The sequence below is a fragment of the Chroicocephalus ridibundus genome, chromosome 3, assembly GCF_963924245.1.
Source record: "Chroicocephalus ridibundus chromosome 3, bChrRid1.1, whole genome shotgun sequence".
Lineage (NCBI taxonomy): Eukaryota > Metazoa > Chordata > Aves > Charadriiformes > Laridae > Chroicocephalus > Chroicocephalus ridibundus.
In genome coordinates, this window is record NC_086286.1 from 19,211,097 (window position 1) to 19,335,781 (window position 124,685).

The 124,685-nt window shown below is 43.2% G+C and overlaps 1 long non-coding RNA gene across 3 annotated transcripts; it reads left to right on the forward strand.

Moving 5' to 3' along the window:
* The first annotated feature begins 6,528 nt into the window (after positions 1–6,528).
* Positions 6,529–120,925, forward strand: LOC134513792 (uncharacterized). Of its 3 annotated transcripts, XR_010070511.1 has the most exons (5): positions 6,529–6,664; positions 80,592–80,726; positions 100,866–100,959; positions 106,534–106,807; positions 120,735–120,925. It is a non-coding gene; the product is annotated as an uncharacterized LOC134513792 (long non-coding RNA). The 3 variants fall into 3 exon arrangements; XR_010070510.1 differs by lacking the exon at positions 120,735–120,925 and having other exon boundaries at positions 106,534–108,488; XR_010070512.1 differs by lacking the exon at positions 120,735–120,925 and having other exon boundaries at positions 80,592–80,712; positions 106,534–108,488.
* Positions 120,926–124,685: the final 3,760 nt, after the last annotated feature.

Sequence of the window (124,685 nt, forward strand, 5' to 3'; positions counted from 1 at the left end):
TCTGTGAGGTTGTAATTCCCGTGGTACCGCCCGGCTTCTGCTTGCTATAGGTGGTTAATTATAGCATCCACAATGCTCCCAGCAGTGGAGCAGAGGGACACAGTGCGGCCTCTTTCTCTTAGACTTCTCCCCCCTCAGCTCCACTCCCCCTCCTCCCTGGAAGATAAAGCAGCAAATTCCAATTTAGTCATCCAGGTCTGAGACGTGCAGTGAATAATTCAGTTCCTCATTTTCACACATGGACTCAGCTGTATAAACAAACTCAGTGCCTTCTGCAAAGCGCACAAATACATTTCCCAGTGTTTTTTAGGCATGGGATATATTGCTGTAGTTGAAAAACAGGAGATGTAAAGAGAAGAGGGGTCACGAATGCTTTGCCGGTGAAGCAGCAGTCTGGAAAGCCAGTGAGCTCTAGCTGCTGGGTTTGGGACTGGGGCACTGTGAGACATTGGACTGATCGATCAGTGAATCATGCCAGGAGGAACTTGGAGCTGCGTGGCCAAGAGGCATGTATGGGACCGGGGGAAACAGTGACGTTTGCCTCTTACAGTTTTTGTTGACACCCTGTTCAATGTGCCTGCGTTGTAAAAGCCACCAGAGCCTAAAAGGTATGAAATTAGTCAGATTCATGACACAAAAGTATAGCTCGAAGAGCCTGATGGCCATGATAGACATGCAGAGGTTTCAGTACGTGTGTGAATGCTGCTGGACCCCTGAGTCAGCACAGCTGCAAAGCGGGGTGAGAACAATCTTTATTTTCATTAATGAAGATCAGCCTTAATATGGAAAGGCTGGCTAATCAGCAAGGGAAGTCATGTTGTAACTTGTCAGCCTGTTGGCTTATCCACCTTTGGAAGTGGAGGACCACAGAAATGCCTTGGCAGCTCCCCTTGCCTTAGGGAGATGGACTTTGGGCAGAAACGCTCTGCCAGTGGAGTTCAGTTTGTTCCTGTCTGCAGTATTATCTGAGATGTGTGCACACACGAATTTTGCTCTAACATGACCTCTGATGGTCCTTTTGTCTATTCATTGCGATTCATAACAGGCTGTAGCTCTCATCTGTTACAGACTAGTATGCGTATCCTGATGCTCACTACATTGACCAAACAGTAAGTACTGTGAGCCATCTTCCACCTCACACAAAGAAAACTGCAACATTAATTGAGGGCACCATCCTGTGTGAAATCATAAATGAGCTGTAAGGAAGGACTGTCCCATGGGTATCAGTCAAATAGTGGAATTAAAATTTTCACAGGCTAAGTACATATCTGCAGGCTCTGTTGGGGTTAACTTGCCAGCTCTTCTGGTTTTTAAATTTAATCTTTATTCTGGATGCTGTGAGATTCCTTCTCGGCTTGAATTCTGGAGAACAATGTAACCAGAAAGTCAAGATGAGCCAAGGCGTTTGATGCAAAGGGGAGATGGTGTCTCCCTCTACTTATTTCATTTTGAGAAGTAGGACTTGGCTCTGATTATCAACCAACCCCATGGGTCCTGCTGCATGGAATTGGAAAAAAATCATGCATTGAATGCAGAATCAAAATAGGGAACAGTGTGATTTTCAGGCTGGGTAGGTCACCTCCTTTTCTGGCTGGGGGCTTCCTTGTGCTGTCTTTCATTCATTGCCTGTTACAAAACATGTCAACTCATTGCCTGGCACAGACCAAGAGAGAAGCTGTGTGTCAACAGCATTAGCCTAGAAGGTTGGGAAGCTTCAATTAAAAGAGTTTATTTGCAGTGTAGAAACATGCAAGAACAAATTTCTAAGTGGTAACAAACGAAAAGGACAATCAGTCACACCCAGAAACAAATCCTATGACTAGATAATGCGGTAGCAGGTAGGTAGAGTATGATGATGGCTGTGTATCTGCAGGAGAGGCGTGTGCCAGATTGCCTGATTCAATTAGTCTTGGACTGGACGGGTCTTGATGTCTGGTGGGACTGTGCTGTTGGGCAGCCACAGCTCAGAGCCGGTTCCTCTGCCTGTGTCATTGTTGTGGGGCAGATGTGTCCCACAGTGTCTTCGCAGCGATGCTGGCCCCAGCACACACAGCCTGGCTGCACCTGGCTGTAGGGTCGGTGGGCTCCATAGCAGGTCCCAAGGTTGGGCCCTTCACCGCCCAGCAATAGGAGACCTCTGGGAGCATCTCGCACCTCCCTGCCTGCCTGCACGTCTCGGCTGCCTCCCAAAGAAACCAGGGAGATCCAAAATGTGGAGTCAGGCTGCAGCCAGGCCCTCACAGGCCTTGTCACCAGCCCCACAGGTACCACCCCTGTGTATCTCAGGGTGTCTCCCCAAAGTGGGACGGTATTTTCCCACTCACTGCACTTCTGCAGGGAATCCTTTGCGTCTGGCTGAAACGCACTCAGAGGACAAGTCCTCTAAAGGTGCAAAATAGGAGTTATCTGTTGATGCTGAAACTGGTTAGCATCCCAGGATGTAAAGGTGTGGGACGGGTACGCGCTGGAAATCTCCTGTGCCCAGTTAAATTGCTCTGAGCTTTGGGGGCAGAGAAACTGGGCTGGCTCTCTCCTGAGAAGCGTTTCACATTAGTGTCCCGTAATCACTGTGGAAATAAAACTAGGTGTTTGCATAAGGCTGAGGCCATGGGTGCGCGAATGGGTTAACCCACAGCAGCTCAAGTTGTTCCAGTTTCCAGAAAGCTGTGAATACACGACTCAATCCTAAGGAGCCACTAAGCCCACCCAGCAACAACAGATTTACTCCTGGCTTTGCTGTGGGCCATTTCCTCACGTGATGAAACACCTAATCTTTTGATACACAGCCTGCTCCCTTCTCACACCTCTCAGTGAAGGGTTTACTTATTGGGCCGTTCCTGCAACCGTGCACTTTGCTCCAAGGGTTTACCTCAAGTTCAGTGTCTCCCTGTGTGTGGCCAGAGCCTTTGCTGTGTATTGTGCACATAAAGGTAAAAGCCACCCACCTAGCTGGAAAGCAAACGTCATCTGGTGTTACACATTCATTGCAAAAAATAAGACAGAGTCACGTTGCCTGGTGTATCCCTCCGAAATAAGGGTGTATAATGCAGTCTTTTTTCTCCTCTGTCCTTGAAGGAAGATGTATGGTTTGGTCTTTGCGTGCGTGTAGGGACAGATGAATGTCACCAGATGACAGACAGAAATGCGAGTGGGGTCTCACATCAGTGCTGGGTCATGTTTGGGCAAGACTTTCCTTCTCTTTAAGGCCCAGGAGGACAGGGAAACAAAGCAACCTGGTAGTAATTCACTTACTCTTGGACCACCCCCTCGTGTTCTGTGGGCCAAATTTGTCCCTTCTTGTGCTTCAGTTTCCCTGCTCCCAGCAGAAGCTGCTGCCAACTTGGGAAGGGAGGGCTAAGCCACTGCACGCAAGTAGCAGCCTCTCCCCACATCCCTCGGCGTGGGATCCCACTGCTGGGGCTCCCACCCCTGCCCAGCCCTGCTTCTTCCCGGTGCCTTGCAGGAATCTGCTAATAGCAATGAGAAAGTTCCTGGTCCAACCCCAAGCGCTTATTCCCAGGTAATTATTCAGCACCATATCAGCACTTTGCAGCCCTGATTTTCCTGACTGAGAGACAACTAATTAAAGGAACAGACACCGCATGGATTTATTGCCAAATGGGGAAAACTTAATAAAAAGCAATGACATATTGGTTCATTAGTACCTCCCTCTGTTAAGTTTCTCTTTTCTTCCCTGAAATGAGATGGGATGGGCCAGAAAGCTTGAAAGCACCTGAAGAGGAGGGCATTAACACTGGAGACAAGGAAACCATTCAAAGCAGGTGGGCTCCTTGCTCCACAGAGGTAGCTACGTTGAATAAAGGGGGAGCAGTAGCATTCCACTCATGTGGCTCTTGAAGATGCCCATCCCTGACCCAGAAGCAGTGGTAGCAGGCAGATGCAGCCATTGCCTTCCCCACTTCTCTCCACATCCTCTGCCCAGCCCTCCCAAGGAAAAAGCTGGTTTTTATCCCTAGAGCCAGCACGGAGTATAGATAGATGGAAGTTGCTGAGAGACAGTGGTACGTGGGGTGTGAGCCCTTGCCACGCTGTGGGCTGGCTGGGGCCAGTGACCCGTTTGGCTGGCTCCAAGAGCAAGCTAGCTGGGGCAGGCGGGGGAGCGATCTTTTCCCACACAGGGTGCTGCCCTGAATTTTTTTCCCCTTCCCTCATCCCAGCTGTCATCACCTTCCTCTGCAAAAGATGAACATCTTGTTGTAAGCAGGATTTTGGCCCCTTCCCCCGCTAGCAGGCAGGATTGCTGCGTCTTTTCCAAAGGCTCCTGTGCCACATCTGCTCCCTTGGAGGATATTCATCCTTGGGTCAAAGTCCTTCTCCTGACAGATCGCCTACGGAAAGCTGGGATTCCTGGTCTCTTCATGAGGCTGAAGGGTCAGGAGCCCCATGTTTGGGGAGCCCAGAATCATCCCTGCCCACCTAAATCCATCTGTCTGAACCATAGTTTCTGTGGGACCATGAAAATTGTCAAGAGGTCTCAGAGTCTGATCTTCGAAACCAGAGCAGGAGTGGTTGGCTAACTCAGAAAGCCCCAAGATGAGCTTACAGGCTCATTTGAAATGCAAATTTTCAGCGTGAGAGGGACCCCAGTTCATCTCTCCCTTCTTCCAGCTGGTGGACTCAAGCTAGAAAGAGTACAGGAATACCGGAGTCCAAGGTGGCAGCCATCTCACCTTCAACCTTCACCCCAAACAGTCTATCCTAGGGCTTCCCTAGCCCCACATGTCATGGGTGCGTGGTTACGTTTGCTATGTCCTTCTGATCTGATAGATATTTAAGTAGCCTATTTAAGCTAGAGCTGCTTCTATGGGAGAAAACTGTTTTGAATAGTTTCCTTGTCTCTGGTGTTGATGCTCTCCTTTTTGGGTGGGATACTGCTTTCAGGCTTTGTTGTGCAACCCGTCATAAGCAAAGTGACCCTTGTTTCAGGGAGGAAAAGAGAAACATAAGAGTCATGGTCCCCTGGAGAAGAAAAGGCTGCAAGTACTGAATGGTGGCAGGTCACCCCTCCAGCTGCAGGGCAGGTTCCTCCTGCAGGTGTGTTTGTAAGGACAGGCAGAGCACATGTAAAGATAATACAGAGAGAGAGAGACCACCCAATGCTTTTCACACAGCTTAACAGTTACATACACACAGTAGCATGGGGAAGATGTGTTTTTACATAGAGCTTTAGTGTGAGGGATGTTAGGAGGTCACTTTGTTCCTAAGAAAGTTATCTAACACCTGCAATGCTAACAGAGAGATGCCATGAGAGCATGCTCCTCATGGGCAGGGAAGAAGACGAGTACCATGGGTATAATCAGGGGAAAAGCGCAAGGTAGAGAAGTATAGCTGTTTGGAGAGGGAAGGCAGCTGAATCTTATTATGAGGATCACAAGATTAGAGGTGGGTGGGTCCTAAACAAAACACCTGGGAGAAGATTGATGCTATATGAGGATGGCTAGTTGCTGCTGCTTCTGTTTCTCTGCTGGAGGCTATGCTGGCTGCTGAGGTTCAAAGAGTTGGTCTCTTCTGTCTTCTATTGGAGAAGCTCTTCCTGGTTGTAGAGTTTGGAGCAGGAGTCTCCTTTATCAGGTTTGGCTTTTAGTAGAGGAGTTGGGCTTTGGGTTGGAGTACAATGTAACCTCTCAGACAAGGCAACCTGCCTTATTTTATAGACTATGATTAGGACATCTTTGCTTTTCTTCTGGTACAGTAACGGGAAATTATTAAGATACTTCAGACCAAAAAAGTGTTAACTTGACCTTTATGCTGAAGAGATATTGAGGTGTGGCAGGGAGGAAATGGTTGCTGCTAAACCAAGCTGTTAATGATAACTGAGATCTACATCAGTTACGGGCCAGTAAAGTATACTTGCGGTCCCCTCTGGCTGGCTAACAGTAACCAGATCTCAGTTAGAGTTTGCAAGCTAAGTGTGGAAACTTTTTAGCTTGTATGATGCAGGGGAGCAGAGTAGGTTATGACAACTTACACTAATGCTCCTCTGTAGTCTTGAAATCTGGTCTCACAGCTGTTAATCACTAGATGGCCTTGGTCAAAATTAAAAAGGCTGTGTTATTTTTTTCAAGCCTTCCAAGAAGGAGAGTAAAGGAACACAAAACTTGTGAGAAACTGAGCAAAACAGTTGAGATGACACCTCTAATGTGCTTGTACTCGTACCCTTTGTTTACTGATGTAGACAAATATAAGAAAGCTTGAAAAAATAGAAAAGCATTCTAGCATTAGTCTTTTCTTGGATTTTTTTCAAGGATACTAGATTTTTAAGGGGGGGGTTGGGGGAGGAGGAACCTCCAAAGAAACCATTTTGGCTGCCACTAATGAAGTTCTTAAAATCATTAAAATCTTGTTATTGCTAAGATATAACTCTAAGAAGAGTTAAAAATTAACATCAACACTGAGCGTGCCAAACATTGCCAGGCTAGGGTTTCTGGACCACTAATACTTGCCTGTTGGCCTTTCTCACTGGACCATAACCTGCTCCTTGAGTTGTTCTGTGCAATGTGTTTATGCTTTTTTTGAGGAGAGAGAGGTATGTGATCTCCACTTCTTTAAAAATTGCAGGGAGGACCTCTCTGGGTAGAAAGTGATCTTCTTCTGCGGGGGGATCCTCAGCTGGTGGAGGACCTCTTACACCATCTGAGAAGAGGTAAGCACCCGTGTTTGGGCCAGTTCTCAGTTGCTTGGTATTTCTGGTGGTGACTTGTGACCGATCAGGATGCTGCTGCTACTGCACTGAGCAGTGCTATACAGCTGTGTGGGCAATATGCTTGCTCTAAGTATAGTTTAGGGATCAGAAAGACACATTCCCACGTATATTCACAAAGGTCTTGCTTGCTTGTATAATACAGCAGCTCTTTAGGAAAGATTGTTTCTGTGACTGTTTTTTGCCAACTCTCAAGTGCTTGAGTTAGCAGGTAATAAATAATTTGAATGAACGATAACACAAGAATCAGAAATCTAAAGTCAATTGGTGGCCAAGAAGAAGCAGCTGTAAATTTTTACCACCTGTCTCTGGAACTGGGGGATGCTAGGTACAGACAAAAACCATCTACAGAAATCCTGGTTTACTCCAAGGAAATTTTTTTTTATCTTTTGTGAACTTCAGCACGTATGAACAAGATGAAAATGAATTTTTCCTCAGTATGCAGCGACTACTGCGCTGTGCAGAGACAGATTATTCTGAAAGGAAAGCAGAAATCGGACCAAATCGACACAATTATTTCCCGGTTATTGTTTTTTAAGTAATGTTCTTTGCAAACAGTAGAATTGCTTCGTTAACGCTCAGGCGCAAATCGCTGCTGTTCAGGGACTGTGTTGGCTAAACTTTTAACAAATATTACCACCTGCTGGGCACGCCGCAGCAGTGCAGCTTCTAACCGTTTACTCCAGCAAGTAACGAGGCTCTTCCCTGCCTGAGCAAGGCATTAAGTCTTTGGGCTTGGAAACTTTTCTGATTTTCTACCAAAGGCAGAGCCGTTGGCTGGAACAGTCCAGCAAAAAACCGGAGATTTGTGTCTTCGGGAGAGTTTAGTACTGAGGGATGTTGGTTTGTTTTGATTAGTATTTTCGTGCTTAGAAACCCTGCTTCTGCAGGATTTACACAAAACGTGTTTATCGCTTACTTCTCGGTACGTTTTGCTACTTACAAATGTATGCAATATGTGGTGCCCGGGGTGTTGAGCCAAGAGCTGATCCTACAGTCTGCCTTGATCCTGCGGCCTGAGCAGGGAGAGCTGTTGTCTCACCCCACTGGACCTACTGCAGCTGCTTGGGATGTAGTGGGAGGGTGAGCTTCTGCCCTGGGACACCTACCATCGTTTCCACCAGTGCCACATGTGGTCAAGCTTAACCGACAGTCAGAGCTCATTGAAAACACACTAAAATTCAGTTCTTTTCATTCTCCTCCCTCTCCTAGGCTGGAAATGGGGGAAATATTGTACTTTCCAGGTTGGTTTAGCAACTACAGCTGCAAGACTGGGATGCAGAGATTAATGTATTCCTTTATAAATGTCCCAGAGGCTTTCAGTCCTCATGTGGGCATCTGTTTTCTCAGTCACTGGTTCGTGAACAAGGCAGCCCTTTGAGCGTTCTCTCCACAAAGCAGAGCTGGTTGGTACCTGTGGCTCTGCAGCCATTACCAGTTTATAAATAACTATTTATATTATGGTTGACATTCCCAGCTTCTTTGTGTTGCAGCTTGCTCTGGACTGGTCTAAGGCCAAGCCAAAAGGGTGGTGGGAGGAACAGCTGTCCTCCTCTCTGGACTAAAGGGAGTTACTGAATACTCTTTTGTTTAGTAATATTCACAATAATAGAGTCTGGTGCTCAAAAGAGGGACTTACCAAGACCTGGCTGACCAAGAGAGGTTTTTGCTGGGACTCCTGGGGCAAGTGGATACCAGAACGCACTGCGACATCTTGTTTTGAGGGAATAGCACAGCTTACCTCTAAGAGGATAAGGAGGGAAAAGCAAGGCAAAATTTCAGGGCAACAGTTCGACAGTGTGTGGGGGGGTGTGTGTGTGTGTGTGTCTTTTTTTTGTTTGATTCTTGATTTGTCAAGCATCAGGCCTTTGTACCTGTGCGCAGCGATTTTTGTGGGACCGCATTGCCTGTGGTGACTGGCGTTTACCAGCAGCTACACTGCAATGGTACAGACGGAAAGGGTGGGATCTTCTATATGAGCATCTGTCTTTCAAGGAACAGTGCCTCTGGCAAGAGTACCAAGCCTCTTGCAGGGATATTAAATTTTTTCTTGTCTTTCCCATCAAGAGTTTTTTTTTAAATCTTAGCTATTTTTGAAAGATACGTAGGAGGCTTTCCTGGTTTTATAAGGATACTAGCTGAAAGCAAGTTTTAGAGCACTTAAGAGCCTCATTTTCTACAATCGTATGGAATCTCACAGGACTACTCAAACTCATGGGGTCCTTATGTTTAGGAACACCAGAAACAGCTCCTGGCTCAAACCAATACTTCACACAGCAATTGCGTATTTTTTTTTTCCTTCTTATCCTCACAAAGATTGTCCTGTCTGACCCGAAGATGCCAGAGAAAGCAGCCACACCACCATGCAGGGCTCCCTCCCAATCTGCCCACCCAGCATCAGGTTGATTATGTTTGGCAACCCAAATGGCTATAAACCCCCTCCAGTAGTAGAAGAGGTGTGATGGGTAGCAAAGCTGCCAAATTTGGGGGTTGACACCTGAGAGCCTTGAGGAGCTATTTTATTTATGTGGTTTGGATCTGGGTAAGTGAATTTTGACCCTTTCCATTGTGCTGGGGCCACTGTTCCCTGTGAAGGAGCCGGGTGGTGTGACCCCACACCTGTCTGTCCCTCCTGTGCCCAGCAGTGATCCTCCACCCGTGTCCCTTGGCAGCCCGGAGCAATCCCTCCTGGCATGGTGGAGCAATCCTGCTTCCCACTGCCCTCCCGTCCTCCTCTGCCACCAAATTATAAGATCTTTTTTCACCTCTAGAGGACACTGTGGCCTGCCATATGCTCACTTCTCCGCGGTGCTCCGGAGGCAGCAGCCCTGTTCGGTGGCTACCTGGCAGAGGTGGCACAAGCTGGTGGTGGTGGCCCCATCATGCTCAGGTTGGGAAGGGGCTGGGTGGTCATGCAGGCTTGAGTGGCTCTGCCAACAGCTGCTGGGCATCAGGGACACTTGTCCCTCTTCACCTGCTCTGTCCATCGTCCTACAAACCACAAGGACCTACTGGCTTTTCAGACTGGCCAGGATGAGGCAGGGACTCAGAAGTGCGTTGTAGATGTGGGAAGATGTTTCCTTGCTCTCAGTACACGTCTGTCCAGAGGTCCTCTAGATTTTGCCTTTTCAGTCCGCTGCAGGGATCTTCTTCCTTCTGGGTCTCTGATTTTGGTCCCACTGATGTTCCCCCCACCCATGATAGCTGGCAGACAGGGACCTGCCGGACTAAGCACAAGCCCAGGGAGGTTTTCTCTTTTTACTGTAGGGCTGTACTGGTTTTCATCTGCTTTCTTGTCTGTTCACAAGCCTTGCAGACTTAGACTTGTAGACTTGTCTCTTCTTTTTTTTTTTTTTTTTTTTTTTGCCTGCCCTATTGTGGTGTTCTGCTATTTAGCACTACAATAGGGAAACTTCTTAGAAATTTGCTAAAAAGATACCCTTTGGTATTCAAAGGAGTTATGGAGTACATGAGCAGAACAAATTTTTAAAAGTAGTGGTGGCTGATCAGGAGGTGGTTGTTTACCTGGAAGCAGACAGTTAAGCGTGTGATCATAAAGCAGCAAAGCTCGCAGGGTGCTGGGGAAGACGCTGTACAGCTCCAAGCTGTTTATGCCATAGGTGTCCTGCAGCCACATTGCTCCTCCTTGAAAACTCCTTCCAGATTGCTTGTTTTGCCAGACTCCTCATCAGCAGAGCCAAACTGCCATGTTCTGTGCTGGGCATGTAGGAGTGCAGCTGGGGAGGTCTTTTTGTCATGACTATAACCACCAGCAGCAGTTTTGGACATAACGGCGGCTCCCTCTCAGCACGTGCATAAATAATGTTATATGCCCAATAGTGGCAAGGGTGATGTTTTTGATGTTTGTAAGTCCTGTGGTGCTCCTTGCAGGTGAAGAAATACCTTGGCTTTGAGAATCTGAAGGCTGGCAAAGTTGACAGTAGAGTAAGGTTATTTCATTTTAATTGAATTGGAAACGAGGCCATTTTGGGGGAGGAGGATTTCTCTTCCATACCAAAGTTTGGCCATGGCTTGTGCATCCATGGATGAACAAGGACTGAGTTCTTCCCAGAAAGTCAGTCCTTTCCATTAAGTGCATCTCCAGCTTTAAGTCAAATCTGAACTATTTCAGGTTTTTTTCAGAGTTTTGCAGTGAGATCACAAATCCACTGGAACCTGCCACTGAAAGCAAAACCAGGCAAGAGATACCAAAGAATGAATCATGACAGGACCCCAGGTTGCTACTGAATTTTGGGTTCTGCGTGTTGCTGGGGACAGACTGTGGGTTGCAAAGCAGGAAAGCAGATGGGGGGGGGAGGGCGGGTGGGCGGCATGTGTGCAGGGGGAATGACTTTTTTTACATGCAAATAAGGTTGAAAATTTTCTTGAAATTATCTAGCTTCGATTTATTTTTTTTATGAGAGCGAGAAACTAGGGGGGTGTGTGTGTAAAACAATGGCTTCCTATGCAAAATAGCTTTTTATAATTGCCGAAGTTAGGCACACCCTTGGTTTCCAAGCATTTTGCGGGGAGCAGCAGTGTAAAAACTGTGCAAGCGGTAAAGCTGGGCACAAGACAACCGTGCTGAAGGCTGAAATGGATTGCATTGCTCCTGCTTTGACACCCCAGAAACCATCTGCAAAAGTCCTATGGAGCAGGAAGAGATGGGGTCACTCTGCCCTACCAAATGTGGGTACTCAGATGCATTAGTGTGCCATCGTAGGTATATCCAGTTTTCCAATGGCACTTTGCTACCCATGGTCCGCCTCCCCTCTGCCAGGGAGGTGGTGGCGGCAGCAGCCCCGGTGTGTAACGCAGGCGCTGCCCTTTCCCACAAACGCCTTTCCCCATAGCCCTCAGGACATCTGCTTGCCCTGGAGAGTCTTGAAACAATGCGGGTTTCCTGGCCCTCTATGTGGTTTTTTCCTCTTATAGGAAAATATATGCTAGAGTATCTGCAGTGTTTTCCAGTTGCTTTGTCCCAGTGTTAGCACGTGTGCGTTATGTCCGCGAGGGAGCATGTAACAGTGGAAGGTCATGGTGAAAATAAGATGATTTAGAGGGACGCATGTAGGAACGAGCTATCTTGCTTCAGAGCGATGCCCTGTGTGGAGGGACGTTTCTGTACAGCAGAAGACTGCCCTGCTCTGCTTCTCACGTGCATGTTTCTCTCCACAGTGGGTCTCCTCAGGTTTTTTCAACTCTCTTCTCTTGCCAGTCTCTGCACTTGTACCGTACCCCATTCAATACCACTCGTAGTCTGACCTGCTGCAGACCATTGCCTTCCACCCACGTATTTTCCTGAGCTCAATCACCTGTTTGATGAAACAGTATCTCCAAGACGGACATCTGTTTTGAAAATGGTACTGACAGAGCTATTGCTTTGCTTGTTAGCCTGTGCCCATCACAGGATACCCTGTGTCAGCCTGACTGCAGTGCTGCAGGTAATTTTTCTGCTGCTGTTCATCACACTTTTTAGACCGTTTTCCTCCTGTGAAGACACACACATTCCATAATCTAGTCATTTCTTACAGAACTAAGAAAATCAAACGCTTTAAATTCCACTGTAAGGCAGCTGCTGAATCACATTTGTGGGTTGTGTCTTTTTATACCCTCTCCAATTTTTCAATATCCTTTTACAAATGTAAACCACGACAAAATATTTCAGTATTTGGTCTTGCCAAAACTGTGTACACAGTTAAAATCATGATAGGATATTTTTTTTAATTGTTTTAAAAACCCGTGGTCTGTGAATGGTAACGTTTAGCCTTCTTTCTTAATATGGTTCCTTCTGCTACCTCAAATACACTGACTAAATCCCTTCCCCTAAAACGTTACTGTCTGAGGTTTGATTAAAGCTGTGAAGAATGTGTGTGAAAATTGTTCTGGTAAGTGACTGTTCATGGGAGCTGGGAATTATCACTGTTTACATTTTTTTAAAATTTCCCCCGAAAGGTTTGATGTGCACTATGGAGAACTCGATTTGCTACAGGAGCCAGCTGAGTCAAGCGGCTGTGGGGAGGAGGAGGAGGAGGGGCAGGGTGGATTTTTAAGGCAGGTCTCTCTAAAACTGCAAGAGGGAATATTTTCAAACGCGGACAACTTGCCCATGCGCTGGTGCTCCCCGAAACAGACAGATGGAGGTTAAACCCAACTACGCTGTTTCTTTGTTGGCTGCTGTCTCGCAGGGCATCTCCTGGCTGGTGTTTGACTGGGAAGAAGCAGGATTTCATGTCCGCTACTACAAGCTCATTCATTTAGTAACACTATCTGTGATCCTCTTTGAAATCCCCAAAGCAACTGTTAATAGCTGGGTCCCAGGAAAAGCGATACGGCAGGACCGGCCCGTGGGGAGGCCAGTTGCCTAGCATTGTGCTCGGTGTTGTGAAACAGTTGGCCGAGCCATCAGACTTGCTCGGCTAAATGAATTAAGTAATCGCACGGCCCTGCAGAGAATATTAGTGAGGAATTTCCATATTGCAGCTCTTGATATTCCCGCCTCGCAGCCCTGTTACCACAAATACAAGGCTTTGGCTGAGCAGGCAGTAATTTGATATTAAATGAGGTTCTTATTAAGCAGATGCAATGAAATAGGGCAGAGTTTTATGTTGCATTTGTCGACTAAATGCTTTTTATTAGCATTCATTAGGATGAGGGATAACTGAGTGCAGGATATTCTTTAGCCAAAGCTTGACCCTTCAGAGGAAGGATAATTAAGCAACTAAGAGCTTGGGAATAGGAGCTCGGCCACACACAGCAAACACACAGCAACTCGCGCTCTCCCTCTTCTGGGAACCGCGTCTGCAAAAGAGGCCGTGAGGAAACTTGGGGGATGTCCCACGCTGCCTGGGGATGAAACTGCTCCTTGTCTCGTTCTCCAGGTGTTAATTTGACAAAGCACAAAGGCCTCTTGGAAAGTAAACCATTTGCACAGACACACGTTGCTCTTTCTTTCAGGCTGAGCATATTGGGCTGTCAGCCATGGAAATAAGGCCCTTTTTTCGTTTGTTTGGATCATGAAGCTTCTTAGAAAAGGTGATATAAGAAGGGCTAAAAGCTCTGACTCTTAATTCTGGCCTCTTAGCAAATGTGTACAAACATATGTGTTTGTCAAAGTTGACTCCACCAGGGTGGCAATGGCCACGTTGGGACCTTCCCGACAGGGATGCCCCCATTCCAGAAGGGAAATGGAGCCAAGAGCTGGTGGAAAAGCCACACAGAAATCAGAGGTGCCTCTCTGCCAGCCCAGGCTGCTTTTGTAACAGTAGAAGGTGGACTGTGTTTTCCAGCTTGCTTTTGTCCTGTTTAGGTTTCTCTGCATTAAGTCTTGTTTCCATTTCTCCTTAGCCTGTGCTTTAGGGTCAATGCGTTTTTCTGCCTCCTCTCTGCACACTTTTATTCCTATCCATGAGATGTTTTATGGATTTGTGTCAAGCTGTTGGGTTGGGGTTTTTTTTTTTTTGTGTCTTAGTTTTCTATTATCTGGCAGGGTTCAGCAAAAAGGAGGGTGATAATTTTATGAGAATTCCCAGTGCTTGGTCTGCATGTGATTTCTGTGATGGGTGGGTGGCTTGCGTCTTGTTTGCAGCGAACTCAGAACTCACACTCTCTGGCCTGGACTTGCTCTGGTCCTGTTGAACTTGAAAATATCCCCAAAGCCCAATTGTTTTGGAGGAGATAGAATTCTGCCAATGCTGAGGCCTTGGCAAAGCTCCCCTCCTCTATAAATGTGGTCATAAGTGACCATATTAAGTTCTTGTGAGTCTGTATGAAGATTCAGAGGTACGTACTGGTGGTGGCACTCTGTCTTGGACCGTTCCCTAGTTGTGTGAAGCCAGTCCATATGTGGCCATCGGGGTCTTCTGTTTCTCCAAAACTGAAGTGTGGGTTCCACCCACAAAGCGATAGTAGGTATCGAGGTCAGGGATCTGTGTATATTCCCCTTTTTAAAAAAGGAGGGATGAAGGTTTTGAGTAAAGCAAGGGTGCAAGTACAGCCCTGCACTAACAGGCTCTCAGGTCTGCCTGTAATGTTGGTCCTTGCAGCAGCAACCACAAGGCAGCTGTCACTGTGGGGGAGGAGAGCAATAAGAGGGAAGAAATCATTCAGAGGGAGGTACCCTTCTGGTTGGAGTTAGAGGAGCCTATTCTTTTCCCCAACCATGGGAAAGGAAATGTCTTGATTTAGAGGATGAAAAGAGGGCTGCACCTGCAGTGGAGATGTGACAAGAGTTGTGTGGGGTCAAAAAAAAAACCCCAAACCCTAAGTAACCTTATATTGGCATGTAAAAGTGTCCCTGGGCTTTATTTTGCACTCCTGCTGCTCATATACCCCCTTGCAGTTGCTGGAGGTAGCTGCCGGCATCCCACTGGCCAGTGTGTGTGAGAACCTGGAGGTAGACCTGGCTCTCCCACTGCAGCCATTGTGCTGCTTGGACCTCCAGCTGTGTGCATAGGACTGGCTGTGTCTTTGGCAACATACGTGCGGACATAGAACTGGGCACACAAGTATTTGAAGACTATTTCCCTGAGGGAAAATGTTTCTTTGTTGTTTTTTGTTTTTTTCTGCTCTAATCCACTAATGAAAATCAAACACAACTGTACTCACAGGGGCAGCTTGGAGTGTGTACAAAGACCTAAGGTATGCGTGAGAGGGGTAATGAACCAAGCCCAAACACCGAAAACTAAATCTCCGGTGGTAAACTACTGAAACCATACGGTTCGCTGGGCTGCAAGGGTTTTCTTGGATTGAGGTATTCTTTGAGTTCTGGCAGATGCAAGGAGCAGTCCAGCATTTCCTTTTTATCCCTGTTCAGCACTTGATCTTCCAGCCAGCCCTGACTTGATGAAGTCTCCTAGTACAATTGTTAGCAGTTTTGTTTGCTTTGTTACTTTAATCCAGCACCAGGCTTTTCCTAGTGGATATTCTGGTTTGAGCTGTATTGCCTGGCTTCTTGCTGGTCACAGGTGGTCAGTTGTTTTCCTTTTGGTCAATGTGTAACCCTGATAATCGGAGGAAGTACTTGAAGCCACTGAGCCTTCCCAAAGGGAAAGGAGCAAAAAGGTGTAGCAGATGAACCAGGAAGGAGAATCTTGGAAAACAAACTGGAAAATCTTTTCTTTATCAGCCCGCGGAGCTTTTCTAGGTGATGAGTATTCCTATGAAACCTGGTCACGTTTGCACTTTATTGTCTTTATTATCTATAGTTAATATAAAAGAGGAAAGTTTCAATGTAACGTTCACTTGCGCGCATCTCTCTTTGTGAAGCTTTAGGCAGATCGTTTGATTTTTTTGTCTGCCTGGGGCCTCTGACTCCCTGCCAAGCTCATTGCTTATAAAATGTATTGATCTCACAGCTTCCATGGGCGAGCATTTTCGAGTGTTATCATGGCTGAAGGCACAGAGCAGAAACATTTGGAAAGGCCTATGGGCATGGTTCTCATGACAAACTTGTGTGACATGTTTCATTTGGTCCAGAGCTGCAAGATTCTCTATCAAGCTTTAAAATAAATAAATACAAATTTAAAATCCCATGTTTCTTAAAAGATGTCCCTGCTGGCATGAATACTCTAGAGCGAGAGGTTAAAGCTTCTTTTTCCCAGCTATCTATGTCAATAAATAATTGCCTCCTGAAAGTTCATGGAGAGCAAACAGCAAAGGGTCAGGAGCACATCTGAACTGAATTCAGTCTTAAAGGTTGAGTGGTTATCCATGGAAATAAGTTTGTGGTATTTGCCCAGCTCCTGCAAAAAAAAAAAAAAAGCCGCCTTAAATTCATCACTAATTTGCTTTTTAATATTTCTCTTTCTGCATGTGATTTCCCTACTGCCTTTCTCCTTGGTACCAGTCCTAAAAGCTTATCCTCTTCCATGACAGTGGTGCTAAAATACTGAGGTGACAAAACTGGACAGCCCTTGGTTTTCCACTTTCAAGTGCTCTCTGTGGGTAGCGAACACCACAGGCTACACTGTTTTGATAGCTGCTAGGTCACGTTACCTGTCTATCCCCTGGCATTGTAGTAGTAACCTGGCAGGTCAGCTATTTCAATGCTATTTCACTTCGCTACCTGGCACCAGCCATACAGCGTTTTTATATACTGAATTATTTATGGACTCATAATTATTTAGCATCAATATGTCAACGTTACAATGCCCCCGTTGGCCATAAAGGAGCAAAATCTTTCTTTAATTAAAATTACATGGTCCGTGTCAACTTTCCTTGGACCCAGTCTTTTAAAACTGAGTTGGGAGTTTGAATTCCAAACCAAATACCTGTGTTTTAAGCAAAGACTAAATACAGAGCTTTCTTTCAGTGAGGCTGGTCTTGGAAGCCAATAATTTTATGTGTTTTAGGGAGGTTTATGTTATACTGGGGAGTTTACAATGGACTTCATTGAACTGTAGACCACAGTGGCAGTATTTTTTTTATAAGCAGCTTCTAATAAGGAGGAAGCAGTGTATAATTCAGACTGTCAATGTTCCTGCCTAAAGACAAAAGCTTAAGATGCCTCAATGATGGTTTGAAAAACTGCTGAATCCTGAGAACAATCCGGTAACGAAGGTGGTAGGGTAGTTTGTTTTAAATAATGTGCAGCTGTCTTTTTTGAAAAAATATTGCATCATTTGGCATTGTAGAAATATACTGAACCACCATATAATTTAATTACACGACCACCCTGCAAGCTCCATGAGCCAAACTCAATCCTGGCATAAGCGGGTGCAAATCCCTCTGGGAATTGCACCCGCTTAGGCCAAAGCTAAATTTGATCCAGTGTTTTTTTTCCCCTTCTCCCTGAGAACTTGAAGGTATGGAGATCCACTTCATCCTATACTGTACTTGGAGCTATTAGCTTTTTTCCACACACAGAGCAACTCTATACTTGATGCTGAACTGACTTTTGTTATAGTTTTCGGAATAAAAACAAACAAACAAAAGTCTTTTGAATGCAGTATACAAAGGTGGTAGTTAAGTATTTAAGATTATCATAACCAAAAAGTAAACTCCATCATTTTCTAGGTCACATCTGCCATGGAAATGAGGTCCAATAGGGACGGTGATGGCCCTTTGTGGAGAGGGACCAGCATAAATCAACCATCTATTATATGTTCAACAAGACTTCTCACTTGATGACATGCCTATGATACATAGCTTTCCATTTGATGCTTGAAGAAGTAATTAAGTCTGTATTTGTTTAGGATCTTTGCTTTATTCAAGGTGTGAGGCTGCCACTCTCACTTGAAACCGGTCGTCACTTCTTGAGCAGTCTCCTTTGGCAGGAAAAAAAATAATTCTCGAAGAAACTTCCCATGTGCTCCATGCCATACAGCTCCCCCAGTAATATTTTTTTTTCTACCTTGTTATGACTGCAGGCTGACTGAATCTTTAAGACTTCTCTTAAAGAAATCTAGAGGGCTTCTTTCCCTATGGAGAAAAAAACATCTCAGTATGAATAAGAATAATAAAATCTTTGAAAGATGGGTCTGCTGAAGGAGAATTTCTTTATCGGCTTTCTTTTAAGCTAAAAAAACTCTACTTAGCTAAGGTTAAATACTTGCTGTTTGCGTGTGAATGTGTGCAGTCCCACAGAGATCAGAGGTGGCATGGAGCAGAGTAGAAGGTGCGGAGACGTTGATTCAAAGTATTCAGTCTTGCGGGACATCTTGGATAGCTTTGGCTCGCTGTGATCAGCCACAGTGAGATAGCACGTGTATGCCAGACAGAGGCCATAACCCTGACTCTCTCATTTCCAGAACTTTATTGTAAACATTTGACTGAGATGGAAATCCAGCAAGACTTTATGTATGATGTCTTCTGAGAGCAACAGCTAGTGTCGGGAGAAGCCTTGTTCTTTCCAAACACTGAGAAACAAGAATCACTACCAAGTACAGAGGCAATGAAAGGCAAAAAAACACATCAAACAACTACCCAAAGTTTATAAAATAGGCACGTAGTCATGACCTTCCTACAGTTACACAGACATGTGCACGCACACATCAGCCCTTAACTTCATTGGGAGTTGCTCACATGTGTCTTTGGACAGATCTTGTCCCTAAGCTGATTTATGTCCAAAGGAAACTTGGGCTCCGATTCAGGTTCAAATCAGGTTCAGCATGGAAAATCCTGAACTTGGAGCCAGACCCTAAAGCAGCCCTTCAAAGAGGCAAACAAACAGACCAGACCAGCTTTTTCTCCTAAGCTAGAGCTCTCTAGCCTTGTGCTTGGGTCTAGCACGTCCCTCTGCCTCCCTCCTAACTGAAACGCATTTGTAAAGGGATCTTTATTCCACCCGGGAGAATACAGTGCAGGCAATTGGCTAGTGATGGTGCCTTGGAGCTCGGCCACCTGGGGCAAGTGTGAGACTGCACATGGAGGGAAAAGGAGAAAGCAGCAAGTGACGGAGAGACCCTTTTGCCGCAAGAGCCTGGGAGATTCATCCCAGAGACTCCCAGAGGTTTAAATCTCCTCCACTTAAAGGGGCCCATACCGTGTTGTTTTTACTGAATAGGCTGCTGTTGCTGCTTGATTTGGGGTTTTTTGTTTGTTTGTTTTGTTTTTCTATTTTTAACACAAGTAGATGTCATCACGCACTTATTTCAGTATTGCCTGCCCTGCTGGCAGTGGGGAATGAACTTCTGTGATGATTGCGCATGACTGGGCAAAGATTGGACTTTGGGAAAAAAAGGTCAAACAAATGTGACCTGTCCTTTTCCTGACAAAATAATGAAGGTGCTTAGATTAGATTTATCTGCTGCTCTTCCTAGAGCATGTTGCTCACTCTTGGTGAAAACTGACAAGTAATGAAATTAAAACGCAATACGCTATTACAACTGTGAGCGTCCAGTTAAAATTCATCCTACCGCAACCGCCCCCCAGCACAAAGAGTTTAGGGATGGGCCAACCAAATAAACATGAGCTGCAGTCACTGAGGAGTCACGTCAATCTCAGGTCCACCAGGCTGACATCCACCTGGCATATCAGCAAGCACAATCTTGTTTTGGAAAATACATGTTTGTGTTTATCAAGCGAGATCTCACAAGACTTCCATTTAATAGTTGGGGGTTTTTGTTGTGTGGTTGTTTTGTTGTTGTTGTTTTTTTTTTTTCTTTGGCTTATAGGCACTGTTCGGACTGAAAAATACTTCTGAAAAAGTCAACCAAAAGGGACATGTCTTCTCACTAGATTTGAATTTTTAAACAAATATAGAGGTGTGTAGCATTTGGAAGCATATCCCTCCTGTGCTTCTGAACATGGGTATGGTTAATCTAGCTAATGATTTCCAAACATTTGTAGCCCTCAAAGCTGATCTGTTTTTGAAAGAGAGCAACCACCTGTAACACCTGTTTGCTAAAAGGACTTGAAGGATGCCATGTGCCATGGAGCAAATCTTTGTTAAAGATCACTCACATCAAATGTATTCATGTTTTTTAAAATGATCTCGGTCATTCTGTGAGAAGTATACGAGCAACTTGACTACATATCGTTCCTAAATTTTCAATGTTCCTATCACTTCACAGAGGCATTTTACATCAGCTGCTTTGAGTTCCCATGTTTCCATACTCTTATTTTAGCTACAATCTGAGCACTATTATGCAGGAGCGTATCCGGGTGTATCCTAAATAGTTGGAATTTTAAATCTTGCCACTTTCTTACTCTCTACTTTCTCAATTTCAAAGGGTAGGAGACCATAAAAATTATTTTGAAGTGAGTTTGGTTTTGCTTGCTGTTCTTTCAGGAAATCTTTTTTTTTTTTTTTTTCCCCCCCTCCCCTTCTTTCTTCTCTGCTCACTCTGCAAATAATACCCAGGATTTTAATGAGATAAAAAAAGTATGTAAGTGTATATTCTGTGCATTAGATAGTACCATTGTCGTCCGTCCCAAGAAAGGGTTATCTATTGCTGCGTCTCTACAGGCCCCGCTCTGCTCACTTTCCTCTGCTGGGGACTAACACAGTCGTGCTTCTTGCTGTGTCCTGGCTTGGGCCAGAGTTGTAGCCTTTCCGTTTGCCTTTTTGCATCTTCTGCTCTTGAGCAAATTACTTTCAGAGATTTACAAATGACTCCACATGTCAACCCCAAATACTCGCTGTCGTGAGGCGGGTGAAGAAATGAGATCAGGGAGAAAGGTGGATCCGAGTTAATACTAAAAACTTAACGTAAGGGATGGTTTGAAAATGTGCTTATTTCTTGCTGATTCACTGCCTCGTCTCGTTATCACCACCATACTTCCTTTTTCTCTTTCCTGTTTTGAGCCTTGCTTGTCGCATCATTTTGAGTCAACATCACAGGTTTTCAGGGAATAAAGCGCTGAGTTAACAGAGGACCTTTACGGAGCATTCAGAAAAATAATTCAGGCATCACAATTTCCTCCACCTCCCCACCTCCGACTCAGGCCAACTGATGCGACTGCAGTATCTGTGTGCTTTAGACTCTAGAAATGATAGAGTTGGGGGGGGGCTCATTTTATCCCCGACTCAGGCATGGACCTTTCTTCAGAGAGAGATTTCCAGCGAGGTGCTAATGGGAGCTGGCTGTGGGATTGATTTGTGATGCTGGCACCCACCTGTCAGGAATGATGACAGATCCATCGGCTTGTTTTATTTTAGCCATTAAGAGGGAGAGCAGCTTCTTTAAATAGCCCTAAAGTAAAACTGTTACCTAAATCAAAAGCAATTGCCTAAGTGTTTCTCTATTTATACAGCTGGAATACTTTGACTTAGTATCAGTGCTGCATAGTGTATAATTAGCAAACTTTAATAGATAAGTTAGAGGGAATGACTTGATGAAAGTGTTAAGGAAAACTCGGCTGCTGAGTTGTAAGAGATCCTCATTAACTTCATTGGGTTTAGGTGTCAGTGTCTTCTGCTGAAAAATGTTTGCCTGTTGCCATGATCGTGCCAATTATCCTGGGACCTTGTCTATGGGCTGCCTTGTACTGTTGTGGTGGGATTCACCTAAAATCCGAGTTCTGCCAGGGCTGATGCTGTCCAAATTTGTAAGGAGGTGTTATCATTACTCCTAAGTGCTTAAGGAGGTGTTATCATTACTCCTAAGAGCTCGCAGTCCAAATATCTGGCAAGGAAATGAGAGGTGAAGATACTTTTTGGAGCTAATACTCGGCTAAAAGCAGAGCTGGGATGAAAGCTGTAGCCTCCTGACTCCCAGACACATGTCCCACCTGTTGTGTGTAGTCAGCTCTTGAGGCAGTGTCCTGACTCCCTTTCTCAAGGACTACTGCAAGGAAAGGCAAATGTTCAAATAAAAACTACTCATTCCCGTTTAAGAGTAGGGGGAAGAGGGTAAATGAAGCTTTGGGCGTTTGCAGCCCACCCCCGGGCACATGGAGAAAAGGGATCTAGAAGCCGGTTCTAGACTTTATTGTAAGACACCCTCTGCCACAAGCCGCCCCGCTGGAGTCTTCTGGTAGCTGCCCACAGGTGGTGCAAAGCTGGCTTTGGCTGCTAGAGGCATCAGCCCAGGAGCGCGTGTGGCTGCGGGCGATGGGAGCTCCTGGCGCTGCTCTGCCTCTGAAATATTCAACCCGGGCGCCACGCTGCCGATCGTGCGCCACCTGAGCCCTTCGGAGGGGCTGGACCTGCAAATTGCTTCATAAAGCAGAAGAGGTTTTCAAAAGCACCGAGGGGGACTTAAGCAGTTACCTTTCAGCAACACCTTTGAAAAAATCTCTCTTAATAAAGCCGTAACTTCACAAAGGCATGAGGGCGAGTTTCAGTTTGGAGCCTGCCCCCTGTCCGGCAGCAAAGGGCGTTTGCTTAAAAAGCCACCCACCATTTCAGACGTGATGCTGCAACCTCTCAGCTCAATGAATAATGTTTAACAGCGTGAATTTTATTATTTTGGCTTTGAAGGTCCCACAAGGCTCCAAGTTCATAGACAAAACCTCCCCAAATACCCAGCGAAAGTGTAAAACCAGAATGATCTTTGTATCCAGTGCACCCCTGAAATTTACTGGCTGTTTATATTGCTAACTGCTACTGCTGGGAGGAGCCCTATAAATAACCTTAACAATGTGTGGGGTTTAGGGAGAAAAGCATCGCGTGAATAACGATCCGTTTGTAGCCTAGAGGCTATGCGAGATCTCCTTGCTATTCCTTACTGTGTTTATTCGCCAGAAACTACTTCCAAGAACTGGGCAAAAGGGGCAGGGTATGTTCTCACTAATGTTGAGATGAGCGGTGGTCAAGCTTTTTGTTACGCAGACAAGGGCTAGATGTAAATAAATCTTACATGCCAGCAAGCTTCAGTCCCAAATACTGGAAGATTATTTGTGGCATATGTGTCACTTTGGAGGAATACAGGAGAGAGACACCAATTTCCCCATATACAGTAGATCCTTCACTCCAGCAGCCCACGTGCTTTCCTGAAATAGTCCCGTGTGGTTTTGATTATAATTCTTTTGTGACTTCTGGTTAGAGACTAGCTTGTCAACATGACCAGGCCACCTCAAACAGATCTTACTGCTTTTTTTTCCGGTAACAGAGGCGGCCAAGGGAGGACAGAGATGATACAGAGGAGTACTATGTTCTTTTGAGGTTTTTTTTCCTGCACCTCTGAGTAGAGACACCACATTAAGGAAGACAACTTCGAGTTAAAATAAACACAGATGGAAAATTGAAGGATTCCCTACTGAACTCACCTATATTTTTTTTGTTTAATTGCTTTTTTGAAAACAAGAAGTCCGTGGTTTTGTTTGCTCCCTTCATTTAATATCCAGTCTTTTTTTTTTTTTTTTAATCTTCTTAGCAAAATCGATTAGTGATGTGGCACAGCAAGCTTTTGTCCTTCTGACGTCTCTGGAACTACAAGCATGACCTCGGTAAACACTGAAGCGGGATAACTGACCTGAACATGCTGTCATGCAATGAGCAAGTACCCACATTGCCATGACACCTCTTCAGGGTTTTTAATTTGTTCCCCTTGTGTTGAGGTTTAAATGCAGATGCTTCCAGCTGGTTCCCAGGGTTATCCTTCATTAATGAGTTATTTTTATATAGAAAATTCTCTTGGAAACATTTTTTCCGATGAAATTGCTCCCCCTAACCACAAGCACGTAATACGATGGCTTAGAAGAGCTGAGCCCAACAGTGTGTTTATCCCTTTTCTTCCATGTGCCTCTGGCGGTCTCCTGCCTTGTTCCAGATCCTTGTTTGTTTGTGGAGATGGGCTCAAGGAGTCCAACCCGTCTGGATGATTAGTGTTACTTCAGTCCCAGGCCACCTTTGTTTTGTTTTTTTTTTTTCAGAACCAATCTCATCTGACTTTTCACCTCTTGAAACACAGCAAAGAGAAACACTTGTTCACTGAATCTCACAAAATGCTGATGAGGCAAGTGACTACCCAGAAGGGCAGGGGGACCTTTCACATCACTGCGGGTATACCCAGACAGTTTTGACTGACAGAGGAGAGGAGGAGTATGTGAATGGAACCAAAATGCGTTTGACCACAATTAAGTTTCTGGCTCCATCATAACGTACAGAGCACCTGCAAAACTGTCTGCTAAATTCCGGTTGCATCTTCTCTTTTTTCACAGATGGCAACGGGTTGGGCAGAGCACTGCTGGAGGTCTGTGGCAGAAACTGCCCCGATGCTGCGCGTAGTTGCTAAACAGCACAAAATGGATAGCTGACTGGCCGTGGGTGCTCTGGCCTCTGTATCCTGTGCGTGAAATGGGGGTTGGGGGTCCCAAAATGTAGGTCCTGCCCTGCTGTTCCATGCTGACCAACCAGCCGCAAGCCATCATGCGCTGGCCTGTCTTGGTTCAAGGCCTGGGGTGCTACTGAAATAGGAGTGATTATTACAGCCCAAGCTCTGGATCTGCACAGAGCCTGGGAAGCTGGATGTTGGATGTCTTTGCATCCTAACTCCTATTTTAAGTTACTTCCTTCTAATAGCATAATTTCCAGGTGGGGGGATGTATTTCTGTACATTGAATCTCCTGTTTTTCTTCCTTGATAAGAGCTTTAAATAGCAACATAAGAATTGTCAACGGGTAGTTTTTTTTTAATTATTTAGAAGTTCTTTTCTGCATAATTCAGAAAACTCGTGACCTTGGAGCACCCCCTTGGGCCATAGGCTGAGCTGGGTGGTGAAGCTTGGTCTCAGGCCCACGGTGGCCCCCCCATCCCCCTTGGCATGGCCTTGTTCTCGTGCTGCTTTCCCAAGCCAGAGGGAATTGCCTCCAAGGGTGTGCCCTCAGGGGTGCGACCAAGCAAACCTGACTCCCCAGTGGATAATAGTGATCTCTGTGCCCTATCCCTCATCTTCAAAACATTAAAAAGGACCAAAAAAAAGGCACTGGAAATTTACAGGAGCTACGTTAGGGCAAAACAGAATCTGTATGTTTGGATTAAGCCCTCTCCTTCCTCCCCTTTGAAAGGGAGAGCCTGCAGTGTGTCAGCCTAAATTTCAATACCTTCAGGTCTTTACAAAGAAACAGGCGCTGCAACGAAAAATATGCCAGGCTCTAATTTTGGCCTGATGCAGACCATATCATCTCACTTGGGCTGTTCAGAAGACGGTATGATTTGACTTGGCTGTGTGCCACGTCTCACTGTTGCCCCCATCAATCAATCCGGCTCTTAATCATCATCACCTTTCCTGTCGAGCAATGATTTTTATCTAATGACACTGTTAGCTGAGGCCCATCCCCTCTTCTGCTGTAGAAGTCCTTGTAGAAACAAGTAAGCAATGTCTCTTTCTTTTCCTCTTTGTCACTCTTACCTAAATCTGCCTTTTCTTTTTCCCCTTTCATTGCAGATAGGATGAGCAGCAGCATCATTTAGAATGGCTTTGTTCTGCTATAGTAGTTGGGTACTTCGGACACAGGTGTCCTTATATATTTAGCCTCTTTTTCAAGCTATGTTCCACAATATGTACTGGTCCAAGGGCTGGCTTTCATTGTTGATGGATTTTTTTTTTTTTTTTATGAGCATTTCCTTTTTTAACTTTCAACAAAGATGCCATAGATATTTCTGTATATCTCTATGTGTTCAGCTGTGTGTTGGTTACCCACTTGACTGACTATACTTCAACCCAAAGGTAGTTACTTTTACAGAAACGTCGTTTATGAAGTTGGCATGGAAAGCAGCTCTGAACTTAGTCTATGCTGGGGAACAGATTCCCATGATTGCCTTTCCTTTTCTTTTTTTGCCAAAGACAACCATGAGATTTGTACCTGCAGTGCTTTTTTTTTTTTTTTTTTTCTCCCTTCTCTTTGCAGCTCCACAATGAGACTTTTGTGAGCCAAAAACTTCTGGTAATGCTGAACATTTTAATTAGAAATGTCATTTCCCCTGACCAGTACTAATGAAGCAGATTAAGCATAATCGGTTGCCAGAAAAGCACTGCAGATAGTGGTGGTTCTTTGCACAGGTGGCACACCAGAAGACCTGCTCTGCCAAGCAAAGTAGGTTATATACAGCTACAGACTTACGGAGCTGGAGGCTGGATTTTGGTGGGGCATAAAAGAGCTCAAGTTTTATGTCATTTAGTTGGCTTTTGGGCTTGAATAATTCTGTGTTGGTAGAGCAGGGAAGCTGACTATATGCTTTGCATTTGGTTTGGGCGTGATGTATGTGTCGTACACACATGAATTGTGGCAAACGGAGGCACTGGGTGTCTTTGCGTTAGTTGTAGCTATTTGTCTTTCTGTGAAGTACAGGTTCATAAACCGGTGCTGAAAAAGTCCTAGTATGTGCGGGTGTCTAGGACCCATGAAGCAGCTTTTCTATCCTGATCCCACTCCCTCTCTTAACACCTCTTGTTGCTGTGGGCACAGGAATTAACCATCCATTATCCTCTAATGTGTTAGTCACTGGTACAAGTCAGATAGGAGAAAAGAAATCAGCTGCAAGCCCGAGCCCTGTGCTATAAACCCTTTCGTTCCACATTTTCTGAACTGCCAGCTGACCCTACATGCTCTGGCATTCCCAGAAGCTCAAGTTAGTCTTTATGAGACCCAAGTGACAATCATCACCAGCTGAAAAGAACAGGAAAAGGCCCTACTTCAAAGCCAGTATGACCCTAAGTGGGATGAGAACATAGGCGTATCCCCCTTGGAGAGCTAAGCTAAGCTCATCACGTACTCATGAGGTGGGGTGGCCACCCTCTTCCCACAGCAGACCATGAAGAAGACATGAAGGCAGCCTTCAGGAGCTAGCATCCCCCAACCATCGGCCACCCGTGGCAAGTCAGACTTGCTTGTGAGCAAGGCCATAAGGAAGGCTCCCACCTCTTGACCATTGTGAGTTGTAGACACTGTTCCTTGTGGACCACAATGGCTGTTTTGCTCACTGAAGGGTGTGGACAGCCCATCTCTGGGCACAGGCTGCAGAGAAGGAGTTTTGTCCCTCTGGCCAGCCTTACCTGGCTCCACGGTGTGAAGGTGCTGTGAGGCCATGCCCAGTGCTTTGATCAGACCCCAGGTAGTAGGATGCTAGCGGGGAGGCCTCCAGAAAGGCTCCATGCAGACATGGCCACATCTCATCTCCCTGCCATGCTGCCAGCAGCCCCACAGCATTACTGTCTCGGATTTAATGACAGTGAGGATGGGTCAGGTCCTGGGCACCTTTATGGATCTTCGCTGTCTGTGTGGGTTGTGTCTTGTAGCTGAGACATTTCTTGTGATTTCATTCAGACTGAGGATGGCTCTACCCTCAGGCTCTCAGTCTTCTCAGTGCTGCATGTAGAAACTTTCTTCTTTCCTTTGCAGCTAAGAAAACAGCTGCAGGAATCAAATTCTACCAACCAAATTTCTGATTCCAAAATATCTTTAATCCAGGACACTATATAAAGAAAATATATTCCTATTTTAGTCTATTTCTCTTGGGAAGGGAAAGGTGAAGGGTTTTATTGTGGATTTTCTTTTTTTCTTTTTTTTTTTTTTTAGGTAAGAGGAATTAAAATAATATTATAGAGACTTTCTATAAAGACTAGGAAAAAAGATTGAGACTGGAAAATGCCAATTGCTGAACCTGGACAGGGGATATGAGAGGAAAAATTGCAAATATAATACTCTGACTATTTCTTTGAAGTCTGACAAGTATCTATGACAAAGAATGAAGGCAGGAAAATATTTCAGTTGTATTAAACTAGCCATGCAAGAAAAGAAATGCAGCAGATAATTCTTATTGCTTGGAATATAGAAGAAACTGCCAAAGTCAGCAAGTCAAGCAAGGTACATAAATTCTGCAGGGAGCTGAACAATTCATTTATAGTCGCACTAATAAGCTCTAGGTAGAGTTGTATTTCCAGAAGGTGCATGTGCAGATCTTGTAGGTGACGTGGTTTTTCCTTTGAGCTGGGTAGAAAGCAGCTCTCCTGTCCTGCAAAATTTTGAGATTTCAAAACCTGTTCCTTTTCCACCCAGGAAAGAAAGCTGTAACTTTTCAACACGTTTTTGTTAAGAGTAAAAATAAGAGAGACAAAGATAGAGAGAAAGAGAAGAGAGAAAAATGCTCTCAGATATTATGTCTTCTCCACCCACCCTAAGGACTGCCAACAGTATGATGAGCACAGCTTGCACTTGCAGGGTTGCAGAGCTGCCCTTTCCCTGCCTTCGTCCTAGGGTTCATGGGATTGCCCTAAAAAGCTGCTCTGGTTCTTCACCAGTAGCTCTCTCATTGAGATGGGGTTTAAAGGGGGAACCCCCTGTCTCTCTGGTTAGTCCCCAAAGCTCAGGTCTCTGACTCACTGTTTCCATCATGGAATTAAGAAGCTTTTGCTGCCCAAATTGTAGTTGAAACTGGTGTGCTTCTGAAGAAAAAAAAAAAAAAAAGTTAAGGTTTCAATCATTTAGCTCTTTTCTTAAAAACAAAAAAATAAAATCACCATTTTTTTTAGTAATATCTAAAAGTGTTCAATTTTTTTCTTTTTTTCCTATGTTTTACTCTATCTTTTCTTGAGTGGCCCATATGAAAACAGGAAACTCCAAATGTGTGGAACACTTTGAACTGTTTACTGCAAGAAGACACGGGCAGGCCATAAATGAATTTTTGTCATGGGGATGTGGTTCTACCTTTCATGTATGTTCAGTCAAGCTTGCTTTTGTGCTGTATAGCAACACACAACAAAACAACCTCACAACCCTCTTCCTCCCTCTCTCATGAATGTTAAGTCTCACCGTCTTGTGGCCAAGTGGAAGCTACCATGTAGCCATGGTTGAAAGCAGCAATGCCCTCGGTAGCTTTGTGGTTTGCTTATCCCACTCTTCATATGCTGTTACGCGACCCTGCTGCAATATTCTTCTCTCATCTTTTTTCGCCTTCTTTCTTCTCCGCATACTCTGTGAGACAACTCTAATTGGAGAAGACCATGGAAGAAGGGAAAGAGCATCTGCCTGAAGTGCAGCCTAGGTGGTGATGCTGGGAAGTGCACAAGAGAAATGGGATCAGTAGAAAATTTTTGGAACTATATGCCAGGCTTTCAAGCGTGTCTTACAAGTGATTTCTGCTGGTCAGGAGGAGGGAGGACCACGGGAGGAATGATTAGCTAGGGGGACAGGGTGTTTGAGGGCAGGCTTTGAAGATTGGTCTTAATGGACGGTTTAAGTGGTTTTAATGGATGTTGAGGATTTGCTTCAGAGGAGAAGGATTACAAGTGACATTAACTGAGAGTCCAACAGTGTGTTTGCTATGGCTCATTTTGGGGAGTTATTGAGGAGTTTTATTTAAGGATGTAAATACAGAGAAGTGTCAAGAATGGAGACATTTGCCATAGGCTCCTCGTATAAATATTTGTGCTGGGAGGATGACCTTCCCTAGCTGCTGTGTAATTGATGACATCCACCACTACAAGAGCACTGTGCGAAGCGATTTTGGCACCGGGCTGGGGCTATGAATGCTGTTTGCTCTGCTTTGCACTGACTTGGTAGCAAAGGCCAGGGAGATACCCTCAGGACCGGCGCTGTTGTAGAGGATGCCGAAGCAGGCTGGGCTGTGTGAGCGTGTGAAACCAAGGGGAGGTTGAACTGAAGACACTTGGACTGCGTGCTGCTGCTTGCTGACGAATGCACGTGGCTCAGGTGTCTTCTACAGGCTGTGGGGCATGTGTCAGGGTATTTCACGGCACCGTGCCTGGATTTGGCGCTGCCCTGGGCTGGTGAGAGGCATGGCCAGAGAGGCACAGGCGTGGTGGTCTCCTCTGTACCACCTCCGTTTGCCTCTGGACATTCTGGTCTTCCTTGGCAGCTGGCTTGCAGCGCTGAAAGACCCCAAAAGGCAGCACAGCCCCAGGAAGGTGACACAAGAGGAGGGAGAGAGGACTCGGTCTTCTGCAGAGACCAGGTGATTCATGGTCACCTCGGGTGAGGACAGCAGGAGGCTGTGACCTGGGCCACCACCAGGCACGTGTGGGAGAGTGAAACTCTTCAGCTGCGCAGCATCAGCCTTACCCCGCTGCTGCAAGGCAGGCTGCAGAAGAGGACCGACCACACCAGTGGGGAAGACTCCCTGGTGCCGCGGGCCCACGGCTGAGCCCCAGTGGCATTGCGGGCACCCAGGGGGACAGGCAGTGAGGGCACAGCGTGCGGGGGAAGGTGCAAACCAAACAGCTGGGGCTGCCGTGGTACGGTGGCTGCTGCTCTCCTTTCTCTGCCAAATACGAAAGCCGAACTGTAATCCTCATGTGACAAATGACCATGAGACTCTGGCTGTCATAACACTTGTGGTGCAGATGGGGGGGAGCTGTTACGTACTAAAACTTCCTTGAATTCACTTGGGCTCTGTTTTTATTAACAATGTTTCATAAACGGGTTTACGTGAAGGTTTTCATTTTAGTTAGCTTAAAATTTCTTGGTTTATTTTAAATGCTCCATTTCACGTTATCATTTGAGTAAATAAAGGGTTACTTTGGAAACACCTGAACTTCTACAGTGAAGGGCCATAACGCAGAGGAGAACACACCGGGTTTTTCTGAATGCTTGTCAGACACATGGCGGCTTACCTGGTTTTGTCAGCAGATGGCCGCAAAACGAGATGAGCTTTGTGCACAGCAAATTTTAAAATCTCCTCCTCTGGGCATAAATTGACATCCTCCAAACCACCAACCAAAAGTCAGCGTGTCCTTTTAATTCTCTCGAAGCTGGTCTGACTGCCTGAAAGCTGCCAGAAACCTCCTCCTGGCTTCTCCAGGAAGCCTCCCTGGTAGGCTGAAAAAGTCAAGTAACATGAATTAACACTCTGTAGCTGCCATATTAAAAAAAAAATAAATAAAAAGTAAAAATCTTTCCAAGCAGAGCTGCTTACTTATCACATTTCATCCTCTCAAAAATGTATTGGCCTCTCAAATAAAAGCAGCAGCATCCAATACTCATGATATTTCATGATTCTTCCACTAAGTAATTTGTATCTTTGCCTACTCCAAGAAAGACAGGCTTAAGTCATGACTTGCATTCTTCTTTTTTTTTTTTTTTTTTAATACTTCTGCAGATATAAAATGAGTAATTCGTTGCTCCAGAGGTATGAAGCTAATGTGACTAATCATCTGACATTGAACTTTTTTTTTCCCAAAGACTTGGCTAGTCTGTGCTTAAGAGTATCATATGGATGAGACGATCATTTCTGACTCAGTCCATGAAGGTTTTCAGTTGTGGTGCTGTAAACACAAGCAGAACTCTGATGAGCAAATTGGCAGGAAAAAGCCAGGCTGTCTGAAAGGAAGCAACGTTGAGGAGGACGAGAATTAAGCTTCAAAAGAGACTATCAGGCACGTGCAGTGTGACTTGTTCCAAATGCATTTCATAACCGTTTTATTACTCACCTAAATCAGGAGACATACCAGTGACTAGCCAAGCTATAAAAAAAAAAAAAAAAAAAAAAAAAAAAAAAAACAACCCACAACTTTTTTTTTTACCTGTAAGAGAAAACCTGTGTATTAATAATGTAATATATCAAAGATACTTCCATCAGTCTTCTAAGTATTCATCCTTTTTTCATATATTTCTTTAGGAACCTGCATTTCTCTGATGCCATGTAACAAAAGTACTATTTGCTGGGCAAGTCACACGTATAAGCCTGAAAAGAGGGCACAAAATTGAATGTTAAAGCAAGGGGATGTTTGCTTTTTGCCATATTTAATGCTGAACTTAGATGTGTACGTATAGGGTGCCTGCCCAGTCTCTGGATGTAAGTGTCTCTGATCCTAAGGGTACCCCAGTGTTACCCTAGAGGAGGAAGGCATGTAATTGCTCAAGTGCAATGGACTAATGTAGGCACCCAGCATACCGTGGTTTTTCTCTTTCTGCCTTGTAAACGAAAGATCTTTCCTCTCCTCTTGTTCGTCTGATAGAGGTAAATAAGGCAGGCTCTTGCTGAGCTGGCTCATCCTTTGACAAGATGTCTGGATCCCAGTTTCTATACCTGACAGCACTGCCAGCAGAGTCCACCCAAATGTAATGTATTGCTTTAGTGGATGGTGCAGGATTTCTGGAATACCTAAAGCTGTACAGAACAGCCCGTCCCATCCTGGGCACTTGCAGAGCAGCCAAAGGGCCAGCAATTGCTTCATTTTCCTGCTCCAGCAACCTCTGCCTGTAATGTTTTAACAAAGGGCCAGCTGTGAAAATGAGATTCTTTGACGAACGGTACTATTTGTCATTTTGTTTCTCAGCAGCTGGTTAACTGGGTGTCTTTTTTTTTCCCCAAGAGTTTTCCACTGATGCAGGCATTGCCAGGGCGCGTGAAGGTGTTCTTGGCTTTGCGTCAGAAGCATGAGCTAGGAAATTTCCCTGCGTATTTTTCTCTCTTGTGTCTGACCCTCTGAATATTTAGATGCATCAGTCTGTCGTTCATCATCTGCTTCATGGCAAAGTCTGGAAATACGTTAAAGCAAACTGTAATAATTTCTGAGAAATGATTAATTCTGGAACGAATGTGACAAATTTCATCTTGCGTTTGGCTGAACTCCCCCTGAGTGACTAACTGCTCTGGGAGGACTTTCCAATTGTCCCTCTTGAAAGTCAACCTCTTTGAATTAATTCAGCATCCTCTATTTTGATTAAGTATGTGTCAGCTTATTGTTAGTGTGACAGGGAGATATGGGGCTGTTTGTTTTCCTTTTAGTATTATACAAACAAGCTAATTATGACTCATGCACAATACGTGCCCTCAGTGCATGATAAGGGACATGAATGATAGATCATTAACTGGACTATGTGCAAGCTTCTCTTGTGGGCTAAACAAGCAGGGACTGAGTAAACAAAACACAATTGTTTTTCTTCTTCTAACATCTTAGCAATTCCTCCTGTCCAAGGAAAGCGGTGTTCTTTCAAATCTTATTTTATACTGAAGTAAAAGAGATGAAAGAAAAAGTCAAGTCCTCTATGCAGTAGGCATCACGAGCTCAATCTCTCCCATCCTGACTCTGGTGTCTTCTTACAGATTCTGTGTTTTCAGCTTATTTGCAGCACGATTCCTCCCTGTCCCCAGTACTAAGATTTATTTGACAGCATTTGGAACAAATCTGTATTCATTCTGTCCTACCACCCTGAAGCATGTTATCATGGCTCTTTCTAATGGGCCAGAAGTTGAGTCTTTCCTGCTATACCCTCATAAAAGAGAAAACATCAAGACATACAATACGTAGAATATCTTGTGAACCACAAAAGAAGCATATGTTTTCTCTTCTGGAAAAAGTGTTGCTACTTGGTGCTAATTTCTTCACATTTTCTTGCATCCATTGGACAAACGCTTTGACCGTGGCAATCCATGTAAGATAACAAGCCCACTGCAGGGTGTCTCAGTCTATGGAAGAAAAATAACACGGGAACTTGCAGAAAGAACAACCAGGTGCAGATGGAGCTGAAGCAGAAATGTTGGTGACAGATGTTCTTCCTGGCCTGCTGGAGGAGTACGCACCAGACAGCATCTTCATCATGCTGCGTGACATCTCCTGCTTTGGAGAAGTGAGACGTTACATGATGACTTTTACAACCGCATAACGCTGCCAGTGGAGGTGAAGTGCTGCTGCACCTCTGCCTGTAAACACCTTCTCCGTTGCACCACTGATTGGCAGGGGGACCATAAAGAGAGGGAAGGCTCTTTGGAGAAAACACACACCAGAAGATTATGCCGTTGACTTGTGAAGCTTGGCAGCTACCCTCCTTATAAACACCTTCTCCACCGGGCAGTAGATTGTAAATAATGAAGGAACTGAAGGTGATTTGACCAGAGTGGAAGATGAGACAGATGTCCGCACCTGCAGAAAAACACCTCTGCTACTATATGTGACATTGTGCAGGGCGCGCTTTACCTTCCTAAAGAGTTAAGGCTTGGTGCACTGTACCTTCATTAGCAAATAATGTAGATGTCTTAAGGAAAGGATAACATGCATCCTCCTAAACCCACAAACCTTTCTTCCTCGCTTCCAAACCTCTCCAGAGTAGAAACCAAGAGAAGGCGGCCCTAAGCTTTAAGAAACTTTTGCTGCTGTAACTGCCATAGATGTTTCATTCCCCATAAAGATCTTGCACGAGAGGTACACACATCCTTTGGTGGTAGCCTAAGCTGCTGCTGAAGTACAGAATGTAGATTTACTTTTGGTATAAAAAACAAGATTCTGACTTTGCAGCTTGAAAGTTAGTCTTTATGAGCATTTGTATAATAAGACCCTCTATTTTTCAGTGGATATTAATGTCAGGTGAAACAAGGTTTTTCAAAGCATGATTATAAATTAATATTTGCATTAGCAATCCAGAGGCAGGGCTCTGTGCTATGTACAGTTTCCCTTCTTAGCTCAGAATTCCTCTTGCACTGTTGCAAAAATCTCCTTCGCGCTGATGATCCCTCAGTTATTTTGCAGGGAGGTGACTGCAGAATAGGTGGACTCTGTGCAAAAACCAGCAAAATTAAATTGGCAAAAGCCAGCAAAATAAAGCAGGGTGTAACATGGCTCAGGCTGCCTTCAAGTAGAGCTGGAGCTGGGAACCAAACAAGAAGCTGATGCTTCCACCTCTTCCTATTGCTATTTCAGAACAGGAAAGCCTTTATTAGTGTGCAATCCTTTGCAGCTCAGCCTCCATCACAAAGACCGTTTGAAGTTTTGATTTTTCACTGGGATTTTTTCCTTTTTAATGAATTTTCAGTTTTTAAAATTAATAATAAAGACTGCTTTGTGCGTCTCAAAATAAGGCATAGGGTGCTGTAAGCATTTTTGCCCTGCTCAACAGCGCTATTTGAAGATTCAACAGTAGTTTTGAAAAGGGAAGATTAACAGGAGTTGTGAGGAATCAACAAAACATTTCATGAATGCCAGAGAAAAAGATGGAATATCTTGTCACCAGACAATTTTGCAAAATTGCTACTCTTCTCCGTACCAAGCAACTGCTCGCAAGGTAAAAAGCTGTTTGGTTGTTAAAGAAGGAAAAAAGGAAAAACTATTTGCCTTGCTCCAAAACAAAAGAGCCATGATAATCAAAATGCTGCCATTTCACCTCGCTGTTAATAAAGGTCACAGTTTTGGCTGGAGACCATGTTGCAAAGCGATCTGCTTTGTCACTTGAATAGGTTGGCTGGGATCACGAAAAATCCTGAACTGGGGCAGTAGAGAGAAAAAGGGAGAGAAGAGAGTGTTACAGCCTGGGAAAGAAACAGAGATTTAACAGAGCTTGTTGCTTGTTTGTACGGCGTTAAGGCAAAAAAGAGAAAACAAAGCCCCTTCCAGGATCCCCACGCTAGCTTGGAAGGCATTTCCTTGAGGCTAGTCGTGCTTTTCTGTTGTGCCGGTCCTGACTGGTGTGAACCGTATGGTGAGGACGTCATGCCGGCTTGCCAAGAACAACAGAACGGATGTGCAGCGCCATGCTAAAATTTACACCAGGCTGACAGACACGTTGATACTCAGCTGGCTGCTCCTTGGGGGCTTGATACAAATGCTGTCTGTGCGGTTAAACTGTTCTCACTGTTGGCAGGGGAAGGAGGTGACAGGAGCGTGGAGCAAGAAATGTGCATATGACTTGGGGGAGCAGAAGGGAATAGCCCATGGCATGCTTAGCAGTACAGAGCTGTAGCTGAGGGAGGTGGAAAGTGTGATTTCTGCGAGTCAGTTGGAAACTGCTGGGGTTCGCATCGCAGATGGCCTTATCCATGGCTGGTGGTGGTGACCAGCCAGGTCTGGGTGGTGACCAAGCCACATGGAGCTCAGCTCACCTCCACCTTTAAGGGAAAGGGAATGAGAAGCTGTGTGTCCTCTCCTCTGATGAGGAAAAGCCTGCCAGGGGAAGGAGAGTGACCCAGATCTCCTGTGCTGGGCAGTGGCCACAGGCCAGGTGTGTGCTCAGGGCAGATGAGGAGGATGCAGTGTTGTCCAAAAAGTTTCCTCATGTGAAGACTAAGCTGGTGAATAACAAAAACGTAAATTACGATTGGCCTGACAGAAAGGTTGAGAATAATCAGGACTCAGAGGAAGGAGGAGGGTTTGTGCCTCATGGTCGTGCCGGGCTCCTGGTGTTTTGGTTCAATCAACACCAGTTTCTCCAGTTTTTCTTAAGCCACTGGCACTCATTGCCCTGAGTAAGGAAACCTGTGCTTGAGAGGGAGCTCCAAAGCACCAGAGTTGAGGGGACCAGTCAGGGAACATAGAGAGACTGGGGACAATGTGGCCTATCCAGCTGGGAGCCATTGGATGGGAGCGAGGAGAGAAGGGCAGGACCTGCACGTGAGGGGAAGAGCAAAAGAATAGACTAAGAGCTTGGGGCTGCAGGTGGGAGAATGAATTACGACAGCAAGATTTGAAGGCGTAAGTAGTTCTGATGTCAACTAGTTTTTAAAGGGCACTGTGTTCTCTTGAACACATTTGTTCACATCCCTTGTTTTCCTAGGGATCTCCTAGCTCTTCTGTAGTCCAAGGAGATCTAGAAACTTGGGGTTTTTTTCACCAGCTAGAGACCTTTCCTGGATTTTACCTGTGTATCTTCAGGAAAAATACAAGGTTTTCTTTTTTTCATTCCTCCTCTGAAATGTACTAAGCTTCTCCTCCTGCTCTCTAGGCAGCTGCCCCTTGGGATAGGAAAAGGAAATTAAACAGCTAATGGTTATGCTTTAATTAGGCTTTATTGGAGTTAACACAGCTTATGCTCTGCATATGTGCTGCAGAGAGTTAGATACTTAAAAAAAATCCTGTCTTTGCTATAATGAGTTTATGAGAAAGGAAGCCCAAGGAAGATCAATACATCCTCTGTGTAGATTACAAATGGTTCATGACGTATGTCCACAGGAGCTGTTTTTAGTGAGGGTAGTCTAGTTATTATGGATTTGACATGAACTTGGCCTGGTGCCCTGAGGGAATGCAATGTAGGCATAATTTGGTCTTCCTGTAATTGTCTATTTAACTTGGCAATCCAGAGTAATTTTTTCCTGTGAAATGAGACCGAGACGTCACTAAAGCGGCGGTCGGATTAATTAATGAGACATAATAATACTCCTAATAAAAGCTCATGAGCTGAGTCCTCTTCCCTCCCCTTTCCTCTCCTCCCCTGCTGTCTTCCCCCTGCTGAGAATGCAGCATCCCAGGAATCCATGAGTCACACTTCGTAAAGGAGTTTCTTCTTTAGTTGACGCAAACAATACGGCGGAGAAAAATAATAAGCGCAGAACCATCTGTTTGATGAAGTCCTTGACATTTTATTTCGTTTCCCCCTATTGCATATTAAAGGAAGTAAATAGAAAAACATTTGCTAATTATACCACTGTTTACTGATTGCTGGGACGGCTTTTATTGTATTTATCAGAAGCGCCAGCCCGGCCTGCAGTCCCAGCTCCAGCATCCTCCTCTCTGCTTTGTGCGAGAGGAGCACGGCAGCGGCCATGGGTGCTCGGTGAGGCTTTTAGAGACCTTCACCTCAATCAGCTCACACAGGAGCGGAAATGTGCCTCTCCCCTGCAGGTGGGAAAGCTGGGAAAGGTGACGGGACCGCATGGTTTTGGGGTAATGTGCTGAGCTAATGGCAGAGCCTGGAGCTGAGGCTGAAACCCTGTCCCTGAGGTTGGACGTTGGGAGGGAATGGGTGCCATTTCCTTTTGCGAGGCCAAGATCTTGTGCTCGGTGTCTTGGCTTTGCATTTGCGTTCAGTAAAGCTTGCGAGGGAGGCCAAGTGGCAGCGCTTCGCTGTGACACGGATAGCGTGAGCAGCAGCTGCCGGCTGCCACTTTGAAAGAAATCTCCTGAACAGGCCTTTCTTGCTACCTCCTTCCCAATGTGTTGGACCGTGTGCTTTTTTTCCCCGTTTGGTTCTCTTTGTAGGTATAGTTTTATGACTTAGAAGCGGTCCTTGGACGACGGTACAAGGGACGAACAGTAAAACGCAGAGCCTCATCACTCCCGCTGTCTCGGATTTGGATTTGGCTAATGGTCAGAGCAAGCCAATGCTATTTGAGAACAAGCTGGTGGCCAAAGGCTGGTTATATTAGGCAGCTATTTCCTTTGCAAAAATCTAAGCTATCGGCGCTCATTAGAAGTCACAGCAATGAATCAAATGGCTGTGGACTAAAGCGGTTTTTCTCCCACCACACCATGTAAGGCCAGCGCAAGAGCAACTTGGCCTAGCCCTTTACTAGGAAGGGAAAGACTTGCAATGCCAAGGAGGACATGGTGACCTTATCTAGGGATGAGGACACTAGGAAATTCAGAAACACCAGCTTGCCTTTGGATAAGAATTCAGTGTTGATGAAAGAATCTATTTCTGGTTATTTCCTTGGGTACAACAGACTTGATGAATTTTCCAGTCCACCATTTGGACAGATTTAAGTGATTTTTATTACTTATACTTCCATGAAGATTCTATCAGTAGCACTCGTCGTCCTGATGGGCTGGATGTTTTGAGTCTCCTCTCTAACATCAGCTCATTCAGACAGGTTTATGTTCCCTGCACTGTAAAACTCTCAGTTCAAAACACAAATAGTGGAAGATATATTCCTCCATGGCTCTAACCCATGGCAACACATATGCTAACTTAGCTCCGGGGGGGGGTGGATTGCACGTTGGTGTGTTCTCTCAAAAATTATTATGAGTTATTTTAAAGCTAGAGGAAGATGGCTATCTGATTGTGAAGGAGATACCTGGGGTGCTTGAAGCAGATTCACTAGAGCAAGCCCCAAATGGCAAGAGTCACGTTCCAGACTCCAGGGTAACAAATCTGGGAAAGGTCAAAACTGACACACTGACTGGAATCCATTTATCACATGGACTGTTGACTACGTGAAATAACGTAACTTATACAGATAACTTCATAAAGCAGTTATATCTTCTGATAAGTAGAAGCGTGCAGGACAAAGAAGCCTCTATTGGTTCCCAATTCATTTTATGTGGACGAATCTTGGCGTTTGCAGCAATGGTCTTAGCTGACAGATAAAAGTGCACATGTGTTTCTTTCCACATGATATCACTTATGCTATCTGGTGGTCTTCTGTGGCTTTCCATCTGCAAATCTTTTCTTGAAATGTGATTATACGTAAAGGAGAAGCAATAGTTAGCTTCTGGTTTGTTATGGCTGTTTTGGAATTTTTTGGAGGACTTTTTTTTTTTAATGCTAATAATGTTCTATTGATTCATGGGAAGGAAAACTATCTGCTCCTTGCAGTTACATGTAAGGTCCAGTAGTCTCCCTGCTATGTTTTCTATTTGTTTTCTGCAGTGATTTAGAACCAAAATGGGGCATATATGACACAATAATTTCATCCCATACTTCTTATATGTAAGAATCTTGAACCAAAATAGGTAAATCTTGGGTATTCAAAGAACTTCCAGTTTCCATCCTACAAAACTATGGGCTAGGGCTCTGTCAGTGTAGTCATGGTAGAGAATGGTCAGGCAGTAAGTCCTGAAGCAGCAGGTTTTTTTTTTTATAAAAGCATTAATAATGAAGCTGTGGAAAGTTTCTTTCTACTAGGTTTGCAAAAAAGGGAAGAGATTCCAGTCATTAAAATATCACAAGTTTATTTAATTTTATTTTGATGCAGACCACGTCTCACTCCACAAAAATGGCTGTGTAATGTTTGTTTATTTGTGTGTAATATCTTTGCTAAACCTTCATAAATGGCGTCGGAGGTGCAGACTTCTCTTTGCTTCCTTGCCCTTGCTGAGGGCATCTGCAATCGCCGACTGATCTGGTAGAGCCCATCTGTCCAGCGCTGTTGGTCACCGATTGTCACAGACCACTGCTGAAATGCCATCTGAAGCACAAGCGCTGAAAAGAGCGTGCTGAATGGGTGCCACCTTGCTGGGGTGACACCAAACTCGGGGAGCTGGAGCTCGGAGAGCTCCAGGACAGACCAAGGATGCACCCCACCTGGCTCCTTTCTGCCCTCAATCTGATCTTTTCCCCACGCCAGATGGTGTGCTGTGACTGCTCCTGGGACGCCTCCAGCTGAGCAGCAGAGGTTGGAAGACACTGAAGAGGGCATGAACCTCTGCTACTGTGAGAAAATGTCGTGCCTAAGGGCTTGGTTAAAATCTAAATCTCTCTTAACTTCTAATTGGACCCATGGCATGTTAGAGGCGGATTAACATGAAATTCAAAGCCTGAAGGTAACCTTTGAGAGCCGTCCTTTAAGACTCATCAATACAGAATACTTGCAGCCCAGGTTTGGCTGAAATTGTGCTAGGAACTAGTAGCACTGCCTAGGCTATGGAAATCCCAGGTACATTAATCGTTTGGATTGGTTCCTTTAGGTCTCAAGAACTTTTCACTTGTATATAATACCTGGGATAAGACCCAGACGTTGTTCCAACATGTTCAAAGGCATCCAAAGGTGTGATTAAAAAGGTGAATGTCCTGGTGACCAGACAGCTGCCCTGATTTTTCAGAACTATGTTTTTCTGTGTGAGTGCCTGGAGCTGAGGACTTTGTGCTAGCAAGGGTGGAGGAGACAGCCCATCCCTCCTCTTTGTCATCCATCCCTTACTATATTATTTATAAGACCAGCTGTGGCTGTCTGTCAGCTTGGTCGGAGGCAAGGTTTTGCAGAGAGAAGCAGAAGGACGAGGTGCACCCCTGGGTCGTGGGACAGGCAGAGCCGAAGGGGCTGCAGGAGAGGCAAGGAAGAAACGCTGACAGCTTCCCCGCTAGTTGATTAGTAGCGCTGGCGTGCCTTCAGAGGAGGTCAGCCTCCGCTCCCGTGCCCAGCGGAGGAGATCCACAGTCGCTCCCAGCAGAAGAGGAAGAGGAGGAAGGAAGAGGGCTTTATTCAGCCATGGCAACTCCTCAGGCGCTCTGCAGACCAGCTGGGTCCCACTCGCTGATGGACAGGGGCTATATCGTTCCTGCAAAACAAACGCTTCACTTGCATGGGCTTGGCTTGGATGCATTGGTGTAGTTCCTGGGTTTGACATTCCTCTGTTTGTGAGGTAACATAAGCAAGTACGTTCTTTTGATCTTCCATGCAGCTTTGTGATACTATACATGCAGCTCCATGCTTTCTTTCACTGATGTCAGATTCAGTTGCCACATGGGATCTCGGAGAGAAACTGTTTTGTGTGTTTTTAAAGGAAAATTACCCAATTATTTTGATGGAGTTAATGTGGAGATGGTGACCTTTACATTCAAAGCTGTTATGCTGCAAATGTTCCAAATACATTATGTGCTCTGCTAACACCGCTGACAGGTTCTGCATGATTAATAGTGTTTATAAAGCGTGTACAAGAGTTTGGGAAGCCTAGGATAGAAGAACTGGTATGGGATTTATTTTGCACTAAACATGATAAATATACAGTTGGACTTAGAGTATTTTTTTTCTTTCAGAAATGACTTAATGATGGAGGAGAAAATCACTAATTCATTAAACGAGCTGTTTAATTTTTCTTGTAAGAAAAATAAAAGCAAAGCATATTGGTAGGGGTTGATCCAATATGTACATTTAGATTGATCCTTTTTAAAGGAAGACTGATGTTTTTAATACATGGTTTTTACTTCAAGACTGGCCTGGTTCCTGCTTCTCTGGAAGGCTGCAGAAACTCTTCTGTCAGCTGCGCTGGGCTGTGGTGTTGCCAGGAGCCACACACAGCTTGGAGGAAATTTCAGGGTGAAGCCTGACATGTAGGTAACAGAGACCAGTGTTTAAACAGGGAGAAAGGTATAAGGTTTCCCATTTGCGCTACTGTGAGGACGATGTGGGGGATGTTATTTAACGTAACAAATAGACAAACACTAGTTGCTGTTGCCTACTTGAAAGACATCTTGGAAAGGCTCTTTTTCAGCTTGATTTTTTAAGAAAACCTCACGGCCTGCTCTTCAGCTCTTTTCCACCTTCCTAGCACGTCCGAGGACAGGGATCTCCTCTTCCCCACCTGGTGCTGTGGCAGGGCTCCCTGCCCTCCCGCACGTGCTGCGCTGTCCTGCGCAAAGCCATGGGCCCGCATCATGGCTTCAGTTTAAAAACCTGAGTAACTCTGAGGACCACTGAGGAGCCTCTCCTCATTTCCAGTGGCATAAGCTGAGCAGAAGCAGCCCCTCTCCTGCAGGTGAGCACAGATGGGGAGACGGGCTCCCAGCGCCCCTGCAGGCACCCACTGAGCTCCACGCAGAGGTCTCCTGCGTGGAGGGACGGATGGACTGACTTGCTCGTTGGATGCTAAATTGTGATAATGTAATGTTCACAGACACGACTTTTCAGGCCAAGAAGTGGGATTATTTCTGCATCACTCTGTGACTAACGCTGCACCAGCACAGACACACTTGGTGGAATCCGATGATTTCTTATTCACAGGATAAGAATGGGAGTAACATTAAAGCTCCTTTATACTGTTCTGGCGAGGCAAAAACACGTAGAAATGCATGCACATTTTGTTTACACTTACTGTGTAGCTTCTTAGGGCTGCCTGAGTAGAATGAGGAGGCTTTTGTGTAAATGAGTAGGGCACGAGCATTGATCTTGTGCCTTTCATTCTACCACACACATTAAAAATACCAATAACCCACAAATGTTTTATGCCTCAGCTTTTCACCGAGCCAGAACTTGCCAGAAGTACTCAATACTTTCCCTGTTAGCTCTGCATTAGCTGCCATACTGATTTTAGAAGGCTCAGGGGAAAAACAAAAGCATCTATAAAGGCATTCTAATTTTTAACATAAGCTTGGGCTTTGATTGTAAAGTGTATCTCATTTGGTCATCTTGGTTTTTAAACTTCATACCATTCCCTAAATTCATCACTTGCTGCAGCTGCTCAGCACTTAGCACCTGTACATTTACCCCTGAGAGACTCCAGACTGAACCAGAAGATTTTATTGGCGTTGAGGCTAATGGCTAAACTTTCAAGATTTGTTTTTCAAATAAATGCGCTTTTTTCCACATTATACTTTCAGCAAGCCGAAATAGTTAGACGTTGCTTATGAGAAACCCGCCATAAGGCCCTTTAACGTGGGGATCTAAAGAGAACCAGATTGAATTCCCTTTACAGAGTGAGAGTTTTTAAAGAACAAGCATTTAATGAGTATCTCATTTCTGCATTAAATACTGAGGGTCTTTTAAGCACAGGTTTCGACTGATCTTAATGAAGAAAAGCAAGGGAGGGGTTCTTCTGTATTTCATGCTGTACTGTTAAAAACTGGAAATTGAATTTGTCTCCGTGAGTCTTTATTTTTGAGGGCATTGGAATTTCATGTTTTTCCTGTCTGTATGCATTATTTTATAAACCGTCTTATCCTTGGTAGGCTGGGACTGTTTAGATCCCCTTTTCTCACATACCCCGATATTTTGCTTATGTTTGAGTGTATGGCAGAGCCCTTTGTTATTAGTAAAGTAAAAGCCAGTAGGAATAGAGTGGCAGAGAGAAGTTTGAAGCGCTGCCCCTTCCAAACATGAGGAGTGGTTGTAGCATCGATCTGGAGCAAAAGCTCAGTGGAGCTGATCTGGGTGAAAAGCTGGAGCCCAAATGCCTGTATAGGATGAACCATGGGTGGATGCATGGCCTCCAAGGCTGCTTTCATCCTTCTTGACTCATCCTTCTTGACACTCATCCTTCTTGATCGGTGATTTGGCAGTTCAGTGAAGAAAGGAGGGAGGGAAGAAAAGTGGTGGAGGTTTCCCTGAGTCTCTAAAGATGAGTAAGGGGAACCTGAATCTCACAGCTGAATGGCTGAAGTCTGGCAGTATGGGACCTGACAGTACTTGAGTCTTCCTAGTGTTCAGCACCTGCCAACATCAAGGCAATTGCACGTTTATGTGGGGGTGGGACTCTAAACTAGAACTAGGGAGGCCAAACATGTTACAGATGGGCTTCCACAAGGGCAACATTATAGGGTAGATATTTTCCAGATAACCAAAGTCCTCCTCACAGGAAAAAAACACATGGAAGGAATAAACAAAATCAGAGATAATAACTATTAAGGCTTCTGGGTAATATGCAGGTATGGCCTTAGTATTCATCCAGTTTTAAACAGCTGCATATTATCCACAATACAAGCAAGCAATGGCAATATATTTTCACCAATTATGTGAAATTTTTATTTGATTTGCCCAAATCTGCTCAAACCTGTCATATATCAGTAACAGCTTTCAGTGAGTTTCCTGGTCTTGTTTGACTAAAATCTTATGTAAGATAAAGACTAAATGCCTAAGGCTACATTTATTACCTTTTCAATGTTACTATATGCAGCTGGAATAAATGGTAATTTCTTCATAACGTAAATATTTTTTCTATGTTTTATTATTTACAGCCTTTCCACCCCGTGGTTTCCTTATTTTTCACCTGTATATAACTATTGCTGCAGACAACAGTACTTATGAAATATTGAGGTATTTATTGTTTATCTTATTAGCTCCTTCTCGCATTTAAGCCAGAACAATAAACAGTACTAACATTTTTAATCGTTATTCAGAGATCTTTGGATGACTTCATCATGTAGTATAAATTCATCATCAATCACTGCAACTGAAGGGAGCATGAGAGAAGAGGAAACTATTATTAGGCAATATATTATCAAATGAACTGTAACAGTTTCCAAGACCTTTTCAGAGAATATTCCGCATGAACAGTACTTTCCTCTCAAAGAATTATGATAAGTGTTTCATTTTTTTGTGATCACGCCGTCAAGCACTGTTAGAATTTTCTATGGAAAATATTTTTAGTCTTTATTCTTGGTATAGCTGAAAATCTGCTTTCTCAGATTTTTTTTTTCAAGGAGAAAAGCAACTCTGCCTGTCTTGGTGTGACTGAGATGAGGTCCTATTCCAAATTCACCCCATTACAGACTTCTAAGCATGTTTGTGTGATATAATTATGTTTGAGTTTCCCTCTTACCTTTCAGAATTTCTGCCCTCCGCCGACATAAATACCTTAACTGTGTTTCTCATAGAAAACCATAAACGTTTTGGCTTTCTCTATGCACAGAAAGCGCCGAGCATACTTTTTGAACGTAAGTGCAGGTTAGGGATGTGTGTGTAAGATTAGATAACAAGATTTACTGTCTCCCCAGAGGAATTAATTGAAGAATGTTCCATAACAAGTGCGTTAGTCATCATTAGCCCCACCTCAATCGCGGCAGCAATTATTGCTTCTTTTCTTGAATCCTTGTGTTTTCCTAATTGATGTGCATGTTGAAAGGCCTTGCAATAACATTGAATTCTTTGCGGGATGGTTATTTAGTAAAATTAAATTTACTAATATTACGTATCCTGTATTCAGAATCCTGTAATAGATTTTTTTTTTTCTCAACTGCTTGCCCACATGGGAGCTTATCTGGAAATATTTTTAACCCTTCCTCAAGGGTGGACTACTCACTCATGGCTGCTATAAAGAGATGTCTGTGAAATGAGGAAAAACACTTTTTCTGGTGCAGTGCATGGGAAAAATCCAGTGAGTTGTGTGACAGGTCAGAGACAGGGCCCACTAGGAAGATGCCTTGGATCCTTACTCAAGTGAATGCATCTTCTTGCACGCTGAGAACCAAAAATCTCCAGTAGCTAGATCAGGTCAGGGAAGACACAACGGGTTTTCCAAGGCTGGTTTTTTATTTGTTTTAAGATCGGTACAGTTGAGGTTTGATGCCAGTGAAGCCAACTGGATGTATATCAGTGCAGAACTGGTGCAAATGGGAGTTCAACAGAAATGTTTTCCTCCTGAGGCGTCCTTGTTCCCCATGGAGTTAGCCAATACTTTTAGAGAGAAATCTGCTGTCATCATGCATGGAGAAAGAAGGCAAGGGACAGCTGCCAAAAGCTGTGAAATCCTATCCCACACTTCCCCATACCCTGCTACTAAAAGATATCTTAAAGACACTGTTTTAGGAGAAACAGCAAACATTCACTTTTTTGGGTTTGTTTTTTGTTTGGGTTTGGTTTTTTTTTCTGTGTCTGTGACAGCAAACTTTTCCAGGGCAAGACCCGGATCCTCTTTGACCTCTCCCATCTCCAGATTCCACATTTCAGTGATGTTTTGGATTTTGGGTCTGAGTGTTTTTACTCCCCCGTCCCAAAAAACATCCACTTTTTAATGCAGACCTAGGATTTGTTTCCAACTTCAATCAGTAGAAATGAGAGTTTAAATCTTTATTTTGGGCTTCTGGCTATTCTCTCTCATCTCCCCTCTTTATCTTACAGAGACCCTAGATTGTCTGTGTCTGCACGTGACTGCATTGCAGTCTCTCTCTCTGTTGGCTCTGACTTCTAAAACCATACGCTAAGTACTAAAGTACCCAAGGGCCTTATAGAAGGTACCAATTCAAGGTCAGGCTTCTTCAGATTAGGACACTGACTTAAGCAAAGGATTCATGAGGGGCAGATGAAGAATACGCTGTGAATTGTGGCACGAGATATTTCTCTTATGGGAAGACTTTGTGACTCACAACTACGTGCGAGTTAAAGTCAGGATGCAAACTCTCAGCCTGCACCTGCAGTGCTGGCAGGTTGTCAGGATCCTCGGTGCTACAGCCCGGTATTAAACAGCGCGTGTGTGCTATTGCCAGGCTACTGCCTTAATTCACCCACTCATCTGCCTTCATGCTGGAGGGTACCACCCTGCCAATGCTCTTCTGCCATTGTCCTCTAGGAATGGGAGGGAAATATCCCTATATCCTATATGCTCAATCGTCTGTCTGTCTTCTGTTTTGACTTATTCCCCCCACTGCCCCTTGGCTTCGTGGGTGTCCTTTGGCAAAAGTATTTTCCCTGCTCGGTTCTTCTCGCCCCTCCTGCTGCCTCAGACTGGGAAGCCTGTAGAGTGGAGGGTCTGGGATGCTGCAGGCCCTGCCTCAGCGCCGGCTCATGCTCAGGTCGTCCTCTGAATGCTACTGCCACACAAATAAATACTGGCTACTTGACACGGGGTTTTTTGTTGTTTTGTTTTGGTTTTTTTTTTAAAAAAAGTGTTTGGCAGCACATCGTAACTCCAAATGTGCCTGGGCAGACACTTCACAGCCTCATCTCAATGGAAACGCTGCTGACTGCGAAGCAGAACGGCTACGGTGTCTCTACACCAAAGCAAAGCTGTAGCAGCTCTACTCGCTCCTTCCCAAAACCAAACCAGGAACATTCTGGACCAACCCAGGAACAGTTTGGACCAACCCAGGCATTAAAGCAGCCACTCTGGAGCACTACTTCAGCCACAGAAAGAGATATACATACAGAAGTCTTGGCATCTCATTCCTCTTAGCCAATAAATTAAGTTTGTGCCTTGAAAACTTTGAACTGCCCCACAAGCAGGGATTTTAGATTAATCAAAGTTGCTTATGGAATGATCGTTGCTTGTCTTGATGCATTTGGGGTTTTTTGGTGGTTTTACCCTTGTAGGGCAGGCTGTCTCATCTTCTTTTGGTGTCAGTCTTCGCTAGGACAGAGTAGCACCCTTCTCCCTTTGACTTTTATGGCAAATTAATTATTGGGCCATTCATAGTAAGAAAAGCTAAGGAAAGGGTGTGTCGTAATCTCAGTGAAATGAGTGCTGCCTCTAATTTGCCATCTTTGGCAGTCTACCAAAGGGAGGTTAATTATTGCTGCTTTTTTTTTTTTTTTTTAATCTCTCATATTGAGGTGGATGAGCAACACCGGCCCAAAGCTGAGATAACTGAAATACTGCTGTGGTACGCAAACTCAGATACACCTCTTGCAAGAAGCAGGACTTTGTAGGCACAGTATGTTTTCATTGCTGCTTTCTAGAATAGGTAGATAAATAGACTGTCAGACTGCAGTAAACCCTTGTAATTAGCTAGTCGGACCTATTTTGTTATAAAAGCCATGGATTTAATCCAGTGATTCTGGCCTTTAACCCAACAAATTGTTTTCAAAGTAGGGCATATCTCTTCAGAAATACATTTGCTCTTCAGTTAGAAACTCCAGCAAATTTACCAGAGAATTTACCACGGCCCGTAGTGATCTGTTCCACGTTACTTATTTGCACCGTTATAAGTTTACAGCTTATCACCAATTGAAACATTTGCTGACTCTTAAATTCCAAGCACTGCATCTTCCACTTTCAACTACCAAAGGAGGGACTCTCATATTAGCTCTCTCATTTCTTCAGAGAGGTGCCTGGGGGCAAGGCAGCAAGTTAATTCTTAGCTGCTTCTTTCCCGTGCCCCATATATAGCCTTCTTTCAGGTTCTCATGGTAAAGGTAGGTTTAAGTGACTGGATTGCAGATGAATAGGGCCGTGTCAGACTTTCAGCCTGGTGGTCTGGGCAGGACATAGTCCATGGTACGCTGCAAAGCTGGGAAATACACGGCTTGCGCTGAGTCCCATGTCTCCATTGCTGCATTAGCAGCTCAAGTTATGTCCAGCAGATTTGCAAGAGGTGCCTTTACTGAAAGGGGGAGATACAAGATCATGCTGGTGACTCTTGGAACGCTGTCTGTATTGTCAAGAGGCTTTGTAAAAAATGGGCACCTCTCCTCTCTGCTGCGGGCCCGCAGGACTGAAGGTGGGCTGCAGCAATCTGTTCTCCCAACTACCAAGTGATAGGACAAGAGGAACAGGCCTCAAGTTGTGCCAGGGAAGGTTTAGGATGGATAGTAGGAAAAATTTCTTCACAGAAAGGGTTATCAAATATTGGAACAGGCTGCCTAGGGAAGTGGTTGAATCGCCATCCCTGGAGGTATTTAAAAGATGGGTAGACGTGGTGCTGAGGGACATGGTTTAGTGGTGGTTTTGGCAGTGTTAGGTTGATGGTTGGACTCGATGATCTTAGATCAGAGGGAGCAGCAGCATTGGGAAGGTGTCCTCCTCTGTGAAATGAAGGGGCTGAGAAGGGATGGTGTCCCTGCAGCACCTTTGCTAAGCTTTGCTGGCGTGAAAGCAAGGTTTGAATGCAGAGGAGGACTCTTGAGTAGCCACATCCTGGTCCCAGCTTCTCTGTGGGGAGCAGGAAAAAAAAGAATAGGACCTCTGTGCCTAGGAGGTGAGTAGTGGCATGGCTGCTCTTTGAAACGTAGTGGTGATGAGGCATGGCATGGGTCAGCAGAGGATCAAATCAATGCAATGAGAAGGGAAGGAGGAAATTAAGTGGCTTGTGCATCCCAGAAAGTGGGTGCAGAGTGTGGAGCCAGAGGACAGCGTGGGAGACTGTGAAGGCAAGGGCTGAAGGTCTTGGAGAAAGGGAATACTAATGGGGAAGCAGAAAAAGCAGAGGGAAAGAGGGGGAGGAAGCCTACGCGGCTGCTGAGACCACCATGAGGTTCAGCAGATGGTGCTGCAGCCTTTGGAGGCTCTGCAGGGAGGTTGGGGCTTCCTCTGGTCAGGGCTTAGCTGTGACAGCTGGAGGCAGCTGAGGGGTGGCTGGGCTTGGCTCCTCTGCACCGCGCGTTAGCAGAATGGGGGTTTCAGCCTCCCTGACGCGTTTTCTTTTAATTGAAAGGCTACCTGCCACCATGTCCTGCATACACAATGGCATGTTACTGGAAAAATATCCTTCTGTAGGGTTTTTTCCCCTCCCAGCTAAGCTGCCACGTGTTTTTGATGGTTTTGATGCGTTTGATCAAGGAGGTTTCTTCCCAGAAGCAGCTGCGTTTTGTGGGTGGGTGGAGCGATTTTTTTGCCGTAGGGTCTAGCCTTCCCTTTACAGTGCTCTGGAGATAAAAGGCAGCGTGCATGAGTAAAATGAGTATGAAAGGTTGCTTGCTGCATTGGGCTACCAGCTAGCTACAGCATAAAGGCACGCTCATGATTTTTCTTGCTGTCTCGCGTTGACATTAAGCACAGATAGACTCTGCTTTGAGGACTTATAGAGAGCTGTTAGCTGATCTGGCATTTTTAATTCCTCCTGAGTGCCAAGAGCCCTGTCCCGAGTTGCTTAAGATAACCAGATGTTTAAGTGACCTAAACACTTTTATAAGTGGTACTGTTTGTTCAGAGCCGCGCGACGCTTTGGGTGTCCTTTATTCTGCTTTGGCTCATTTCCCCAGAGATTTCCCCCTAACTTCAAAAAAAGATCTGGCCCATTGCTATTTTGAAATTTAAGTTTTATTCCTAATAAATGGGAGGCTGATTGACTGATTTGATTGATGGTAATTTATTTTCCAGGCGGCACTTCCTAGCTCTTTTGTGTGCGACTCGACAGCAGGGTCTTCTTGATAAAATGTTTTGGGCAAAGCTAAATAAGAAGGGGGGAAAGAGGGAGGGAGAGAAGGCACTTGCAAAGTGCTGGAAGATTTGGAGGAATTCCTCTGCAGGGAAAAACAACAAAGGAAGGTACCAGGAAACCAAGTATTAATTCCCCGCACCACCATTAGCCTGACACCTGTTAGCCCTGACCATTACCCAGAGCTGAGGGGGAAAAGGCTAATCTCTACCACATTTATATCAACAAACTCAAAGAAAAAAGCTGCCTAATTATCCCATTGAACCTGTGTCAGCTTTAAGGGCGGCTCGGTTTCCCAGGCTGGCTGCCTGCCAGGACCAGCAAGCTGGGGTTCATAAGCTGCATGCTAATGACAATGTCCTTTCATTCCAGCAGCGGCATAATTGCCAAAAGCAGTTTACAGGCTCATTATTTTTATGGTCATATTTCAGATGACGGAGTCAAAGGTCAGCCCAGGGTTTACTTGGCGATGTATTGGAAGTAGTTTGTTTAGCAGAGATTGCATCTCGATGATAACAGTGGGGCACCTAAAATAGCTGCCTGTTTTTCCTGGGCTGTAAAGGGAGGATGGCTGAGGAAGGAAGCAAAAATGACGAAGATGGACCGAATATGGCTAAATGCTTAGTGGCTCTGCTACGTCTGTTTTGCTTCTGCCGCTGGTGGTGTTGTGCTTCTCAGGAGTCAGCCTGACTTGGTGACACAACTCCCAAAAGCCACAGGATTCATTTGCTTACGGTAGAGAAGATTTGAAGTCCAGGTCTCACAGTTGATGTAAGATGCAAAGTTAAATTTATAGATTTTTGGTCCAGAGATTAATTTCTCACAAGCATTTCAGCTGAAAGGAGTGAGGGGAAGGGTTGTTGCAGTGTTTATTTACCCTCATTGCAGGAGCTTGACATTTGGAATTGAATTTGCCTGTATCAAAGACTCAGAGATGCTTTGGATTCTTTTCTCTCCTTTGGTCAGTGATTACACCTCGTTTCAGTGGCAGAGAACAGGTTTGGACCAGTGCTTTTCCACAGTGGCTCTGACTGCTCAGGTTAATTGTCTTCATTCAAATCAAAGTTAACTTGATCTCATCTGGCCATCCTTGCACTGGCAATAAATCACATTTACCAAGTACTCTTTTTTTTCTTTTTAAATAAACTCCTAGCTGTCTTTGTTATTTAAAAAAAAGGGGGGGGGGCAGCCAAAAAAAGGAGGAATTTCAGGTCTTTTTTTTTTTTTGACTAGCGAGAAAATTTGGCAGTGACAGCTTTAGGGAGAAGTGGTGAGGAAAACAGGCAAGTTAACTCTCAGTTTGTCTCCAAATACCTTTGGACCAGCGCACGAGGTCTCAATTAAGGACATGCTTGGATTTCTGGCCGTTTATGCCAGGATTTCCTCGCTAAGCTGCGTTGTGTGCAAGCAAGAAACTCAAGCAGAGCATCTCCCATGCTACAGACAGAGGGCATGCCCTGGGGCAGCTGGGATGAAGGGCATGTCCTGGCCACAGGCAGCCGCTGTGAATTGCTGTTGGAGAATAGGAAGAACCAAAGCATTTGCACGATATTAAAGCTTACAGCTTTAACACATGTGTGTGTGCATGCATACAACAAAAGTGAATTCTTTCAGCGCTCGTGTTAATACACCAAGCTGAATGGTATCACAGGCCTGTGTTTTGCCATATTCCTTGGCTGCAGGGGCTGACTACATGTATATTCACATGTGAAGCAGTAAGAACACAATTAACAATGACACATGGAGAAAATCATTGTCAATTGGCATTAGTTTGATGGTAAATGTGAAAATGTTTTTGTTTTGTTTTGGTTTTTTTTAACCTGCTCTCTCCCCATCCATGCTGGAGCTGTGTCATCCTGTGGCAGAATGAAAGTAACATCTACATATTTTTCTGGTTTTGTGGTTTCTATGGTTGTCAGTCTGGTACTAGTACACAGTTCCCAGAGAACAACAGACTGCCACTGTCTGGCTGGGTATATAATGGCAAAGGAAGTGTGGGCAGAAAGAGCGAGCTAAGCTGTGTGTACAAATATAACACCATAAGGAAAAATAGGCCCCCTTTTCCTTACAGCCCACCCTTCTGTCCTTTAGCGTGGCTATTTCCACAGGGACCAAATGACCACTACCCAGCAAGCTCTTACGTAGAAACGAATGAAAATTTTGCAAAATTGCCTGTATTTCAAATGGATTTCTTTAAGAGGGCAGACCTGGGCACCTTCATATCTGTCTGAAATTAGAATCCAGATGTTGTCACTTGTCTCTCTCTCAAATATCAAACTCTTGTGCGGCAAAAATCACTGAAGATGAATTCCTATTCTAAAAAGCATAAGCAAAATAAAAAATGGTTGAAGGCAGAAATCACATATTCAAACACAGATATGTGATGTGAAAGTTAAAGGAAGGGCACAGAAAAAGCGTTACTAAAATACTTCTCCCAGCTTCACTGCGTGTATTAAAAAAGCTAACAAAAACAGTATCTCTCTTTAAACTACGGTTGAATTATATTTACTATAGTAAAACTACAGGACCTTGGTGCATTATATAATAATAAAAAATGCTAGTTTATTAAGTCAAATAGTAAAACCGTAGTCAGTCTCCGCTCTAATACAGTAATGTGGCAAACCATGCTGACTGTGGCTTTATAGTTTCTTTAGCATCTGCAGTTAGTTACAGCAGTTTTACTATCTACATTTCAATATACTCCTCTGATTAAAACTCCTCATAGTTTTTTTTATTAGATTTTCTGTCGACATATGTTTGATTTACCAAGACATTGTGAAACAGAGAAAGTTGCTTTGAAAGTTCCCTTGATGTCTTGAATTGTTGGCAAAATATAGAAATAAGAATAGGAGGAAGGGAGGAAGTGAAAGTCCTCTTGAACCTCCACCATAGCGTATTGAATCATGGGGGCAACTTATCCATGGTAGGTAACATGCCTATGGTAGAAACTAGTTTTCCTCAGAGGCAGATGAGTGAGACAAAAGGAGCCAGACGAGCCTTGGCTGGGGCCAGCTGGCTAATTCTTATATTTTGGTGTCGCAACTCGCATAGTCCTGGAAGTGTCGTAAGAAGATATGGAGCAATTCAGTTGGGATTAATGGCTAGAAACCTCTACTGACTTCTCTGTCAGGATGGTTGACTTATGTTTGAGCTGAATGTTGTGTTCTGGCTCAAAAACCGGAGGCATGGGTTAGCCGAGGAGGTAAGGGGCCAAAAATATCTAAACGTTTTAGATCCCCTAGTTACAGAATAAGAGACTCTTGGGAGGATCACTCAATTCTTCCAAAGTCAATGTGTGGACCTCAGTGCTACACTGTCTGTATTTCAGGCAAGGCCTTGAAAAGGAGGAGCCAGTGGACATTAGGACCCTATTACTGCACTTCGTATTAAATTATGAGTTTCCTGCTGTTCATCAAAGTTTACCTTCTCTTTGTAGCTGGCTAGCTGTCTGCATCCATGAACATATTTAGTGTTCCTGTTACTGTCCCCCACAAAAGTAGTTCTTCTCTCTTCAGAAAAAAAAAAGCCTTGGCTTCAGAGATGCAAGTGGAAAATACCCTATTGATGGCAATGGGCAGGGAAAGAAATGGGCCAATTATCAGCTTGCAAAGGTGTTGCCTTGTGAAGTGGCCCTGAGAGTTAGTGAAGCTGCTTGGGGTTCATGGAGGTTGCTGTGGTTGGGTGATGCAGAAGGGACTCCACAGCAACAGTCTCACATGAAGTCATGTCTTGAAAGTGGAGTTTATCATGCAGGGATCCACTCAACTTGCATTTATCTCGCTCCCCAGGGGACAGCACAAAAGCCCCGGGGCAGATGTCACTCATCTTTCTCCTCCGCTACTACTTCTTCTGGCTGGGATACAGAGACCCTTCTTGACTGTGTGTAACCTAGGGCAGGTGCAGGCATGCCAAGTTTACAGCCTTCTGCTTGGTCCTTACAGAGTGCACCCACTCCTCACTGCCTAGCAGGGAACAGAAATTCCAGGACCCTCCTCTGTTTTATATTTCCCTCTTTGTCACCGATGCTCCCCCAGGATGGCTGGAAGGTGATGAGACACCTTCAGTGTCTGTCAGCCCTCTTCTGATGGACACCGCAAGTGATGCGCGGAGCTGTTTTGAGCAGCAGGGTACAGACAATAAATTCCAACAGACACAAGAACCTGAAAGCCATCCACTTGGAGAAGGGGATAACAGCCAAACTGAAAACTTTCTGGGTGCCCTGGCTTGAAGAAGCTTTCAATCCACAGTGTTATCAGAGATGCCAGTTGTACAGTTTAGATACTTCTGTGCCTTTCTTTGTTACATTTTCTCTGGGGACCTTCTGGTTTTGGCAAAAATAATAAACAAAGTTTTTTACGGGTCATGCTATAGCTTTAGAAAATCAAGATGTGTTTTCTAGCACCGGTGCTGTGTGACAAACATGAGGGATCAAAGAATTTTTCTCTTGTTCTGTGTCAGAAGAACTTGGATGAAGGAGAAACTCTGATTTACATCCTTTCTTTCTGCTGCACTGCAAAGCTTCCCACCCCCAGTCTGTCCTCCCATCCGCATTGCTGCTTCAGGCTTGAAAAAAACAGCATGTGGTGCTTTTGGTCTACTTCTAACAAAAACAGAGACACAGAGTGCCAGTGGAGGTCCTGTCACATGTTTTCTGCAGATAAACAGAAAGGAACATTAGGACAACGTAGGATGCCTTCCACTACCTGCAGTACAAGCTCTCATAAGATTTTTAAAATTATTATTATTGTTATTTCTCCTATATTTTAATTAAAACGTTAATTTCTTTTAGGGATTAACTGATTTATTTTTTTTAAACAGCTGTTTTTTTCATTTTGAACATTAGTCATGCAGCTGCATGCAAATCAAACATTTTCTAGTTTTGGAGCCATTTTGTGTTATTGCAGCACAGCTTTTAGTTGTGCCATATGTCAGACCTTAATGCAAGTAATGAAAATACAGGGAATTCTAATTCCAAGAAACCAACCCCATCCTTGGCCTGCTCAGAGTGAAGGACAAGCCCACTCCCAGACATAGGTACAAAAAAAAGCATGATTGCTTTTAGACAGCAAGTGAATTTCTTTTTTGTGGGGGGTGTGGTGTGTGTGTTTTCTGACCCATGAGTCATCTGACTGACAGGCAAACTCACACTGGATATCTTCTCTGGATCATCTAGTAAAATTTCACCAAACCAGGCCCTTACGACATTTCTTACGGGCTGGCAATGTCCCCAGAGCGTCTCTTCAGATTATGATGGTGGGTTTGGAAAATTGCAGTAACCACCTTAAACTAAACTTTCCAGGGACAGAGAATCTGATTTACCATATAGAGGGTTTAATCAGGCTAAGATGTGCCTAAAGCTCATCTTGGCACTCCAGATAGTAATGATAATATAAGAAAACCTTGTTGCCAGGTTTTATTTGAAGTGAACGGGCTACATGTCCCTCTTCCTCTCCATCTTTGAGGAATGTTTACAAGTGTCTCATGTAAAAGTGAACTCCCAAAGCTTATCTGCAACTGAATCTTTTGTTTGCAATTGCTTTAAAATGGAGGGGGAGTCCTGTGCATTGACACCAGTAACCATTAGATAAACAAACCTTTATTTCCTACATTTCCTTAAGACTTCAGATCCTGCCTTATTTTTTTCTTCCTCCTAATGCTCTGCTCATTAACAGGTTCATTTGATTCTTTCCTTGGGAATTCACCAGAGTTTGCCCTCAATCTCAGGGCAAATAGTTTATAAGTGACCTGCCGGATGGTGTTCGTTAACTGCTTGGGTCCCAACGGGACACTGATATACCCTTAATTAGGATGTGAAGGGAAAAAAAACCTCCAAGTGCTCCAAGATGACTTGAGAAAGTTAGCTGAGAAAGCCTAGCTGTTCATCTTCCAAGGTTCAAGGCAAAAGTGGAAAGGGAACAGGAAAAAAAAAATCCCACATGAGGAATGAAAAGGAAAAGCAGAAACATTAGGAATACAGTCGTGCACCCTGTCACATTTTCTCCGTTGGTCTTTTATATTATAGTGCGCGCACACACACAAAAAGAGTTGAACTCTCCTACAAATTATACTACAGTGCAGTGTTGAAAGCGCTTTCATGTCTTTTCCATTCCCCTTCAGGTGCAGGTAGCCAATACATGTGCAGAGCAGTAACGCCCCTTGCCTTGTGGAAAGTATTGGATTCTCCAGACTGGTCCTCTTGAAAGAGAAAAGGCACGCGACGCCTTACGTGGTCAATAGGGTACTGCTGAATCAGCTGCAGTTCAGTGACGTGCAAGAGTTCAAGCCCTAATACCCCTTTCCTGTGAAAGGATGGAGAATTGGGGTGGGACAATTTGCCTTTGGATCCATAGTTTAAAAAAATTAGCCCATTCAGCAGAGCTGCTGGGAACGTGCTTACATTTAAGCACCTTAACAAGCCCTGCACCCTCACAGATGCGCTTTCCTGAGCTGTGTTTGTTGTTCCAGCCATCAGTGATATTATGTGTCGCTCTCACGCTTGTTATATTTGGTTGAGATTTAACACACTACTGTATAATAATAATCCTGTAATGTAATAACATCAAGGTTATTCCCCATAACACAGAACAGATGGTGGCACCCTGGAAAATGGTGCTTTATCAAGCACTTCTGTGAAGGATTGATTTTTCTTCTTATTCTTTCTTCTTTTTGAGAAATTTTCTTCACCTTCCAGTACTTTTTGAAGAGTGAGATTTGATTGATTAAGGTCCAGTTTATGTATTTTCCATGGGGTGGTGGCTATAACTTTCAGACCTACCTGGAAGGAGAGATGGGTGAGGATCCTCTCTCTCTCTCCCACTCACGGTTACTGGGCTGCAGAGCTGTGGTCCCTCCTGCCCCTTTCTCCAGCCAGGGGATTTGCAAACACCCAGTTCAGAGAGTGCAGCCAACAGCAGTACGGTGCAAGGCACCACGAAATGGGGTGGATTAGAGTTTCAAGGACCTCTCTGCAAGCTCCTCGGTGCTTATGGTGGAGGGGTCCCCTGCTAGCCCTACCCGAACAGCTCAGGAAGCAGGGTAGCCTTGTGGGCACGGGGCTCTGCAGGGTCTATTTCTTACTGGCTTTGTTACTGTTCTGCGGATAACGTTGCTTTACTCTTGGCACCTGAAGTACTTCAGGGTCTCTAGCCAGCACAGCATGGCTTTAGCACACCTTTAAGCCACCACCTTCTGCCCGAGTCCCACTTCAGTGGTCCCGAAGTCCTTCTGCAGATCCGAGCCACACAGAGCTCGACCACGAAGGCCTGCTGAGCAGGAAGACGGGTGTGCGTTATCTTCACCTGCTCAATTCCCACCAGCATTAAGCTCTGCAGATGTAATCCTAAAATATTGACACTGGGTTAGGGGGAATCCTCTTTTATTTAGGGCTTTTCACGTGTTGCCCAAACATTAACTTACCTTCTTACCTAGCCTCGTACCCAGCACATTGTCCTGAGTGCTAGTGTGCTTTACAAGCATGCCACAGACCTGACTGAATGCCGTGTGCTAGTTTGGAGGAGAATATAACGTATATTTGATCTGCTTCCTCTGTATTTTCACTCTCACAAGTTTTCCTGAGAGGAAGAAGTAGCCCACCCTGTAACCTCTGCACCTTCAACCTCTACGGCTATTACTAATGGTCCTCATTCTCCTTCTCCTTCCTCTACTTGAGCCTGGTCTTCCCGGATGGGAATGACCTCCCCTCCACCCCCACCTCTTTTATTATTTCCAAAACACGCTATGCATGAAACTGCAAACACCTGGCAGACATTCCAGGCAGCGATCTGTAGTGCGTCTCCTGCACTGTGCAGGCATCTGAGCTGAACCTCGTTTTAGGGATCCCAGAGGTCCTCTCAATCAATAATCCATGTATTTTTATGAGAGCTGGATTACAGGGATTTGCAAAGGGGGTGATTAAGTAATGCTTCAAAGAGCAGTTACTACTAACACCTGCAGCATTAATAGGTATCTATTAATAGAAAGTGCACGATTTTTTAATAATCCCTTATTCATAGAAATGCTCCCTGATTTATGCCCTTCAAAATAGACAATACTTTCCCTATATCCAACTGGATTTAGATAGATGTGACTTCAACATCTGGCTGAGTGATGACATCTCAACTATGCAGACGTCATGCAGGGGGCCCAGAACAGTTAGCTAAGAAAAGGGATAATAATCATGCTCCTTACATTGCTCACCACCTGCACATTCACGCTGTGTGGAAATGGTTTCCTGTGCTGATCTATCTCAGGTGGTTATCTGCAGGTGCCCCAGCGAGACAGTCTGAGCATTGTCAATCACTGCCCGGGCATGGGGGAAACCGGTATTAACTCTTGCTGATGTGATGAGGTTAGACACAGACTCAAGGTCTGGGATGCAGCCTATCCTACCACAGTTCTGGAAATGTAGGGCTGATGGGTTTCCCCCCAAAAAAGACTTTGAACTTCAGATAGTATCCATGTAGAAATCTTTTTTCAGGACAAGAAAAGGGCATCACACAAGTGAGTGCAAGCTCTCTGAAAGGTAGATCTCTCAAACTAGTAATGACATCTCACACTTAGCCAGTACCTCTGCCTGGCTCTGTGCTGCCATCTGAAGCATGCAGAGCCATCGGAGGGTTGAAATCATCCATCGCTCTAGGGCTATAACTGGGTTTTGTCTCTGTTGCTTATCTTCCTCGCACCAGTGAATTGGAGATTGCATAAAGCTCTTCCTCTTAATGATTTTGCTCTTTGTTAAGGTGACTCTGCTCTGCTGGATTGCTCTGTGTTGTACAAGTTAAATGGGACTCATACAGATGGATGGATTCATACAGATGGCTTGCAATTTCTCTGAAGGCAAAATACTAGCACTGCAAACAAATAATCGGGCTGGATTCAGCCCAGCTGAGTCCAAAATAACCGTCACCCTCCGTGAGCAGGGGGCTCTGGGTTCCAATGGATTTTGCCTTTAGGACTCTTCTCCTTGCTCAAGAAATAGTCTCTCCCACTCTTGTTTGGACTTGCTCTTTTCACTTCAGTAGGCTTGCTCTGGATTTATGCCATCATCCCTGAGAGCAGTCTGGATACTCGGCAGCCCCTGGACAGCTTAATTAAGGGCTGGAACTCAGCATAAATCCATGCAAAACTCTTTATTGTTTGCTTTTGTTTTGCTTTCAAGGCAGAGATCATGATGACAGGTCACTCCTGGATGCTCTGTAAATTATCTGGGGGGAGAAAGTAATTTTTCAATGACATGTAGCTGTTACTCCAAACCAAACTTTGATATACTTCTGGGTAAAGTCTGTTGGGAATGTCCAGGCATTTCCAAATCCTGTCGTTTTTCTTGCCTGTTTGAGTGGGAAGCAGTTTTGTTTTGTTTCGTGACGTTCCCCGTTCCAGCGTACCGTACCGGTCCTGCCTCCGTAAGGCACCACTCCAGCACTGCCTTTCTCCACCTTCAGCTCTCTCAGAAACGCTGAATTTAGCCTGGCTGTGCCTAAATGCAGCGTCAGGGATGAGCGAAGGACCCAAAGTAGTTCTTCTGTTGCTAACTGAAAGCCTCACTTTTTCTCAGTGCATGCGAACAGCCACCCTGAATGGTTCCTGTCACCAGAGCCCCGCTGTCCATGCGCAAAAGCAGAGCTTTGCTAAGGGCATATGGACCTAACGTCCATATCTCAACCACCAAAGAAGAAGAAATTATGCTGGTGTGAAAATGAGGGCACAATCTGGGGACTCAAAGGAAAATAAGATAGCATGGGTATATCTGTTTTGCTCTCCAGGTGGAGGTGTTTAATCAAAAAGTGACCTTGCAATGGTGATACAGTCACGTTTAAATGTAGGTAAATCGGGCTTACTTGTTTCTCATCACCTACTTTGGTCACAAAGTGGGGAAGCTTATCCACTTCTTCCCCGACGCCTCCCAGCACTGCATACTTAGACATCTAATGCTATCAGTGGGAGGCCACTCTACCCTTTCTTCCACCATGATTCGTGGTTTTGAATGGGAGAGACAACAAAAATGTCCTGTTTATTAGTAAAAGCTTTCTGACAAATATTTTAGTACATAAAATAATGGCATGAGGGACCCTTGGAAAAGATCTAGTCTTTCTCCTGCGCACAGAAAACTCATGCGTACCTAGACTACTTCTGTCATTTAACCCATCGCTTCCCAAGCAGGGTACATCTCAGACTCTATAGAAGGGCCATAACGTGCAAGGAGACACAGAATGGACAAAATTAGCATGAAATGTATGTAATCATGAGATCAAGGGCCTATAACATGCAAGAAACATGCAACAAAGTAACACAGAAAAAAGCTACTCCTCTTCTTCAATACACATCCTGATGTATTTTCCAAAAAGGAGGGGAGAATTAGAGAGTAAGGAAAAGCTATCCTTGCCCTCTGGAATGCAGAACATAGGCTAATAATTTATATCCTCATCAAGCAGAATTTGCTGGTGGCTGCTGAGATGGCTTTTTTGGTGAGGTTTCTTAAATATGGGTTGTCTTTCTGTTCCTGCTGGATTGTGCTCTTAGCAAGTCACTTGTCGGTACTTTGAGAACTCCTGTTATGGGACTGCAGAGCCGCAGAAACTCTACTTTTACAAGTCAGGTAAATCACAAGGAACTTTTGTTGGTTTGTGGGTTTTTGAAATCCTTTAATGGTTCTACGTTGGATTTTTTTCTTTTTTTTTTTTTAAATGACTGGTGTCCAGACTTTGCATTCCCTGCGGGTCATGAGACACGCGGTGCGTTTAGTAGTGATGCCTGCTGGAAGTTATAAGTGATGTGCTGCTAGGCAGAAAGCTACAATTTGGCTGGTCGGTGTTTGTCACTGCCTTCGAGAGGAAACCTCTTATCTAGAAGCTAGGGGGAGAGCTTTCCAAATTCACTGTCTTACGCAAGCCAACTAGAGCTTATCGCTCCCCGCGTGTCTTGCTCTGTCTGTGGAGCCCATCCATTTCAGGTTCTGAGCTCTTCTTTCACAGAAACCATTAAAAAATTCTCTTTTTGACTTAAAAAAAAAATAAATATATATATATATATATGGTTTTTTGGTGTGGGAAAGAGGGACCTATCTTTTGAACTCTGCTTTTTAGTAGACTTGTCAGGTTCCAAAAGACTGAAAAATTATTCTTAGGAAAACCTTACGATAAATAAGATGGTAATTTCCCCTGCAATCTGCCACCCTCCCTTTAGGTGGGACAGAAATGTGGGCGCACTAAGTTAAAAATGCCCCCAAGAGGGATGAGTCTTTGGTGCAGGGTTTTTAACGAGTCTGTTTTTGAACAAAAGCTCTCTGGAAGGTGGCGGAGGGTCCCGCGGGGTGACAGCCAGCATCTCACAGGCGGGAGGGAGGTCTGCAGCCAGACAAACACCCCTCGGACAGCCGTGTCCCGAAGGTGGTGGGTGGGAGAACAGCAAAGGCAGCAGTCTCAGCCCCTGCATAAAGGAAAGCTGCTCTGTCCTGCACTTGAGTAATCGATTCTCCTTACCTGAGCCCAGCCCTCCCCCCAAAAAACCACACATAAATGGAGAGGAAACAGGATCCAGCCCTCCCAAGGGGCAGCAAGTATCCTTGTAAAACAAGGCCTTTATGGGATGAAGGAAAACAAAGTTGTAGGGGCCCCATCTGTGCAATAAAATATTTAAATATACTCTGGGACTGAATCAATGACTCTTCATTTAAGCCAGGCTTGCTGCTGTTTTCCCTTTTTTATTAATATTACCCAGTATTAAAAAGAACACAAGTTTTTCGGTAATCCAGCCAGCTTGTCTGACTTTCTACCCGAGTCAGCCATCAATCTTCAGGGCAACTATAAACCTCCTACTCCAGCAGTTCGTGCCTCAGTTTACCTGCTCACAGAGAGGACAGAAACCTCATCTGAGAAGCGGTGGCTGTGCAAAACCGCTTTGGATAGTTAGATATCTTCCATTGGAAAGGCACTGGGAAAGGACTTAAAAACAGTAAGTGAGTAGAGGTACGGTGGTTAAGGCAAGGTGAAGATCTGCTCATTTTGATCGTTACTTCAATTACATTACATCCATTTAGACTGGATTTTCACCTTATCTTTATTGTTGCTAATAGACCAGAGCCTTCCCTGCTGTAAAGCAGCACAGCTCTGATGGCTTTTTTGTACCAGTTGAAGATCCTGCCAGAGCAAGTGAGAACAAGGCTCCAGCCTCTTGTATTGCAGGATGAGGGCAAAAGGTGTATTCCAAACTATAGGATTGCTCCAAGGGAAATGTGTCCATTTCAGGAAGCCTCTTGTTGGCTTGGAAGCCACCACCACTAAATAGGGACATGTTTCCAGGAAAACATCCCACATTGTACCAGTTTATGTCTTGAAGACTCCTGAATGTACTTGATTCTGTTCACTTTCTCAAGGTGCCAGTACAGCCTTTCCACTTATAACAGCCATTTTTTTCTCGTACCTGCTTTGTTTTAAAACCTGGCTTTTCTGGGAGAGAAGATAGAAAGTCAAATAACATGACATTTCCTACAATTCGAAGTTTAAATGGGAGATGAAATGTTCTGCAGAGGTTACTGCAGGAGAACCAGCATTCGCAACTCAAGTCACATGCATTTAAGAGAGACACCACCAAAGAAGTCCTGTGCTCACTCTTCAGCTCCTTGTTGGATTATTGTGATCTCTCAAAAATTCATCCTAAATTCAGCTTTAATCTGCTTGATGACTGCTTACCTGACTAAGGTTACAGGGACATCACCCAATATGAGGTTCCTTTTTACGGTCCTTGCACAGCAAGGTGTTGCTGCAGGGCTCAGGACAAGAGAAGGGCCCAAATCTACAACATTAGAATTTAAATTTCAAATACCCTGAAGCTTGAGGGGGATTCAGTTCTGTGGTTTAATTAATCTGCTTCTCTCTTCAGAGCTACTAATAAATTTTAAGCTCTTTTTTCTGCTGCTGTAGGCTTTTACTGAAACTCCAAGGAACAAGGACTGATGTTACCCTGTACACAGGGTTTCCAAGAACTTGATAACATGAGGAGGTCTGTCTGTTAAGGAGCACGCTTTGCGTGAACCAAAGATACTCTGCCAGCTGTTACTGGTGTGTAGTCTGCACAATGTAAAAGGGGATTCTCATCACTGAGCCGAGATACACACTCGGCTGCCAGCACCTCCTCTTCCTCCTCGCCCTTTTCCTTTGGTTTAAGTCAAGGCTTCCAAGTCCCATGCTTTTTTATGTATGCATATGTATCCTTCTATTTGCGATTCTGTCTGGAATACGTCAGTCTTAGAATTGTTATGCCAGATACGGCTGCGATAAATGCGCTCATCGTAAAGTCATACTTGGTTTCTGCCAGCTCTCACGGTGCAGGTGAGCATGTGAGTGGCTCAGTTGGACTCTGAAGTTAAACTAAGAAAAAGTTTATTAGTTTCATTCCCACTTTTTATCCAAAGAAATATTTTCTAAATTAGAATAGTTATATTGCTAAGCTCTTTAGAGTATAAAATGGACTTGGACAACAGAACCTAGTAATACTGCATGTTTATAAATCTACTCAACCGTGTACTGAGCCCTGGCCCTTTTAGTTAAAAAAAAAAAAAAGTTATGCCGTTGCTTACTAACCCCTAATGCATTTTAATATTAAGCAACCCAACCTATTTCTTTGGCTGCTGCTGTATAGAATGAGATCACTGTTGGCTGCAGATGCATACTAGAGTAGGACTGTTGAAGAGTGTCTGCTGATAATAAGGATATCTATTCACAGCTGATAATACTAGTTAGCACTTCTGTAGCACTTTTGCGCATGTTCTCAAATCACTTCACATGCAAGTAATACTTTTCAGTCCACTCACCATACCAGCGAGATCTGAAAGAAACCTTAGTCGAGTCACCCATAGAGTAGGTCACACAGTCAGTGAAGAAGCCAAGGAGAAAATTCCCTGACATTGACTGCACAACACTACTAATTTTAAGCTTTTATTACGCTTCCAAACCATCTCCAACATTTTCACGGTATTTTATTGTATGACATTTTGTACAGATCTGCCTGCTAGAATAGAAAACACTTTAAAAGCAGCACATTGGAAAGTTATGTTCCACCTACAGCACATTAATCAGTGTGTTTATTTAAGCCTAAATGCTTGAAATGCGCTTGCCTTATCAAAAGTGAGCTGGCTACACTAACAAATGCCGCCTTCTGGAAATATAGCTCCATATGACCTGCCAGGACTGTCCATTCTTTGTACTAATTATGGGCTCTTCCCTAGGGCTTGGAAGTTGCTTTTGGTCTGCTTCAGGATCCAACATTTCAGATGCTAAACCAAACCACCTGTGCCTGCAAAATGGATAGAGATCTCAGGCAAACTGGTCATCTTTCACGATCTTTCCATTCCTTCCGCTTTGGCCAGAAATACAAAGCCATTAGTCTCTCTTGTGCTATCGCGGTGCCTCTAGTTCTGGAAGAACAGAGGCATTCAAGCCTTGAAGGATGTACTGAGGGAAAAATGCAATTGAAAACCTGTTTTCTTTTTAACTGGCTTCAGAAACCATTTGAGCTCTGACAAAATTGCACAGAATAATTTTATTTTGCTTAACCTGCTTGCCTGAGCCTGTGGCATATGGGTTAGGACTGCAGCCTTCAGAGCTGATAGAAGGAACCTGAGGCTGTGTTAATGATAGCGTTTCTGTGGCTATGTTGTCAGAAAAGTAGAGCTAATTGGGATTTTTTTTTTTTTTTTTTGGGGGGGGGGGGATGGCAAAAATTATAATTTGCCTAAAGGAGAATTTTGCAGGAATATCCTGGTCTTGAAAGAAGTGTGGTTGGAAAGATTTCTTAGGAACAGGGTAAAATTTTTATCTAGATTCGCTCACAAAGTGACGGACATCCTTATATTTCCCATGCCCTCAGCGTGTGGTCTGGCGTGTCAGCATCTCACGTCCCCGTGCAAGTGCCTTACTAACTGACCTGCTGCTCCTTGTCTTCTGCTTCCTATGCAAAGGTTTGAATACTTTGGTTTCCTATTCCACAGTAGGATTAAACCTCCCAGACAGGGAAAAGCACTTGTCACCTAATGCCACTTTAGTGGGCAGTACAAGACCTTCTAGCCAGCCAGAAACCTTAAGTCCCAGCTCTTTCAGGGCATAGCCAGCATGCCCATGGGGTTCAGTAAGCTTGGCTTACAGCATCATCGCGTTTGCTTCAACACTGCAGCATTAGTACCTTTGCTCTCTAAGCACATCTCCATTCTAGAGCCTTTTCTTTGCGCTCCCAGCACGCTGCTGCAGCGAAGAACAGGAATTCTGGCCCACAACCAATGTTTTTCTCATGAAAAGTGCTAAGGGATCATTAGGGTCCACCCAGACCAGACAAAACTCTCGTTTTTAAGGCTTCATCTGGAACACCCACCCACTGTGAAGTGAACGGGACTGAATTTATCTTGAGGAAGATAAAGGCTGAGTCAGCCCAGCTGGGATTTGGACCTGTGGTTAGAGAAAAGTTAGGCACACCACATTTGAAGGTTGAACTACCAAGACATCCCCATGAGCTAAGGTAAACATACCATCATTTACCCTTCCTATCTTTTGCTTGTCAAGCTATGTATTATGTGCATAGCAAAATATGCGTATAACTCAACTACTGGAACAAACATGGGAGACCCGAAAAAAGCCAAAGTACAGTCTAGCTGGCTATGTGTATAGCAGAACTGCGCCCTTATTCTCATAAAAGGGAAAGTGACACAGCCTCAGCTTCCTAGAAGGCTCTTCCGCCTCCACCACAGCTTCAGTTTGGGCCCCTGCTCCAAACCTGCTCTTTGGGTAGAGCAGACTCCTTTCACCTTGGCAATGCCACGGCACTGCAACGCAAGCTGCTTCTTTGTCTGAACCGCCTGATGGGGAAGACAAATAAGGGCTGGGAAGATTGTTCTGAAGGGAATACAAGTCAGCTACATTTAAGCCTGTAGAAGAGAAGCTGTTCAGGCTTAGTGCCTAACATAATAACAGGAGGAGAAACCGGGTCAGGAGCCATTGCCCTCCAGAAGCTCAATCCTCCTACTGAAGTCAAGAGGGAAATTATCACTGACTGCCGTGGGACAGGAACTAAGCCTTGGAGAGAGAAAGGAGAAGTACCTTTTGCAGGGCTGGCTTAGAAAAGCCTTCCCCTCCTGCTTTCTCCATGTTGTTTCTCAAAGCAGCGCTCCCCGCCAGCAGCTGTGTTTGCTCTGTCGAGACTCACCCATCCACAGTAATTCACCTTGATCTCGTCACTGAGGAACTGATGGGAAAAAGAGGTCAGCCGGTGAGAACCATGAAAAGAAACAGTATCCGCAGATGGAACGGCATTCCCATTTTTTCCATCTGCCTTCCGATAGCCGGGTCTTTCAGCTTTCACTTGGGAGCCGGCGTCGGCGATGTTCTGGCACAGCACACTTTGCGTGCGCACCTTTACCCCCAGTCTCCTCACCCCCCTCCGTCCACTGCACCATGTTGCCTTACCTAATTTATTGTCTGTGCATCAGATTCAAAATGCTTCAGCTCAGGAATATCAAACTTGTGCTGGATAATTTAATTCTGGTTTAATACTAAAAACAAAATGGTCTTTACTTTTAGGCAAATTATGAAGTTTCAAGCTTTGTTTTGTTTTTACAAGACATTAATATCCATTAAAACTGAGTATGTTTTCCAGGTGCATAGTTTCCTCTCCGAAAATGATCTCTTCTTTGAGTGTGTGTTTAAGAAAAGTCTGTAGCTCCAGCTCTGCTCACAGGATCCTTTCTCTTTAAATGTACATGAATATGTTTGCCTTGGCTGTAGAGACCAGGCAGTATACAAGACATATTCTGTACCCTGTGCTTTGCCAGGTGAACTTCAGCAAGTTCATCCCGTACCCTGGGCTTCATTTTTCTGAATGTGAAATGGGGATAATACAGAAAAAAGCTATCCAAGCTCATAACAGAGCCACCTGAAAGAGCTGGGTTAGGGTGTTAAAGTGCACGTTGTCCCCAGTCCTCTACCGTGTCATGAGGTGCAATGTAACGCGCATGAGAGCTTGCCCGGTTTTTCAAGCTACACGTTTGTTTCACAAATGATGTAGCCTCTCCCTAGGAGCCGCATATTTTGGCTATCTTCACATGCTGGCATGAAGCAGGAGAGCGCAGAGAGGGCGAGGTTCGCTCCCAGTTATACAGAAAGCTGGGCCATTGCCCCGTCTTCCCACCCCTGATCATGCAGACTGTGTTGCACAGGGATGCCAGCTCCTCGCAACGCGTGGGCAATGGGGATCCCTTGGGACAAGGCAGGCGCTCCACCCGTGGATGCAGAGGTGCGCAAGGTGCCCAATTCCTTATCACTCTTTCTTATCCTGCAGGCTTTTTTGGAGGAGAAGGGCATGGGTACAGCAGCCCACAGGTTGTTCCAACACAGCCCTGATCCACCACCTCCAGTGGTGTCCCTGCAGTTGCGTCCTGCTGTTGGCCATCCTCTGGGTATGGAAGCCAACAGCTTCACTAGCCCATGCAGCGCTAGGTTGTTCACGTGCAACAAACTGCAGAGAGCTGTCAGCGGGGGAAAAGGCCACCCTGGGCAGCCCCTGTGGAGCGAATGTGTTGTCCAGCTGGCAGCTGCTGGGAGGTTGGGTTTCAAAATCACCTGCTCTGGCTGAAAATACAGGAACTTGCCTGTCAGCCACTGCCCGGTAATTACTCCAGACTCATCTGCACCTTCCCTGTCTGCATCCTAATTGAGGTTTAAGAGGTTTTGTCCCGAGTGTTTGAAAAGTAGTCTTCTCTCAGTTAAGAATCAAGCCAATTAACACCAGGGTCAATTAATAATAGCAAGCACTTTATGCTCCGTGTGAAAGACTGACTCTGCAGGTTAAATGGCCATACTCATACCTATGGCATGCACCTCTGCAGGAGCCCCATGCTGCCTTGCTCCACCAGCAGAAGGCTGCAAAGGGCAGCTCCAACCTGGATCACCAGGTTGACATGATCCCCAGATCGAGGGGACATTCCTGTGCTGTTCTCAGGTGCAGCCCCCACAAGGCCTCCAACCCTCGGCAAACCCACAGTGAGCAAACGCAGGGTTCAAAGTTGCCTCTGTCAGGTTGCAGGTCAAGCTTTAGCTTTTCTTTAACTCTATTTCTCTTTAAAAAAACCTGCCATCTAGGACACTTGTACAGTCAGCGGAAAATGGGAGTGGGGTACTCTCCCCGTTGCTTGCTACTAATAAGAAAAAGATTTCCTAAGTATGAAAAGCATTAGTCTCAGCATAATGTTTCTTTCATGCCAGTGTCTGTGATTGCAAGGGAACTATGGAGTAATGCTAACACAGAAGCAATGACCAGAACCAACCTTTAGAATAATAGCTCCAAAGACTTTTCATGGCTTGCTGTAAAGTATTTATTAATTTGGTTAAGAGATGGCCTTGTGCCATATCCTGAATCTGACTATGTCTAAGAATTCCCCTGGATACTCCCTGGAAAATTTACCGTTCCCATTAAATGATAATGGGACAACCCAAAAAAACAGATCAAAAGATGGACATTTTCAGAGGAGAAAATACTATCTGACTGTGCTGTCTTTCTTACTTAGTCATGGCCACGTACAGCAGACTTAACTCTGGCCTTCAAGTTGCAGTTGGGACTTTGTTTTTTCTGGAGTCATTTGCAATCAGAAAAGACATCCAATTTGCTAAGCGGAGGCTGTTTGTAACTGTGGGAAGCAAAACTCATTTATCACTGAGGACGATTCTTCTGTGTGTTCACTCTAACCACTTCTCAGTTTGTTGCTATTTTTAATTGCAGTGTAGCTAAAATAAATAAAATGCTCCCCTACAATAGAAAAAAAAAGAACAGCTTCAACCTCCAAAACGGAGGTGGCTATCGTCGTTAATTTGCCTGTCCGTGGGAAGCTGAGATGGCAGTTCTGTCCCAGCTCAAATCTGCTTGACTTCTTTTGACCAGAAGGTTCCGCCCGCTCCTTTCTGCCCACCTATGCCTGCTCATAAGTGGACATCTCAAATGCGAGTGGACCAGAAAGAGCTGCCTTAAATGCAATACTTCTATGAACAAATTTACAGCATCAGGCCACTTGGATAACTTAGAGCAGGCCCATCAGTCTGTGAACTATCATCCTCCCAAAAGAAACCTTACAGAAAACATTAAGTGTTCAGCAATACGTCAGCAAAGCTAAAACTATTTCGGTGTAATAAAATGAATCACTGTTCGGCTATACACTCCAGTGTTTGATACTTTCCTAAGAAGCTTGTTTGAATATCATGGTATTTACAGCACTGGGAGATATAACTGGGTTTGTGCCGTGGTTATTAGACGATAAATGGTTAACGATAACCTTGCAGAGCTGTGCACCATAGCAGTACTATACGTTGACCTCTATGTTGGCAGTTTTTCCAGACAATTACCAAAGGCCCAGTGAAATCTTGCAATACGAGGTACCAGGAGAGCCTGAATGACAGTATGGCATCGGTGTTTCAGCAGAGAAACACGTATCCCTCTCCTAAATCCAGACTTCTTCATGCTGGTTTGCTCTCAATCAGAGCTGTGACCACAAAGGCCTGGCAAGCGGTACTGGTGTTTTTCCATGCTGCCACTATTCATTGAATCTTTGTTTGTTATCTGTTTTGTTTATGGTTTGTCGCATTAATAGCTAACCTCTAATGCTCGTCTTAGGAAGGTGGGAGCATCCCACCTTTAGGCTTTACTGAGTTGATCGTAGCAGGCATCCAAAGTTAGTAAGTCAAGATCTTGGCTACTTTTTTTTTTAGTGTTGTTTTTGTCATTACTGATAGGACCGCTGAAAAACAAGGCAGAGTTAAATTACCACTGAGGAACAGTTTCTTTTTCTTAATATAACACCATTCTACAGGGACTTGGCAAAGGATTTAGATGAGTCGTGTACGGTAACACTGAGCACCTTGCAAATACAGTACTTTGGTGAAAGTTGTTCATTACTTGTTTAATAAAGATCATGTGCCCTGTTATAAGCATCAAAACTGCAGTCCATTAATCTTGGGAGAAATTTTCCCTCCAGTTCAGATCTTGACTTGAGGTGGAGGGAAGGGAGAGGGGGGCAGGGAATGGCCATTGAGGGTTTTTTCCACTTTCAGGAGAATGGCATGTTCCTCGGGGAGACAGTAAATTGAAATTAAGGCTGTTTCAGTTGGCCTACAGGATATGCCTGCAAATGTAGACATATCGAAATGGTGAAAAAGTCTGTCTGTGCCCATTCATATAAAGTGAATGGGTTGTAATGTTCTCCAGCCCTTGGGAACGGTGGCTAGATTGAGGAAAGAAGGCAGGAAGAATGAGATGGATTTGACATAAGTATATTTAAGTGCACTGAAGGCTTTCTCTCCTCCCTGTGGTTTAATGGTATATTCCACTGGGGTCTACAAGGAAGAAAGAGAGTGAATCCCTACAGCTTTCCTTTTTAAGGATAACAAATCTTAAAACAGGTGTGAGGACAGAAAGATCCTCTTACTTGTTGTTTTTAAGTCCTTCTCAGCCAGCCGGCACTCTGTGTGTGTATTATTATCATTCCACAGAGTGAGGGCTGGGGAGAGGGGACCGGGAGGGGAAGAGAGGCTGGAAAAAATAAATGACTGCAAATGAATAATATGAACTAAGTATGCCGGTCATGCTCTATGAAATTTATTATACTGTGGTTACCAAGAAGACATATTAGCCAGAGTAAAAAGAACAGAAAATAAAAGGTTGCAGTGTAGGGAAATACCTTCTTGCCTCTTGGCAACACGCGAAACATGGGAATAAGCGTGACGGGAGCTCAGGCTGCTGAACAGCTTCCCTAGCTGAGGGGGCAGGCTTCGGCAGCCTCAGCACGGAAAGGTGTGCTCTTAATTTGCTTTCGATAAAATATCAAGTGTGTGTGCACGGGCACGGGAGGATTCCCTCAGACATTTTGCCTTCCCTTAGACATTTTGCCTGTGGCCTTAGAAGCGGTGACTTTCCCCCGCAAGTGTGGATCCTGGCACTGCCACCTCCAGGTGGGGCACGGGAGAGGCAGCGGCACTACCTCAGCCTGCATTTTCAGAAGCCACTAGTGACATCCTTCGAGCTCTCCCACCAGGAGCACCCAAAATAGAACTCTTATGGACCAGGACCTGCTTTCCAGAGCTCCCACTTGCTGTGCACCCTGCTGGGGGTTTCAGAGCAGATGCCTGAATGTGGATTCCTGTGTAGAAAGAGGGACTAAGCACCGGCTGGCATCTCTGTCTCTTCTTTCATGCTCCCTTTCCGCCTCCTCCAGGGAAGACTTGGGCAGACAAAGCAAGCTCCAGTTGTCACTTTGAGGGTCCTGGCAAGGTTTATGAGTCCTTCTCACCTGTGGGAGGGTGTCATCTGAAGTCAGGACAAAAACCTTAAGTGGTATTAAAAGCAGAGTAGGTCTCACTCAGTCTCTGCGTGTTTGGAAATGTCTACTGGGAGATTTTGCCACAATTCTCAAAATCCCGGTGAGGACTAAACAGCCAGTGATTTTAAGGAGAGCGATCAGCCTAACCAGGGGAGTTCACAATATGGTAACTCTTAATAAACAGGAAATAAAATTAACTTTCTTACTCCCATTCCAAAGTGTTTACTAAGAGGAGAAGAATAAACCCCAAACTCCAGAGCAGGCTGCCCCAAGTGGTTGGACCTTTGAAACTTGGAAGGGAACTTTACAACCTTTGCCCATATGTTTCTGCCCCCCTTCAAAAGTCTGGCAGCTTTGCAGAGGTTTCCCCTTATAGTTGTGAATTTCACATGGAAATGTAATGGTTTCATCAGGAGTTTTGCGTTTCAGCTGTAATAAAAGAAGAGATAGGAATCAAAGACAGTTGTTCCAAGGGAGTGGAGTCTGTAGTGTATAATTACAAGTCCCTCAGCCAAGGGCAGATGCTTGAACTATTTCAATTCTTTTATTACTCTCTAGAACACAGCCAGTGAAATGTTGCTAACGTACAAGGCTGCAATTGCCTCTCTTGTTTTCCCTTCTCTCTTTTCCTTTTGTTCGTCTCTTGGACAGGCAGGGAGAAAGCAATGCTCTTTCCCTGGATGTAGCCCAGCACTGCTATTCTTCAGTGAAAGGAATTTTCACCTCTAGAAAGTTAACACCATTTTAATCCCAGGTAAGATTTCATGGGTTTGCCGTGAGCTACCTGAGAAGTTTTTTTGGCTATGAACAAGGGGGACCACCCTGATTACCTTCAGCCAGGCTTGAGTGCAAACCCTAGGAAATATGTCACAGAAGCTAAAAACATCAGGTTTTTGGATGCGACACTATTTTATTACGCATAATCTCTGCTTAATTAGTTGGTCTCTGTGCTACCGTTGACACAAATATAAAACAGTCCGCCCATTTAAATTTAATTGTTGTTGACACAAGTGGGAAGGGTATTCTGAGTCCAGGTTTCTGATGAGGATTTGTCTTAGGCCAGCTGAAGTGGACCTGGATTTCATTTCTCTGGTTTGTTTCAACAGTTGTCTCCATTACATGCTATAATTCCTGCATGTAGCTTTTTCAACCTGGCATAAGGACAATAGGTAATTCAAATATCTATATTGTCCCTGCACCCTATAATGGTATTACAATGACAATTTTATTACTCTCATAAAATTTTTGCAACTTCCCCGCAGCACATTGTAATTTCACCAATGGTTGTAAAAGGTCTTAAATTATATTTGTACAAAATTGAGATGAATGGGTTTTAGTATTAATGCATTTCTCATTGTGTAATAGGAATTTTTGTCCCTTTCCTTTTGCCAAGTGTGGAGAAAAAGCAACTCAGTTCAAGTATTTGTCAACTCCCATTAGAAACATTTAATACTAATAAAATTTATGGATTTAGTTTCCAAAGGATACTGCCAGCGAAGTTCATGATTACTAAATCAGTACTTAAATACAACCATTGTTCACCTTATAAATTTATATATGTTGTTTGACATATATAAAGTGCAGCTTTGGAGGCTGAGTCAGCAGTGGAGGAGGTTTTTGCTTAATTCAAGCTTATAAAATAAAAGGAAACTTACTACCAACAAAACAGCAACAATATGTAAAACGTTCCATAAATGTTTCCTAGGAATGGTGGGCAAAATATATCCTGAATCAAAGAGCAGGTGGAGCTTGCTCTGTTCCTCTAAGCGAGGCGTTGCAAATTAAGCCGCAGGTAACGAGAGCGAGTAAGCAGGGTTCCATGAAGTTTGTCGTGCCGCCGCCTCCTGATTTTAGAGAAATCAGCCTACGTAAGGGTAAAGCAGTGAGGTGTGAAGTGCTGGCGTCCTTGTGAACGCGGCTGCCAGTTTGAGGTTTCAGTCTGCCTCATCAGTTATCTACATTAAAAGGTCTCGTCAAATTGAACGTGCAGCAAAGTCCTAAGCAGTGAAGTGCGAAGGTACAGTTTGAGTTGGCTGGAGTCCATGCAGCTGTGATGAAACAGAAGGAGAAAAAAGAAAAAAAGAGGGCATCAAGGGAAGGGTAAATTCTGCTCTTGACATCTTCAGCACTGGAAAAATATTGCAGAGGGGGAGAGGAAGAAAGATGAACATCTTGATTTTTATTACACGTAAACGCAGCACCATTTCAGAAGCAAGAGTATGAAAACAAGTTTCTGTTCCTGCTCTGGTTTTGCTTGTCATTTTAGTCCTTTCTGGAGTCTCTAAATTCAGGCAAATCCACCTGCAAGGCAGTAATGAATTTATCATTCAAAATAGAGTCAGAGAAAATTGACTCAAGTAGACAGATTTTAACAGAAGAAGAATTGGCTCGGGCAGGGCAGGAGATTACTAAAAATACAGAGAGAGCAGAACCCGTCTTATTTGCAAGGGAATCTTCTGCCGACTTTTTGTGTTTTCAATTTTGACTACATTTGTTCAGCTGGCTGCAGCTTTTGATTTCTGGATGTTTTGATTTTCTTTTATTATTATTTTGGACGATAATTCCAACTTCTCTGGCTAGGACGCTCCTTTTTTTTTTTATATATTTTTATTTTTGTTCCACATATGAGGAGAAAAATAATTGATGCTATAACTCCCTGAGGCTCGCTGAGCGCCTGGGAGAAAAACGGCCACAGCATTTCATCTGAAAAAATGTTGCTTGAATGAAAAACAAAAAGCTGGAGCCACATGTTTGGAGCAAATGTGCTTTAACTAATGGATCCCAGCGTATTATTAACTCACAGTAACTCATAAATATGACAAGTGTTTTTTTCATTTTACACCAGCGTCCAATTAGAGCAAAATGACGAACCGTCACTGGCGGCTGGGCTGGTGTCCCCAAACGGTACTTATCTCCTGAAGGATTGTCTGCAGGCGCGAGCCCGGGCGGGGAGGTGAGCGGGGAAGAGGGTGGCAGGAGCAAGCTGCGAACACGAGGAGACATTACAGCAGAGCTCTCGCGCACGAGGTGAAGAGCAGAGCGTCGTCCATCACAGTTCCCGGCGCTGGGACCCGCCGCCGTAAAGCTGACAACCAGGAGGAGAAACTAAGGCTTGCGGGGCTGCGGTGAGAGCAGGGAAAGGCGGGAGAGGAAGGGCTGAAGAGGGAATTATAGAAGGAAAATTTCCTGAAAAATTAGTTTGTATTTTCTGTTTTCATTTCTGACACGGGGAAGGAAATGCTCTGTGTTTTCTTAAGGAAGTGCAAATTTCTCCACTTCATCCATTTTAAATCCTCGCCCTTAGGCCTTTTTGTACTGAAGCATAAAGTTTGGAGGCCTTAAATGGTCATAACGTTTCCCTGTAGAATTTGGCCTCAGAAACCTACTAACAATTCTGGAGGGCTAAAAAGGAAAACCATTTTACAGCAATTTGGCAACATCCATTTATAGGGGGGTTCATATGGAGCATCAATTTATTCTCATGGTTTCTTTACCATATTTGATGAAATATAAGATGCAATTGGAACAAGCGGCTAAAGAAAAAAGGCCATAAACTTTGAAATGGTGTTGTAAAACACACAGTGTGTTAACGTGAAATAAGTTACAGACTTAAAAGAATTTACAATGGCTTGCTCATATAATAGTAATACAATAGGCTTGCAAGTTGCAGATGTTTTCTGGTAAATCTGGTATTTTAATACACGTTCTCCCTCAGTCAAACTGTGAGATTTGGATCTGGATAATAATAACTCAGTGACACTGGAAAGCAGAGTTGAAGGAAAACTAGTAAAAGGGGGAGGGGGAGAAATTGAACAAAAATAGAAACCTCAGCAACTGTCCACTTGAGCGATACTCCAACTTATTTCTGTGTGGAAAAAGTGTTAAGTCTGCAAGTCAGTCAAACAATCAAGTTTCTTCTGCTTCCCCCAGCTCACTCCTGCAAGTGGGATGCTTGTTTCCCAGGACTTTCCACCCCTAGGGTGGGGTGAGATGTTCATCTTGAATACAGCAGGAAAGAGAGAGCAGCTGGGAGAGGAGACAAGACCTTCGACCCCTGTGCTCACATATATTCCTCTCCTGCACAGGTCCCATTTGCAGCACAGGTCCACGGCAACCAAAGCCAACAGCAAACCACCAGGGGCCGCCTCCATCTCCAGGGGCAGTTCCCAAACCCACAGAACTCTTTTTGCTGAAGTCACTGCAATTTTTATTTATATTGGAGGTCTTTGATGAAAGCATGGCCTTACAACGCATCACAATATAGCAACAATCATTTACATTTAAATCTGCAGAGCTGTGGCATGGAGACAAAATAGCAGCATCTCATCATCAGCTGTCCTAAGTCAGCCTCACAGACCAGCACATGGCCTTAAAGCTCCCACCACGCTGTGGAGTATCTGGGACCTTTGCAACTTCATGCCTAGAAGAATTGACCCCAGCGCTAAGTGATGGAGCTCATTTGCATCCTGCCAGTGGACACATCAATTTGCAGTGGGCAAGGATTGCAGGAGGGCTTATGTGCACTGTGACTGACAGCATCTTTTCCCAGCAATGCTGGTTTAGAGCAGAAAGGTAATATTTAGCTATTAACTTCCTTTGAAAACTGGGCTCAGCCCAGTGTTTGAGTACAATAAGTTGGCAGAGAGAAGGACATGGAGCAAAGCCACTGGCCCTCAATAACCACCAGATTCTCTATGCAGGCTGTATTCTCCATCATTCACTGGGCACATGGTGGAAACTTTGTCCCCTCCATGTGGATCTCTTCCACAGGGGAGCAGAGAGCATTTGCCCACCGTGCCAACATGCAACCAGCCAAAAGCCTCCTTCACGCTGGCTGTGAGAGCAAAATGGTATCTACTGTAAAAGTTGGCAGCAGCAGCCACGTGCAGCTTTCATTCCAAGTACAGTCGACCCAGTGACCTCCCCTTTATGTAGGAGCCATGCCCACATGCAAAGTTCCCGTTTCAGTGCTGTCCCTCCTGCCTTTATCAGTGTAGATCCTGCGTGCTGGAGCTCAAGCTCCCCCAAATAGGGAGTGTCCCCCTTCTGGGTATATTTACACTTTTCACAAAAAAAATGGGGATGTACTGCTTAAAAAAAAAAAAAAGTCGTGCTTAGTGCTTTGCTGATATTTCAAAATTTGTCATCAGTTCTTCCGTCTTACTTAGTCTGGGTGTCGTACAGATGCAACATATATTGTGCAATTTTGAATGCATCCAAGGGAGAGAGAACAAGAGAGAGAAAGGTCATTGCACGCATTTTTCAGAGGGGAAGCAGGCAGGCTCCTTCTACCCTAACTCTAGTAGTTGTAGAGCACCTTCCTCTGCCATCAGTAGAGGCACTTTGAGAATACGATTCCCCTCTACCCCATCTTCCTTTGGCAATAGCGTGAGATTTCCAATGGGACCTGTACAGTTCTCATCCAGCAACATGAGTCCTGCCCCCAGGACTTGTTCCCGTCACATAAAGACCAGGAGAGGCAGCTGGAAGCAAAACCAGGGCAGGTCCTTGTCTTCCTTGAGGACAAAGCAACCTTTTGATGGAAAGAAGGAAATCAGTGCAGTTGTCTCGGGCCCACCATAGGTACCAGCCTGAAGGTCATAAGGCTTCTGTTAAAAGCTGCAGCCTGGGCTTTCAGGTAGCTGTGGGTGGCATCTTATCTCTGGGCCATATTAGGTGACCAATTCCTGCAAAGAAGACAATGTAAGGAGGCTGAGTGCACTGTCACACAAAATAGCTCTATAACAGAGCCTATTTTCTCATGAAAGGAAACCCTTACATACTGAAGAAAAACTATTTTTACAAGTAGAAAAAAAATACCAGAAGCTGCTGAAATTAAACTGTGGAGAAAAACATCCCCCGTTATTTTCTTTGACCACACTGTTTTGCTTTTTAATAGATGTTTGGAAATGTTCTGTTTCTAGAGTGAACATTCGTATGAATCTGCTACCGGAAACAAATGTCACAGAAAATGTACCGCAGGATTAGAGAAGTCAGGAAAAGGGAAATCAGTCAAGTCAATATTGATAGGGACAAATCTCTGTTTAGTTTAGTTTTATGTCCCACAAAGAAGGGGAAGGGAGGAGGGAGTGCCAGGGAGGCACAGAGAGAGGGAGCCTGTCTGCATGCAGTGTTTGCCTTTATGAGTAAGGATTTCCAGGATTAAAGTTCCCATTCTGGTTCCTGAAAGGGTAAGAGGGGAAAAAAGAAATGGGCTCCATAAACAACATCTCACAAACACTCTGAAAAGCAACCACCCACCGGAGTCATGTGTTATGTTGCATTTGGACATGTTAAGTAATCTCAGCCACCTAATTGCCTTGCAAATGCCCTTGTGCGTGGGTTGGGGGCTTAGGGAGAGGAATACCAGAAGGAACCTCATACACTAGAGCAGGGCAAGCCTTACCACCACAAAACAGCTCCTGATTTGCGCCCATTGGATGAGATGAGAATCGGGCATTGCGTTTAAGCCTACAACATCAGGATTCTATGTATCGTGTGTGTACGCTCTGCTTTTCACACTCTCTCTATAATCTGATTCAAGCACATGTGTGCTCTATTCAACAGAGACCTATTTTTTTCCCTTGTACAGTTCAGGCCTGAGGTCACCTACAATATGAGACAATGCCAGTACAATATTTCTTTGTATCAGACTTGCCAAAACACCACAACTCTCCACTGTGTTTAAAAAGAAAAAAAAATAAAGAAACCACAAGGAATTTTTATTTTCTACAACCCCAATCAGAAGGCAGAAGAAGCTGCCAAATTACATGATAGAAACTCCTACGCACAGAACCCAGTAGAGTTGTAAACTGAACTTCTGTAGCTTTTTAATTGTAAATCCAGATGCTTTTATCCGCAATTCTTTTCAATGACCTTTCACTTGAAAGTCAATTTGTCAGTCTACTTACGGTGTCTGAAGAAATCATCAAAGCCACAACACCGAGTCATTCTGAAGATGTTGTTCCCAGCACAACTGCAAAGTTGCTACACTTGTTTCCTGAGCTGGGGTGCTCACATCTTGCTCCTGCCTGCAGGACCTGGACATGCTCCTCGCTCCAGTCAACAGCAGCAGCACAGAGCCTTGCCCTTTGGATTCTAAAGAGGGGAAGAAGAAGGGAAAGAAAATGACTAGGAAGCACAAAGTCAAAGCCATTTCTTGTCATTACGCCTGACCTCCATTGAGGGAATCCCCTTAGATAAATCTGGTCCTTTGTGCAGTTGAATAACTTGGGCCACTCCGAAGGCAAACGCAGCTTGGATGCAATGGAAATCATTAAATAACTATTAATACTGCTACAATGCAGATGAATTTGGCCTCTGGCTGCAGGGATGGGTGCACAGCGTAGTGCTGGGCTTGGTTCCCCCAGCTGAGCACTGACTCTGAATTCCCCACCCAGGCAGGCAAGGGGCGCGTCTGCACGCAGACCCAGTCACAGCAGCACTCGCTGGCAGGGAAACCACAGAAACATCCATTTGGAAAAAGAATCCAAGAGATCAGATATGTTTCCTCCACCTCTTGGGCCTGAAAAACAGGCTTGAGAATTTCCGAAGTTCAGGCTCAGTTGTATTTCTGGTGCTTTCTAAGTTTGGATGAGCCAGAAATATGTGAAAGCAATATTTGGTGAGGGTTGGATACTCTTGTTTGTTTTTGTGGCCAGTACAGGACCTGCCAAACTGTGAGAATACAAAAAAGAACAAGGAAAGTTGCATGCTGTGGGAGGGTGTTTTAATGTGTGGTTTCTAACATGGAGGAAATTTACATTTAAGTTTTGGGAAAAAGCTTCTGGCTGGTTCTAATTATCACCTACCAGTTGATTCCATCAATCCTAAGGGTGGTTACGCTCACAAGTGTTGATTAATTTTACTGTTATTAATTCCTATTTATTTTAAGTGCTGACAATGCAATCAGACCAATGAAGAAAACAGAACTAAAACTCCTGCGCTGCTGAGGTCACAGGCTACAGGATAGGAATCAGCAAACAGTTGATCTGAGTGGGCTTGAAGAAAGTGCTGATATTTTCAGATGATATTTCCTTCTTCCCCTTTTTAGCTAGCAATGGGAGGGGGGAGCACATATAACTGGTGGGAGCTGCTATTCATGAGTCATGAGGAGAGAGGACTCAGGGCCACAGAGGAAGGAGCAGAAGGCATAAAAAGGCAGCGAAGCTAGCTGGCAGTCTCCAAATTAAGAAGATCAGGAGAGAGAGAATAAAAAAATTAGAGGGTCAGCTAGTGCAGAGCTGCACAGGGTGAGGGTCACCAGGGCCATGCATTTCTGGTCAGGAGGAGAAGAACAGTTGATGTTTGGAAAATACAATCTCTGTGTCTTTGGACTGACTAATTCTCCAGTCGTTAATGAAAATATTTAACACTGCATGGGAAAAAGGCCAGCAAAGATGACAGTTATCCCCAGAGATGTGAAAATCAGTCAGGATAGAGTTGGACCTGCCCTCAGCTATCATCCAAACCTTATATGGAATAGAATGAAAAACTTTTCAGGTTTGGAAAAGAAAAGAAAAACTGGGTGAGTTTGAAAGCAGAAATACAGGAGTATCATGAGGAAATCTGTTCTTCTATTACTGGCTCAGTCAAAAACAAGCAGTATTGGAAAGCTCATGAGAGAGTCTGTGTTTGTGTGATTCTAGTCTGATTTCTACAAGAAAAAGGGGTCAAAAGTTTATCCGAAGTTTAACCAGTATCTGAACTTTCCAATGCTGAGCTGAACTGAACCTCTAACCCAAATCACTCCTCCAAATGTGATGCTATTTAGATCTATTTTTTCAGTTAACCCACTTCATGCTCAGTTATTAGACTGCCTTCACCCTGTCTGCTCTTGCTTACTAACATGCATCTTTGGAGTTAATGTTCCTACTGTGGGGATGCAGAAACCGAGGCCAAAGTCATCGTGACAGACGTTAAACTATGCCCTCCTCTGGCTTGCTTTCCTTGTACTCATTCCACTTGGTGCCTTGGCACGCACATTAAACCATTTTACGTGTCCTTTACACTCAGGTACGTGGCTCAGCAGGGGAGATGTGGGCTGGATGGCTGCAATCACCCGGGCTGCTGTGGCTGCTGCGTTTCCTGCTGGATCATCCATCTCACTGCTACGTGGTGCTTTCCTGGTTTGCTGGTGGGTCTTACTCGGTGCGTTTGCCTTTTAACTGCCCAGCCTTGGGGGCTGGGGTGGCGGGTCTGTGTGCGTCTCTCCACCCCAAGAGGAGTCCAGCATGAGAAAGCTATGGCCCGTGGTGTCACTGCGGTACAAGTGCACGGGCATGGTGCCTAGTAATTATGGCAGGGTGTAAATATGGGAGGAAGTGTGGGGTCCCAGGGGCAGGCCGGGATGGGGAGATTGCTACTTTTACCTCAGAGCAGCTCCGCTGGCACCCATAGGACTTGCCTAGGGCTTTTCTGCATTATCTGTACATCACCAGTGTAAGGAGAGCAATCTCTTCGTGTCTCAGTGCAGATGCAGTTTGAAGTAGCAGAACTGTGTTTCAAAGAAGCCAGGCCAGCCTAAGAAGCAAAATAAATTCTTCTTCTTATAAAGCGATCCCCATATAGCTTTGTCAGCCGTAGGGACTTTAGGCAGCAGTTATATCTGCCATGGCGCTGCTTCTTCACAGCCCTGAGCCACATACTCTGCAGCAAAAGTCTGGTGAGGTTCCACATAGCCATGAGATTAAACGCAAATCCTCAAAATTATCTAAAATGTGAGGGAATAAAACCTGAAAAGTGAACTTTGAGGCTGTATAAATTGAGGATCCCAAACTCACTTGTGAATGTAATTCTTAGACTTAATCTGTGAATTGATAATTGTTGTATTAAAAGCAGAGAGGCTCTGAAATTTATTCAAACAGATACTGGAAAGCTATCCCTTTATAAAAAACTTCTTAGATTTCCCCAGGCATTTGTATTTTCCCAGCTGACTTTTCTGTTTCAATAAGGAAGAAAAGATGCAACTTATAGAGACACACCACTTCTCTTCTGTCAAATACTGCACATTCCAGAGTGCTTGCTCATGCTACATCCTTCCCTATGGAGCTGCTGCCTAACTTTCCCAAAGCCGATATTAATATCACAGACCATTATAATACAGTTATTTTCATGGAAGCCTGGGAGGAAGTCACGTGGCATTAATTGGTCCCTGGTGCCCATAAGGTCTCCATTTAGTTTGTTGTTTTTACTCACATAAGCAGCAATGAAGTGAAAAGCTGAGGAAGTAGCAGTGATTGTCTTAAATGAGTATTTTTTTAGTACCTGTTTTGTTAATGAATCATTGTTCCTCTTAATTGGATGAACATATTTATTAGGCAGTGCGGGGACACACGCACACACATTCTCCACCAGCCAAACTGAGTTTTCACACCTTCTCCGCACCTGCAAGGGCTGGGCTGCCCTGGGTGCTGGTGACAGTGTACTCTGTCTAGTGCCCTTGGGCCAGGCATCATCCCAGCTCCATGTTGGGAAGGAGCACAGTGTGGTGGCCGTACAGTCGTCTTCCTCTGTCTATGTGCTCTGCTGAGAAACTCAAAACAGTAGCAACACACACGCACATACACATACCCACGCGCACACACAAGACCACCAGAAGGGTCTTTTTTGCCAAAAAGAAAACTTCTGCTCCTGTCACCTGCCAGTTCAAAGGAAACCCAGCTCCTCCACTGGTGCTGCCTCCTATTAACCATATGTGCCCGATTTTGAGACAGCTAGAGCCGAGAGTGTCAAACTGGTCTGGTTATAAACTTGTCAGCGCATGTGCATGTGTGTACACTGGAAAACAGGGCGCTCTGTGTCTGACTACGTGCAATGTCAGTGCAGCAGGGAGGTGGGGAAGAGCACGATCCTGCAGACAAAGAACAGCACTGAGAGCCCAAAGAGCTGAAGTCTCATTGGTGACATGTAACTTCTACCAAAACTAGAAAACTCCCTTAATTCTGATGTCTAATTATTTGCAGTGCTCTAAGGATGTGTTTATAGCCCTTTTGTTAGAGCTGGTTAAAAAAAACAACATTCCTGTCAAACTTTTTTTTCAATAGAAGATTGTATGTTAACAATTTTTTTTGTCACAATGCGCACTTTCTGCCAAATTTTTTAACTTTTCATTGAAGAGCTGAAAAATCCTCAAAACCAAAAAGTTTTGGCCGAAAACAGCAACGATTCAATTCAGAAATGCTACCACGGTGCCTCACAGAAATAGAAATCTGGCTGTCTCATTCTTCTCAAGGATTTAGACTCCCCAGCTAAACACTAGCTCACAAGATGCAGCTCAGGGAGGACTGCCGTGATGCACCATGACATCCTTCCTTCAAGAGAGGAAAGGTGTGCAGCTTAGGAGCATATAAGACAGACAATGTCAGTGCCGACGTCAGTCAGCTGTCAGGGAATGAGTCTAAAGGCCATTCACACAAACGGGTACCTGAGGCAACTAATCCCCACAAGGTGTCATAGCAGCATTTCCTAATCGAAACTTTTCTCCCCCCTCCCCGCCCACCGAGGTTTTCAAGGTTGGAGGTATTTTGGATAAAAACCCAGGTTTTCAAACGTCTTTGAGAAAGAAAACATTTTTCCACAACTGGAAAAATGGTGTTTGTGTATTTTTTGGTATTTGCATATTTTTGTGCCTACGTTTCTTAGCCTACAATCAATGTGAAAGAAAACCTCTGGCAAAGAGAGTAAAAGACTGCATCCCTCTCATCCAATGAATTTTAAAACTACCCTGATGCTTTTGAACACTGACATTGTGAGACATGTTAGTAATAGCACCCAATTTTTGCCGTGTTCACTTCAGCTGCTTCCAAAGCTATTCTGTTGCCAAAATCTTCAGCTTCTCTTTTGCCCATCAGAAAAAGGCTCCGGTCTCATCCTTGAAAAAGCTTGCGTACTACTATCATGCCTAATCAATACCAAAAAAATCTTAGTAGTATCAAGAACTGACTAGTAGTGCTGATGGAAATGTTTTCAGCAGGTTGACACTTCATCAAGCAATGCTATTGAATAGCATCGGGACCTCCGAAAAGTTTCAGATTATCCGTGTCCCAGTCTTCCTGCCTTCTCCCAAAGCCCTGCCCGTTGGGTGACCAAGGAACCCGTTAGAAGCAAAAAGGCCTCACAAAAGAAAAGCCTGAGTTTTTTATCTGAAATCAGCCATTTCAATCCAATTCCATTCCTTAAAGAACTGAAAGGCTTTTTTGTTTTTATTCCAAAGCCGAATGAAAACAATTTTTGAACTTCAACAGTTGTTGCAAAATGGAATTGTCATCTTGTGGACAGCACCACTGAGCATATGGTGTTACTGTCAAATAAATCCCATTTAATATCAAAATGAATAACATTGCACTGATTGCATTCTTCAGTGTATTTTTAACTCACTCAAGCCCTGTCTTTTCTCATCTAAGTAGACCCTTCGGAGAATCTAGGAGTTTTGCTGCAGAATTGAGTCCATTTTGCTATGCAACATATTTTGCTATGCAAGCTATCCATTTTGCTATGACATTTGGCTTGCTTTGCAAGGACCACCGCCACATCAGGAAAGTCTGTTTGCTTCCTCTTCCTGGGAGCATTGGGCATTTTGCAAGAAAGCTTGTTCATCAAACTTTAACAGGTTAAAATTCACTTTTGCTGGTCCAAGCAATTTGGATAATCTTGAGAAATATTCTTATTTTTTTCCTAGGGGGCTTAGTCACATCAAAGGAACCCTGCATTGTTAGTGTGCATTTAGATATTTGCTAATGAAAGACTGTTAGATACCCCACCGTGGTTGGCTAACTGTGGCAATTTGTGCCTTCACTTCTGCAAATTTCTTATCAAGTTGAGATTCCTTGTAGGTCTCAAATCTAAGCTAAAAAATATATTTTAACATATTTGAACTCATGACATGTCTTGTGAGGTACGACCATGTAACTACATCCATTACACCCAAGGGGAGCTGAGGTTCAGAGGTGTGAAAAACTCACATCCTCGAGTATTTTGGCGCGAAGACCCTTAATGTCAAACCATGTTTGAGCAGCTGGCCCAAAAGAGGTCCTGAAAGTTACTCAGAAAATCCAGAGCAAAATAAAGAAGTGACCTGGGGTTTCGCAGCGCCCAGCTTGTGTGAGGCAAACACCTGCATCAGCTGTGCCTTCCTCATGAAGGTCCTAACTGTGTCCAGCTGTCAAGGAAGGTCTGATGCCAAAGCACTACACTTGCCCCCTGCTTTTCTTTACTTTAAAAAAGATAGAGGATAACTGCTCTGCAACTTGTTTGCATTCATTTTTATTTTGAAACTTTTTTTGTTCTTTCTGAAACAGGAACTGCACACATACAGATCAGGCCGAACAAGTCATTTCAGCTCCCTCTGTCTCAATTTCCCTCTCTGTAACGTGAGAATGATGAAACTTCTATAAAAGTATTGAGTACCTATGGACAGAAAGAGTAGTTCAGTCAAAGTTTACCTGACACATCTCAGTACAGATTGCATGGTTTTTTCTCTGTGTCCATGTTCATGTCAAAAGATATGGGGCAATTAGTACTCACGAACTAGCATCGTACTTTGAAGGGCTACATCCTCGTCTGATATCAGCAGGCATAGCTCCATCCATGAAGCTGTACCAATTAACCAGCAGAAGACCTACAGCTCTAGCAAGGAGCAAAGGCAGGCACAGCACTTCCCAGGGTTTTATGCTGACTTGAGCTCCTTTTGTCCAACACTTGACAAGGGGCCCAAACTAAATAGGAGACCAGAGGGCAAAGGGCAAAAGAATGATACTAATTCACAAACAGCCTCATAAAACTATTCTTGTTGGCCCTTTAAAAAGTTTTAACTGTCTGCCAAAATAACTACACATGGATGAGGTCACCATGAGCAGTCAGCAAGTCTTGCTATGCAAGAGAAAGATCTGTTCACATTTTGCTTAAATCAATAGAGGGGTAAGTACAATAGAGGGGATCTCAGTCTGGCTAGCTGGCCACCGTCCACCTATTTCCTTATCAGGCAGTCACCAGAAGTAGACAAATTTGTGCTTCAGTCTTAACTTAATGGCGTCCATAGGTTAAAAAAATACATGCGATCATGAGCTTGTTCCCATAAGACACTGATTTCCAATTCAGCAAAGTATCATTGGTTTCATTTGTCATTACCCGCTGCTTCATACAGAAAGGACCTACCTCGCACACAGGAAAAGAGCCTGTTGTACTGCCGTGGGTCAGGGTGCTCTCAGTGTTTTCTTCACATAAACTATCTTATGAAGTAAGTAAAAAAGTTTGCTGAAGAACACCACCTGCTTTTCTGTTTTCAATGCAAAAAAAAATCACTTTTTGAATCTCATAAATACATCATTTGCATACCAGATTACTGTTCAGTTCCAGATCATATTTTATTCAAAGTATATCTTAGATTTCCATTTTTGTCTTTTGTCATAACTTCCCTGTCCCATATTTATCAAACAAAGCTTAACTAACAGCTCTTTTTTTGTTTGTTTGGTGTGGTATGTTTTTTTTGCCAGCCACAAAGAAGATAATTTATTTATTTAGCTGGTTTGGCAAATGGTAAGATGTTTTTCTCACATAATTTTCTTTGCAGTTCTCTTTCACTCTTGCTAAATACATCACTCCATTAAGCAATGAAGCCTGCTACCTCCTTATAACCCCCCACGAGGATCACTTCATTTATCACAAAGATTTAGCAGTGAAGCAGTTATCATTTTATTTTGTTACTTTTTTTACAGGACTAATAAGGATAGTTTTATGAGGTTGTTTGTGAATTAGCATCTATAATTTCCCATTCACCCTCTGATCTCTCTGTCTGAGACCCTTGGCAAGAGCAGAACAAAATGAGCGCAACTGAATACAAAACCATGGGAAATGCTGTGCCTGATTTTGTTTTGCTCAACAGCTGGAAGAAAGGGAGCAACTTCAGTAGTGGTGCTAAGCTTATTATACCAGGTGAGGATTAAGGATTTCAACCAGATGAGATAATTAGCATACCTATGTTCTGAAGCAAATAGAGAAAACCAGACTAAACAACCTCTTCAGAAACACCGGTCCAGTTAAACAGGGTTAGTCTGAGCTTTGGATGCTCAAATATTGATGTGGGAAACCCAGCTGGGTCAGCAAGTGGCTCCAAGAGGGACAGAACTGATGGTGTCAGGTCTACGAAGTCCTTGACAGTGCAAATTTTCTGAAGGCTAGAAGGACTTGGCTCATTAGCCTTTTCCTCAATAAGAACGCTAGCGTGGTGTCTGCAGGAATTTTGTCTCTTTTAAACCTCCTACCCTCTCCAGTTTGATTGAGCTGAACCGCCAGGTTCAAAAGGAACTGAGGGAAAGGGCAAACAACTGCTCACTCATACACTCACACACGCGTGTGCGTACACACACACAGAGAACACGATTGCATAAACTCCATTTCCTTAGGAAGTAAGACTAAAATTGAGGTAAATGTTTACACAAAATAGCAAAGCAAAGCAGCCAAGACTTTGGAAGGCTTTCAGCTAGATCCTTGTCTTCTGTAAATCTGTGTGGAGGGCAATGGAACAGTACCAATTTGCACCAGTTTGGGGCATCTGGCCCTTATTCTTGACTAGTCCATTGTATATCCAGTCTTTACAAAATGAAAATGTCAGGTCTTTGAGACCAGGATCAAAGACGTGTTGGAAAGAAAGTTTGCTAGGGAATTGAAAACCCACAAGGGATAGAGCATGAAGGCTAAATAATATTATTTTAAAGTAATGGCTACAACATTTTCAGGAAGCTTGCTTTCCCTGGATACATCCCATTTTAAGGCATCACTGTTCAGTCTCATAAAGAAAGCTATTGCTGACAAAATAACCTCCAGTTCTTCTTGCTGTTTCAATTACTGCATTGATCAATTCGAGATGTCTGTTTGCTTGACATGACTGTGAGTGTAAATGATCTGAAATGCGATATGGCGTTGCAAGATGATTTGAACCACTCTTTGCATCTTTCTTTCTTCAGAAGGATGAAGGTGAGCCAAAAAAAGAAAATAAAACGCGATTTAGGGAAGCACCTACAGCAGTTATTGCCTGCCTTGATTCAATATCCTAGATAAAATTACTATGTTGTGTTTCATATAATAACAAAACCAAAAAAAAAAGGGAACCACTGAGTAAGTTCCTCTGACCATAGTTTATTAGGCAGCCTTTGTTCCCAAGTGATCTGTCTACAAGGCCTTTGCAAACTGCTGAATTTCTGTATATATGTAATTGTGTCTCCGACCTAGAGCAAGCAGGCAACTGGAACCTTCAGCTGGGGTCTTCGTAAAGAAGCAAAGAATGAGGCCCAAAGTGAATTAAGATTCGTGCCTTCTGTGGCACAAAATGTAGCTCTTCAGAAAAGATTATCATCTAATGTCAAGGAAATGTGTTTATAACATGTTCACTGTATACTCCAGAAGAAAAAGGTTAAAAGGTCAGTGGCTCCTAAAGAGTGTTGAGATGGGTACCCAACTATTTCTTTCTAAGTTGGTGGTTGGCATTGACATTACCATACTATAATCTTATAAAGTAATTTGAATCACTACCCAAAAGCAAGGATGTCACGTGGAAAAGAAGACACCTTTCTTCCAGTCAATGAAAAAAAGACATCTAAAACATAAACCCAAACCCAACTGTTTTGGTGTGGTCTTTGTCCTTATCTAATGAACTGATCTGAACCATAGATCCCAGAATTATAGGTGAGACTGAACAAGAAATCAGGTATTGTTATGTATGCACTTTCAGAGAAGCCAGGCACAAGATTTAGCAAGTCAGTGGTCTGGATAGTGTGGAGTTTGTCTAAGCAGGTATAAATTCTTGTGTATAGGTCAAAGTTATACCTGTAGTGCCAAACAAAAACATAATTCATATGTCAAAGCATGACGTGTGAAAATTATAATTCACTTTTGCCTGAGTATTTCGTTGACAAACAGGCTATAGGCTTTTCTCAGCTTATTCCTTGTTTCTTTGTGATTGCAAGAACCGCAGTGGAGAAATTAAGATCATACCCACCTAGCCAGATTCTGGTCCAAGAAATCATACTTCCATCCAATCCACAATCTGTAATCAGTTGATCATTGTTTATAATAAAATACAAACTCACCTAATTTCTTTCCCCAAATCCACATCAGATTTAAAGTATTTCATGTCAAATCCTTGCACCCTGTTGTTTCTGCTACTCACTAGACATGTATTGGAATCTAGCTGACCAAGAAGTGCTGGGAAAGTCTTCTTCTGAAAAGATATTTCATATTCTACAAAATAGTTTTGATTCATCCAAATTTCAGGAAAACTTATAAGATACAGCTGACATCAGCTCAAAATCCAAAATCCATGGAAACCTTAGGCTTTTGGAGAAGTTCAGGCATGGAGCCTAACTTGGGCACTCTCAGCTGCTTGATAACAGCAAATTCATGCTGCAAGCGCCTTTGAGGGACTTCATGACATGGCTGACAGGCATCATTTGAAGTGTTTCTCCTCTTGCAAATGATGTCACCAGACTGACACAGAGTGAAACATAGCCCGGCTGCTGCTCAACTTTCTCTTCACCGCTGTTTCTTCATGAATCCAATTTCCCGCAAGGGCACCTTGTTATCCACAGCAATTAAAATGTCTGTACGTAAGGGTGATACTGAGGAACTCCTTGTGCAGACTATCTCCTATCTTTCAGAGCTTTTTCAAAACCTCTGTCCCAGTTGTTAGAAGAAAATGAAGCTATATGGTTAGGAAAATTGTCTGAAAAGATGCAATGTTTGGCCGATTTCCTCAGATCCAGAATGTACTATGTGTTCCTTGGATAATGGACAACATGCTGGGTAGTTCCAGATAAGGTATCCAATAACTCTATTTTGTGTCCCCACTTTTCTTGCCCTTGTTCCAGAGAAAATTGGACGAGTGCCTGAGAAATAATTTTATTGTGAGGAGAGTTATTATGAAAACGTACTCTGCTATTTTTCATTGACCTCTAAAATGAACTCCCTAATTAAGTGCAAATGGGAAACTGACTTGGAGCAGGTTGTCTCTAATCTTGGACAAGACAGACACAGCAAAGTTTATGAACTTGATAGACTGAACCTGCCAAATGTCGATTTTGCTTTTCTTCCATACACTGCACGTAGAATATCTATAACATGCTGATGAAAATTATGAAAAAAGGGGATTCCTTAGACATCTGTTTGCACTGAAGTAGAAAAAAAAAGCAGAAGATATTCCAGATGATAAACATTTGTGCAGAGTAATCTTTTATGCAGTAGCTTTTATCTTCTTCTTAAAGAATCTTTTCTTCTTACTGAGTTGCAACATAATTGTAAGAAATTGCACTCATATTAAAAAAAAAAAGATGTTGCTATGTGCCGTGGAACTTATTTCCACTGAACTCACATATAGGGAAACTGGGTTAACAGGGAAGAACAAGAGACTAAAATTATTTTGATAAACTGCAATATGCAAATTTCAGTTCTTGCTTGAAGTGAACCTAAGTCTTACAGTGAAGTTATAGGAAAATATGAGTACATTGCAAATGAGTGTCTGTATACATGCAGATAGAACTACCAGAGACTTGCAACTTCAAAAATGATGGACAAGAATTTATGGCACTAGCTCACATGGACATGCAGGCCAAGAGGGAAGTAATATAAGCAAAAGGAAGCCACTGTATGGGTTCACTCCTTCTGCGTGGTCTGAACGATGACAGTCCTGTATCAGAGAACCACTTGAAGTACAAGGCTGCAAGCTAGACCTGAGAATACCCTAAGAAGTAGGGCAGGTAGCCCTGCAGGCTGCTGTGCCTCCATGAGGTCCCCCTGGGCGCCCTGCACACGCGGCAGGCACCACTGCGGTGGCCAGATGGTAGGCACCCTGCAGCTCAGTCTCAGTTGCTGTTCTGTTTGCTCTCTCTGGCTTCCTCTATGTTTTTTTTGCTTGTGATCCATCCATGCTTGTGATATCCATAAATGCTCCTTCGGCTCATGTGTTTCACAAGGGAGAGGGCACTGCCAAGGCAGATCTGACATCAGGCCAGTGGACTACAGAAGGTTTTTCTTACTACTCAACTGTAGGGCATTAAGAGCAATGGAAAACAAGAGGACTCCAAATACAACTGTGAAAGCTAAGATAATTGAAATACAGGCCATAGAATGAATTTAGTTTCTATCTGAAAATTTTCAGAGGTTTTTTTCCCCAGACCTCTGGCTACAGCTATGTGACTGTGTTTCTGTTATTTCCACAGCAGAGAAAACCAGCAGTAGCTCTGCTGATATTAGTGTGATCCTGATGGAAGATCAGAATCAGACTCAGGAGACTTATCAATTTTATCCAAAAATATGTAGTCATCATAATCTGAAATGTTTTGTACTTATTTGCATAAATTCAAATGCTGTTAAGTGGTACAGATATGAAGTCTCTTCACCAGTGCTTGTAACGCATCTGCTGGAAAGATCACCTTTCATCAGAAAGGAACACTTTCTTTATGTGTGACTAAACTCCTTTGAAATCTTTTTTATTTCCCAGGGATGGTTTCTTCCCTAGAAAAAAGAATTCTCTTGCTCCACATTTAGCTCTTTGACTTTACCTTTCGTTAGTAACTAGCATAGTACTGTCAGGCTTCTTGATAGTAAAAACGAAAGGCCATTTTTGTCTTTTGTGTCTGCAAGCAGAGACAAGCTAGAAAGTAGAGTTACAAATGCATGAGGAAACTGATGCTTCTCTCATTACAACAGACTGTTATGGTAAATAACTGATTTACACCAATGCAAGTGATGTGGAAAAGAAGATCTGCAGTATTTTAAGATGAAGAAATACGGCAAGAAACGTAAAGCGACACGAGAAAGGTCATTAAAACAGACTCTGGGGTTAGAATTTGCTCACACTTCTGCACTGCAGTGCATATAAATGTTTGTTGCACCTTTCTTTGCACTCAGGTGTAAAGAAGCATCCAAACATGAATGCATGTTGTATGCAAGGTATCTAAGGACTGTGTGGGTGATTTCAGAGTGTTCTGAATCCAAGGGGAGCAGGACTTCTCTAACACAAATTTACTACCTGCCATTTGGCAAAAAAAGTAACTTTCCGTTTTTAGTACTCTCTCTTGCAAAATATTGAATGGCCTCATTCTAGCCTCCTGATGCCTAGAACCTTGTACCACGTGGCCCTAACTATGGTAATATGATGTGCATAAACCAAATGGTACCTCACAAATGTACAGATGGTACTTTCACTGAAAGTCAATAGTGGCCACACATGTGCAGGCATGAGAAGATATCGCTGTAGAAGCTGCATACAGAAACCACATCTAAATTTTACTGTGCTACAAAACTGCTCCTTAAAACTACTTTCAATAATAAATGTCATCATTTAGTCTAGCAGATCAAAACATGACATGGAAGTCCATCTGTGCTATTCAAAGCCCTCATGCTGCCAAGCATCTTAAATCTAATCTAATTTGTTTTACATGTTCTTATTAGCACCTAATTCTGGGTTACATCACTAAAATCTTTCTTAGGACATTGGCATTTCCCCAGTAAGTCTATTTTGGCTTGATTTGTCTTGACTTTGTCTTGATTTTGGCTCTATTGTGATCTTTCCCTCCGGATTTAATATAAAGGGGTTCCTGATATTTATGGAACAAACACCTGCTGAAGTCCCTTGGGCATTTTGAGTCCAAGAAGAACAATAAAAAAGGCTTATCTTGTGTGTAAAACTTGGTAAACTGATTTCTTGTAATAGGCAGGAGCGCATCATTATTCTGAATTGGGGTTGTTCCCTAGAGTGAGCCCCGAATGTCAGGTGTCATGAGAGCGTGAGAACACTTACCTAATAAACAGAGATCTCTCTGACAGTCTCTCAACTGATTTTTTCACCTCATAAATATGTCACTTTAGCTCCATGCTCTTTTTGAGAAATTTTTCACCAACTCTGATGAAATGGAACTATCCTGGAAGTATTTAAAGACAGTGCTAGGCTTCCATTTATGCTTTTGTTGGAGAGAAGACATATTAATTAAAAAAATCGGGTTCTTGATTTGGGCTCAGATGTGTTGGACCATCATGTCCCACCTTCATTTTGTCCTGAAGAGACTGGCTCCATGGTCAAGTGCTGCCATGTGGGAGAGAAAGTTCAATTGGAGTTTGTCTCTGGGCTTTCAGAGTGGCAAAGGCTTTGGAGAAACATTAAGCAGTGGAATAGAAGAGACTGGAAATCTATTTCAAGCTCTGTTACAAATTTCCTGTGTCGCTCTATAGGCAATATTTTAGGTCCAGGTTTTCAAAAGTCATCAATTAGATATTTGGCAAATTGATTCTGAAAGAGTGGTGGTTTGTATGACATCCAACTGCTAGTGTTGCACATCCTCAGTTCATGGCTCTTACAGAATTCTGCAGCATGCCCCATAAATACTAACTTTGAATACCAAATAAATATGGTTTTAATCTCTTTTTTTTGTAAATGTGATCCTTCCTTCACATCATAGTAAAGATAAACTTGATGCTGAATATGCATACAGTCTTCAGAGCAGGACAGGGATTACTGAAAGACTTCCAAATAGGAAGGGATGAAAAGTGTGGAATTGTTCAGTTTAGAGGAGAAGGCTAAACAGGAAACACAAAGAAGAATTTTAAAAACTAATAGAAGGGATAAATAATGCTGCTGCTTTGCCTTTCTTTATGCTTCAAAAGGGACAACGGATCATGTTCTGGCAATTAGATGGGCTACTGGGCTAAATGAACTTCTGCTTGAATCCCACTGGGCGATTCCTACAGCAGGCACAGAAATGTGATGTGTGATGCAGGCCAAACCGAGGTCCTGCAAATGTGTTCTCAGTAATTACTCATCTTAAGGGAGTGCAATGCACTCTTAAAGATTTGTAAAGTGCTTGAGATTCTCTTACACAGGGTGTGAAAAATCATAAGTGTGTGTGAGTGCATGTGTGTCTGCACATGCTTCCTTGAGAGGGTTTTAATTTATGGGCAGAGACTTTTGCACACAAATAAACACAGCCAAACATAGTTTCATGTCCTCTTGAATTAACCCATCTGGCCAGACTTCAGTGTCATGGACCGGATTCATTCAGATAAAGAAAGAGGAAAATAGAAGGATTAATGAAGCGAAATGGAAAGTTCAAGTGAACTCAGGGAAGCTGAAGGTGTTTGGACCTAGTCTACAGAAAATGTATTCTAAACGTCAGATTTTATCACAGTATCTACCCAGCACAACTCTTGACACAAGTTCCAGTCACAGCAGTATCTATGGGCTCTATACCATATGATGTGGAACCTTGCACACCATATAAAGTAGTCCCCTGGGCAGCTATTTCCTATTTTCCTTGCCTTGCTTTCAGTACTATCACAACAGCAGTGGTTATGCTCAAGATTATGTGTCATGTTGTGTTACAGCTTGATCATGTCACGTTTCTGTCATACCTTGACATTGGCTTCAAATTCAGTGATCTTCTATGTAAAATCAAAAGGATGAGTTATAAAATGAGGGACTTACCATGTAAGTAAACATGAAAAGTAGAGGATATTAATTAAAAAAATGGGAATGTAGAGTTCTTTTAAATATTGATAGCACTGGAATTTAGCTCTGTGGTTAAAAAGCACTCAACAAAGCTGTTTCTATGCTTAAAACAAGCTCTTAGCAAATGAGGTAATATTTCACCAGGGTTTATTTATCATCATATTTGGTCTGATCAGGTTTAGTAAAGGAGATAAATACAGAGTCTAATCATTCAAATATTAACCAGCTGGTACACAGGCATCCTTTTTATTGCTGCTTAAATAGCAAAATTGTGACTCCTTTTACTCACAGAAGACCAGAGTAGCTCACAGAAATGTCATCATTGAAGCCGGCTTACTAACTGCTTCCCAAGGGAATTCACCCTAACCCCTCGGAGTTTTCAGTGCCTATGCTGTTGTTATCAGCAAGCTGTAGAAAAGGATCAAAAGGAAGATGTGTGCCTAGAAATTGAAAATGGACTTAAAACCCCTCAGTCAGCAGCTGCTGAAAACTAGACCTGCCATCAAAAGTTTGCAGATATGAAAGCTGCCTCACCTTATTTTTCCCTGAAGTTTTCCTTTCATGTGAAATAAATGCATAGGTTCAAGCAACACGGAGTTGAAAAGCGATGCTTGTACCTTACTCAGAAACTTAAAGAATTTCTTTGGTGTCTTTCCCCTTCCTGTTCCCCTAGATTTAACAAAGTCTCTGCCTCCTGAGCACAGTGAAATTCAGCTTTGGTGATCATGACTTTAATGCTGCAATCTTCAGCCTACTCAGTTGGGCTCCTTTTACCTTCAGCAACACGGTATCAGGGCCCCAGTGATCTATTCTTAAAAGCCATTTTTGATATGTGCTAATCTGTTAACCTCTTCTTTCTCCTCCTAGTGGCTATTATAATAAGAGAAGTTAAGAGTAAGGATGATATTTTTAAGGGAAACATGGTATTCTTGGCTTCACTTGTTGGTACATAAAAGCTTGGGAGTGTGGGAGTGTGACCTGCTTGGTTTCCAAGTACACAAACCGTACGCCAACATCTGAGTAGACTTTATCAGGAAGATGGCTCAGTTCTCTGCCTGTGCCTGACTAGTCCAAAGGGCTTTTCTCTAGCCCAGATCAGGATCTGCAATCATTTATAGAACTGTTCAGGAAATTGAATTTCTTTTCCTCTGAAAAAAATATGGACTTTTTTTTATTTCAGTAAAATCATTCACAATCCAAGAACAGAAAACGCAGCCTACCAAAACCTGCTGTTTCAATTACTGAAAACAAAACAAAAACCTCCAAAAAACCAAAAACATATTTCACTTACTTGCAACCTCAAGTACTGTTCCTAAGACTGAGTTTGTTTGTTTTAAAGTTCCTTTTTACTGAAATTTTTCAACTAGCTTTTAATGAGCAGGGCCTCAGACATGCTGTTGTTGAAGGCAACAGGAGATCTGGCACAGGATCAGTCCTGCAATGATCAAAATAAGGATTTCCCCAGATGATCTTTTGTGTAGGAAAACTCTACACAAAAGTTACAGAGGAGGACTGAAATAGATCATAATGGAGAAAACATCCAGAAAACATTGAATAGGAGGCAGCAGATTTTCTCAGCGTAGGCATCTGTATGTTAGTAGTGATCCCATTTAAACAAAGCTAGCAAGAAGGACCCTCTCCTGTTACATACTCTTTTGGGCTTCAAACAGCGCAGATAAAGATGCGATACCTGTTCCTTGCCACAGCACCCGGGACAAACAGTGCTGACCTTCCCCAGAGTTTTCATGCATCAGTATTGACCTGTTCCTCTGAAACCACTAATCCTTGACTACTTCTGAATTAAATAGAATATTAAAAGAGATTTCCTCCTGAGCCCAGTAAAGAGCTTGAAATTATTCCAACTCTGCTAGCCTGCTAATCCTTAAATTATATATGTTTTTTTAATCTGGTCTAAGTGGGTGTCTCTGCTTTTAGTCACTGACAGACATGCCTTAATTTTGGTGACTGTTATCCTGGAATTTCTTCAGCTGTACAGTGAAGGGTAAGCTACCTCTCTAGGCTCATCATATGGCCACCATAAAAAAAAAAGAAGACTGACTTAGATTTTAAAAAATGGGTGCTTAGGAACAGTTCTCTAGGCTGGGCTGTGCAACAAGACCTTCCAAATATTTTGACTTCTAATGGCAATAGTCTTTTGAGTTTTTTAGAAGATATTGGCCCTGGAGCTTTATTCAGGCTCAAACTTAGTGCCTGGATTTTGCAAGCTTAATGATCTGCCTGTGGCTTGCGCGGCCAATACTGCGAGCCGGCAGGCATTCAGTCCATTGGAAAATTGGGCCAGTTATCTAAATCCGGCCTGTAGAAATCTAATCTTAGCCAGAAGTTTGCACCATTTGTCAGCACACAACTCTTCCTTCTCCCCTCAGAGGTTTTCCAGATTGCATGTATCACATTTCACTGGGGACTCCTCTTATTTTTTGAGTAGCCTTATGCTTTTTTTTTTTTGGTTGGTTGGTTGGTTGTTTTTGTTTTTGGCCAGCTCTGTCAAGAGATTTCATAAGGTAACTTCATTAAACTTAAGGAAGTTACCACACTGACAGTTTGCAGTGTGTTGTGAAAGGTGTACTGACTTGGAAAGTCTGACTCGTTGTCAAAATGAAATGTGCTAGTGCTGTGTGTAAAAACCCACTGACCCCTCAGGGAAAACAATGAAAATATTCAGCAAAGACACAAGCCTGCCTTTGTGTTGTGTGTTTTCCATTTCTCCTCTTCTATCTTTTTGCTGTGGAGGCCCTCTGATAGAAAATTAAGGCTTTGGTTTTTTATTTCCTTAGTAAAGCAGGGCACAGAACTTGTCGCAATAGCAAATCAGCCAAACGTGTGAGCGTAACTGCTAAAAGCAGTTAAACTTCTCTTATTTGCAAGGAATCTGAGGTGTCTAAAGGAGTTGTGTTGCATGGCAGCCTTCTTGACAAAGTCCAAACGCTCGTCCATGCACTGACTCACACCAGGGCCATAATGTGCTCCTGGCGATTCCCAGGATATCTGGAACTAAAGAACGTATGTGCTAGTGCAAGTTCCCCAAGGACCTACATCTATGAAAATGTTCACTATCAATGTACCTGTTGTAAGGTGTTTCTTACGTCAGGTGCTTAGCTTAACCTACAAATGCTTATATTGGATCCTACATCTCCTAAGCATGTTGCAAGGGAATGAAAATCACCTTTTATAAGCCAGTGAAACTGCCGAGAGGCAGTGGAATCATCTTGCCTACCCAGTGCCCACCTCCATCACTATGGAACAGGAGTAATTGCTGGTGTACTGTTTGTCCTTCCATGCTCCTGATGCCAAGCTGAAAACTGTTTTTCCTTAAGGGCTTGCCTTCTCCTGTGGGTAATGCCCTGAATCTGAACAATGCACAGGGCCTTGCGTAAGACTGAACTTCACCTGAGCATGCCTGAAAGGTATAAACAACAGCAAGCTGCAGGAGTTCCCAAAGGAGGTGGTTATTCCGTCTTCCAGTTGCATGGTAGATTCCCCTGTATGAGATCCATGGTGTTGATCTTTGTGATAAGTGCTGTAGGAGGGACCATACGTATTTCTTCAGAGGGCCATGCCCCATCTTTACTTGTACATTAAGACTTCAAGAACAAGCTGCGAGCCCCTCTGCCCAAAGAAAGGAGACAGTGCTGCATAAGCAGCAATTTATCTCTCTCTCCCAATCACACACATTGCTGTTTTGTAAGAAGATGACTGATACATGCCTTCAAGAAGCAGGAAAATCCAGATCTCACTGAAGCTAGCGACAAAACATTCATTTTTTGACAAAATCAGGGTTTCTCTGTTCTCGTTCTACCTAAGTATATGAGGTACATTGGAATGTCATACTGCACTTTGAGGGGAGAAAAACCTCCCTCATTGCAGTAGCTAATAAGGTTGGACCCTGATGGACAGGGGTTTGCTCACTTGACTTTTCTTTCTGAAAAGCTGCCATTCTTTTCCCTGATCCATATAAGACACACCTCATTTGTTTATTTCCAGTCTCAGGTGCTCTCATGGCAGCTCTCTGGATCTGGGGATGGTGCTGACTGCACCATGGGTGAACTATTGGTCCTTGCGTTTTAGCTCACATATTCCCCTGATGGGTGATCCACCATTAAACAAGGAGTCCATGCTGACTCTTGAAAGAAAGATTAACGGTTAAAATTTCAAGATGAATGTGTCTGGCAACGCTTTCACTGCTATGCCATTAACAGACAAATAGCAGCACAAAACCTTCAGCGATAAGGCAGTGTATTTTATGAAGCAGGAAGCATAAATTACACAAACCGAACAGCGGACCGTTAAAAGGCAGTATTGTGAAAGTCATTTTCTGCATTCAAAACACTTTCTCCTTTGAATTTTTCCTCATCTATTCCAATTTTTACTCGTTGTTGTAACAAGTAGAAAGAAAACAATACCAATGAAGTTGCATTAGACAAGTTAAAAACCAGCAGGAGGTCAAAGCCAAATAAGCCTGTTAGAAATAACTTTGTTCTTTTTTACTAAGAAACCAAAAGAAACTCTATTGATAAAGCAAAAGGCTAATGCTATATCCATCTGGGAGCAGACTTTGTAATTTTCTTTCTGTTTCATCCCCACTGCAACTCTGACAATAAATACAACAGGTGCACGGGCCTGCAGGGTTTCCTTCCTTTACTCCAGAGGAAACCATAAAGGAAATACATGGCTGGTTTCTGGGGTGCCCTGTGAGCCAGCTGAGAGGGAAAATGGGTCAACGAGTAGCCAAGTGGGACAGCAACTCAAGGGGGAGTATCTGGCACCGTGACCAGGCCTTGGCCCAGGCCCAGGCTGATGCCCAAGCTCAGGCCCCAGGCCCAGGCCATGACCCAGGTTCGAGCCCAGGCCCTGGCCCAGGCCCTGCAGCTGCAGCAGACCCTGGCCCATGGGGGTGCATCAGGCCCCGTAGCCATGCCAAACCCCCAGGGAAGCTGGCAGCCACCGAGGGGGGGGATGATGGAGCTGTCTGTCAGTTGCTGCTAATCCACTAGAGGCCATTGTGACACAGAGTAAAGGGTGCCTGGCAGAACATTTCACTCCAGTGCTGCTCAGCTGTCCTCTTCATTCACACCAAAATGATGAGTTAAGGAGTTTGTTTAGTAGATATTCAAGGGGCAGTAGAGTGGAGAAGTGATTCCTCTGGAAGTTGCGAAATTTCCCATGTGTTATGGAGGAAATTCTGTTAGGCAGAAGCATTGATTTGCTCATGTCTTTTGTGTTTCAGCAATACAGAGTGTATCTTATTATGGCGTTTTGAACAGGATGTGCAGTACTGTGCAATTATTTGAAATCTAGAAAAACATCCTAATGATTTCTTTTCCTATTTGCAGTATTTTAGAAAAGCAGTTGCCTAAGGATTGTTGAGGAAATACTGTGACGGCAGTTAGAAGTTAATTAGTTCACACTCTCTCTCTTACTCATCCATGAAAATGGGACAGGAAAAGGGTGATTTTTGAAGGGGAAATGTGTTTATGCTGGGGTGGATGGTGAGCTATCATAACTCTGGCAACTGGGAAAAGGGAGAAAAGGAATCAAATCAGGGCAAATACAGCTGTCAGGAGGATAAGACAATAGTGAGAAAGGGAGAAAAAGAGATATCCAAGGGGGCAAGGCTACTGGCTACACGAGCCTGTACAACCGAAAACAGACAAGTGATCATCTCTAACAATTGCTAGGCCTGATGTCTGAAGAAAGATCTGATGCATTTTACTTGTCATTTCCATTTATCCCTGCAGCTACCTGAAGATACAACAATAGCATAGAAATACCATGAGGCAGTCAACCAAGTATAGAGTGAGTCATCTTCCATTGAAGAAAAGCCCTGCCAAATTGGCTAATTAGTATTAGTGAGATAATTCTTCATCTCTTTTCTGTTATGTACTATACACTATACAACACACACAAAAACTTTAAACAAATTAAATATATATATATATTTATATGAAGATATTATTTCAGAAATCAGTTTAGGAACTTTTTACATCTGCATGAAAAACACACCAGAAGGTCTGAGATGGTGCAGTGTTACCATGGCAAACAGATTGTTTCTTGTGGTAGCAATATCATAATCTTTCTTGTTTTAGGATTTAGGGAGCAGTAAACCTAATGAGCCTTTACCTGATCTTCTTGAGACTTGCATAAATCAGGAACAATTCCACTGAAGTCAACAGGCTTGATAATCATGTAAATCGTTATATGTGGGTGCAGGATCAGGCTCCCTGTCTCAGGGGAAACATGAATGTTGTCTCGCTTACCTCTTTTACCTGAAGCACCTGGAAACGCATTCATGTGTGGAAAATACTTCTCTGGAAAACAGGATAGCTTCTTGCATGTCTGAAGGGACTGATCCCACGTGTTTTTAAGACTGTGCAATGGCTCCTCATTGTGTGAGGGTGTCGGGGAACTTGGTCAGAGAGTGGCTGTCAGCATCAAGTCTAAAATTAAGGAAAGCAGGAAACACTGATTTATTACCAAAAAGCAAATCTTTTACTTATGAAACAGAAAGTTTGCACACACTTGTTTTCAGACAAGAATATTCCAAGGAGTATGCGAGAGACAGAGAGCAAGAAAGGAATGCTTGCTAGATAGGCAGGATTTTTTAAATAGAAAAACATGAATTTAATGAATAAAGCATCGGACCTGCACTGTAGGCCCTGTGTTTTTAAAGATTTAGAAAGCTAATATAATATGAATCCAGCCATATAATCCTGTGTTCAAAAAATGTGAAATAATAATAACAATGTAACCTCATCCTCTGTATTTTCTCATTTCCTTAGGGCCACAGTTTCAAAAGGTCTTAAAAAACATAGCAACAATACATTCCAACACTTCCCTCTGATTATGGGAAAGCACCCTTCCCTCCAAGCCTAGGTAAGTGTTGACGTGCTCAGTACCTCCTTTTCCTCTATGAGCAGTTAGAGGAATGGGTCACATGTGTGTGTGATAGGGGTCAGGTCTTTATTTCAGCTTTTGGGCCTGGCCCAGCAAGCATTTAAAATCAGGCTTGGGGTTTGTTATCTGAAGAAGTTTCATGGGTTTTCACTGAAATATTGTGTGGTTCTTAGCACTGCTACCAATAACGTTTCGGGGAATTGATCTTCCTCTGCAAACTTGGATATTAGTCTGCATATGCAAGAGAGTGCATTTCCTTTTAGAGTAAAAGGCATCCCCCCAAGTTGGTCTTTTAAATGACCTGAGAGGCCCTCATCCTGCGATAACGCCACCCTGCCTTCCCCAGGCAGATTCCTCTATCTACACAGCAGCCTCGGACTCTTTCTAGCGTTATGCACGACCTCAGGGATCTATCAGCGTGGAGCTTGCTGGAAGATGGATGGCTCATAGAAAAGTGAGGGAAGAGTCAGACTTGGTTGGCAACGTTTAGCAACCTCTCTTGGGAAAGCTAGAAAAAGCCTGGATAACTGACAGGAATGGGAGCAGGCATGGACAGACCCCTAATGCAAACTCTGACTAAATTCGAAGAGTCCTGTGGACCTCAGTAAACCACAAAGAAAACACTGTCTTTTAGTAATGATCATGAGCGTCTCTACTTGTGCTAAAAATTTCATTCAAGATTCTTGGGTAAATTTATAGCTATTTACTTTGTTCCGTGAGTGAGTAAACTGAGGCATCAGGAAGCATTTGGCAGCTAATTTTGTGCAGAGAACAGCTGCAGATCTGCATCCATAATCTATCAATCCTGGTCACTAGATAACCACTTCACAAAGCATCGAGAGTAAAAAAAAAAAAAAAAAGAAATCAGCTTTCTTTAAGCAATATAAACTGAACCATGGTTGTTGTTTTGCTGTTTGGCTTTATTTGAAAATATGGATCTGTTTTTCTCTTGTCTTTGATACTTGTAGGGCAAAATGAACTGTACTCCAGTGCTACTGTATTCTAAGTAGCTTCTGGAAACTAATTTAATTGGATCCATTCCTTGATTTTAAAATAAGGGGATGCAAAATTGTTTTGAACTGTTGCTTCATCAACTAATTTTGGTTCAGGTAAACCCTCTGAGGGATTTGTGTTTATGATTTTGTAATAAATATTCAAAATACTACTATCAAAACAACCTCTCCCCAGCTAGGACAAAGCCACACCACCACCACAACATTTTGGTGACTTCAGCAGCACATGTTATGACAGAAATGCTTCAGTCTTGAGAGTAGCTACTTCCCTATTTTTTTAATTGTCTCTTTGTGCCAAGAATATTTGCCTTTCTTCTTCTTCTTCTTTTATACACATGAAACAGAGTTCTCCATTACATTGTGCTTCAAATCTGCTTTTTCCAATGCCTGGAAAAGACTTGTTCTCAGCCCACGCTGTAGCTCTCTGGAGTAAAGCTTTTTGTGTGCAGTGAGGAGTGCATCATGCTTCAGCCGTAACTGGAATGTGCACAGCTTTGTGAAGTTTCTCAGAATGACTCAAAGAGTGGAAGCAAATAAAAAACCACAGAGATATTTGTATCTTAAATGTGCTTCAAGTAACTGCATTATTACCACAGCACCTCCTAGGCTTCCCGTTTTTGCAGATTGCACATTGTCACCACTTCCTAAATAGCTGTATTTATTTATTGGAACTTAAGGGTTTTATTTAACACCTCATGTAAAAAACACTTCTCCTTATCCAAGTCATTTAGGCCAACATCTCCAAATTTGGGTGCCTGTAGCAACCCACCTTAATCCTTATTTAGACATGCATGCAAGTAGCGTAATTTTCAAGGGAGCCAGCAGAAGCATTTGTGAAAACCGTACTTCTAATTTCTTTGCTTGCCTGGCTTTGAAATTAGGACCCGTCTCACCAGTGCATTTAAAATGCCAGTTGATATGAGAGTCCTGAGTTATGGCAGGGGCTGCAATCAGAACACTCATATAATTATAAGTTAAGCATAAGCTTGAGTGAAATGCTGGATTTGAGGTTTTGTTGTCTATGACTGACACACATGGAATTGAGGTGAGATTGCTGTAGGAATGAAAGTTACGTGGTCATGTCTCACTGGAGTAGGGGTTCGGGGCATAATTCCCATTAACCTCTTCCAGGATCCCAGCACTGGCACTTAGATTTGGTAATGTCAATGTGAACATCGTCATGTGCTCAGTCATTAAACCCCAGAGCCAGCGAAGGAAAATGTTTTGGGAGAAGCTAGGAGCTAGTTGGAAACTTTCTGTGAGAAATACCAGAGATCTCTTCCCTTACAAAAGGAGAATTTGTCTGTGACAGACCACACACTTGCTCCCACCATTTGAATGCAATGTAACTGGGGTTGGAGGCTGTAAGGCAGACACACAGCGGGCTGGGTCCAGTGGAGCCGTGGCAGCAGCTGAAAATCTGCCTCGGGTGGCTGACGGCTGCCGTGTCAGAGAACCACAGCACTCCTGGTATGAGCAATGAACAGCAGTGAGTTGGGGAAGTGGCAAATTTTAGATTTTAATCTGGCAGGTTTAAGCCCCTGCCAAGTCTATAGTGTCAGCCAAAACCACAGAATTTCAAAATGTGCCTTAACAGCAAACCGAAAAATCAATATGCCTTCCTCATTTTCCTGCAGCATGACAGAAAGACCATTTAGTCAATAGCTGTCTTTCTGTCAGTCTCAGTGGGCATTGTATAAAATCCTGATGGACAAAAATAAACAGAGGGAAAATGAGGAATCTACTTGCACCCAGAAGGCTCCTTTCTGATAGGAGCTTCTCAGTGAGGGAAGCAAATGGATTTCATGCCAAGTAAATAGATAAAACACAGCAATCTTGCATGTAAGACATCAATAGCAATGTAAGGTCTTACCTAGTTAAGTCCATTTCTGCGTAGTAGGTCATGTAAAGAAATGCTGAACTGTAAACCTTTATTTTACAAGTGGTCTCAACAGTAGGTAAAAGAATAGTAAGTTAGGAGAGACTGGATTGACAGCACTGTAGAAATCTGGGTTGGTAACTGTACTTAGATTGCCAAGATCCTAAGAGCACTTACATAACAAAACTGCGTTCAAGGAAACATTTGCAGATTGAAGGGAAATGATAAGAAAGTAAATTATTTACACAATTTTTTTTCAGCTATCTATAATTGTGGTTTATAATGAAAATAGGAGGCCAGATTTGATCTCTAAGTGAGAGCAGCTCCATGGATCTGGCTTGTAATTTACAAATAATTTATCTGAAGATAAATTAGGATATATAAAATTATTCATTGTTTGCATGGATTAATGGTAATTCATATATATATGCTTTCCTGCTCTTTTCACACATACAATGACGGAAGTTTTGCAGACAAAACTAAAAATACAGTCTCTCGGGTCAGACTGTTTCTACCACCGTGTTACTGAAATTTCTAATCATCATCTCATGACAATAGTTTCAAGGGATTTATGAAAAAGTAGCAAAGAATACACTTTTCTGTAATTTACTATTTCCTGTAATTCATCATACCATTTTTTGCCCAAATCGCTTTGACTTTTTTTGGGAGTATCATATATCACAATCCTACTGCGAGTGACCCTTTTTCGACTGATACTCTCCTGCCTTTGTGCGTTGTTTATTAATGCTGTTTCATTGCAAAGATAACTATAAAACTAAAAGGCAAAGCAAGAGACAACTTGATAGGGTAGGGTAGTTGACTAGAAGGCTACCTCTGCGGGGCTTTGTTTGGTTTACAAAAAAAAAAAAAAAAATATATATATATATATTTAGTTAATTTGAAAACTTTAGGGATTGCTGACCTAGTTGGTGAAATTGTATGGTCTGGGCTGCACAGAAAGTCAGGCTGGATGGTCTACTGACCCATTCTGGTTTATGGTACTTGAACCTACTTCAAATCTATTGAAACCACTGACAAATGTTAAACATAGCCACGCCAAGTACATTTGGAGTGGATTCATCTTTGAGAACCATAACTAATGATGTTAAAGCAAAGCAAAAATAATGGTGGCAACACTGAAAAGGAAATGCAAAGTAACATATAACATAAAGGCTGGCTAAGGTAGGAGTCTGCGTTATCTGCTTCACCTACAAAGCTCATGAGAAGTGCCTCAGTCTCTCATTTTATGAGTGGTTTGTTTACTAAATTAGAAGATGAGAAATAACATATGTCTTGGGTTTTTTGCTAAGCATAAATAAAAACCAAACCACATTTTTTTGACGACAGGAATTATTGTCTACAGAGGACAATCCAAACATATTAAAGGCGGTGTTCCAGGGTGTTTGGGTGCCCACCCATGGGTTTTGATGTGCAGTTTCAATACCTTTACAAAATTAGGTCACTTGAACACAATGAGGAAGAAATACAGATTAGGAGGCAATGCTTATGACATCTTTTAAAAATTGACACTTTCATAATGTATTTATGAGTACCTGGAAAAATCTTTCAAGATTCCCAGCAATTATTTGAGGAATGGCTGCACTCTCAGTAATCTTCCTATTGTGGCAGAAGATGATCAAATAATTAAGGAGCTAGCTGGGAGCTGGAAATTTTGCAGTTTCCAGCACTGACACAGTCTTCCTGTATGACCTTGGCTAAGTCACGCAATCTTTTTGTCACTCAGTTCCTCATCTGTGCTTTAAATATGTGAAAAAATGAAGTATTTTTATTTGTTTATCTCTCTGGAAAGCTTCTCTAATGTCACACCTGCTGAGTGCATCCTGATCCACAGCACACTCATTGATATGTCTTTGTGAATCGCACAGTAAAAGTCAGTCTGAGTAACCAGACCTCACCCACAAAGATTTTTAGCAACTTGCACGCACCAACAAGGAACTGATGTAGTCCTGAGCTCCCATTTAATGAGGTCCTGTTCGCCTGGTAGGTGGTAGCAACCTGATGAAAGTTTTACAAGTTATATTCCTTATTTTATAAAAAGGAAATTACTCATAATTGGAGCAGTTCTAGGAAATGGGAAGTGTTGTCAGTCATGTAGTAATTACGCAGCTAGTCAGAAATAAGCGTAGGGGACCAACAGTGCAGCACGTGGTATTCTGCTGGGTGAGAAAGCACCATTGCAGAAATTACAGCAGAAGCCCTCATCCAACTTTACAGCTCCAGACAAGTGTATTTACAAAGCATATTGGAGCTATGCCACACAAAGTCTTCTCTTTGCCCATGTTAAAATATAAAGAATAAAACCAAAAGCTAGAGGAGTACAAATCTTCCTTGGAGTCACACCTTGCCACCAATCTTTTTGAGGAACAGATGGAATAGAAACAAAACTAGATAAGGCCTCAACTGAAGATGCAGCACAGTTTCTGAGGAAGGGAGACTTTCCTCCTTTATTGTCACACTTTCCTTTCACATGTTGTCTTAGCACCTCAGAGACAGTAGACACATTGACCGTCACTTCAGATTTGATGAGAACCATGAAATTGGCATCAAAAGCAAACCACTGCATTTCAAGTGCTGCTCAAGCCCCTTTTCTGTATTTTAAAAGGCAGGAACTGATTTTTCTCTATTTTTATGTCTTCACAGGTATCCAGGTTTCTCTTGTTTGAAATTGACTCTTCTCCAGGATTATGTGACCATTTTACAGTGAGCAGTTTTTCTTTTCTTGTTTGTTCAATTTGTGGAATTGCCTGAAGGGAGATCACAGTTTCCTCACAATTACTTTGTGTGTTGTTTGTTCTCTGAGCTGACTGGGAATGTCCAAAATTTGTCCTGCGGTGCTGAGCTGTGACCAATCATGGAAGTCACATGGAAGAAGTGACGGGTTGATCCTGGAAGGCAAAATGACTGGGAGTTGAAGGTATGTTAGATATTTTTTTTCCTTCATGACATGACTTCCCACAGTTATACGGTGACTGGTTAGGTGGCATTAATCTGGTTGCTTAGTCTTTATCTTCACCCCATGACCTAAGCTTGCTGATGTACACAGCCTCCCACCCATCTCAGAAGACAAGTGATATCTACCTTAAATGCTTAAAAGAGTTTAACATCTGAGTCTATATTTATTTTCAACATGTTAAAAAACAATTTTAAAAAATTAACCTATGATTATATAATTGTCCTTATCTCCTTGTTAACATTAATTATCAATAACTTCTGTCATATAAGTGACTGAATTTCCAAAGGATTCATTTCACATGTACCCTGGAACCCCTCTATTAGGATTGTCCTTCCTGTGCACAGAGGTGCCCACACCACTTCTGCCCTCCTCTTGCTTTGAAGTTTTTCTATCCAGCAAGGAGATCTATCCACCTCTTGGTGCAATGGACTATGTTCGCACCACATCTTTGAATCCAAGTGTCTCAATTCTATGGCTGCCCGATACCCTATGAGAGTCTCTAGTGCAGATGAGCTCCTGGGAATAATATTTTGCTATCAGAAGGGCATAGTGTACCTAGGGAGACAGATTTGACTCATTGCACTGGAAGACAGACAATTGCACCCCTAAATGGCCTGTGAAGGCCTTGAAGAGGCATCTTGCTAAGTTGTAAAGGGCTATTGATATTCTGTCAGCTTCAAAATAAAAATACCAGACTTGTATGCTTTTTCCATGTCCTTGGAACTTCAAGGAGTAAACGCATTCATTTCCTTTCATTTTGCATCCATCTGATTGCTTTTAAACGTAGTTCAGATCAAATCTTTCCAACACTGATACCTGTGGCAAAACTCCCTTCTGACTTTCATAAGACAGGGATTTGGCCCATAAGAATTAGTGTCTAGGGAGGATGCATTGAAATAAATGGTGATTGTCAAAGCACATTGGAATTTAGAGCACATTTGTTGCAAAGATAGAAGCTCACTGGGGTATCTGATTGTCAGAGTCAATTTTATTTTCCTTACTGCACATATGCACATATTTGAACCTTGTCATGCTGCAAAGGGAAATACCTCATTAGATTTCACTAGGGTTTCTTCAGAATTGTTTATACACTACAGTCAATAAAGATTTTTTTTGTTTAATAAATGAAATACTGGAGTCGCCTGTTCTATCAGGAAATCGAAGGAAGTGCATTTATCCCTGGTAAAGACGAAGCTCTACTTTATAGGGTGCAGAAAGCCTGCAATGTGTATTATTTTTCAAATAGTTGAAAGATTTATAGTGGTAAATAGATTCTTTTTCAGTCTCTTGGTCGTGTTGTCTGCAACAAAGCAAATGTTACAAATAAAAATAAGAGTAAACCCAGAGCATTTCTACGTTCTGTATTTTCAATTATGATTTTAACAGAAATGAATCACTTGTCCTTTTTTCTTTGGAAACAGTTTTACTTCCCTTTTCCCCACTGGACATATAATTTTGATTTATAAACACAGCAATCTGGAGCAAAGGGAAGTTTTAAGCACAGTACCTGCTGCTGCTGAGGCCTAGTTTTATTTTGCTTACAATTTTTATTTTTATTTTCTTTACATTTTCATATCAATTATAACTTTCTACTTTAGAGATTAAAAACATGGTTGCAGATGACATATTTTGCCCATTCCGAATTCACACAGGCCTAAGGTTTCATCTTGCACCCAAGGCCTCATTTTATAAACACGGTGAAGAGTTCTTCCAGTTAAAATGTGCTTTTAACTGGGATAAACCTGTCTCCCGATGTTAAGACTTATAAATCTTCTCCACGGTGCTATTTACAATCCAGCTACTGCATGCTTACTTTATTGACTATGAATGAATAAATCAGTTTTCCACATCACCCCATTCTCTTTGCTGATGTTTTGATTTGGTGTCTATCCAAAAGTCTCTGATCATAGACACATGATTATAAAACCATCTCTCGCACTGAAAACTATTTAAGAAACAAGCAATGGAATTAACTTCTTTTAGATATTGTTTTACGCTGCACATTTGAACTTGGGGATATACATTTTTCACAGGGCTCAGTTCTGCTGGGCAGAACACTCTGATAAGACTGCAGAAGCCAAGAAATTAAATGAGGGGTTTTTTCATCATTCACTACTTGGCTTGAGTTTCCACAACACAAAATCTATGTCTTTACCTCAACTGGAGCTCTTTGAGTAGATGCAGGCATCTCTATCCTCTAAAGACTTTTAAATCCTTTAGAAGAGTTTCACAGGGTTGTTTTGATAAAATCAGGATTTTTTTGTTTTGCACCACTCAGGTGGAATTTTGCAAAACTATAAGAGGGAAAAGAACTGGCCATCAAAGCTTTACATTATTTTTTTCCCCCGTTTCCTGAGTATCTAGGAAATCCAGAAAAGGATTTTCATTCACAATTTATGCTTGAATTTTGAAAACACTCTTTAAAAGTCTGTGGGAGATCCCTAGAACTACTGGGAAACGTTTTATATACTAGGATCAGAGACTGCCTTGGGTGTCAGCAGTAGCATCTGTCATTCTTTTCTCCCCATTACTTTAGGGAGAAGAGGCTGACATGGGCATTTCTAGATCAGGATCTACTCCTTTCCTTTGAATCCAGGGTGGAATGCAAAGCTAGAGGGAGCCTGCGGAGTGCAGGCAGCATCTAGTGATGGAAATAACACAAGAACCAGCCCTGCAAGGCATTTGATCTCACAGGAAAAGAGCCCCTGAGAGCTGAGCATGATGGAATTCAAACCCCATGTGAAACCTTTGCTCAGTTTCAAAGCCAAAATCCAAATCTTATCCTACAGCTCATCCAGAGGTGAAAGGCCGCTGCAGTGTGACACTTGGCAATTCCCCCTGTAGGACAGGTATAACACAGTTTGTAAATTGAGCCTTATATAAGCACATTGTAATCAGAAGAGGACAAGCATCCTTTTTAATTTTAGAGAAGAGTAGATAGTTCAAGGGAATGTGGGATATGCAGAGACCAGTGGATGAGCTGTCTTGGAAGATCTTGTTTTCATTACTCTTGATCTTGGAAAGATTTATGATATCAGTATTGCCTATTCCAAACAACATGTCTTTTTGTTTATACTCAGCTAAGGCCTGTGCACCTAAAAAGGTTGCATTACATTTCCTGAAACCAAATTCCTATATTTTATTATCTGGGATAGAGAAGTACCGTGCTTGCTCACATTATTCTTCAGATTATACTCAATCTTGTTCCAAGGGAATCAGACTTTGTTGTGCACTGACAGATGTGCCTGGCAATTCTATCTTAATTATATTAAGTCCTTCATAACATACTTGGAAAAGAAATCAGTTTCTCTATCAGTCACTGAAAGTCCAGGTAATATTTCAGTGCGCATGGCTTGTTCAGGTCTCAGTGGTAGCAGTTAAGGTGTCAAGGAATTGGATTGAATTCACTGTTTCATTTCAAAGAAAGAGCCATTTAAAGGTAACACAGGATTGACTCAAGCTGCTGTCACTGATGATTTTATGCTCTCTGACATTTCCCTTCTTTTCCTTTAGGGAATAAAACATGGAAGAGGTATTCTGTTGGGATATTGTGCTGATCAGGCCCTCAGTAGCACTCTTGTTACGGGTTATATCTTCCTTCTGTGGTTTGACTGCTACCCATCTAACTGTAACCCTTTTCCTGAATTGCCTCAGTTAGGAGCACAGTTGTGCTACAGTGTCACTATGTAATTTGGTGACGGTTTAGTCAAAAGAGCAGTGAGGACAATTTCACTCACTTAATATCTCAGTTGTCTTCATTGTCTCTTCACTGGCTTTATAGGAGATTTACAAAGCACTTAGAGAAGCAGCATAAATCAGATGAATCTGGGCCTGAAAGATGAATATTTCCCTACAACAGCCGTCAACAAATGGCATCAAGGCACTAATAATACAGCTAAAAAAAAACCTAAAAACCAAGCCGGAGAAAGTCCAGCAATTGTCCATTGTAGAGAAAAATGAGAAGATTCAAATTTTGAGGCAGATTATCTCCCTGTGACTATTTCAGATGGGAAAAATTACTCTAGAAAAAGAGAATAGAACATTAAAAGTCCCAAGAGCAGTAACAGACAAGACATTAGCTTAAACACCTCCTAAAAATTAAGAATGAGAGTTTGTCCTGGAAAACACTGACATCAGCAAGTGACCTGTCACAGGGACGGGGAGATACAGTGTAGAAAGATAGTGAGGGTACAAAAAGAATCATGATATCACAAGTAAAACAACAGTCACAAGAAAAGCTGAAGACAAATGGTAAGGGAGCAACAGCAACAGATGTTTTCCCTTAAGATCATAAATGAAAACAGAAATCCTGATGCACAGGAGCTTTTCCGGAGAAATACATCTATATCAGAGCACAAAACACAAAGAATAAAAGCAAAACAGTCTCCTTTTTGCAAAGAGAATTAAGGCAAATACCCAGGTACCTGGTGATGGGTTATTGTTTCAGGGGCAACACCCGCATCTCTTCCCACCAAGACATGCTGGGTTCTGGTGATGTCTTCGTCACTCACTGCCCAAGGGCAAGGCAACTGGCACAAGGTTTGGCCTGAGGCGGCGGTTGTGCCGTGCTATGCTCAGCAATGGGAAGCAGAGAGAGGGGAAGGACAGCAGCGCTGGCTGCATGGGCTGGGGCAGAGAACAGGGGTAGTGCAAGGGGCGAACAGCTGGGTCGCCTCACCCCTATGCTGCCAGAGCTCCTGAAGCTAGAAGTATCCTGGCTGAGCTCAACCAGCGTTGCACCACACCTTACTAGTGAGTGACTAAGGCTAGAGGGAGCCCAGCCAGCCCAGGGCTCTGGCTCACAGGAGGATAACGTAGCAGGCTCAGGGAGGGCCTGATCTGGGATCACTGGTGGTGGGAAGAAGCCCCACAGGAGACACAGTGTTACGTGTGCTGGTGCTCTCCCTTAGACATCTGTATCTGGCCATTACGAAGGAGCTGAAGGCACCTTGGTTCTCACCCACGGTGTCTGTTTCTGCATCCCCGTGACGCAATTTTCTTGAGCCTGTCATGATGCTCGCAATACATTGTGTCATGGTTTATGTGCAGACAGGTTAACACACCCACACACCAGATATGACTCAAATTTGAGATCCCTGCAATTTTCATTTTCATTGTAGAGTTTCTTGTCAAGTGCAAGACAATTCCCTCTTAATGAGGCAACGCTCTTCAGACAAGGAGGGCCAAATAGCATCGTCTCCAAAACCAGCCACCTTTAGTCCTCTAATCAATTAAAGAAAAGCTAAAGCATTCTCATTCTCCAACTCTCCTACCATTGCTAGAGCAGGCTGACTCTTCCCTTCCCAGTCTCCCCATGCCCACAACCACTGCCAGCCCATCCTCTCCAAGGAGCGTGGTCTGCTGGAGTATTGCTGGACCCCTGTGTGCTGCATCTTGGGCCGTGAGGTGCCCCTTGGAAGTCATAAAAAGTTGTATATGAAGTGCCAGAGCAAAGACCGCACTCAAGTGAATGCTGACATGTTACCCTATCCTAGCAGGTGAGCACACCGCTGGCAGCTGTGGGGGAGAGTGCATCCACAACCACAACCCTGACTCTCCACATGGTTCTCTGCTCTTTATTTTTCCCCTAGAACATCCACATTTGATCTCTGCTCAGGAAAAATGCAGTGAAAAGTGCTTTCTCAGACCAACTCCCTTTCAAGACTGACATTATCAGTTTGGAATATTCACAGGGCTATTGGGTGTCCGGAAGAAGGAATGGCTGGGATCTGAGTGTACCATTCAAACCTAATCCAAACATCTCCCCAGATTTAACTCAGCCTATCAGGAAAGGTAATTTAGCACCTGGGGAAGATAGGGTTTGGAGCCTGCATTTGGCACGCTAGCCAGCCACCTCTGAATGGACCTTCCAGATGAGATACTCTGTCACAAAAAAAGTTCATGGAGGTGTTAAGTGCAAAAGCATTCCTGAACCAATAGCAAATAAAAAAAGAAAGTCCCACTGTTGCCAGGAAAGAATAGTTTTCTGTGTGTTTTTCAAAATGTTGTTTGCATAAATAGCTGGAAAAGAAGGAAAACGGAAAAGAAAAAAAAAAGGTACCACTGTGATTTTCACAGTTCTGATAAACATGGTGCATATGCAGAAGAGCTCTGGAAACCATCTGGTTGTGCAGTCAGTGTAGTGCACGCTTTGCTGGGCTATAGACATACCTGTTGTGTACAGAAGGCTAACAGAGCTTTATGCTATACAGAGTGACTGATTGGCAATGGAAACAAGAATATATACATGTGTGTGCATGTGCTCGTGTGTGTGTGTTTGGATCATTGAAAGAGACAGTGGGAACACTTTTAATGAACCTAAGGGACTTAGGAGCCTGTGCCTCATTTTTAGAAGTGACTCCTTGTTGGAGATTCAACACAATGCCAAGGCAACACCATAAGAAGTTGGCACTCCACAGCCAAAGGACTGTAACTACCTTTGAATGCTTGAGCTGAGAGCTCATCCTACTCGTGTGGTGTAAATTGAACCTCAGGATAGCCCCATCATGGCCGCAATGCACAGACACCCGGCACAGATAGCTTGTCAAGGGTTGGGTGGTAAATTGTCATGCTACCATAACTCAGCTGTCAATGCCTTTGGTTCTACATGCATTGTTTAACAGGACTCTTAAATTACTTGGGTGACTTAAATGTTTTCTGCCTATTTGGGGGGAAGTGGGGTAAGGAAAAGAAAAAAAAAAAGGAAGATAGAAAAGCTCACAGTTTGAATCAACAGGAGAGCTGACCATGAGCAGATTTGTGAAACATTATAGCACTGTTATTGTGGGTTTCCAATTGCAGAACCAGGAATAAAACTGACACAAGATATAATCAAAGAAGAAGTAAAGGACTGGAAAAGAAATAATGCTAGTCAACATTGTTTTATGAACAATCAGTCTCCTTGGACAGATCTGATTTCATCCTCTGGTGAGATTATAAACTTGCTTGATAAAGGTGACTGCATATATGTAACAGACAATTTTTAAGGTTTTTGACTACTACTACATGACATTCAGACTTTCAAAAATTACACACTATAATGCAGCATGTAAGGTACTGAATGGTGTAAAGAGCCAACTAAGCATCAGGGCCCAAAAAAGCAGTCATCATCAAATGGGCATGGACAGAGAGGCTAGGTGCTCTAAACTCCTCTTTGGATTGGTCAGGAGACATGACTGGCTGCAGAAATCTTTGTTTTTCAGGAAAAAGAACTATCCAGATGTGTATATAGTTTAAGTATCTGCAAACAATGTCACTCACACAGCCTCAAATTCATTAGCCTGCAATGGCAATTAAACTCTCCTTTGGATGTGTCCAAATGAAATATTCTGGGGAGATATTCCCTGCTTACTGCAGGGGGGTTGGACTAGATGACCTTTAGAGGTTCCTTCCAACCCAACACATTCTATGATTCTGTGATTCTATGATATTGAAGAAACACTGGGATTCAGTTTCTCAAAGGAAAAAAAAAAAAGGGAAAACCTGCTAGTTTGTGGAATAAACATTAAAGAACACAAATTGGTTTGGGTTTGACTCTTAGAGCTATTCTTCCTTAAAACTGAACTTCCTAAATTCAGACGCCAATGGCATTTGAAAATCATTCTGCAAAAATATGTCTCCTTTGCCACTACAATACCATTGTACTGATACTTCCTAGTTTTTATCCAGTGTTTCACAATAAGCAGACTTCTTTCGTGAAAGAATATACGTCTTTCATGAAACACCTTGAAGTAGATCTCTGTTTAACAGTTCTGTGTAACCTGCGAATTATGAGCTTCTTTCATTATTTTTATTGTTAATTACAGTGCAAACAAAATGAAAAATTATTGGGGGGAGGAGAGAAAGAGGGATCTTGTGTTTTTACTTTAAGATTGTAAAAGGTCCCTCCCATAGGAGAAGGTAAACCACATCAGCATTGTGAAAATTGGTGAGAACAATGTGAGTATAAACTAAAGTGAAAGAGAGCTGAGTATTTCCACCAGACCTAGAGTAGCAAATGAAAGACAGCAATTTCAAAAGTAAAACCAATTTTTTCCCAAGAAAATTATTTCTTTCTCTGAAACTATTTTTATTCATCACTTCTGTAGCAGAAATGCTGGCTTTGTAATCTATTGTGTTGGTGTGATATAGATGAAATTTAATTCATTAGTTAATATAGCTCCTTGAAGTTATGCATTTCAGTGCATTTTTAACCAGATTTTGTTATTCTAAGCTAAAACCAGGAAATCTGTGGAAAGAAGGTGAAAACAATTACAGGTAACTGAAAAAGTAGCTGCATAAAAATCTTGCTTTGTAGCTTAAATTTTAGACAGAGTGTACATTGTAGATAAAGGTTTAAGGGGAGGACAAGGGAAGTTCTGATTGTTACGTAGTACAGCACAGAGTTTGTTCAGATCCGGTGACCAGGGGGATTTTACTTGGTCACTGGGAGCACACAAGGTCAGTGACTGGCTAGTTGGCCGAGTGTTGAGCATCATTCCGAGGTGCTAATGGGGTGATTCTCCACTTAACTGATACAAGGGCCTGGGGGTATCATAACAGGGTAATTTTTAAATTCAGGCTTGCATTCCTGAGGAGAAAGAGGGGCACTGAAATGAATATTGCCATCGGTTTCCCTTGCAGTCTCTTCCACTGAGCATTAAACCGATTAAGACCCTTTCTTTCAAAAAACCTCCTCTCCTTCTCTGTCCTACTTTACAATATGGACAGTCCCAAGTGCTGTGCTGAGCCCTATCAGACAGTACCTCAAAGAAGAATTGAGTAAACCCGCTTGGTTTGGCAGCGTAACCTCACATCTCCTCACCGATGCCCGTGGAACAGCACAGCACCCTCGCATTTGCTAGCATTCAATATTAGAGCCAGATCTTCCTCTGTGTAGCTACTGCTGGAGATTTAGAGTGTTTCTGCTTTTCCTCTCACATCCCTATGAGCTAACCACATACTCTTGCTACTGCTGTTCTGTAACTGTCTTGAAAAGAAAACAAAATAGAAAAAAAATAGGATCAGAAATCCCCTAACTAATTTTATCAGCTAGAGAGCTGGCAAGCAGAAGTTTATGTGTTGTAGAACCGAAACAGGTGTGGCTTGAGCATTTTCCACATTTGGTCTTGGCAAAAATATGAACAGAGGGTATTAATTCCTCCACACTGATAATGGGAGCTTGGAATCTGTTATCTGAAATAAAAATTCTTGGCAGAATTCCTCACATACTCAAATGGGCAAGAAAAACTGATAATGATGCTTTTCCTTTTCTTTTTCTTTTTTTTTCTTTTTTTTTCTTTTTTTTTTTTTTTGTTAGGAACCTTTTCTAAATGCACCGAGTTATGTGTGAATTTTATTGAAGCATTTTTTGTTTAGTGTGCTTTACGTGTGAAAACATCCCTGCCCCTCTCTTAAACAGTGAGCTGGATCCCACGGGTCTATCTCCAACACACCCCACTGATAACGCACCCCATCTGTGCGTATGCGTGTGCCTCTGTGCTTGCGTACCTGCCCCTAACACGTATGCAACCAGGTTTGGTGCTCTTGCACTGTAAGAATAACCTGTTGTCACCAGCACCTCTCCGCAAACGTAAGAAACCGTATATAAACCACTCCTTCCACCCTGTGCAAGCCTCCTGTAAACATCCTAACCCTGGGGCGACACAAAATCCTTGTCAAGAAAATTAAAGCTATTCTGTGTCGGCATTATCTATGCTATTTGTGGATGGTATAGATGATATGCTATATAATGTGAAGACTATATCCCACATGTTTCTGCTCAGCAGAGAACATGACTTACTCCTTTTCTCAAATTCCTCCCAAAGAACCTCTCAAGACTCATTGCTTCCACAATGCAGAGAGTAATTTGGCCAACTAATAAAGGACTGAAATGCTCACAAGCATACCTGTAGTAGTTCAGCGTAGGTGAAACAGTCACTCGAAAACATGTAGTCAGCTCTCGGAGCAGGGCTTAGGCTTTCCCCTTACACACCCTCACTCTTTGGCCCCTAGATCAGCCTGGCTCTTGAACTCCCAACCCTCTCACTGTTACCACAAATCTCAGCATCTTTGTTGAGGTTGCTCTCGGGGGCTATAGGAGGCACAGTGTTTTATCCAGGGGAGGAAAGCACTCCATTGGAGGTCCCCTAATCTGTTTGGGTTCTCTACACACCAGCCCATTGGCTATAGAAACAGGACACTTGTTCTGACCATGTTCTAGAAGAAGATGATCCATTTGTCTTATGAAAGACAAGGTTTGCTGCTGGATTTCAGACACCGACTCCCAAATGGACAGACGGCCTCTGTGCCACGCCAAATGAGAGATCAGGGTTCCTCCTGTATGGGCTGTGATCTGTGTGTGGCCTTTCACCAAAGCTTTAGGGCTCACAGAAACCCGTCAAAGCAGCAGGATGTTCATAGATTTACAGATACTCAAGAAACACGGTTCTTCAGACCTAAACTATGTTTCAGTGGTTTCTTCCTGTTACATTTTTCTGTAAGGAGAAATAGTACAACGGTAGTAAATTATCTTTGGGGTTTGGGTTTTAGGGATTTTTTTTTCCTGTTTCTCCAGTTAGTCTTTGGTAAAGAGGACCTTATAGTTTAAATACTCAAATTGAAGTTCATACTCGATACAATGTTTATCCCAACCTGAAGTCTGAATATTTGAAACACAGATTTTGTACCCCAATACATGTCATGGCTCTAAGTGCTCTATAAACACTACATTTCCATCCTGTTTGAGATCAAACTGCTCAGCTCATTTCTGGAGTTCCTGAAATCCTCACATTACAGCTCTCATTTTCAGCACTATCATTTGTTGTTACCTAAGTTTGAGGGCTGGACTCAGTTCCTTTTAGGTCTTCAACATCTTAACATCTTCTGCATAGTTTCGTTAATTTAATGCTCTTTAGTTTTGCCTTTGGATTTGCTTTGATTTCGCTTTGCTTGCTTTGGTTACATTTTCCGGTGGCATTCTTCTCGCTGGCTGAATTAACCTCTCTCAACACAACAATGCCTTATACCCAAACTCAGCTTCTTGGTAGCAAGTCCCATAGGAAAAGCCAATGGTAAACGAGGGGAATTCTCAATGAAAAGCTTGAGCCACGTTTATTTCTGCACGTACAGGCTTCAGTAACCTTTTTCATTCACTGGCCAAACAGAATACAGTGGAAAGCCCGTAATCCATAGATGGCCAAAGGATACGGGCTTATTCAAAGGCAGCGCTCAGGAAGGGTGGGGTAATGCCAAAGGCCTAACGTAGTGCTTTACAGCTATGAAATCCCAGCAGTTTTTGCCAGCTGTAGCAGGACTCCACTGTGTGGGCGCCAAGCCGCGGGGCCACACACAGGCTCCGTGGCTCAGCACCCACACAGCCAACGATTTTTTTTTTTAAAAAAGCGAAGAAAAAAAAAAATATGCTGAATCAGACTCTCGGAGTCTAACCAAAAAACATGCACATAAACTATAATTTTTATTATAAAAACTCTGGTCGGGAACAGAGATATTGTAGAAAAGCTGGAGAGGAGGGGAAATATTCCTAGTGTTAAAAGCAACCTAGAGTTCATGGCGTTTGACCACAATAGTTTTCTTGGCTGCTATGGTTCTATGACTGATTTAAGAGGGTTTAAGGTTAATAAACCATAGTTGCATGTTATTATCTGTGCAGTTCTTGCACTCTCGCTAGCAATGCCATTTATTCATAGATTTATGATGATCACCATAGTAGTATAGAGGTTACGAGTTTTTTAGGAACATTTGCTGGTGGAAGGAAAAAATGAGAGAGGAGAGGAGAGAGAGAGAGAGACTTGATCTTCTAACCTGTAGTGCTGCTACATTGAGGCCATAAAAGGCATTGGTCCATAACCTGGCCCTAAACCTAGAATGCACACCAAAAAAACCCCAAACTTCTCCTCAGCTAACCAGCACGACCATAAATTCAAATGTATCAAAAAACATTGCTGGTCTCAACCTGATTGACTGATGGGTGGGTCACAAAAAGTGCGGGTAAATAGAAGAAGAAATAGCAAAATTCAGATGTTGTCCCTTGACAAAAGAGGTAGCCTTTGCCTTTAATAGCTTCCACAATAATTGAATTTTTTTTTAAGATAGAAAAATGCAGGGGTGGTTTTTTTCTTTTTCTTTTAGTCTTTCATTGCTTCAAGACTTTAAAATCATACTATAAAAGCTGAAGGATATTAATCTGTCATAAAAAGCTTAACACACAATGATATAAATGACAGTAAAATGATCTACAACAGCACTAAACCACAGAATAATTATTAATTATTAAAGCCTCAGCTCCAAAATATTCTAAAGGAGTTTTCCTGCTTTCTGTTAGGTCAGGAAGAGAAAAAAGTAAGAAAGAAAGAAAAGCCTATAGTCCGTTTCCAGTCTCTCATGCTTTCTGAGCTGAACTCTGCATACAAATCTATATTTGTAAGACACCCTCATCTACCAGTTAATCAAAGCCCTGGAAATTCAAGGAAACCTGTGTTTATGTAAATCTGGCATTTCTGTAAAGTTTTGAATGAGAGCTAAATAGAGCAGTTCATCTCATTGAAACTAATGGCTTCTGCCAAGTGGTTTTGCAGTGCTGGGTCTTCTGGCACAGTCAGCATTTAGGAATTCATTTATGAGCTGGGTTAGCTGGAGACTCTGGAATTCAAATTTATGTCTAAGACTTAGTGGTTTATTCCTGATAGGTCTCTGTAAAGAAATTGTAATCAATTTACCAAACTCGAACTTTGTAATATGCAGAATAGAAAGCTAGCCTTTTTTTCATGATTTAGGGCTTGGGATTATTTTTTTTTCCTTTCCCCAGTGGACAATTGCAAACTGTACACATGTACATTGTGTAGCTGAAGGGGCTTTTTAATCACCCATTCATACTTGCTTTTGAAAAAGCTTTGTCCTTGTGCTCTTGACTTGACTTCCTACGGGCCTGATCCTGCTGCCGCTGAAAGTGCTCACATTTTCTTTCGGGGGAACAGAATCTCACTTCAGACGGAGTCACAGTCGCACATAAAAAGCAGAGAAAAGTGTGTCTTGTCACACAAGTTGATTTTCTTTCAATCAGTATTTGCACGAACACGCAGTCAGGCTCTATTAAGTACTTGGTTGATTTGCTTAAAAAATATATGTCTCCAGGAGCTGGCCAGCATATTTGAATATTGGCTTTTTTTCTGAGTCATAAAAACCTAGACATTTTTAGCAAGCAATGAACAGGAATTACTCTACCCTTTCAATGCAACTATAAATTTGCTCCTTTTTTCCCCTTTTAGAAATCCTTTGAAGAACTCATTGAATAAATTAACAACTTGGAAAGCTGCCTGCTGTTTTTGTTGGCTTTGGGTTTCAGGGAGTTGCTTGGTAAACAAAAGTCAATGGATTCAAACAGTAACAAAGTAATTTAAATGATTAATCAAGTGTTAAAACTAGCTTAACCTCTCCTGTTTTACAAACTCTATATCACCCTCACTAAACTAATAGAGGAATAAGACACCCGTCTGGAAATCTCATCTGAAATATTAGATTGAGAATCAAAAATTCAGCCAAGCAATGTGGTTTGTAGGGATATCCTGGCGGATAATAAATTGCATTAATCTTACTTAAATTTTCCATCTAAATCATGTCTTGAGACCATATTGCACTGAGGGGAATGTGCCTCGCTTTGAATGCATTGTGCTACTGAAAAGGTTATTAAAAGGGGAAAAAAAACAGATAATGACTTTTCTTGTTTTTCTTCTGACTACTTTTTCCAATATTGAGGAACCTATGTTAAATATTCTGGCACCTAATGAAGAAAGTCTGCTTTCTCCTGCCAGTCCTTATGTTTTCTAATAGAAGATAAGAAACTCACATACTCAGAACACTTGAGGCAATTTATTTTTTTTCTTCTGGACAGAAATTATATGTGTGGACAAAAATAACCCCAGAGTTTTCCCAGCATCGTCAGAGCTAAGTATTTTCCTCATCTTGCTCATTCAGAAGAATTTCACTTTTCCAGCTACACGGAGTATGAAAACAATATCGGAAAAGCTCCCCTGGGTTTTTCATCAGCTTGCAAATCTGAAAGAAGTCCAAAGGTTATGAAGTCCTGCCCATCTTTTCTGCCTCTGCTCACCACCTACCACACCAGTGTCATTTCCTAAGTCTTAAATGAAATAGAAGATATTACAATGAAAGGTAGAGTTGCTTAAAAGCACAGCCCCTTGGAAATTGGGAGTGGTGCCGTCAGCCATTCCAGCAGATGGGAAGCGGAGCTCCGCAGGCAAGACCATCACTCCACTTGGTGAGTTTGTCATCGAAGCTGATGGAGGGGACCGCGCTGATCTCCTGAGTCTGCATGGGCACATGCCTGGATTGGGGCTGCAATGGCGGGAGCAACCCTGGGGCTCCCGTTCAACTCAAAACAAGTGGCGAGGGGTCATGCCAGCGTGGTGGCAAGGAGAACAAGCCGGCTGGTGTCCAAGGAAGCTGCTTCCGTCGGGCTTTGGTGTTTTGCCTGAGGTCCTTAGTCAGCTAAAGGATGAGCAATTACAAATTGAGGAGGAAACTGCTGCCAGTTGGCACCAGAAAAGCCATAGATGTCTTGTTGGTGCGGGACACGGTTATGGCCATGGTTCTATTTGGGGAGACAGGAGGGGAAAGAGAGATGACAGAAGAAGTAATACCCCAGAAATCAGCAGGATGGCCTGATGTGCTGGTTAGAAGAGGTGGCAGTGTGGCTGTTGCCAGAGCTGTCCACAGAAAGATGCGATTATCACCAAACACATCAGCAACCACATCATTCAGGGCCGAGAGGAGGATTATTTCCAAAGACCGTTACACAATATTATGCAATGTCATGCTGACGAATTATTTTGTCCTCTTCCTACGAAAATTTGGCCTTGGAAGCCCTGAAAAGTTTTCAGCAGCTCCTGTCAGTATTTCATCCCCAATCCCAAGTCTCAGAGCTCTGTGAGAAGAGGAGTGCACTGGGCTGGTCTGACGTGAGAGAGGGAATTGATCCTTCCGATGGCTCAGGACCCACCTGGCTGCACGACTGACACGTTTGGGCAAACAGGGGCTGGGGTGGTCCACAGCCAGCTCCTCCCAGCCACAGTCCTGCAGCCCTGGGCTAACCAGCTGTGCGACAGCAGGGCAGGCTTAGTTCCTCCTGCAAACCTGACTCTCCTGTATGTCCCATTATGGGTATCTGAGGAGTTTGCTTGCTTTCACAAATGCTGTCAACTCTACAACTGCTGCGGTCATCACAGCAAAGGACCGCGGACTTTTCGAAGCCCCACAAGAAGGGCTGTCCCAAAATATGTTTTTTGCTCTTTCTGCAGCATCAAAAGCCCAAGTATGTCAGATCTATTTTCCATGCAAATTGTTTTTGCACAACTAGGAAAATACTGAACCAGCAAATTCTTCTTGGGAAACAAATTCCCATTAAAATCAATGAGGCAAGCTTCCCACTCGTTTCTGTGAAGTTTTGTTATATTAAACAGCCTTATTTCACTTGTATTTAGAACTAACAACACTTTAATATGCTGCTGCTAAGTCACAAATCAAGCATAAAAATGAGTCATCTGAGCTCAAAGTTTGTACATTTCTTTACACAATTGTTGTCATCATCTCCAAACTGACTTTTTAAACTCTGGTAAATCAAAATTAAAGTTATGCTTCAGACACAGTAAATACTTTCAAGGCACCTGAAGAGTCTTAATTCTTCCCTGAAGTCCAGACACACAGAAGTGGAAAAAGGGGGAGCAACTTAAAAAGCAATGAGGCTTTTAAAAATCAATTTATTCTCATTTAAGGTCATAATCTCTGAAATAGCAATCTGACTTGATTTCAGGAGAGGATTAATGTTGCCTGGGTGGTTTTTCCCTTCCTGTTTTCCCTTAACACATTTGGATTTGCTGCGAGTGCAGCCTTCACTGGGGTTTACAGTGCTTGAGTTAAGGTAAGTATATTACCATGTTGGGCTTCTTATCCTTTGAATATGGATACGTGTTCTCAGTCTTGGCTTCATTTTGATGTAAGGTTTTGTTCTTTTTCCTGTGTGGGAAGGTATCATAGATATATATGCTCAAAAGGTTAGGCCAATTCTGAACTTTTCCAAAAATTCAGCAAATTCCAATTCAGAATTAGAATTTATCCCCTTATGAGTAATACCATGGGTCGGACCCCATAGCCAAGCCGCCTCCAAGCTTGCATCCTGTGTTTGGGATTACCTTTTCTTTGAGGGGGCCAGGAAGAGCAGCAGGAATGCTTTCCACCCCTGAATCTCCTGTGCGTTGACTTTGGGAGTGTGGTACCGACGTGCTGGCAAAACCATTACCCAGCGCTGGGGAGTTCCTTCTCCTTTCCAGACAGCAATTTGTGAACGGTGCTCCCAGCCCCATCCCCTGGGAGTGATGGGTAGATCAGGATGAGCACTGGGAGCTCAGCTCCCGCATCTCCTACAGCACAGGGCTGCTCTCGCATCTAGTGGTGCGGGTAACAAAGCTCCCATTGATCTCCAGGCCACAGGATCAGCTTCGTGCAGGCCTAAATTGCTCATCTGTTTTTAATGCGAAGAGCGATTTGTTTTCTTTATGGACAGTGTGGTTGCAAAACCATGTTGTTTAAGATTAAACTTCTTTCATCTGGACAATGGCAGCAACAACAACAACAACAAAGAAAAAAATGCTTTTGAAAATAACGAAAAAAATCAAGTAACTTTTTTTTTTTTTGTATAAAAGAAAGTAATTACATCCAGGCATCCAGGCTGACCACAAATGCCAAGTTTGTGCTTGATGCAGTTTTAACTGGCTGAAATATTATTTCTAAATAAACAGAGTTTAAAATGGAAATTCTGACGAACCTTTGACTATATTGCTATTACTATCATGTTAAATCATTGTTATTGTCCTAGTGGTGTCAGTGCATAGCTACAATTGCTTGTGGAATGATGAAAGCTCAAACCCAAAAAACTCAGCTTCGTATATAAACTTCAGAGTATTCAGCTAGAGGAGAATTACACCCACCCAACTTTTTAGCATGAAGTCATACTGGATTTGTTATAATAAACAAGTTATTAAATGTAGCTTCTCTCCTAAATCATTTACATGCTGTACAGCTATTCAAGGAACTCTGGTTTATTTTTTACCTTATCTAGGGTGTTCATCGCAACAGTAATAGTTGGTGCAGTGATGTAAAAGAGTGTTGTCCACACTGACCTTTATTTCTTGTTTTGCTGGAATTTTTTACTGGAACCTTTCAACAGGGATCTTTTTTTGGGTGTCAGCTATTGCAAAAAGGCTTCAAAAAGGTAAAAATGGTTAGATTTGGTTTAGATCATTTATTTGTGTATTGGCACATTTGGAAACCATGGAATTAACTTGATGAAAGTGTGACTATGGTAATAAAACTGGACCATGCAGCGTTGGACTCTCCTAACTGAAAAGACTTTTTTCTTTCTCACACGGACTCACAGATTCTTATTAACAAAATTAAATTCACGCTCTTCTCATGCACTGTCACTGTGCAGTGTCTATCGCAAATATTTATAATGGTCTCCTCCAGCTCCTGCATATAGTAGTCATGCAAGCAATAAGTAGGAATGCCCTCTGGTTTCTGCTGAGAGCCCATTTAGCTGGGCCTAGTCATTGAGAAGCACCACACACAAAGGGGAAAAAAAGCAAGATTTCTGCCCCAAAGGGCTCCCAGTGATGCCTGCTGGCAGCTCAGAGCCCCACCGCCCCAGGTGAGGGAGCTGGGATCCACATCGGGCGCACAAGCCCACTGCTCCTACAGAGACAGTGATGCTGCACCACCTTCAGCATCATCTGCTGGCACCTTTACTGTGAAATAAACATTATCTTTT